The following is a 144,179-nucleotide window of genomic DNA, read 5'->3' as shown; positions in this document are numbered from 1 at the left end:
TAAATGAAAATATAAGATTTCTCTAGTTGTTTAAGGTCGAACATTTGGGCATATAAGCCGAATGTAGCCTTTTCTGTTGAAATTCATGGGTCAAAACTGCTTGTTTTTTGTTGCTGGTCGACGACGATACAGTCCTTGTATAGGGTGAGCCATTTCGAAGTTACCTACTTTTTAAAGAAAAAAAACAGGAAATTCAAATTTAGTGAGAAATGTTTATTATCTGTTCAAAGAACATTCTTAGGCATTTATTTTTTGAAGATTATCTCTTTCAAATGCTTACAGCGGCTACGTCTCATATGGTCCATCCGTTGAGTACAATTTTCGATGACTCGTTCGGGCATTTCGACTGGTAACTGACGAACGACACGCGCGCTTTTTTTCTCCAAGGCCTGAATCGAAGCGGGATCGTCTGTATAGACTATGGACCGAGATCACTAGCTTGAATTTCAGGCATTTAATAGTCTGTTATCATGGCAGGGTAACGGTAGCCATTGACGGTTACGTTCTTACCGGCATCATATTGGAAAAAATATGGGCCGATAATTTTACCGGTCCTCAAACCACACCAAACCGTTTTTGTTTCTGAATGAAATGGCAGCTCTTGAATCTCTTCAGCTTACTTTTCGCCCCAAATGCGGCAATTTTGTTTGTTTACATACCCTTTGTGCCAGAAAAAAGTACCTCTACTTGTATCCCCGTTACAAAAAGAAGTGGCAAACCAACTCGATCTATTTGATTTTTCTAAATATACTCTTATGTTCAGCAATTACTATTATAAAAACTAGAAACTGTCAATAATTAATATAATCAATTTATTACATAAACTATCTGCTGAGCCAATTCTCTGTCTCATAAGAGATGGATTCGTTGGGCAATGCTAGTAAAATTCTCCTCTTTCCCGATTTAGCGAGTGATCATGACTTCTTATCAACCTCAAACTTCCATAAATGAAATATATTTAGGAGACAATGAAAGCAGTACAGTAAAACAACGAATCGGGTTTCCGCTAATGGTAATGGTTGTTCTGCAACACGAGACGAATTTTTCTTTAATCGTGTCGGATAGAGGTTCGCGTTTCTTCAAAGCTGTTGAAGGGTTTTGTTGGCGTTTCAATATAAAAAATTTGGTGTCTTAGGTTAGGCTAGGTAAATAGGTTGATTGACGAAAAATCCCACCTGGACATCTAAATGTGTTTATCTCTTGTGATGTCCAGAGCTCCTAGCATTGGAAGAAAAAGGCGGACACATATCGACAAAACGCCTAGAGCCAGCCAAAAATTTATTGAGGCGGCTAATATTAATTTCAGCCAATTCGCTGAGTTCATAAAAAGTATGGCAACCGAAATGCTTTAGTCTGGCGCAAGCTGGACAGTGGAGGAGGACAGTTCCACCTCATCTTCTTCATTTTAACTTTCATAAAATGCGTTCTCCAAAATCTTTAGCCGCACCGCGTACAAAAGGGACAGTGTCCAATTAGGACGCCTAGCAATGTGACGATATGCGCCTTGCTAAGAGATAGCAGTTTAATGGATTAGTTCTCGAATGCGCGATGACAAGGGAACCCCTGGTCGTTCCCATCGTGAATTGGAAATTGGGTACGGCTGCCTTTTCTTGCAAACTCATTGGCATTATAGCAGCTCTACTATCGGAGTGGATGCATACCTGTCTAAAAGAAGCCGCACCTTGGTGAAGTATATCTGGTGCTACCTTGATGGCTGCCACTTCTGCTTAAAAAACATTACAGTAGTCTGGCAGTCTGAAACAAGAGTTAAGAGCTCCCGATAGAAGATTTGCCCTTCAGCCTTACCCTTGAGCTTCGATCCATCCAAAAAGATCAAGGCGCCTCTTTTCCAGCGACTCCGCTTCACCCACATAACTCTCGGAGGTATGTTGGCGGAATATGTATCGCCTGGAGTAGGTCCAAGCCAAAAACTCAAAAACTGAGTTATTAGTTCGCCTATATACAGACGGACATACGAACAGACAGACAGACATGGCTAAATCGACTCAGCTTGTCACACTTTATAGGGTCTCCTACGTTTCCTTTAGAGTATTACAAAGTGGCAAACTTAATATACCATGTTAAGGGTATAAAATTTCAAACGATTAATTGTTCGACCCGGGGACAAATTAGGGCAGCTGGTGGGGTTTTATATGAGTCACTGCAGGCTAAAGTGTCATCTGCAGAATTTGGGCTACTTTTACTGTAGCCCTGTGTACCAGAACACATACGAATTGATTGGCACAATCGCCAGAAATAGGAGTCAGTTTATCGGGACAATAAATCTGATGACAGAGCAAATATCGTCCATTAACAAAGGAGCTTTACTAAGTCTTATTATTTCAAGTGGGTTATATGAATTGATGCGATAATAGAAGAGGGCGCAATAGATCATAAGTCGCAGTGCATTCCTCAACTTCAATGTATTTTAACCTAAGGGTCTTGCCAAAGATCCACTATTAGTACTATTATGTCTTTCTCCTGGTGTCCCTTAGTCACATCCTCTGATATATAGCTAGGTATTAGCTAGGTTTACTTTATATCTACACTATCTATCGTATAACACCTGCACTTGCCGCTTGCGTTGGCGTAACGGTATGAATCAAGGAAATGACTGACACTGTCATTCAAATATTCGTGCCACAGTCCATATCAGTTGATTTCGATCTGCGAAATGCGAGTATGTATGCCATACATACTATGTGTATGATTTCCACTAATTGCATAGTTCAGTAATGCAGGGACGCATTTTGCCCACAGAGCGCACTAACACACTTACAAACAAGCAAATGCAGTTGAGAAGGGAGAAACACGGATAATAATTTTATTAAAACACACATTATTTTAATTGTAAACAAACGCATATTGCAAGCAGCTGCAACTATGACAACAACAAGTGATGTTTGCTTTCAGGCAGAATACAGTTGCAGCAGCAACAACAACAATAACACTGCTCCAGTGACAGCGTCAGCGACAGGCACATTATTGCCGATGAAGACTGCAAATAAAGCATTTCCCTCACGTAATAAAATTAAAAAGCGCAACACGCTCCAGTAACTGTGTTGGAAAAGTCGCAGTTATTCGCTGTTGCCGCCGCTGCTTCTTCGCATGCACTCCGATGTAAATCGCGCAACTCGGCTCAGCTTGTGTATGGTTTTTGGTTTTGACGTTGATTTTTCGCTTTGGCAGCACGCCATCGGCAGCTGAAGACGAGCGCGCCATAGACAGACAGGCAGTCAGTCGAGAGTTAAGGCATGCGTAAGCGCAGCTGCGGTCGTGTTGCATGCAACTTGCACACTTGTCAACTGCCAACTGCAATAATAACTCGGCTTGGCATTCGGTGAGGCTTCATCTGTGGCAACGTCACTCGTGCGTGTCGTCGACGCATTTGATAAAATGGAAAGGCCATAAATACCCAGAGAGTTACCGAAATGCTATCGCCGGGTTGCCAATCGACAAACGTTCATCTTCGATTGCCTTCGAATTCCCATTTGAATAAATGCATATTTTATTGGCATTCACCGCAGATCCAGCGTGTTTTTACGGTGTATTTTCATGGCTGAGGTTACAGCGCTTAACTGTAACTGTCACTTACCGTTTTTCACATATTTTAATTTAAATTTTTTTTCTTGATTTTTTGTTTTAAGAAATTTAATTTCTTTGTAATTTCCAATTGGAAATATGCCAGGTACACAATTGAACACGTTCTAATGACTCGTAATCAATATTGATGCATATAAAAGGCCAATATTTGTGTGATTACCGTAAAGAATGATATAAGGTATTTATGTGGAATGTTTTGATGTAAGACTGGGTGGGAAAATAATTACAAGTATTATCATTTTTTTGCACAAAAAATTTACTATAAACAAAAATATTTACCGAACCGAAGCTCTTCACGACAATACTACATACATATATGAGACTAATAGGAAGGTATGGACCGATTTCATCCATTCTTCACATCAGTCCAAATTTTATAGGTGAAATATTCTCATTAACTTATATTTAAATATCCTTCAAAAGATATTTATAGTTATTAAGCCAAACGTTGAACGGATAAAACGAACAAAAAAAAGAAAGGGTTAATGGGAAAAGTATATTAACAATATTAGAAGGACATTCGAAGAGAGGGCAGCTTTTCTACATATGGGTCAAGGCTTTTGGAAAGGTTGTTAGAAAATTTGTTGGGAACTATCCATCGAATCTACTGTCACGCTTTTTGATCAGAGGCTACCCTTAAAGTAACGGTAGCGGAGCGCAAGCTTCTTCCGAGAAATGAACATCAATTTATACAGTAGGTTGGCTCACTAACTGTGCACTCAATACTGGATAGCTCGGCCTCACATTAGTTTGTCTAGCGCTTTGCCAGCCGCCATGTTACTCTGGCCTGGAGTAAATAACAAGAGAGCCTGTGAGCTCTTTGCCTAAAGCAATCGATCGGCACCCACGCGGTAAGGTTAGAAATCTTACTAATGCTAGTTGTACAAGTTGAAGATGAGGTAGAATCATCTTAATACTTCCTTCTTAAATATTCCGCTTTGGTGAGATCTACGCTAAAATATTTAAACGTGGCTCTCACACTTCATCAATCCAGGTGAAATAGGTAGAGCAGAAGTAAAAGTAGATCTTAAGTAGATTTGTCATTGGTTTAAGGCGTCTTGTCAATACATTTTACTCTACTACAGGAGTTTTCTAGTTTAATAAAATACTTGTCTTTCTCAGTGCAATTGTAGTTCGCGTCTCGGGCAACCCAATACAACCTAATCAAATTTAATCTAACTACTTGTATCAAAACAAGGATATCAAAAAAAAAAAAAAAAAACACCACATATGTCCATTATAGCTGTCAGAATTTGGTTACATCTTAACTCATTAAAAAAGGTGAAAGCGTTCACTGGACAGAGATCAATGGCTTAACTTTTGTAGCTCCTTTAGTAGTTAATTTCTTGTCACGGATCCTAAGCAAATATACTGTAATGGATTGAAAGATCTCCAATTTTCTCAGCAGACTCCGACCTCATATTACCTGAATTTGTAGACCTGAGTCCTTTGCAAAAACTATGTCGAGGATCTGACTGGGATCTACAACCATCAAACGCATCATTACTGGTGATAAGGTAGGTAAGAGCCCTTCGGGACCAGACGTGGGTTTATGAGTATGACGGAAAAACTATTCAACAATATAGCAAATGGCGTTCGAAAAATGAGCCGATACCGTAAAAACCAAAATTCGCTGAGGGCACTGAAGACCACCCTAGCCGAGGCTTTTAATAAGTGTATAAAAATTTGAATAAACGTTCCTTGTATTAGTTCAGGAGCCTATTTTAAAGACGATAGTAAAAATTTGCATGAAAGTATATAAAAATATAGTTTCCTTTTTGATCAGAATGTATGTATACTATGAGTATATATAATATATTATAATTTAGCGTATTCTCTCTGATTTATATTGAGTAGATCGTTATGTAAAAGGGATGCGGTCGGAAGGATATTAATAAATTAATAAAAATGAGTGGTGCAAAATTTGGTTTCCCTTAACTAATTTGTTTTTGTCTTCAAAAAAAATATTTTATTTTGAAAAAAATTTTGCGTTCCTCCAAAACCATTTAAGAGGTTATGGACTCATTGAAGAAAAGAAAAAGAGGTGTGCATAATACATCAGCATTGCACACACTCCTCAAAATATTGAGAAACGTAAACGCTTATTAATGCAAGATGCGATTGCGACTCTGTGACAAAACGTAAGACAGCAACAACACCAAAAGCAAAACAATGCCGCCTTTGTCGAAATTCAGAGAAAAAAAAAAAAGAAAAAACTGAAACCGATTTGGCAATACGCCAATAACGATGGTAATAACTCATATGCAAAGTATGAAAACTAACTGGAGATGAGTCTAAAAATGAGCAATAAAAACAAAGCTGTTGCAAAATAGTAGAGTTGACTTAATAAGCACAAAACGAAGAATGAAACAATTATGATAAAGAGTGTGGTGGCAAAATTATGAGTGCCGAATATTTCATTCGAAAAATAGTTTAAAGATGCAGGGCACAGGTGGCTTGAAGCACTCTAATGGCAACTAAGATAACTGAGCTGACGCTGGAAACGGCGCTAACTAAAACTCATAACAATGCGGCATGCAGCAGAGAAGAAAAACGACAAAAACAAAAACAAATAATAATAACAACAACGACTTTCACTTGTTGTGCACATTATTTACTGTTGACTTTTCGTTTCTACTAGCGACTGCCGCGCGATTCAGTCACAAAGATAAAAGCCAATTGTGAAAAGCTGAAGCAAAAAGCGACGCTCAAATGACTGACAAATAAAGAGGAAGAAGCGAAGACAAAGCGAAATAGAAATCGCACTACCAGAAGACGAGAAGGTAAGACGAGCATGCAGAGTGATGAGCGGGAAGAGGGGTAGTGGCGGAATAGTCAACGCCGTTGTGTGCGCGATGTTGTGACGACAATTGACGTGACAGCTGACAGGAGACACATAAACGGAGTATGTGTTAGTGTTGGTGCTGTTGCAATAACAGCAGCAACAATGACAACTATTAGTGGCAATTGCCGCAAAAGTGAACAGCAGCAATTGTTGAAATCAGAACAACGAGTCCACCAAGTGGAGAAATACCTATAGTTATACATACATACATATATACACGGTACAAACGTTAAATAGCTGCGGGTATTTATGAAAAACTAAAGAAAGTATTTTTTTGGACCTACGAGAAAAGCAAAAGTTAAACACTTTTGTTGTTATTTTTGCTTGTACTTATTATACCCTAAACAGAGTATACTAAGTTTGCCACAAAGTCTGTAACAGCCGTTAAGGGCAGAGACCCTATAAAGTATATATATATACATATATATAAATGATTAGAATAACGAGCTAAGTCGATTTAGCCAAGTCCATCTCTATTTACGCGAACTAGTCTTAGTTTTGGAGACATCGCTCTAAAATTATGCACACGTTCTTTTCTTTTCATGGAACTGCTCATTTGTCGGAATTGCTAATATCGGATCACTATAGCATATTGCTGCCATACAAACTGAACTAACAAAATCAAGCCAAATATCTTTTTGTACCCTTTTATGGTATAAGAGTTGCACCTGTGAAGGGTATCATAGATTCGCTGCAACCGAAGTTAACAATTTTTCTTGATTTTATTTATTTTTATTTTTTTTTTTATAATTTTTTTGTAATTTTTCCTAATTCATTTAGGCATTTTTTCTATCTTTTGATTGCTCGAATTACTCACAAAAATATAATATTTATTTTAAATCGCTCATGTACAACAATAAGAAGTGTTATTTGTAAACTGTTTGCACCGAGCAATTCTGGCGGCTTCTACACGCTCATCTTCCGCCGTAGCGAAGCGTCAAATGAGCCAATCAAAGTGAAATGCGATTAAGTTTACTTAAGTACACGCACTTATGTGTTTATAAGCATGGCTTGCTTGCCTTAATGGTTTGTTCTCTTCTGTCTACTTTGTTGTTGTTATTTTTTCGAGTTTAAATGCTGTTATTTTGTGTCAAAAGTTGAATGTTAAATGACTCAATAAAAGTGAAAATATCGTAGTAATGCCATAATTGTGGCTATCAATGCTCAAGTGTGTAAATATATAATTATAATGTTGATATATGCGTCACATACTCATTTGCTTTAATTTAATTTTTAACGCTTTTGTGGGCGTATGCCTCAATTTGCGCTGATTGCTCGTTTGGAAAATGAAAGTTATTTTCACAGTGAATGAAAGCTCTTTAATGACTTATATTTATAATTAAGGAGTGCGTAATTGAGATCAATACCATACTCCTTACAGATTTACGATTTTAAAAAGGCCTTTTTCAATCGTTTACTATTATCATTCTTTCGGGGAAGACTACTTAAGGGAGATCGCTAGTGTGAAATTTTCAATATTCAAATTTCGTATAGCAATAGGTTGAAAATAACAAACTTAAATTTAAAATCTATATTTTTAATAGTTTTAACTAACTTATTTTTTAAATGTCTCCACTTCGTCAATTTTTAATTGTTTTCTGAGCGTTGTTGTACCGACAATATGTTCTAGAGAGATTTTTTTGTTAGATTTCATTTACGGAAAATATGATGACAATAATTTGAAAGGATTCACCATTAGTCTTAACACCAGGCATATAAATGGGTATTAATTTAGGTTATTATTGCTCACTGGAGAAGCGTTTCTACACAAACTCAATTTATTGTCTGGATAAAAATTCAGCAAGAGCTCCCCTTTTTTTTAAGAAATTATTTTTATTATTTAAAATTTATTTTTATTATTTAAGAAAATTATTAGGCTACAGAGAGTTTTCTGATTAACCTATGTACACTTAATCCAAAACCGACAGCTTGTGAAATGAATAATATAAATTGGAACCTGGTAAATTTATAGCTAAGGAGGACATTGAAAATATAAACAGGTTCACCCGGACCAACGACACTGTTGAGATAGTGCAGTGTAACTTTTAATTGTCTTATGAAAATTTTTGAAAGTTTCAGAAAGTAGAATAAAGAAGACATTAAGAAAAATAGAACAGCAATTTTTGTTAAGAATAACGAAAACATTCCAGATAGTTACATGCAATTAGCGCCATCTGTAACGATAGTTATGTATATAATAATTTATTGTAGTCTTACTATTTGTTTTGAGGATAATGGCGGAATAAACTGGGCTGACACTATATTTTAGGTTAGTTTTATATAAAATGGGGCATTATTAAAAAAATGTGGGTGGAAATAAGTGAGGAAATGAGTTTTACACAAATTTGCTTTGAGCAAGAAAAAGGAAGAGAAGAAGAAGAGAGTATCCAAACATTGCATCAGTAAGTGTTTGATGACCAACTCTTGTTAAATTAGTTGACAAAATTAAATAGTTTCTAAAAAGTCAAAAATGCCTCAATATCTTACATTTTTCACAACATTTTCCTTTTTTAAGAATTTTTAATAAATTATGTCAATTTCATAGCAATTTTCTGCTTGATAATGATAAACAAAACTTGTTTAACTGATCCATTTTGATTGACTTGCCTGCTTTTTTCATAAATTAATCCTCGTTTAATTGAGCTAATAAAACAAGAGAGAAAAATATTATAAATATAGAGAAAATATAAATATTATAAAAAAATATATTTTTTAAAAATTATTTTTCTATCATTTCTGCTTTTTCAGAGTATATTTTTTAAACCTATTACTGGTTATTTAACATGTACGAATATTTTAGAAATGAAATCTATTTACAACCTTTTAGCTCCCAATTAAACAAAAAATGTAAATAAAACAATAACATAAAAGCTTTCTCACCACCCATTGAAATATCTTTATTGATGCTAGAAGTCGCACAAATGATAAAGCCGCCCGAAAAATGGCTTTTACGTAACTAATTGTGAGCTGAAAAAATTTCACAGCAATAAAATGTTTACGAAAAATGCGCTTAATGGGAGAGGCATTCAAGTGGCTGACCAAACCAAAGTCATTAAAAATTTGATAAAATATTGTATAAAGAAAATGAAAATAAAAGTTAATTTAAAAAAAAATCTATAAAAGTGCACCAAAAATTTGTTGAGCATCTGAAATATGAGCGTAGCGAGGAAATAAAAAACTGCAGTAAAAGAAAATGTAGTACAAAAAATTATAATAAATACTCTAGGCGACAAACGGCTGAAAGGGTTAAAGGCTGAAAAGAGCTCATTATACGAAATTTACTGCTTTAATAAATTAAATTTGCCTTTTCACATATATTACTTTATTTTTTAATTTTATGTTTATTTTTTATTTAAATTTTTTACACTTTTCATTTCGTTGAGCTTCAAACAAATCACAAAGAAAGTGGAAATGAAAAACGATAAACATGCACATAATGAAATATGGAACAAAATACACACATACGTGTGCCCGTGTGCGTGTGTTAGGTAATTTTGATTGAGCTGAGCTATTATGCTTACACAAACATATAAATTTTTATGCTTTTTTTTGAAGTACTCCGCGACAATTAGCAATTAACGGTATCCACTTAACAACAACATCAAACTTCAAAATACTGAATGAGCATTGTTGTTGTAGCTGCCACCACACACTTCCCCCTTCTACCTTTTTTGTTTTCTACCTGATTATGTGCGGCAGCTTCTACATATTTTTGCACTTTCTTCGACTCAAATTTTTTTTAACATTTTTAATTTTTAATAAATTCATTAATTTAACCAAAACAAGTTTTTGTTGTAACAACAACCACAATAACGCTGAAGAAAGATGCTGTTTCCAAGGTTTGCCCACCGCAAACGACAGACAATTTTGCTGTCCATCGGTGGCTTGGCGGCGAAAATAAACAAGTGCAACAACAAAAGAAAAAGAAAAGACTTAAAATAAAATATAAAAACAAATAAAAATGTGATAATAAATACATATGATAAAATAAGCGTAGCCACAGCTTGCCGCAAAAATGCGTGAAATGCCAGCAAACGCTTGTAGACATGCTTTTTTGTTGTAATTTGTGAACGTCGTCATGACTCAAAAGAAAGTGAAATTTACGAATTGCAATGCGTCAGCAAAGAAATTGAAAAAAGAAGAAGTTGGAACAAGTAAAATTATAAATAAATTATTAAAAAGACGAGCAGGCAAGCTTGCAGCGCTTTTAAATGAAGAATCTGTTTAATTTTGCTTTGTCAGACGCCGCATGCTTGGCCAGCAGCGTATTACGAAATTCGCAATATATCATATGCGCTGACAGCATCTGCGTTTTCTGCTACTTTCTTCGTTAAGGCGAACTAATGCCAGTAGGAACAATTAGTCAGTGGGAAGCGAGGAGGTAATCAATCACTCTTCGTAGTTACTTACAGCTTTATACCCGCAAGGAATAATTAACGTAAAAAATGTAGATGGGTCTACAGCAGATGATGTACGTTCATTGATAATAATCGAATAATTTATCTAGAATTTTTAATATTATATTTTGCAATTTGAGTAGTTGCTATAAAAATTATAAACAAGAGTAATCAAGAGAGTAATCAATAGATTTTACTACACCTTCATTGTTCATCACATCAAAAAGTTATCAAAACAAATTCTTAGCAATTATTTTACGATACTTCAAATATATTTTAGTAAAATAATATGAAATGAGCTGACAACCTCAGAAGAATGATCAACAAATTATATTATCTTTCAGTATAAACTAATGCCGCAAAAATTAATCAGCAAAAACTAATTCCATATGAAGCATTTAAGCACTAAGTCGTTCTGCAGATCGAAGATTGTATATTTATTTATAAAACTTTTAAATACGAGCTCTATGAAAGTACACCAAAATTTAACATCCATGACGCCACTATCGTTATGATAAAGTTTAAAGTTTACTATGCAAAGATGCAGGAGAGCGACAAGAAATGTGATTTAATTGGGACTACTAAGTAATAATCTGGGTTGCTGGATGAGGGTGGTTGCTGGGTGGGGATGGGTTCTATAAAGGTCCAAAGAGAAAGTCTATTAGGGGCTCGTATATTGTATTAATTTTTTCTCTTTTAGAAAAAAAAGATGCTTAGCAGCTGATTTAGTTGACCAGGTTAATACAGAACTTAGTGAGTTTAAAATGTAAAATCTTGAAAACTGTTTTTGAGAAGTATACATTATTGCAATAGTGATCTCTGCATAGGTAAAGTGATGAATTAAAAACAAAATCTAAAATTATTAATTTTTATTTAAATCCAGTGAGTGAATTCAGTTCTTCAGCTCGGCGACTTAACTCAAATAACAATTTGGCATGGAACTTAACTTTATTTCTAGTACTGACACCCTCTTTGGATATTTTAAAAGAAAAAGTAAGAGATTTTCAAATTAAAAAAACAAAAAAGTTATATATCGTTCATAGCTTTTGAGAGACTGTAGCCGAAAAAGTCTGAAAGTTGAATCATTAAATCAGGTACCGACCAATATACCTTCTGATAAAATTTGACTCGGACTCGGACTGGTCCATTTAAACATTCTGAATATGAATGCTATACTTATACCAAAAGATCTGAATCTTTTGCAAAAACGACATCGGGTAGAGGTTGCATGAAAATGTAATTTAGTTAATGGCAGTTCGGGTCAGATTTGATCAGATGGTAATGGATCTGTTTAGCCTAGGAAAATTTAAATGCATAAAATCCGTTGCAGAGAAAAGAGAGTTTTCATTTTTGACAGCGCGTTATAACTTGAAGTTAGATGCAGACGCAAAAGTTATTACGAAAATAAAAAAAATGTTTCATATATGGTACTATTTTCATTACATAATAATTTTTATAACAAAAAAAAAATGAAATTGCAAAATATTAAAAAAAAATATAACTTTCAATTTTGGGACGACTGTCACATCACACACACAAACACATCAGCACATGTCCAACCCGCTTACCGCAACAAATCAATGAAAACGACCAAAACGAATTGCCTTCGCTGCGCATGTGTATCGACAACAACAACAAAAAACAGCGCACTCTGCGTTTAAGTAGTTGTTCGAACATTTTATTGCCGGACACAAACTCAAGTTGGCACGCAAGCCAGCTGCCCCATCAGCACATAAGCAACGAAATCGAAATTAGGCATCACTAAAAAGTGAAAAATAACAAAAAAAAAAAAAAAACAAACTGAAAAAAAATTCAAGGAAAACGAATAAAAAGTGCGAAGGTGCAATGAAGATGCTTATTTCATATGATTGCCAACAATAACAATAACACTGCGCTACGCAAGCCAAACCATCGAGAGCTCATCGCCCGCGCATGCGTGCCGTTTATCGCGAAAAAAATTGGAAGAAAAGTAGTTGCTTTTATTTTTTTTTTTTTTGGCGACGCAAACTTGTATGAAAGTGAAAGGGGCCACGCTGCTGTAACTGCAGGGCGGTTGGAGAAGCACACATGTAGCTAACCTCATGTTATATTTGTATGTAGTTGAGGCGAGACTGGAAAAAGTTGTTTACACTTCTGTATTGGTTATGAGACTTCGCAGCAAAGTTTATTGTTCGAAATTTGCTCTTAAACATACGTTATTAAGATTTTGCATGTGTTTGTGTGTGTGTGCATGATGTCAGACTTTCAGCTAATTCGTTGTTAGTCATGGCTTCCTTGTAAGTTAGCATAAGAGCCATTGAAAGTTTATTGCGGGCAAAAGATAAATAAGACAAATATGCAAAAATAAGACACAAAAATCACAGTAAATAAATATAACAAATAAATATATTGACAATGGCAAATAAGTAAATTAAAAGAAATAACATTCAAATGTTGCCGTTTACATACATATTTTGCCATGTGAAATTCTCCAAAGGTGTGACTTTAGTTGACAAATATTAAAATTATTTTTAAATACTTTTATGTGAGTGAACAACTGAACAACTACAGATCAACAAACTTTAATGACTTTGTAATGTTCGACCGATAAGTCGACCGAACCGTATCTCTAATAAAACATTGAGCATCCAATCGTAGATAATATCCCTCAAAAACATCCAGCTAAAAGTGTAGATAATTGGGCTTGAAAATGTGTATGTTAGTCACAGTACAGGACCTACTCTTTCTCCGCATTTCTTATAGAGCGACTCATCAGTTTGGTTGTTTTTTACAGCACAAAACATCCCTCAAGGACACGAAACAAAATAGCTGAGTATTTTTACGAAAACAATGTCGAGTAGAGAACTCAAAAACTTGCTGGCCAACACACAAGTAGGTTATTTATTAGTAATTTTAGTTGGCATATTTCACTCTCTGCAACTTTTACTATTTTCGATTCAGATAATAAAAAATGTTCATTGAAGAACCTATAAGCCGAGCTGATTTCTATAATGAACGTGCGATTAAATTACATTAAGGGCGATAAGAGGCAGACCGAGTATGATAGTCATGTTTTAAGAATACACAGTAAAGTTTTTGAAGAAAACAATTTGTAATTTTACAAGTTAGGCGCAATCTCCATTGCTGTAAGGATTTCTTAATTCTCTAATCAAAAGGCTTTTGGAAAAACAAAACTTGCATTTTACTCAAAATTTTGATCGTTTTTGATCTGCAAAGATTCGATTTTTAATTAGATGATCTCGATTTTTAATTATAATTAAATGGGGAACTTGATAAAAAACACGATCATCATTTGTTTCAAAGTAATCACTCAAGCAAATTCGAAAACTACCGTTTCAAAAACAGCACGCTTAATGAAAAACTGGTTTAGTTAGATGAACTGAGTGCCTACATTTTAGAAGGCTATAACACAAAAACTAATTAAAATATAGATTGTAAATTTTATTAAAGTTTGTTATTTTTAAAGTTGGGACCTATTGACATATGAAAATAAATAGTATTACTAGTATTTTTTTTCTATACAAAAATGAAATATATATTTCAAATTAAAATAATTTAGAATAAAAAAATATTTAACTTAATTATAGAAATACTTTATATATCTTCATACAAATTCGAAGAACTGTTTCGAAAACCTCAGATCGACGCCTTTGTTTTCCTTTAACTTAAAATTGAACTAGACGAAGAGGTATTAGAATTCAACTAGAACCTCTGCGCTAAGAACCAAACTAGTCCGAGAATGCCAGAATTAAACACTATTAGCAAATTGTACAAAAACATATTTTACTTAAAGTTTTTTTTTTATTTTCCAAACCAAATAATAGTCATTGTAGTGGTTAAGGGGGTATTCTAGCCTAGAAATTTGAAAAATAAGGAACATTTTTTGTCATATTTTGATAGCTGCGATATTCAAAAATATTTGTATAAAACGAGCTTTCAAAATTCAATATAAATAATATTTTTAAAAAATTCGAAAAAGTCAAAAAGTAGTAAAAAATCTACCTTTGTTTTGAGTATGCGCCATTTTATTAAACTAATTTTTTCAGGTTTTTTAGTTTATACGTTATTAATATATGTATGGTCAAAAATCTGTCATTGTTTTATTTCTCAAGTGACCACAAAGGTAGAATTCGTGAAGGTTAGGACGAGGCTTTTGTTACCTCCGTCTACTTTAAGGACGATTAAACTTATGAAAATAATTTTTTTTGTTTGAATTTTATTTTTTGTACTCTTGCAATATAAATAAACAAAATATAAGAAAATCAGAATATTATTTGCAAAAAAACGCTCGAAATGCTCATTTGAGATAAGTATTATATTTAAAGTAAATTTCAGAGGGACGAATAGTGTGAATATAGTGCCATCTTCCACTATAACATGAATATATTAATGGGTTATGAGTAAATCTTTTCAAGAGTTTTTAGTTTATCCGCGTCAATGTTATCTCTGTCTTGGTAGTAAACATTATATATATAATCGGAGTATAAGGCCGAAACTGAGATATTTATATTAAACTGTCCATAACTACCTACGCTTTCTCATATACTTTCTGCTGTTCTTATTATTAGCTGCAAATATTTATTTTTTGCCACAAAATTTACTTGTAATACGCTACAAATTTTTTTGACTAATTTTATAACCAACAGCGCAAATTAAAAAAACAACAACATTGAGAAAGTTTCACATGTGACTCCGTATCGAAAAATAGTATAAAACTAAGTCCACTAATGAAGGCTCATTCAGCTGCCGGCACACCCATTGATATGACCGCACGTAATAAAATCCAGCGCTTCATCAATTTTACAACAATAAATAGTGACAATTTAATAAGCGCAATCAAAGTGAAGACCACAATCAAGCAATAAATAAAAATTAAAACTAACACACAAACACAACCACAAACACAATAACCAAACAAAACAACAATAAAAATCGAAGCAGTCGCCTATCAATGAAAATATGCGAAGAAAGAATTGCAAAGTCGGCGAAAGGCCAACAGCCCTCGCAGCGGCAAGACAATCGAAACCTGTATTGGTTCACAGGCACAAGTGGATTGCGGCATATAAACGAATACACACGCTCATACACACACACACATGCAATGGCACAAAGCGCATCGCGCGGCGAGCTGGTGGCTTCTTAAGCCAGCCAAAGCATTGCCCACCAGCGGCTGCAATGTCAAATGTCAAACTTGTTTGTAGACGCGCAACACTGAGCTGCTTTCTTGGTTGTTGTTGTTTTGCATTCTTTCATACGCTACGTTTGGGTAGGCGACGCGCCCTTTTGGTTTAACGCTGCGCGCTTATTGTTGTTGGACACCTTTCTTCCGCAGCGCGCTTCGCACATACTCAGGTTTGTATGCATGTGTGTATGTGAGTATGTATGTGTGTTAATATACAAAAAAGTGGTGGAAGAGAAATGACAAAAATTGGAGGTTGGAATTTTTGGTCGGTGAAATTTCTGTGCAGCATTTTTGCAGGTTTGGCTTGGCTGTGAGCATTTTAGTTGTTGTTGTTTTTTTTTTTTAATTTATTTATATTTTGTTGTAGTGGAGCCAACAAGTGGCCATTAAAAGGTTAAATAACCACTGACAATTGTGAATTGTAAAGCGAGTAGGGTTCTTTTTGCAAATATATTGTATATAAACACACATACACTTACACATATATAATTATACAAATATCCATAAATGTATAGGTATACGTGTTGTTTCTGTAATCAGGTCACTGAAACCTGGAAACTCTATTCAAAATATAAATTTCTAGCCCAAAAATAGTGCAAATTTTATGCATTGACACAAAAGACTTAAGCAACGAACCCGTTTTGATATTTCAATCAAAATTCGTTGGAGGCGCGCACGTAATCGTAAGATCACGTATTCGCGTGTGTACGTATGTGTAATGCAAGAAAGTAGAATTAAACTTTTACTTTCCAAAAATGTATGCGCACAAGTAGGGTATACCAGAAATTAACACTCTGCCACTACCACATGCGGCGTTCCAACCTCGCTTGACTTTAAACCGCTTAATCACTCACTGTACGTGTATTGATTTTGAACAAACGTTTCGTTTAATTATCCACAGCAATTATGTGTATGAAAAGAAAAAGCGTTAAATAAAAATAGGCAAAAGAAAACTAACAAGAATATTGAAGATAAGTGAGTAATTTTTGGGTGCGCTTTACGAGTATGAATGAAACGCAACAAATTGCTCGTTTTTGTCAAGTCACTTAAAAGCACATCCGAAGCTATATAATATATAGTTGTTGTTGTTGCTGCTATTCAATAGCTGTGCATCAAATTGTTTACTTTCGGCAGTAATATGTGTCATCGGTGACACTTCTGGCATGATGAGCGCATTTAGTACATATTTATATACTCTACATATACACATATATTATATTTGGTAGTTATGCACATGTATAGGTATGAGTGTGCATGTGTTTATGGGTAGCTCGGCTAATGGGCTTTTCAGCTTAAGTAGCAGAACTTTCACTTGACGCATGCTATATGAATTTATATTGAACAATTCCACATACCTTTTGTTACATATATACATATGTACCATATATGTGAGGTATAAAATATTGCATTAAATATTTGTATTAATTTTTGTGCGTGCATCGATTTTTTCTAAAGCATTTTGGTAGTCTTTCATATTATATAGGTGGCTCATTTTCATATTTGAAATGTTTTTAAAACTAAGGTTTTATATATAAATCAGAATAAAAATACCAAAAATAAATAAAATTCGGGATTTTTTTTTTTTGTTTTTTAATTTAATACTGTTATATACATAAAGATGCCAACACACTTTTTATTCAAACATACCAATTTTCAAATTACCGCCATCCATTAAATTATTTTCGCTTTAGCATTTATGATCATAACATGAACGTGAAAGTTTAGGCCGATTTCGTTTTGGTTTGGTATTGAACTAAGTGAAATATTGCTCAAAGAAATATTCTTTCATAATTTATTTAATAATAGCAGCTCGTTCCGATTTCGTTACTAAAAAGTGCAAATTTATAAAGGCAACTCGGCTATCAGATATTATTTTTCAACTTATTTCTTTTTATTTGTTTATTTTAGTGTTTATAATATTAAGTTTTATTTGTTTTTTCCCATTATTTGATTATGTTTTGCAAAGTCGTAGTAAATTTTATTCATGTCATGTTTTCATCTTGCTTTACATTATTGGCGTTTTAGTAACTAACTTTTTTGAAAATATAATATGTCGTATATTCACCGAGGATAGTGTAGCCTTTCAACATTGAAATAATTTTTCAAATCTATGAATTAATTTCGGAGCCTACTCAATTGAAACAAATAAACAATCATCTTTCCTCTTTATAATATTAGTATAGATAACATATTGACTAATTTTTGTGAAATAGGTAAATTCACTAAAAGAACGAATATTGTGTATGGTATATATGGGAGCTAAGTTAATTCATAATCCGTTCTCACACTTTTTCTATACCAACCTGCAAAACGAGTATATCCCTGATCATACATTTACTTAATTTGGCTACGCACCTAGCGGGAAATTCTGAATAAGTAAATTTGTTTTTTTACATATTTCAATATTCTAAACCATTAAGAATAACATAGTGAAATTTTAAAAAAGTTTAATCAGTTTATCTTTAAACGCGTTTTTCCTCAAAACTACATTTTTCATATTGGATGCAGTTTTAACTCGAATACAAATTATCTGATCTTTTTAATTTTTTTCTGCTGATTTAATGTCCAATAGCAGTCGAGTGTTTTTAATGTAAAAAAAAAATGTAATTTGGGCGGTCCAAAATCTCCTTTTTTTTAGCAAACTGCGTGAAGATTGAAAATCTTTTTAATGTTTTCGTTTGGAGCCATGATAGCGGTCGCATTCATTGCAGCAGTGGAAGACTTTTTTAATAACTTAAAAAATAGCAAATAACTTGATAAATAACTTTTCTTTGACGTTTTTTTTACATATTCAATGTATGAATATATCCTTAATATTTATAAAATAAAAATTTTTTCCTTAAAAAACAAAAAAAAAAATAAAAATTAAATTTCTTTAAAAAAAATTTCTAAAAAAACTAAATTCTAAAAAAATTTTTTTTTGGCGATCATACACTAGGATTGCCCCTAAGCTATTTTATATATTATTCAATATATACAGTCTAAATTGAATAAAAATAACCAACGTAATTATTTTAATTATATACAGCGGAACAAGTCTGAACCCATTTAGTACAAGTTTCCATTGTTGTCAGGAAAAGTTCCCATTTAATTCCAAGATATAGAAGTTAAGAAGTATCACAAATTAAAATTTATTTTCGGTATAAAATCAGTATTAGGTATAATTTTCTTTATACAGGAGATAAAACGAAATTAAAAAATTTTGACCACCTTTTCATAAGTCAAAAGTTCATATTTAGTGAAAACTTCATAGATAACTCTCTCGAATATATGAACTAAGTATGCAAGAAGATTGAAGGACTGTCATTGTTGTTGTTCTTCATTTTGGCTATGTTCACATTAATACCAAGAGAAGGCGATTACAAGTCTTTAGAAAAAATGCTTTATGGCTTTATACCTTCCGTACCCAATTATTTGGTGATAGAATTCAGATAATTAAACTAAGTACTACAATTTTTTACAAACCTTTTTACTAACATTATTAACTGTATTGAAACTTGACTAAATATAGCACTTTTAAGCCTTTAATTTTTATAGTCTCATTGAACTCATTTCATAGAGTTTATAAAATATATACTGTGTGATATAGGTATATTAAATGTATAATATATTGCTATTAAAGCGAGTTCTTTATTTTAAGAAATACTGAGAACAAAAAGAAAAGATATCATAATAGACATGATCATTTATTATACATTTTTCGTCTAGTCGTAGCTACACACTCAACAGTTGATTATAAAAAAATATATATGCAAAATATTACACGAACTTTAAACATTAATTAAATTAAAGCAGTTCTTTTTAAGGAAAACCCACAACTCATGCCGAGAGCGACAACTGAGTGTAGAAAGTGAGCATTCTTTGAATTCCTTCCGCCAAATACTATAAAATCATTTCGGTGCAAGCACACATCCGCTACCAAAGCACACAAATCAAAAATGTTTATTAACAAAAACGATAAAAAAGTAACCGAAAAAACAAATTCAACACCTGCCAACTTGTAAAAACATATTTCCGTTATGACAGATCCTCCTCACCGTCGCACGGCGCATAAGCGTGGCATATTGGCCGCCAACATTATGCAGATGCATGTGAGGCCTGAAACACAGTCACAGCCACAGCCATCAGCTTGGTCACGTGTGGTGTGGAGCGCCATGGCGTCATCTGCACTCGAGCGCAGCGCCGACCAAACAACCCATAAATGCTTCGCATTCAGAGAACATTAAAAGCGTTTAGTTGCGCTTGTTGGACAGCTGAAATATTAACTCGGTGAAATGGCATTACAGAATAAAAAAAAACACTAACAACTAAAGCTATAAAGTAAACGGTGGAATGTGAACAGCAAGATTAGCGGTATTTATGCACTTTGCATTTATGGTGATTACTTTTGGAGAAATGGTGGTGGCAAGATTTTAATTGAATTACCGTTCTTTTGTGAAAAGAGTTGACATTTTTTATTGATTACGGACTTAACTACTGTTAAATACTTAAGTAGATGTGGAGTTTACCTATTTTTGAGCAATATTTTAGCTCGATTTGTTATAAAAATGTCCATCTTTATATACCTAAGTTGGGGTTGCTCGGCAAAAATTGTTCATATATATGGGCATAACTGCTGTAACAGCCTAAAACAGGTTACTATATCAATTTTTTTTTTTAATTTTAAGGATATTTCGAGTTACATGCGATTTTCGACGGTGCTAAAAGCAGGTCCAAAATACGATTTCTGGTCAGTTTACAAAACTAGTAAGTCATTCTATATAGATTTATATACAGAATATGCAAAAAAAATTTGATAGTGATCGGATCATTTGTCTCTAAATAATCACTTCAGCGAATTCGAAAATATAGTTTCGAGAAAACCGCGTTTAAAAATAAATAAATATTCGAGATATCGACATAAAATTTTAGGATGTTATTTTTAAGGGTTACCAACCTTGATCGAAAAATTAAAATTAAATCTTATTTTTTATTTTAGATTTAAGTCACCAAGTTCATCGTTATCTCAAATTATGAAGTGTTCGTTATTAGAACCATAGTACATATATTCTGTATCGCAACCGTAACGAACTGAGTGAAACTGTTAGTACATTAAAGGTGTGCGCGATAATATGAGTATTTTATGCCACTGATGAAAATATATGGTACTTATCCATTAGTATATCTGCTACTAATGTAATATCAAACTCTCTTCATTTTATTATACTAATACTCAAAATTCACTAATTCGTGTTGCTAATGATTGTCACATTTCATTCGCGCTGCAGCCACGAGACTACATATGTACATATTCTTTTCTACCTTCCAGCCTTCACGCACACTTTCGTTGTCGCTCATATTTTTGTCTTAAGAATTGAGGTCACACCGGTTAGTGTTTAGCCAATAGTTAGTGGCTAATTATGTAAATGCGCCTTCAGCAAATATTTAAAAGATATGCTCACCGGCCACTGCTGAAATACACGTGGCTATTACCATCGCTATGTCGTTGCGTGTTGTAAGCTATTTGGCCATTGGCATGGTCATCAGCGCTAGCGCTCGCTTACAGCTGGAGAAAGTAGCGTTTGTTTAATTTGCCTGTCCACTCGCCCATTAAAGTGACTATTAATTTGCTCGTCTACTTTAGTTAACTGCAAATGCTTGTTGGCTATTTTTTGTGCTGATCATGTAGGTTGTTGTAGTTGTTGTTGTGGTAATTTTCGATATACAGATAATATGCTTAAATTTATTATATAATTGTTGTGAATTTATGCTGTGTCTATTATTTTGGAGAACTATTAGCTCAATAGCTTGAATGCTTGACGATAAGGTTGAAATAAATCACGAGATTTATAATTTTTTTCTATTTAATATTTAAACAAATGTTATTCAGTTCAATTTAGGGTTAAACTTCTTTCAGCTCGTTAGATTTTGTTCTAACTTTCTTTACTTAATGTCACTAACACGTATAAATAAAAATTGATAGTTTTTTGTTCTACAACATTACATCACATCACATTCAGTCCTTTATATTACATCATATTACAACATAATCACACATAATGCCACATATTGAGGATCTTATTGTCGTGCTTTATTATATTTTGCCAAATAACAGCATATTTTCCTAAAACGTATGACAACCAAATGAAATGATAATAAATCGCATCACATCTCATAAAAATTATTCGAATCCTATAACATCATATTACGTCAAATCACAAAACCCCATTTCCTAAAATTCTAACAAATTAAATCAAAACTCATCAAATCACATTTCATCAATTGTCATCACACCATAGGTATTAATTGAAGCACATCATATCAAATCATATAAAAAAATACGTAATAAAGGAACATTTCTATATCACACCATAACGCGTTTTAGTTGTGATCTTCACATCATATATATATATAATATAGTTTTATCCCGTTAGATATTCCATAACACATTATATAATAAACGGATTTGATATGATATATCTTATCATGGTATTACGACATGAAACAGTTCATGACGGTAAGTGTAACATGAAAAACCTTATCGTATGATTTTACGTCATAAGTATTCTTTGATCGTAAATTTCTTAATACGTCTTATATGAATGCGGATTCTCAAACATGATCACATTCCATGCATTGCACCATTGCACTACATCAACAAAACAAATATCATATCATAAAATATAGCTAATAGTATCTATTAAATTAAAATTTAATAATGTCATATCACACCTAAAAATATTAGTCGAAGTTGAATTTTTAAAACTCATAACATTTCATAATAAAATACCTAAGATCACAATACATGAAATGATATAAAAAACTTTTCAATTTGGAACACATCACCTCCGTAATTCAAATCTCATTACGCCTTTTCAAATCAAGTCCCATTTTACTAAATCACACACCTAGTCAAGCCGTTTTAGGCAAGTAGTGCGTTAAACACATCACATCACATCAACATATGTAGGTAGATCACATCACAACCACCAAAAAGGAGTACAAACTGTGCTTATTTCAAAAGTATTAATACATATTTACTATTCTACAAGTTAAATGCCTTACTTCTTTGCTGAAGAAATATCCATGAACATTTCTATAGTTTGATATATGTAAGCACAAATATATTTTTAAGTATTTCGCGTCATTATGTCATTTGGTGCATCATTTATCTCCAAATTGTTGGCGGCTATTTGAATCACAATTAATATCTCGTTGGAAAAAAATTAAAAATTGCCGAATCGCTTTGTTTGGCTTTTTGTGGTTGTATGAATACTATATAACTCAAACGATTTAAAAAACAAATATGTTTTATAGATCCGGAAGTTAAACTGCTATTAATAGTTATTAGCAAAAATTACAAACAATATTAAGTTTAAGATTTGAATGGCGAAAAATATTGTAACACAAAAGAGGTGTTTAGCTAAATATAATACAAACTAACCTGCCTTTAGTTGTTTACCGCGTGAAATCATCGCTCAGACAAATTACTTGACTTGTAATTAAATTTCGATTTGTTGCTGTCATCGAAGTGGGTGATGTAAGTGACATGCTCACATTGAGGCTGCAACGAAGTGATGCGATAGGCCAGTGACTATTCATCAGGGGCTAATGTGATCATTGTCTTAATATTAATTGACATTGTTTGTTTCCTAGTATAAAAAAATTGTCATTAGCTAAACTTTAAGAGTTAGCTGTCAATAATAATTTCAGCTGTCAGTTTAAAAATAGTCTGGACGATATTTCCGTTGCTACCAAAAAAGCTGTCAAATATGTATTTTTTGATGAACAGCAATATAATTTCTCCTGCTCAGAACGTCTTGGCGTATAGTTTTGTATGTATATCAAGACCTTCTGCTCTCTTCTTAACAATCATAATACTCACTTATCTAACGTTGTTGACGTCTACATAGTATAATTATATACGTACTATACAAGTAAGAAGATACAACTTACTTGTATGTTGTACTCTTTTTGACGTTACTGATGTTAGGTTTCAAAATCGAATTGTCTTGGAAAAATACGACTCTCGTTACTATTGGAGGTTATTCTTTGACTGTAATTTAGTTTTCTATACCCTGAAGAGGATATATAATGTTAAGTTTCCCACGAAATTAACACCTAGAAAGAAAAGTCGGAAACCCTATAAAGAATATGTATATATAATATGGAGTCGTCTGTATAACTCCGAACAGATCAGTCTAATAACTTTTGAACTTGGGCAAAATATATATTTGAAGGAAATTTTTTCTCCGTATAGTTGTAAGAACGATGTCCGGTCGAAGTAATCCAGCTAATACTCGAGAATATGAATCGTTAGAATCGTATTTTCTTCATTTTTGTAATTCATACATTCATAAATGGAGGCACATGAGATCCAGTGAAAGGGCAAGATAATCTAAAGTTCAAATATTCATGACCGGGCTCTTTGGAGGCTGTATTTGAGATCAAAGAGCGTGGTATGCTTCAGAATCCATACTTCGTATCATTGGAGGTTTTTCAAGGGATTGCGGTCAAAATATTGTAGAATGTGATTTTCCGCATCATGTTTTTTGTCAGTAAACTAAACATTTTTTTTTCATGTTCGTATTGGTGGTAAAATTTTATTTCCAGTGCCGAGATAATCACTGTAATAAACGTATATTTCAAAGACTTTCTGAAATTTTCTGTAGTTTATATGGATCAGTTCGGGTAAAATTTGATCAGCTGGTATACCAGAAAATTGCGGATTATATACAAGAACAACTGTTTGTTTCAAAGATTTAACATAGGCTAAGATTAGATTAGGCCATTAGATCTTAAAAAAGCTGTACTAATTGGCTGAATTTATAGAACTTTGAAAATTTTAAAATAAAGACAGATATAATTATAATAAATAATAATTTCAAATTCAACAATAACAACATATTATAAATAATTTCTGACTTATTTTTTCTATTTCAATATTTCGAAAGTAAAATGTTAAATTTCTCAATAAATTAAAAGTTCAAGTTTGGCTTGCTTTCCGTTGTAGTTCAATGAAATTTCGCAAATCACCAACTAGAGGCAAAATATTCACTTTCTTCGCGTCCGGAATGGATAGTGTGCCAAGAGAAATTCTGGCAAACGGTACGAATATGTTAGTGAGCACATATGTAGATACCCCCTGCACTCTTCTCAACAGTTCTCCAAGCTTCAAGTCGGCAGCTCCTTAAGGCACATGCGGCACGGCGATTAAATTTAACTGCCAACTGCCATTGAATATTTAATAAAATTGTGAAAAACAAAAGAGAACGCGCCGAAAGGCAATGAACAAAACAAAGAATTGCAAATAAAAATTCATAACGCATACGAAGTGTCATAAATATTTAGCGAGACAAATAAAAATTCTTCTAGTTGTATTTGTGTGTGTGTGTGCGAGTGTTGGCGTTTTGCATGCCGGCGAGCCGGCGCTCTTAATAAGCCACATCAGAATTCATTTTGACGCTTTTACGGCCGAGCAGAATCATTTAAATCAACTCATTAAGTCGTGACAAAGTGTATATTTTTCTATGTGTGTATGTGTGTCCGTTGGACTTATATGGATGGGCAGTCGGTACGTGCTTACCGCTTATCATGCTGCCACGGTTGATGAACTATTTGGGGTCTAAAACTTGAACTGCCATTTTCATTACAAACATATTTTACTTTACATATGTACATACATGTATATACATATACAGATACTGCCACAGCGTCGATAGCCATAAGCGATTCACTTTTCGTCCAATTATTTCTTTGGCCTCCGTTTAGTTTCTTTCCCCAGTACTTACATTATAATATTCTCGCCGTTGGTTTGTAATGTCGGTTTTTAGCTGTGGAAAGCTGGCGTTGGCGAACGTAAGCAAATGATTTTAATATTTGGCACGCGTTATAGCAAACAACCAACAACAAGCAGACAGCAAGTAAAAAGCATTCGTATAGTGTATTTATCATTGTTTTTGTTAGCAATCAGCTTGAAAACTGCTAACGAAAACCTTGAATCAAAACTAAATATCTAAACATTGAAGCCGGACAGAGAAAAGGCGTTAATATATATTTACCATGGTACTCAAAAACGCGCACTTACGAGGAAAGAGCCATATGTTTGAGATTAATTTCTTCTAGTCTATTAGTGTTAGTGATTACTTTCATCCTCAATCAAATGTTACCCAGTTCCCAAGAACTTATGTTCAAACAACCGAACTTTTTTAAGGAAGATACACAAAAAGTAAGCAGGCAAAGCGACAACCCTCTCAAAATTGTTGATTTGTCATAAAAAAGAGTTCCATTTCGACCTCTGCTACATATCTTCTTCGCAAAAGCTTTTTTGTAGTCAATTCTATCATCGAGGCACTTCATACCCAAAACATCGACCAAAATATGTTGAGATGAAATACCAATTCCTTCTATTATAATTAACACAAGCACAAACAAAATCGAATCTGCGAGAGGTGGTAGAGTAAAGTAAGAATATATGTCAGGAATCGGGAATTATTGTATGTGCATTTTGATATATGATCTTCGAAACTTCTTATAGCATCTGTCATATAAGCTTCACAGAAAATGTTATGCACCATTGAAATGAGAGGACGGTTTACATGTTTAAACTTTTTTAGAAACGTACATACTGTAATTAAAAATTATGCTTTCAATAAGCACATTTTCGAAATTCAATGGTTTGCTAGTATATCGATTTTGAAGGCCATCTTCGAAAAACGTAGAAATTACTTAAGACTCAAACTCACAAAAAAATTGCTTTGGTCCAATACACAGCCAAGTGTTGTATAATTTAATTATATTGCTTGGAAATTTTTTCTATATATAAACTCATTCAGCACTCCATTTCCTAGCGGTCATTTACTTGGCCAAAGCGCAAATGTTTATAAGCCCACACGCTCACGCTTTCGTTCGTTCAACAAGCTGCTCGCTTATGCATAAGTGCCAATTGCCCTTTTGGCCGTCGTCGAAAATGTTAAAATTAATATGCGTGCACTTGCATGTCCACCAATACAAGGGCAATTGTTGTGCCAACTAACTAGCAAACAACAACAATGCTTTAAGGCAACCATATAACATATATATAGTATTATATATAGATGTAACAACAACGGTGGCAAATGCGAATGTTTATTATAAAGTGAAAAGAGAAATTAAGCGTAACTACTATGCTTAAACACACATATAACATTAATATATACATACATACACATACAAGAAGTCAAAGTAAAGTGAAAAGAACTTATTGCCAGCAATACAACCTGCTATGCCCAATTGGGCAGGTTGAGGCAAGTGTGTACGATATACTAGCGAGTGGTGCGATACCAGCTGCTAAGCCGAGCGCTTAAAATTGAAATTGAACGTGTGAGTACACACGAGAATATGCGCACACACACACACATACACATATAGAAATGTTTGGTGAACTGCACTTACTTCTTCCGCTTTGTTAGCGCACGTTTAAGATTTGTTGTTGTTGTTTTGTTGAGTTCAAATATTAACTTACTTGCTCTGCACTCACTTAGGCTACCAAAATAAATAATAATAATAGTAATTTGAGGAAACTAAAAATAAAGCGACTAGTTGTTGTTATTGGCGGTCTTAAATAGCGTGTGATAAAGGCCAAACTTTCATTTATGACTTATGTTTATGCTTAATAAATATTTTATTATTATTATTTTTTTTTTTATTGTTGGGGTACACTTGATTTTTAGACGCTATTTCGATTTGTTTCGCTTGAATGCTTTGCAAGTACAACTAGCGGTAGTATTACTTTTAATGGGTGCACATTGAGTTCTAAATGGTTTTCTGAGTAGAAAATATGAGTTGATATGGTAAAGTATGGGAGAATTTGTGACCTCGAAAGAAATCAATTTTAAAACGTTTGAATTCAATTTGTTGTTATTCGGTGTTTCATTGAATTTCTTTGCAATTTCTTTAGCTAAGTATAATAAGTATTAGAGGTAAAATATATTCAAAGAGCGACAAGGAGAGATAAATGGTTAACACTTCTACACAACATATTTTTCCTTAAAAAGTGATCACGGTATTATCCTTCCATTCCGTAGACAGAAATGTAAGTACTGAAAGTTATTTAATATATTTTAAAGCAACCGTATCTACCATATTGACAAGTAGTGTGAATGCCATTAATTGATCCCTTCCAGCTGACCATTTATATTCTCTTTAAAAGTGAGAGTAGATTCGAAAATTTCTAAGGTTCATTCACTCAATACTGTGAAACTGAAATACTATAGAATCGGTTTCTTACCTGGCCAAATACTAATTTCACTCTTATCAATTATATATTATATGTTTTTTATTAACTGTTGCTGTTTATCTTTTTTCTATTGTCTATTATCTGCTATTCATTATCTATCATCTACTAACAATTACTCATTTTCTATTATCTGCTTATCTGTTATCTTTTATCTATTGCCTATTTTCTACTGCCTGTTATCTATTGTCTGTCTATTTATTGTTTATCTGTAATCTACTATTCATTTTCTACTATCTATTGTCTGCTTTCTGTTACTCATTGCCGATTGTCTATTATCTGCTATCCATTATCTACTGCACACTATCTATTATCTACTGCACACTCTCTATTATCTGATATTTATTGTATTTTTATCTATTATATGCTAACCGTCCATTATCTATTATCTGTTAATTTTTATCTTTTGACAACTATCTATTATCTGTTGCTCGTTATGTATCATCTGTTGTTTATTATATACTGACCATTATTTATTATCTTTGATCTGATATCTATTATCGATTACCTGTATCTTTTATCTGTTGTATATTATCTATTGCTCATAATTAAGTATCTGTTGTCTATTATATATTACTCATTATCTATTATCTGTTGTCTTTTATCTATGCTATTTTATCTGTAATCTATTATCCATCATCTATTATATGTTATATACTTGTATGAACCATTGTCCATTATCTAATATATGTTATCTATTATATAGTACCCATTATATTTTATCTATTATATTTTATCTGTTGTCAATTATCTGTCATCCATTTCCATTAGTTATTATATATTATCAATTGCCCCTTACCTGATACATATTACCCTTACCTTATATCTTCTATCCGTAACTCATTATCTATTATTTGTTACCAGTTATCTATTACCCATTATCTAATATCCGTTATATATCAAATAATATATATTATCTTTTACCTACAATTAATTATCTAAACTTTATTTAGAAGAAAAGCCGAGGCAAAGGTATTAATACTTTGCCTTAAGTATGAAGAGATTCAAGAAATGGTGGTAGCCACATCAAGTCTATGATGTAGCTACATTTACTTCTTTTAACATAATCTAAGAAAAGGGGAAGGTACGAAAAGGTGACAAAGTATATTGTCAAAAATCGATACTTTCATAATTACAATTAAGATATATTACATATTAATTTTAAGATATTTTTAATATTTTACAAATTTTCTTTCATCACACTAATTTCTTGATACTACTCACATATGTGCACCGTGCAAAACTGCCATCCAAAATAATTTGACTTAAATGTAGTTGAAAAGCCGTTACCTACGCAATATATAACTGTAGTGCTGCCTTCATATGCACACATTGACGTACTTAAATGTGGCTGCACCTCCAGCCATTAGTGGCAATAAATAATTGCTCATACAATATTGAGCTGCATATAATTTGGCACTGTAACAATGAGATTGCGCAAACACATTGTACAATCCACTAATTTATTTTCACATAACAATTTCTCTGGGTTGCAAAATTAGCAAGAAAAACACATACATACTTACATTTTGTAAAACTAAAGGTGCAGAGAAATGTGATGTATTATATAATTGTTTGGTTAATTTTTTGTTTACATACTTTCTTTGCCGGTTTGTGTAGGTTATAGAAAAGGCTATCAGGGCGTATACGCAACAATTTTCTTGCGAAATGTTTTTTGTATAACAAAGTGTCGGGAAAGTCTGCAATTGGAGTTAATGTGAAAAAAAATTAAAATTAACTAAATATATCATACTATATATGGTATGTACCAATATCATATATGTATATGCATTGAACAGCTATTGGTTTGATGTGTGTCATTTAAGTCAGTCAATTAGTCCAATAAACATACCTATACGTGATAGAAGGCGCTGATGTTGAAGATTGCATAAAATATTTTTATTTTAATTTTTGCCCACCAATATGAATTTTATTAGGTAATAATTTAAGACATCTTATTACAATTGTCAGAAAAAGAAAAATCAATTATAAAAGCGCCGCCTTTCATACACAAAATAGATAGCTACTCAATACTCAATTAATAGATGCTCATTTAGTTTATAGCTGTAATTATTTTATTATTATATATATTATTTATATAATCAGTTGTCATTCATTTTTTCGTATCTGTGAGTTGTAAATTAATATTATTTTATTTTTCAACGTTTAACTGTTTTAACAGTTACGCTTCACACTATGATGAATGGTTTTAGCGGAAGTAAATAAATGTTTATATTCGATGAGTTAATCAACGATTTGGCAAATTCAGAAAATTAATTAGTTAGACTTGTGTTATGATATGAAGATAATCAGCTTATTATTTTATTTTATATTTTTGTGTCTAATAGTTTCTGGAAGTCGATGATAAAAATTTTTGGCTTTAAATAGTACTTAAATTTCATTATAATTAAGTTTAAGGTTAAATTTAAAAGATTTTAAAATTTAAATTGAGATGGCAACTCTGCTAAAAACATTTTCAAGTTTAAGCCTTCTTAAGACTCACAAATTTGCAGTATTCTCCGTTCCACTTATAATTTTTGGGATTTAAAATTTTTTAACTGGTGGCAACCTGCTGAAATTTTCAGTCGGAAATTTTAACCGGAACTGATCCGAAGTTTTATGCGGCCAAAGACTGTCAATTCGCTAGCATTCATCCAATTATTTCAGTCATGTTTACTGATTTAAAATGTTAGTAATGTAAGTACCACCAAGTAATTTAATACCAGAAAATATTTTTACAAGTTCATAATCAATTAATTAAAATTTTAGCTACTCTTCAGACATTTATACAGAGAACCGAAAGTATTACACAAAAACATATTAGAAATCACTAAAAACTTACCATATAATACTGCCAATAATTTTCCGTATTTTCGCCCATTGACTTGTGGCGTGTGCCAATTGCACAATCAAGGTCGATAAATTGCATTCAACTGGAAGAAAAACAGAAAATAGAAATATAGAATTATTATAATATGCATGTATAAGTATACATAGTTAGACGTATTTGATGTGGAAATAAGTATGTCAACTACGCGACTACAAAAATCGAAAAGCTATCAACTATGGCTAATGATATGCGTCACAAATAATTGCAGTCTTGTGCTTAGAAGAGTATATTATTGTGGGGAGTGCACTTCAGAGTAACTACTGGGGCATACAGAGTTGAGATATTAGTTGGAGTTTTATTTGTAAAAGATATAATATTGTTATGGATAGAAGTTAGCCTAAAAATTCGGGATATCATTAGAGATTGTCTTATCTTTAAATTAAATAGCACTTTACCACCACTTTTTGTTAATATATTGTGAAAATACATGAAAAGTTAAAGAAGATTTAGTTTTTTTTTTATTTCATTGGTATTTCAGGATTTAAGTGAAATATTAAAAATAACGCGTTTTTAGAACTGCTTCCAACTCATACATAATTTGCTAGGAGATCCCTTGCTTAAAAGGTATAATTCATCAATCATTTCACCATGGGATTGAACTTTTATCATCCTACTTCCAACTCCTTCACTACAAAAGATGCTTTAAAGGATCATACTACAAATTATAAATAAAGCGAGTTCTACTTGACTAAAGAGACTACATGGAATGAATATATGAATATCTTATTGAAAAAACTTCATATATAAGTATCCATATCCACATAGATGGTTTTTTTATTCCACAATAAAAAGCAGTAATTTATTGCAAAGAATTTTTCAGTTACAAAACATATTAGACTAAAGTTAAAATCTGATTGTGAAACTCATGAATTAAATACACCCATAGAAACAGTCACTTGCTGAACTCCTCCATACTCGTATGCGATAAGACGCGCTCTTTTTTTTGCGAATCAGTATAGGAATAGAAAATAATGAAAAAGTGTCTCTTATCAATTCCCGAGTACCTTTGGTGGTGGAAGAAGACATTTTTTTCCACTTATTCTCATTTTTTGGGGACCCAGCCAATGATATCGTCAAGAGCTTTTATTCCACATATATATAAAACAAGTAAGGAAGTTCTAAGTTCGGGTGTAACCGACCATTTTATACTCTCGCAACTTGCAAGGATCAAAGCTCGGTAAATTACTTAAGGTGTTGGCAAAACTTTATATTAAAGGAAGTATTGATCCGATTCAACCCATTGTTGACACAAAAACATACTATTATCGAGAGTTACATTTATTTATTTTATTATACGAATTTGAACTATATATCTTACACATTGACCGATATTTTCGGTAAGAAGTCAACTATAGGCAGTACCTAGGGACTTGAACAGTTTTGGTTTGATTTAGACAATTTTCGGTCACAAAGTGGCACACTTTAAAGGCAATATTCATGCAGATCTCAATTTTACCGCGATACAATCATCGTTGCTTGATTTGCATGGTGGAAAATAAATAAATCAGATGATATTTAAAATGGTGTTATATGGGAAATAGGCGTGATTGTAATCCGATTTCGCCCATTTTCACACTAAAATATAGAAATATGAGAAGAATTTTATGTAACGAATTTGGTTTAAATCGGTTAAGCAGATCCCAAGATATGGGGTTTCACCTAAAAGTGGGCGGTGCCACGCAACATGTTGCAAGAGTATAAATATATTATACATTATATCTTTGAAGACTGAAAATATAAGAACCAATTTTATATATTTATGTTAATAACAAATAGATCGCATTTATGAAACTTGTGCTTGTAAGGAGTTTAAACGTCTTTTAGATGTTGCCCAGGTCTTTAGAAAGTGTTAAATAGCATCGCGATTCAATTCATTTCTGTTGGGTATTTAAAATGTGGGGGGTCACAATCTTGTGATTTCAGATTCTAGCTCTTACAGTAGATTAATTCGAATATAATGGATAAAGAATATCTTACACTTACTAAATATCTAGTTGGAAAGCGTACTTTATTTTGATCTTTTCAAAGACTACAGTTTGAGGTTAAGCTTTTTGCAACTGACCTTTAAAGTTAACTTGAGTATAAAAAGTCAGCTCTTGAAGCTTGTGTTATTCTTTAGCTCAATTCGGAACATTAAAGTTAGAATAACTATTTCCTACACAAAATCATTATGCAAATTGATCATCTCAAACAACCTACTATTATAAAGCTTAAAGTTCTAAGTTGTTATACTATTATTCATCATGATAAATTTGACTTATGTAATCTCAGGATTATACTGTTTCTTTTGATTAGCTATTTATATTCAATAAAAAAAGCCACATTCATATGCTAATCATATGCTGCTTTGCCCTTCCAAAACACGCCATGCAACATTATCCGTACAAACGAGAACGGTGACTATGCATCTAGTAAAATGGCTCTTCTGATTTTCTTTCACGCAACTGTCACTATTTGTTATCAATTTACAATCCGTATGAATATTAATGGAGGAGACAGTACCCGCTGTGTTGCTGCTACACTGAGCGGCTGGCAGAGCGTTGCAAGTGTAGATGTGTCCACATGCGGCATGTGCAGTTAGTTGCTTTTTTTTTAACTTATTTCTGCTTCGACATTCATATGCAACCATTTGGAGCTACGAATTTTTTCGAAAAATATACATGCATACATATATACGCGTATATGCATATATCTGTATGTCAATATGTCAAGTTCTTTGCAACAGTGCCAGTATAGTGCCCCAATTTTTACATACAACCATTAAATCGAAACGCATCGATCGCTCAACTAATGATTGGGGGAGGCTAATGCAGACGATTGGTTAATATGCATGTATATATGTATGTTTATATTTATTAAATTTATATTCATATATATATATATAATACGGTGGGTCAAAAAAAAATTTTTTACTCTGAAAAATAGATTTGCGGTTCTTAGACACCACTATGAAAATCGTAAACACTTAACTTAATCGAAAAACTATAAAAGAGCATTTAGTACATCAGTGAATTTTCTGGAAAACTATAAGTTTTTCGTTTTATAACGATTTTTTTTTTATTGAGTTATATAATTCACAAGAAAAAAAGTTCGTAAAAATAATCAAAAATTAACCGTTGATATTTTTTAAACCATTAGATTAGGCGAGACACCATTTCGCAGAACAGTTAATTTTTCTCAAAAACTATGAAACGAAATATTTTTTCAAATAGTTGGAAACAAGGTATGAAGTTTTCGTTCTGATAATAAGAAAAAGCTAGAATACTGTTAAACGGAGGACCTGCGCGTTACAATTAAGAGCAAACACTCCAAGTAAGTTTATCAGATCAGCAGATGTGTCTTATAACCTATTTTTCAGAGTACTAAGCGGACAAAAAATATTGCTATTTTTTGACCCACCCTAATACAATTTTTTTTAAATGATTTGTTTTTAGTTTTTTTGTTATATTTATATCCCGAACAGGATATATTTAGTTAGTGACGAAGTGTGTAAAACCCAGAAGGAAATGTCGGTGATCCTATAAAGTGTATATATAAATGATCAGCATGGCAAGCTGAGTCTATTTAGACATGTCCTTCCGTTCACATGTATATATGCAACCTAGTCCCTCCGATTTTTAGATATCGATATCAAATTTTGCACACGTTTTTTTCTCTGCAAGAAGCTGGTCAGTTGTCGGAATCCCCGATTTCGGACCACTATAGAAAAAAGCTGCCTTACAAACCGACAGATCAAAAACAAGTTCTTGTACGAAAACCTTTGTATTTGACAAGATATCTTCACGAAACTCTGCGCAGCTTATTGTCAAAGGCAAAACCATAATCTCTGAATTGTTCTAATTGGTTACAGTAATCATATAGCTGCCATATATACCGACTTTTATATACACCTGCGAAAGGTATTACACCTTCGGTGCAACCGAAATTAACGTGTTTTCTTGTTTTATTTTATTATTAATATTTTTTTGTCGTTGCATTTGTATTTGTAACAGCAAATTTTTTGCTGTTTTCCAACTTGCTGCGAATATTTGGCTTACTTCAATTAGTATAACGGTTTATGTGCAATAAATATGTTACAGATATAATGCAAGGTGAGCGAGCCAGACAGTTTTGGACTCGTTTCACAGTTATGATTTTAGTTTCAACACACGCCAACCCACAAACACACAAAAAGACATCTTCATGCATGCAAATTTCTAGTATCAGTTGCCACTTATGTACATATATGCTCTGCGTGTCGCTCCCATGTGTTCTGCCGCCTGGCAACCAGCCCCTGCCACTTTAATTTTTTTCCAACAATCTTCGCCCCCCCCTGCGATTGTGCAACGCGAAATGCGTGTCAACATGGTTATGGTCGTGGCACGTTAAGCAAAAAAGTGGTATCACTTGTTTGTTGTTGTTGCTGTTGTGCCTGCAACGAAAAGTGCAATTTGTTCGCAATGGGTGCTGGTGTTGTTTTTGTTTCCTTGTTTGGCGCAATTGCATAACCTGATTTAGTAGTTGTTATCACAAGACGCAAGCGAGCCATTTAGCCGGTTATGCATTGCGAACCAAGCGACACACGCACACACCACTCAACCAGGCGACTAATTCAACAGCCAATTGGTGCACAATGCAAAAGTGGTGCAAGTTGATTGCCGTCAAAAGTTGTTGCTAGCTAGTTGTTGCAGTGCGTTTGCTACTACACGCTTGTTGTTGTTCATGTCTTTGGTGTTGTTGTTGTTGTTCTTGTTGTCATATTACATTGGGTGTTGGTTGACCTGCATTTGCGGCAGCGACGTCGGCCGTGTCGGTCTAGTTTTTCCGGCAGCGTTGCAATCAGCGACAACTACATTACAACAATAATAACAACAGAAGCCAGAATATGTGTTACTACATAAAGCTCAGAAGATTACGGTGTTTTTGCGGCAGCACGTACAGGAAAGCGCACACGCCCTCCTCTATTACACGGAAGGTGCGTCGATTGTTATTATAATAATTAATATTCTATTTTACTGTTATCACTTGACCGTATAAGGCAAGCTCCAGAAAATATGTGTCATTTGTATGGTCACTGCAGGCGCTAAAAAATATATATATAACGGAAATTTTCTTTTCTTTGCTAATTTTACTTCGTATTATTTTGTCTCTGGGCCAGCACTAGTTCATTAAGGACCAGTATTAGTTTATTGAAAAACGTTTCGTATTAAAAGTGTTTGGAAATGCAAGAAAATGTGAGCTATACGACTTTATAGCTTCAATCTGGCAGAGCTGAGTCATTATAAGCACCAAACGCTATGAAACTTAGGATCACTATTGTACAAGCAGCATCTCATTTTCAATCGCCTATTATTTTGACCATAGTCAACCGTAAGTTGAGATCCACGACTAATTATTGCCACATGCCAATCGTCATGGAACACTTTGATGTGTGAAATTGTACTTATTGTTGAACTTGAAGTAATTAATTGGTTATGAGTAGACTTCACTTCCTCTGTAAGCATTTTACGGTTTATATTGCACTCACCCACTCTGAGCTGCTCCACTATAGCCGAACACTTATTCGGGCCTGTATTGTCAACAATTGAAACGTCTGAAGGAAACAATCGCCAAGAAGTGGTCAGCTTTGGCCAAAAGAAGAACAATTATGTTTTATCCAGGGCAACTCTAAATCAAAAACATAGATAGTGAAGGTCCGGGAGTTTGATTGGGAAGTTCTTATGTATCCTTTTTACAGGATGGGCCTGGCATCATCTGATCACTACCTGTCTATGGCCAATGATTTTGATGGATTCATCTCCAGAAAAGCATGAGAAAATCGACTGTCCCAGTTTTTTGCCAATAAGGACGAGGTTTTCTATGAGAGTGCCGTTAAAAAGTTACCTTTAAATGGCAACAAGTTATCAAATTAAAGAGTGTTTATTCATCTAAGTCAGTTCATTTTTACAGTGCTAAATGAAACTTTCAATTTAGTGCAAGAGTAATTGGTTTACTAGAGCTTATATGAATAAATGTGTGAATACTCGTGGGAAGTTCCATATATGCAAAACTAAGGTTTAAAGTTTGGGAAAGAATTTCTAGAAAACGGAGTTGAAAATTTTCTCATAGTTAGGCTCTCGTCATTAGTTTTTACTAAAAAATAGGATTGCAAGCATTCTGGATACTTAGCGTTAAAATTGTGACTGATTTATAATGAACATTTCCAAAAAAAAATCTATGGTTTTTACTCCAGTAATGTTAGGGTGATATTTTTCTTATATAACTTGACTCAACAAGAGATTACTTTCGGAACGAAATCTCAGATCTTGTACAATATCAAATATTTTACAAAAATTCTTTGAGAGCTCTATCCTTCAAACTCGGAGACTCGTTTTTAAATCTGAGCAAGAATTGAGAATTGAGCATTAAGCGTGTGTGATTCAGATCTTCATAGCTTCAAACATACGGTGTGATTGTATATTCGATTCAGATGACTATCTAGAAGTACAGAGCTTTTGATTCCCCTTACTTCGATCAACTTCATATTATAAATTATATTGTGGAGTTTTTAGTATTTTTCTCCGTAAAAACATCTTTGGACGTGCACTGTGTTTATCGCTTCGGCGCGCGTATCGCAGCTATGGAGGAAACTCAAATCAAGCCACTTTTTGGTAACAGCAGCATTTTTGCTCATCAATAAGAAATGCTTTCTTAATTTACGGAAAACTTTTTATCCCGATTTCGGGTATAACTAACTAAAATAATTGGAGGTGGCCTCCGATGAAATGTATACTAAATTTTCAACTCGTCTTGTAGTTGCATATTTTCTACAAACACGACCTAATACTAGAAGAGTTTCTGAAGAAAAAAAATAAATCATAAGAGTTTCCAAAAACAAAAAAAATTCAACAAACAAGACCTCAAACAATCAATAATATGACAAGTCACTAATCAAAGTAACTAATTTCGCATAATTCTAACAAAAAGGTGTTGCCACTTTAGTATATATAAATATATGTGTGTGTGTGTGTTTGCCCACCGGCAATTTCACACTGTCGCCATATGCAGCGAAAAAATGTAAATGATCAATGCAAAAAGACTTAAGCAACAAACTCGCTCAACCTGTCCGCGTTCACATGCCACAACATGAGTCGCTGTCGAATGCAGCCTATATTTATTTATGGTGTGTTGCAAGTGCACAATTAATGCCAAAATAACTATTTCCTCTGCGAAAGTATGTAAAGCCAATTGTTAATGACGATTGCTTTGTTTTTGTGTTTTTATTTCAGCCACCATATGCTACAATGCCTTTGCCGCTTGACACAAAATCGCATTTTGACAGCGTTGCAACTGCTTGCCACTGTGCCATTGGTTTTTAGGCGCACAACTTTTCGGTTTACTCTTTTTCTCATATGTCACATATTAAAATTGCGAGTTTATTTGCAAAATACCGTTAACGCTGTTATATGCGAGCTCGATTTGTCAAAATTGTTGCTTGCAACTTACTAGCGCAAACATATAAATACATATATATATATACATGTGCGCGTATGCGGTCGCCGACGTTGCAATTGTTGGGCGGCATGTAACCAGCAGCGCTGTTTGTTATTATTGCTTTTATTACCTTTTATTTGACTTAGTCGTTCGGTGAATTTTTTGACGATTTGGTTGCGAGAAAAACTGGAAAAATTAAAAATATACCACACTTTTTTGCAAAAAGAATTGCGTTAAGAAAAAAATCAAACTAAAACCGTCTATAATTTTTCAAATCTATCAAGCTCATGAACATTCATAGCATTTACTCGCTTACTTTCGTATATAAATTTTTTATAACCCTATCTGAGCTTTTTTTTATTTTTTGGTTACTTGAGCGCAGATTCAGATAATTACTATTTTGGCGCTTGAAGTTTCCAAATCATAATAAAATATTTGAAATTTTCAGTTAATAGTGATATCATAGTTGGCTATGCTTGATATTATGTTTGCAGTTGTATGAAGTATTTTTATCAAATTACAACGATTGCAAAACAAAGTATCATAAAAAACCAAATTCCAATTATTAATAAAATATTTTATGGAAATATTTTCTTAAAGCTAGAAAATTTTAAAACTTTTGTTTCGAAATGCAAAGCTTTACAGTCAGAGAGATCATAGATGTAAAGATAAGTTTTAAGAGAGATAGTTAGCTAATATTAACAAAAGTCTTGGATACAACTGCAGCGTGGCAATAATTTTGAGCTTTGCACAAGTTTTCTCGAAAGGCCTTTCGATAATATTTCAACATTTATTATTGGAAAGAAATTAAAATAATAAGCTCATACCAGTTCAAAACCCAAATAACAATTACAAGAAGAGCAATCACAATCAGCATATCAGTTTCTTAACAGTTACTCATACAAACCCTCTCTATTGGCAAAAAACTGGAACAGACCTTCTTACAAGCTACTTTTGAGATAATTGTTTCACCACCAAAATCATTCGTCATAGACAAGAAGAAGTAGTTACACTTGGCGTCAAGTTTGAACTATAAGGTGGATGCATTAGGATCACCCAACCTAGCACGCGGAGATTCTGTCATGTCACTATTAACGTGTAATTGCTGACAGCGCAGGTCCGAATTAAGTTAGGACGGCAGCTTATAGTAAAATATTCCCAGGCAATCCCACCAAACTCATACCAAAACTTTTCTCATCCTCAACCCCGGTCAGCCGCCTAAGGAGTTTTTTGAGTACATATATTTCTAAGGTCATATGGTGTAACCCTTTTATGACATAAGATACAGATTACTAAGACCATCCATCAGAAAATAATGGATATCTTCTTTATCTTAGTTATATGGAAGCTACACCAAAGCTAAACCACAATAAGAATTATGGTCAAGAAAAAAATACCACACATATTGACCGATATAAACGGAACAGTCAACCGGATGATCGAAAACGACTTACATATGTTGGGTTATTGGAGCTAGTGAATAGTGTGGACAAATTAATTTATTTTTGGCTTTTATAAAAATTTACTTATGCAAATATTTTTACCCAATATTTTAACATAACTCACACAATTGTCAATATATTCAATATGCTAAAATAACAATAATTTTTGTATAGTTCATGAATGCTGGAGTAAACCAACGTCCGATTTCAACAATTTTTTGCCTAAACTACGTTATGTCCAAGATATTAAGTTCATTTAATTGTGTGAAAATATATTTCATATGAATCGCAATATTCGGTATAAGGTCAACCTGAAGTTCTACATTCATTATATTAGCTTTAAAAGAGTATTAAAAACGTATAAAACATACATTATTATCAAAAAAAATAACTTCTAAATTTCTTTAAAATATTTCACAGATTTACCCATTATTTCGGTATAAAGTCAGCATTAGTTCCTAAGTTCCTCATATTGGATATTAGGGAGCTTAAAAGGTTAAATAACCGATTTTAGATTCGAGTTATTACACCTTGTAGGCACTAGGTAAGGAATCCAATGGAATTTAAAATGGTGTCGTATGGGTAGTTGCAGTCCGATTTCTTTCAATTTACTGCAATTCATGATATGAGTCAACATTTCTATTGTAGTGATATACCATCAGATCAAATTTGACCACATAATCTCATATATCCATATATATTTGTATATATTAGGTACAGGTGTTATAAAGATCCCTTATGAACCTAAAATTATTCTATGTGCAACATTTTGCAATACTATAATTATAATTGTTGCAAATTTCCAACCAATATTTATCTCTTCCATAGGCTTCTAAATTTCAATCGCTCTAAATTTCAAACCAAACATACTAACGCAATCAGCAATAGTTTGTTCGGCGCTAAAATAGTCACAAAATCTACATATCCAACTAAACAACTAACAAAAAGCTGGCGAATGGCTCTAAAGCGTCTCGGCGTTAACTGTGAAAACGATTTCAGCGTCACTTGCGAATTATTGGATTAAACCACTTAGCACAATTTCCAGCAAACGTAATTAATATTGTTACTAAACTATTAAGCTGAAAGAGTTGAAACTAAAGAAAGCATTTGTGGCAAAGAAAAATTGTAAAACAAAATTACCAAAGAAGCAATATAAATAAATTAAGACAGACGAATTTGCGGTTGAATTGCCTGCGAAATTGGCGCAGTGTGTAAAGAGAAAAAGTCGAGTGGCAAGAAAAAAAAAAGCCAAATAAACAAATTGTGGCAAGTAGTAGATAAAAATAGACGAAGCCGCAAGCAAAGAAAATACACACGCTGCAGCCCAGCTGAAGCACAGAGCTTAAGAAATGTTTAAAGCAGGTGAAATAGCGAGCTGAGAGCAACGCCAAGCCACGAGCAATGAAAAATGAGCGTTGCAAACGAAATTGAGATGAAAAGTGGTGGCAACATGTTTGTTCGTATCAAAGAGAGCGCGAGAGAGTGAGAGTAAGCAGGCACGCGGTTTGAACCAAGTTCGACGTTACAAACCAAGTTTACCGTAAGGCCTCAGCCAACACATGGCTGAACGCCAAGCTCCACACACGCTACACGCTAAGCGCAACTAGTACGTATGTGTCCAACAACTTTCAGTTGACTTTTACCACCTGAACGTGTCGGTTGGCTGCAACGCTTAAGCGCGACTTTGACCGCCGTTTACCGTTTGAACGTTTCCGTTTCGATTTGTCTCCATTCCTGCCTTCCTGTGGACATATACAGTACGTTGGTGGTGTCTTACACAGTATGCTTTAAAAGCTGTTGCGTCAGTTCGCTCTTTCAAGCGACTCCAAAGCTTCGGCAATCGAACAAATAATACAACCCGAGGTTGTAACCAATTTGGTTGAACGAAAGTTACAAAAAGTTGAAGTTAACGCGTTGTATGCGCTACAACCGTGACTTCAGTCGAGCGAGGCAAATGAACGGGTGCGCATGCGCAGACGCAATTGAAAAATTTACAACAGAAAAACATAAAAAAGAAACTAGCGTGTGAAAATTGAAACGAAAGCATGCTGGAATTATAAAAGTGTAATAAATGCTGTAAAAATATATTTTGTGAATCGAATGAAACAAAACAAATATTTAAAAAAAAAATTATATAAACAAAAAAAAAGTTTTTAAATAAAAAATTACCAAAAAAAGTTTCAAAAGAAAGAAGTATTCGAAAAAAATTTTCCGCATATGCAAAAATTTTAAATTTCAAAACTCCTTTAACTCTTGAACCCAAAATAATTAAAAAAATTTGCAAAAATATAAAAACGGCGCAAGAATGGAAAAAAACAATGAAAAAATTACCGTAATTTTTCATTAACACTATACGCCTGAAGCCATTGTAAAACTGGAATAATTTATATTTTCAAAACTCATTCAACTTTTGAACCAAAAAAAAATATTTTTCAAAAATATAAAAACAGTGCACATATGTTTATAAATATACAGAATCCAATAATAAACTAAATACGAGTTATAAAAATTCGCAACAAAATGCCGCAACTGTAAAGAAAGTTGGAGCAAACACTGGAACATGACAGAAAGCGCAAAAGCAACAACGCAAAATATGAAACATCAAAAATAACACTGAAATTGCTCGTCACAGATTTTTTCGTAGTTGTTGCTAGTGCTGCTGCAACAGTTGTTGGTGTTTTCAGTGTTACCGCTTTTTTTGCCGCTTTTGCTGCCGCCGCATGTAACGGTGACATACTTACCACTACGAGTTTTGCAGCCGCCAACTTCACCTGTTTGCTTGCGAACGCGGACGACGTAGCAGACACAGAAAAATTACAACAAAAAATATTAAATTATAGAATTGCAGAATATACGTAGTGTGTGCGAAAAAAGAACAGAAAAGATATTTGAAAGAAAAAATAACAACAGCAATAATAAAGAGTTCATTCAAGAAACAGTTGGCGCAGAATTTGCGGTCGCGCGCTGCGACAGTCTGGTGCAAAGAACAAGAACAAGTAAAAAATAAAATACAATAATAAAGACTATATGTGTACATGCTTTTATATAACAAACTTCAAAACTGATTTACTTATATGTACAAACATTTTTTATGCGCGCAAAAAGAATTTTTCACACGCATATTTAAAACGTGTCTCATGTAGTTAATTCTTCGGTGGATTATATTATTATATAGTATTATTTTATTAATTTTGGTTTTTTTATTTTAATTATTGTATTTTTTAGTGTTTCAAAGATCTTAAAAGTGAACTACAAACTTTTAGTGAAACTTTTGTAAATTATTTTTTCAAGGTTTAAAATTGTAAAAATTTAAAAAGATATATATATTTTTTATAAAATTATTTCAACGTTATCAGTGTTACGCTATTAAGCAACAAGAACAACAGCTAAGCTGCAATGCCACACATACGTACACAGCTGATCCTCGTGATCATCAGCCTTTTAGGCTATCACGCACGCATCGATGCACAAAATACAGGTGAGTGTTTTTTTAGAGAATATGGACTAAAACATGTTCAGAAGAATAAGTTATAGTAACATTATTATTTATTTATTTTATTGCTTATAAAATTAGCACATGGTACAAATTACCTGAAATTATCAAATTTATATATTAAAATAATTACCTAATATATATGTATATGATTGTCTCATTCCAAAATCTTTTATATACCAAAAACTGAAAAAATTCATTTAATGTTCCTTTCGACCAAATAACTATCAATATTTAAAAAGAGAAGAAAAACTGAAATGAAAAATATCTTTCAGATTAAAAAAAAATGTTCACCTTAATTTCTTACAACCCTTTTGAATTTCGTTTGCAGCTGAAATTTATTGCACAATTCACCCATGAACGAATAAACTCAGTTTAGTGCCTTGAATGGCGCTAATTTATTACAAAAAGTTGTAAAATAAAAAGAGAAAACAGTAATATTAAAAAAATATTTTTATTAAAAAAATAATATTAAAAAAATATAAATATATTTTTAATATATATAATATATTATATAAATATATATATAATATAAATATATTTTTAATTTTTTTAATATTCACCGCGAACTTATAAAAACATACTTCAATATCCTTTTTTTAAATAAAAAATAAATTAAAACGGCATGAGAATCCAAAAAATTGAAGCAAAATATGTTTTAAAAACATTGCTCCAAAATTCATACTTTAATAAAAGATATTGAAATTAATAACGATTATAAAACTATTGAATTATACTTTTTTTCCTAAGTGTTTTTCGATTCCACTTTGAAAAGCTACCAGTAAAAAAGCAAATACATTTTGAAAGCCTCCAGATTTGCCTACTTTTACACTAAAAAATTTGGATTAAAATTAGGTTTTCAGTTTTTAATTCTGATTTCGGTACAATAAACCGTTTGAATGTGTAAGTTTACCGAGCACTACTCTAATATTGAAGATGATGACTCTGTGCGAACTGTAGTTTAGAAGGGTAGTTGTGCGAAGTACACAAGCACGAGAAAATATCAGTTGAAAAACAATTTTTTTTTTTAATTTTTGAGTCCAGTATTCGGGATTACAAGTATACATTTTAAAATTAAATTTAATAAAAAATTTTGAGATTAAAAAATATCATATTTTGGGATTAAATTTATTATTTCTAATGCGTTATTTGTAACCTTTGACCTTATGGAATTGAAACCTCATTTCCAAATAAAAATTCTAACAACTCCGTACAGATGCTTAAATTTTATTTTTGGAAAATATTTGCCTTTTTGGAACATATTCCGACTTTTTGGCTGGCTTTTTGTCTGAAGCTTTTAATTTCAAAGGAAGCCTTTTAATTGTTAAAGAAAAGGAAAAACTAAATTGTATGTTCTAACGAATCATCAAATATTAAAGAGACTAATAGTTACTGAACAAATATATGATAAAAATCTTTATGAAAACGCAAACGGTTTAGTTTATTTGTTATATCAGCTCAAAACTGAAATGAAAGTGCATTTCTTTAAAGTTTTTGTATTCCCGAAAAATCACATATGATAAATATTTTTTTCTTTTCTAATAAAATACTTTAAAATAAATTGTAAATCTCTTTTTGAATGTACATTTTGTTGTATAGTATTGCTTTTTACAATATTTTAACTATCTGTACCTGAAAATCTTACGTTTTGCAAAACTCTGAACACCCATAATTTTTGTCCATGTATTGTAGTTTCTTTTAAGACAAGATTATCAATTGTTAAACACTTAACGCTAAAGCTCATTTCATATATATGTATGTATATGTATATTTCACTCAAAAAGAAGAACGGCAGTTTAGATTTTATAATGAGCAGATCAGTTTGAAACTATTTCAAAATATTTGTTGGCTTCTCTCACACAAAACACAGTCTATTCTATTTTGTTAACAAATAAAAAGAAAAAAAATCGTTCGTCCTTCAATTGCGAATTAATGTTTAAGTAGCAACTTTTGGGAATATTTACAAAATATTAATGTTTTAATTCGATATGAAAAAATAAAATATGAAAGTAAAATCTGGTGATTTATGGTGGTTAGAATTGTCAACTTAGAAAGCGAAAGCTTCAATAAAAATATTAAAATTAATTTATATTAGGTTAATAATGTATTTGTTGTAATTAGAAATTTCTAATTATAACCATGAACGAATTAGCTTTTTTTATTTAAACAGCTTCAGATAAGTGGGTAGGCATAGATAAGTAATGATAGAAAGTTTTTGTAATTAATTAAAAAGCAATATTAAATAAAAGTGTCATTACAGAAGTAACATTTACTATAATTATAACTGTTGTTTATCTAAAAATAATTTTAAAATAAATTTTGCAAATTTAAGATATTAGTGAAATAACTCTAAATAAATTTTAAATATTTACGCATTTTTATTAAATTAATTTATTCCTGAAGACTTATTTCTAAATTAAATTATTATATTAAAATTTAAAAAATAATAGTTTTTGATAAAAAAAAATTTTGTTGAAAATATGAAAATATTTAGATTCCTCAAATAAAATCAGCGTGGCATTAAAAAGACAATTGAATTCACATTTTGATAACAAAAAAAAAATTCTGTGCTCCCAAACCTCTTCTTCGTTTTCTAAAAAATAATTTTCAAACCTCTAATCCCAAATACTGGTTTGAAAAACTTAAAATAAATCTTTAATACTTAAAAGCGTATTGAAAAATAAAAATGAAATGTTTAGTACCGGCTTAAAAACTGGAACAAATTTGAACTAAACATGCAAAAACATCAGAAAATTGTGTTTTTGAGTTTTAAAATATTTGACGCTTTTTTACTCCGTGTTTAATAGTTTTGGTTATCTTTGAAAAAAGGAAGCTTATTTTTATTTAAATTTCAACTAGATCAACACTTCTTGTCCTATTTACACTTAATTAATTTTATTTACAGTATTTCAGTTTCAATTAGATATTTTTGATCTATTCAGTTTTAGATTTGAAACATATTTGGTTTCTTTGTCACTCCAATTTTAGAAGTAAAAAAAATATTTAAATATTTCAATTCTGATTTTTCAATGAAAACCAAATTTTTTATTCAAAATTTGTGAATTAGAAAATTTCCAACCCTTACGCCAACCAAAATTCAGAGGAAAATTCTATTACTCGATTTTTTCAAAATTCAAAATTCTGGACGAAAATGAGGGGAAAACCAAAACATAAAACAACAAAGAACTCGCACTGCTGCCACTTGTTGCGCAGAAAACGACACCTGCAGCACCACATAACAGTATAGAACTGCACACTCCATAAACACTTGCACCACGTGACTCATATATATTATATATATATAGACTTATTATGTTATTTTTGCTGCTTAAACGGCGCTGAGGCGCATACTTTCAGTTCCGTGATTCTTAAATAGCCAGCCAGTAGACTGCAGCAGGGCAACAACAAGTAAGCGGCACGATTGTTGCACACCCTAGACATTGCACGATGCACTCAAGCAAAGCAGCAACAACAGCATGCAAAAGCAACATCAACAAAAGTGCAGTCAATGCGGTGGAGTGCAGCGCACGATGGGTGACTGTATCCGATTTCCACAGCGCAACACTTCCCGACCAGGCGGCCGACGACCATGAAGGTGCCGCATTTGAAATGAAAAACGCAAAAAGCGATGAATGGGTGCCATAGCTGGCTGTAGTAATTGTTGTTGGCGGGCTGTTGCACTCGCTTAACAAAGTGCAAATGTGCAGCAATATTGTTTATTATTATTGCACATACTTATGTATGTGAATGTGTGTGTGCGTGTTTTAGCTGCGACTGCTGCAATTGTCAGCACACACACACACACATTATTTTGACTCCCAGCGCATCAAACGAGCAGATAGCAATGCACCAATATTCATCAGTTTGGTGGCAATGTGCGCGCCTTGAACTTGAATTGCCACGCCGAGCGCCAACAACAAAAACATAGAGCGGTGTTGTGCTTTGTCATGCTGCAACAGCTCTGCAGTTGGCGCTCGGCAGCGGCACTCCTTTAGCTTTGCTGCCAACCACCGGTTGTCCATTGATATATTACAGTCAACTGCTGCGATGCTGCCATATTGAATTACTTCTGTTCACAAGTTTCGCTATAGATTTTTCTTTTCATTAATTTATTTTTAATTTTTTTCATGATTTTTATTTATTTTTTTATTTTTTACTTCTTGTTTTCCATTTGCAAGTAAGTCGTGTCTTCGAGATTCAATATTATGCTTGAGTAAAAACGAAATTAATTATCACAGAAATTTATTGGTGGCAAATTCATAGCAACAGCTGTCAGCAGCTCAAGTTTATGGTCAAAGTCATTGCTGGGCGTGTTCGGAAATTAATTCCGTTTTTATAAAGGGTTTTAATTCTTGTATACAAGTATTATAAATGAAAAGAGGTTTAATCTAATTAGTCGATATGTTTGATAAACCTGAAATTAATACTCATCTAAGTATATAATGCTGTCTTGCCGAATTGTTTGTCCGGGGTAAACTCCTTAACTACAGAACCAATTTTAGTCAAATTTACCACACTGTATCCATTTGGATTCAACTTAAAAGATAGGATAGTTTATAACTCGATTATGTAAAAAGTCAAAAAAGTTCATAAACAAAAAAAAAACCATATTTCTATTAAATATTTTCAGGAAAATTCGTTAACCGTCAAATTCGGTAATTTTTCCATTTCTTGGTATAATTTTTACACCAAAAGTTCATCCCAATAATAGTTCTAGGAGATCTGCAGAGTTCCTTTATATGACACTCCAAATATTATATATTTAAATTAGTAGCTTAGAAAACTGTTACTCTAGTTTAAAAGATCAAAATTCGAAGGTTTTTAGCACTTGATAAAAAAAAAGAAATAATATTTTAAGCTTCCATTATTTTATTCATATTTCATTTAAAGTAAATTTCAAGAAGAAGAGGGTGGTAAAAAAAGTCCGTGTTCTCGTCGTCACGATTTCTACCCTTGTGTCATCTGACAAATAAAACAATTACGAATTTTTGATTATACAAATGTCATTATCGTATGAACCAACAAAGGTTAACAATTTTTTTTTCAGAAATTGACAGATACTCCAAAATAATGATCGATATTTTAATTAATTTTTTAACTTTTCCGAATCTCGTAAAAATATTAGAAATGAGATAGTCTTTTCTTGTTGAATAATTCGACTGATTAGAACCTGACATATTGAGCCGACCGTGTTGAGAAAAGTAGTTTCAGAAAAACGTGTCTAAAGTTTTAATTTAAACTCAACCTGGTCTATAATTTTAAAAATAATTTGTAGTTTAAAAAATATAGGAAAATATTTTTGAACATCGAAACTGTCGAAAAATTAAAAAAAAATTAACAATTTTATTTTCTAAATTTTCTAATTACAAAATAAAAAGAAATTAAATATTACTTTTACTAAATTTTTACCAATTTGTATATCTTTCTACTTTCTTTAATTACTAATCATTCCCATTCAGATTTTTAATACAAAAAGTCTCACAAATTCAAATAATAATCCAATAATTCAGTAATCCATAACTACCTTAAAACTAAATAAAAATCAAAAATATACCCCTTTAATACACTAACTGCACTTGCTGACATTCTTCTCTACTCTTCCATCTCTTCTATGCTTTATTATTCTACAAGTGGCATTCTTTAGAATCAAAGCTCGAACATTAAATTCCAATCAGTGCATAGTCAATTGAATGCCGAACGTCGTGGCGATTTTACGAGATTTTTATGCAAATGGGCAATGAAAGAATTTCGAGAATTAACAAAGCAGTCACAGACAATAGAAATATAATGTGTAAATAATACAAAGTTGATATGAATTTATTGGAAGGTGCATGACCAAGGAAGTTTTTATTGTGATAATAATAAATATACGTATGCATCGTAGTACTTGTATATAGCTCAAGGTAAATAAATAATCTACTTAATGGGATCTATTGAAAGAACGGTGCTTGTGTTGCATAGGAAATGCATTCAGTAGTTTTGAGTAAAAGCAAAGGAAAAGCATAGAATTTGTTAATTTTGATATTATTTTTGTGTGTGTATGCTTTGTTAAAGTAATGTGCAGTGAAGAACAAACGACGTCATCGAATTGTAATTACGCCAGTAACGGTTTATATTAGAGGCAAAGATATTTAAATATGTTTTAGTGTTTGATAGGAAACGTCAATTTATTACGGCAAATTAAAAAGTTTATTTTTGATTATTCCGTTACAAACTCAAAAAGTTTAAAAAAAGTTGAAGTCAAAAAATTTTGATTAAAATATTATTATTAATTTATATCATTATCAATATAAAATTTTCTTAGGCGTGAATAGTAAACCAAAACTTTCTACCAAATTTATATTAACTATTTTTCAGATAAAAAATTAATTTAAAAGATACCTTTAAAGTTTTTTTTTAATTAAAATAAAATATTTTAAAAATATATTTTTTTAAATTTATTTCTTTGAAAATTGTTATTTAATTAAATAAATCAGTTTTATTTTTATTTTAATATATTTATCAGTTGGCAATTGGTTTAGAGATGATTTGAATCATTTTTTTATAAATTTAATAATTATTAACTGAACGAAGTGGCAGCACTGTCTTATATCATAACTTAACTTTTTGAAGAACCCTGTTGCTAAAGGCCCAATCTTCATTTAAAATTTGCAAATTTTTATTTATTTTAAACAAAATTTGTTTCGAATGTAATCGGGTACTCTATAAAATATATTAAGTAATACTTGTGGAATTTTGTTTTTTTTTCTAAATTTTCAATTGATCCACACATTTAAATTTGGTTTTTAATTTCATAATATTTTTGCATTTCTTTAATCAATTTAACCGTTTTCTAAAAAAACATCAACAAGGTGGCAACTCATTATTAATTAATGCAATATTTTAATTTACTGCTTTCACCCATTTGTTGCAATTTTTTAATAAATTTAACCACTTTGTAATAATGAAATAATTATTAAAGTGGCAACCCACTTCCAACTCATACTTTATTAATTTCAACTTCAAACAAACTAAGTGCGCGAAATTTTATACTTATTAAATTTATATTCAATAAAACTATATAGGTATATTAATGGTTGGCAACTCTACCAAATCACGTTTTTAGTGATAAAGCAAGATAACGGCTATTAATAAGTAACAGCAAATTGAAAAATAAAAGTAATTTTCACATCGTAACTCCCAGTTACAACAAATTTAGTTGCACTCTTTACCTTTTTACTTTTACTTTCCAAATATTATTTTCTTCATAATTATATATTTTCTCTCTGATGAATCGCCGCCTTCCCTTCGGTCACTCTACGCTGCGATTTACCTTTGTACTTTCTCATTTACTTTTATACTTCTGATTTACAAAAATTTTTTTTTGTTCGAGTGCCACCACTGATTTTTGACTATGATTAAGTATCGAAGTTAGACACGCTGTCTGTAGGGTTAAACGCAAGCAGAGGCCTAAGGTAATTAAGGAGTACTGATGGGGATTTTGATTTAAAAAATTTATTTTGGTGCTGTACAGTTTTGGCAAAAAACAATCCATCAATTGTCAAACAAATTTACAACATCCACTTTTTTTCTTTTTGATTCGCTATATGCGCTTCCCTATTTTCTAGAATTGATTTTGTTGGTGATTTCGTATTTGAGTCATGTCGCCAGATCGTGTTGCTCCCATTGCGTGCTGAAGCAATAATTCACAGTCGACAAACGTTCGAGTACTTTGGCAAGATGGCACAGAAAAGTAGGAAAAGCGAGCAAAACTATAAAAACACTTTCGTGAAGCGTTTGCTTCGTGTTTGTCGCATGCTTTTATTGTGCTCAAAAATGTCGTCCAAATACATTGCTTGCTGTTTTTTTTTTGTTGTTGGTGGTAATTAAAATTCTCTTTATTGCCTTAGCGCATCGCCGCATATGTGTGCGTGTGCATATGAGTGAGTAGTTGGATGGGAAATTTAGCGCAGCGCATGCGTGTCGTGTTGTAAATCTTACGTTAATGTTGCATGCAACATGCGTTGTGCAGTTACGGCAGCAAAACCAGTGCAATTCGTGTGCTTGCAATTACACCGACAATGTGTGAACATGCTTTTAATGGAGAGGAGTTGAACTTTTTTTTCGGTTACTCTGTTTTTAGTGTTCGAAAACGAATTAGTCAGCGTAATGAGACAGTTAAGAATGAAATGTATTTTATGAGAGGTATTTGTGAATAATTATTTCCGGTAAGAGCGATTTCAAATTAATAAAAATATTTAAATAAGTTCGAAATATTTGCATGGCAACACTGGTCCCCAAAAAAAGAGTGAAACAAAATGTCTGCGATTTTTTTATTTAATATAAAATATATATGATATATCATGAAAATAATTGTATATAAAAATAAAAATCATCAATGCTAAACGGCAACCCTGCTACAAATAAATGAAACTTCAAAGCATTCCCAAAAACTTCCAAACATTTTGTTATTTAATAAAAAAATATATATTTTACAGATGAATATCCAAAAACCAATATATATTTTAAGATGGCAATCCTGTTAGAACTATTTTCTTTATTTAAATGTGCTCAAATACTTTACTTTAAGCACCAATAAATTTCCATCTAAATTTCTATAAAATGTATAAAAAAAATGTCGGTATTAAGGAAATACATACACGTTATAATTACAATAGTAATAAATAAAAATTGGTTTCCAGTGTTTTTAAATTGAAAATTGTATGGTACATGGCAACCCTATTGCAAAACATCAGTTATTTCCAGTAAATTAACGTTTATCTTTCTCTACTAATAAATGTGTTACAAACTAAATCAAGATAACTTTTTAATATTTAGTTAGGTGGCAACCTAGAAAATTTGTTTTTGTTACATTATGTCCTTATGTTACAGTCGTGCTTTATTATATGGACTTACTGACACATTTATGTAATTATAATTGCTTGTCAGTTGGCAACTCTGTTTGTAAAAAAATGTGGAAAACGGTTGGCCTCAAGGGCCATCCCTGCAACTTCCCTCTAATTTCATACGCTAACGTTCAAATTTCGCTTTTTTCACTGCTTTTGAGCTCTTCGAAATTTTTCGTTTTCGATAGCTCGCAAGTAAATCAAACCGATTTTGCCCCAATTTGCGGCAAACGATGTGTTTCTTCAAGGTTTAGAACTGATTAGTTTTTGGTGTCGATCGGTCAAGTCGTTTGGAAAAAATTCGAAAAAAACGATTTTTCAAAATTTTTATTTTTGAGATTTCTCGAAATCTACTGGTCCGATTGGGTCCAAACTTACACGAAATTCAAGTGCAATGAAACCCTTTGGAATGCCGTTTAGTTTATTCAAATCGGTTGAGCAGTTTAATAGTTATAATAGGGTCACATACATCCACACACACACACATACATCCACACATACATACAGACATACGGACATCATCGTAGAAATGTTCGGGGAAGCTTCCTCGGCCCTCAGAACGTCGAGATCTGTTGAGAACTCGATTTTTGGGGTGAAACCAATATCTTCCCGATTTTTAGAAAATTTTCCATTTTCTTAGCGGGAAGTTAAAAATAAGAAATTACTCAAAAAATTTAAATGCCGAAAGAAAACTAGTTAATAAATTTGTAAAAATATAATTTTGAAATTTTTAAATTTGGTAGACAAATCTACGTATTTTTTAGAGCCACAAAACATAAATATTAGCAAAAATTAGTCAATAACGCAAAGCTGGTCGCAATCTTTAATGGAATCAATATAACATTACTAATTTCGCTCCTAAATTGCTACCTAATATTTTTCTTTTTCAAAAGCATTAACTCACAATTAAAATTTTATTTTAATAATATACCTAAAACCTTGTTTGAAAGCATTAGTGCATAATTTCTCAGCAAATTACAGAATGTTAAAAAAAAATTAATTAAAATTGTTGTGCTTTCGAATTTCCACTCTATCCGCCATTAAATGACCACACCGTCACATAACCATAGCGAATGCGCGAAAATTGTCAACTGTGATTTCGAAAGTGAAAAGCTTTGTGTGAAAACGACACAACTCAACAAGCCGCAAATTAGCGATTGTAGCCACTTAGTACATGTATATGTTTGTGTGGCTGAGTGTCTGAGCACAAAAGCATTTTTTCTCATCTTTACTTCTTAATAACATCAAATGCGCAAGCGTGAATATTTTTTTTACTTTTTTCCTTTCTCAACTGCACTCTTATTTATTTGATTGTTAACCACTTTTATTTTCAACAAATTATAAACACAACACACAATATGTTTTTTAACCGGAAATGTTATGGTTTGCGGCGCGATTGAGCCCTTCTGCGGACGCGTCGTAGCATTGCTCTCGGATGATTTCAAATTAGCTGTGGCTCGAGAGACGGGGAAATGTAATTAATTGCATGAAAATGAAAGCAAATACGCGCCGCAACAACAATGGCGCGGGCAGCAGGAAAACTCGATACGAATTTTATTGTTACAGTTGAATTGCTGACGGAAAAGTGTGAACAGCGGCGCCGAGCAACGAGGAAGTTGCAACAAGGAAGAGGTGGTTAAGGCAGTTGCGTTGTTGTTGCAAGTTGTGTAGCAAATAAATGAGTGAGAGAAATTAATGGAAGAAAACAACAACATAAAAACTTAAATGTGAAGTTGGAAAAAAAATTTTAAAAATTAAGAAAAAAAGTTTTTAAAGTACAAAAACAAAATTTTTTTTCTAAATTAAAAATAAATTACAAACAAACGGCAAATTTGATTGCAACGAAGTTGAAATACCCTTTACAAACAAAAAAAGTATCCCTACAAGAACTTCATTTTGATCGGTCAGTTTGTATGGCAACTATACGCTATAGTGACCCGAACTGAACAATTTAATCGGAGATACCGTTGCATTGGAAAATAAGTTATGCTTAATTTCGTAAAGATAATTTTTAAATAAAATAGTTTTCCACACAGAACTTAATTTTGATCGTTCAGTTTATTTGACCGCTATAAGCTATAGTGACCCAACATCGACGGTTCCAACAAATGAGAAGCATTTTGTGAAGAAAAGAGCTTGCGACAAATTTCAAATTGATATCTCAAAAACTGAGGGACTAGTTCACGTTTCCTTCTGGGTGTAACAACATTGTGACAAACTTTATATCTACTGTTAAGGGTATACATATTATAAATAGATATAAAAGGAAGCAGATAAATAAAAACCTTAAGGAAATAAACGGGTAAGAAATGCAAATGAAAAACCATAACGCTGCACGAAATTCACCGCTTTTTGTGTCAACGCATTGCTACATTGCCAGGTACTTAGTTGAGGCAGCGCAAGTTCGTTGCTTAAGTCTCTCGTTGTGTACTTTCTCAAGCTTTCAAGCCAGCGCTATTTACTTTAGTTTGCTTCAGCGTAAACAATGCAGCTTTTTAGTTGCTTTCTTTTCAGTAATACACTTTTAAATATTTTCATTGTTGTTGTTGGGTTTTTGTGCCGTCGAAAATATTTTCGAAATTCGCTGTGGCTCACCCATGCCGCTGCTATGTAACACGTTTTTGTCCAGCGCTTGGCGCTCGTAACGCCCGCTTTAAACTTAATTAGCGGTATATGCGCGAGCATGTGTACAGTTGCAACATACATATCTGAGTATGTGTATGTGCGTAGGTATGCATAATATGTATGTCGCTATGCTGAAGTAAAAACATGTGTGTAAATAAGTTAAGTTTCTTTGCATTCTTCACACATAATTTTGTGCAATGCTTTTGTTTACACACACACACACATGCACCTATATACAAATGTATGACATATATTGTGCTGTGGTTTGTTGCTATACAAAATATTTTCCCTGACACCTGCTGCATCGCGGTTAATTAACATGAAACATTTTGTTCACACACACACGTATATATATTTTGGCAGCATTTCAGCGCTAAGCAGATAAAAAATTACGAAATTATTTCGCTCAGAAGTTGCCGACACTCAGGCATATTTACGATAATTATGTTTGCGCTAAGGTTGTTGCATGCAAATAGAGGCTTGAGTGTGAGCTCTTGAGGTATTAGGAAATGTATATGGGGTGGAGTATGGTATATAATTTAATATTTTTTCCGCAATAAAAATTGTATAAAATTTTATCCTTAGTATCGGTAACATATTATATATGATATAGGCGATATAAATAATATTTGAAGATGGTTTGTATCGACTATGATTATTTTTAATTCAGGGTTGCCATATATAAGAAAATATGTAAGGAAACCATTTCTGTTCGATATCTTTGTTGATACTTCAAATCAGATTATGACATTATGCTAAACGCATAAAAGCCTACTAAACACTTAACATAAGTGTGGAAAAAGCGCAAGTGAAATTTAAGTGCTTTTACAAAGACTAAACATTTCGAGGTTGTTTCTTGTCGCACTATAAAGCGTTTTTCCAAAACGCGTCGCATTCGCAGAAATGCCCTTAGAAAACAGAAAATTATGTCACGGGCAATAGATACATCCACCAGATCAATGTTAACACTTATTCGAGATGATCCTCACATGAACGACTACTGTCGCTCAACAGATGCAAGTGGCTTCTTCAGTGACACGCCGGCAACGGTCATGAAAATATTATTTTTACAGAAAGAAAAATTTTACCTTTGAAGAAGTTTTTAATAAGAAAAACGACAAAATCTACGTAAATATTTCCAAAGACAAAGAAAATGTTATTCCGAGTGTTTACCGTGGTCAACATCCAGCTGCTGTAAAGGCGTTTTACATCTTCACTTTTGTGAAAAAGGTCTTGAGCTGGGGCAAAAGTGTACCAGCAGCATGTTTTAGAACGCGTGAAAAACAGTTAAGCAATAGTCTATTCAATGAAGAGCATTGGCTTCTCCAACAAGATTCTACTACAGCATACAAGGAAAAGTCCACACAGCAATGACTTGAAAGCAAAATTCCTGGTTTCATTGTTGCAGATGATTGGCCATTGAACTACAGCTTTTCGTCAGAGTTGGAAAATAAGGCCTGTTTAATACCACACAAAACAAGAATTTTTGTTTAAAATATGTATTCTAATTTAATTTTTATAACGACCTGAACTTTTAACAGAACTTATGGTAGGTCTAAGTATGTATATAATTTAACGCGCATTCCTCTATCTAAATATTCGAGCTAAGTAAACACTGACAATTTCGAAATTTTATACATTTATATAAGTTCGTTAAAGCACATGAATACGTAAGGAAAATTCATATACTCATAATAGGGCTTGGCTGTAAATATTACACTTGTAAAACATACGCTGCATATAAATATGGGCATTGGCAAAGTGAAGTGTTGCTCAAGCCTTATGAATGGTTTATTAGCAAAAAACAAAAAACAAACAGAAATTATTAACACTTGTACACAATAAACACGCAATAAATTATTAATGAAAATGTGCAATTCTTTGAAACGTCTTCTGCATGCATAATTTTTTGAATTTTTTCGGTAGAGAAATGTTAATGGTGGAACCCGCATAATGCGAGGTCGGCTCAAAGGTGAACTGCAAGGCTTGTGAATTTTTACAACTTTATATAAATAAGCTAAAACAGAAATTATTCAAAAATTATTCAGAAAACATACAAATCTTTGGAAATTTACAGCCAAATAAAATAAAAACTTATTTAAAACAATTAACAAGCAAAAACTGTGCAAAAACATCGATCTAAAATATTTAATTAGTCAAATTGGCACTGAACTTAAGTAGCAACTGCTAAAGTCGAATAAGTGTACTGATATATATGTGTGCACAAAATTTTGAAATTTAAATAATTTTAATATTTTATTTAACAACAACTTTTTTTTTCTATTGCAGGTATGTCATGTGACAATCAATTGAATACAATATTAATAACCAGCAGGTACGTTCTAGTTTGCTTGTCAATGACAAATCGACTCTGTTTATCAGTGACCAAACGAAGAAATTACCAAGAATTATATTACGGTGTGGAAATGGGCATAATTGAACGACAACCACGCCCACTTTCCAAATAAACAATTATAAATTCCATATGAGTTTTTGACTTTACATAAATCAAACGCCAATGAATATATCGGGATAAAACTTTCATAATAGATAATAGTGCCTTTAAAATAGGCCATATCAAGTATAAAAGTTGTCAAAATCAAACCATAACTGTTCAAGCCATCAGATACCCTAAATGTAGACCCCAGTGCCGGTGAATGACATTTTAGGGAAATTATCGGTCAATCTCTGATATATCTTATTGAAATTCGGATATAATATTTTTCTGATAAGAATCTACTCTTGTGTAGAAAATGGATAAAAACGGATCTATATATACTTCCGCTAGCTTCCATGTACCAAATATAAAGATTTTCGAATATTCTGTTTATTTTTTTGTTTTTAGTTTTGTTTATTTGATTAAAATTAATATAAGCGTAATTACTATAATAAACAATAGTACACCGATAACATATAATATAATACATAAAGTGTCTCTAGACGAGCTCTCGAGTACTCCGCTATCAATATTCTGTTGATTTTATGGTATACCGCTTATATAGGTCAATATTTGGGTTTCGTAATCATACTCATAGAACATCTTCTTCTGGTATTAGTATGTAGTAATGCTAAAAATTGATAAAATCGAGTTAATACTACTCCTACTCCTACTACTGTATATATCAGCTATTATATAAGATATCTTATTAAGGTTTATTGAAATATATCACTAGATATATAATATTATAGTTTAATGCCGAAAATAAATAAAAATAAATAAGTAAATGAGCTTATGAAATACCGGGTGCTCATAATTATTTGAAAATTTCAAAACATTGAAAGTGAGAAATATATGCAAATAAATAAATGATTGCATATGAATAACCTTAAATTAAATGTAAATAATTACGAACATTACTATGGGAAAATCAAATAAAAATCATGTAAAATAGTCGCACAAGGCTGCCTCAGCGCGGTATGAAAGTAAGCAGTTGACCTCATAAGACATTCGTAATATTTAAACAGATTACAATGAGACAATCTATAACGAAAACCTTAATGTTATTGTAATTATTATTAATAAAGATGGCCCACATTTTATTATGCAAACAAGCAGCACAGGGGACACGGCACTAAAACCAAAACATAATTAATAAAGAAGTCAAAACAAAAGCAGTTGCGTGCTAAATGAGTGAGCGATGAACGCACGGTCACTTGGAAAGGTCATATAATCAACTGTGTAAATAGTAATGAGCAAATAAAATGTGCACCACGGCTTCTCAAATTTTCAAGTTGCAGCGAATGCCCTTCAACTGCGCCTGCCCCAGCGCCAGCGATTGGTGCAATAGTTTGTACATTTTTTTTTGTTTTGCTTGAATTTTTAAGTACAAATACTTGTATACAAAATCAAGCAGCGGATGCTTGCAACAGCGCTACAATATAAAATTAAAAAAGAAATACAAAAACAAAAATTAAATAAAACAACAAAAATGCTTTAAAAACAATGAGCTATAAAAACGTAGACAAATTAAATGCCTCGGCAAATACGAAGAAGCGCAGCGGTAAATATTTTGGGTGCACTGCAAGTACACGCTGCATAAAAACAAATATTACGAGCACAAGTCGAATTCAAGTAGTGAGCATACTGAGTTGCCGCATCACACCACTTACAAGTCGCAAAACGTCGAGTTGCGTAAGCGTTTTTTCAACCAACTCCAGCTAACTGAACGCAGTTGATTAAATGAACAAAAATATATATAAATGGTAAATTAAAAAAAAAAAATTTCGTCTAAGCCGCTTTTGGTTTTCAGCGCAACTCCGGTCGGACGTTTGTTGGTTTTTGACAGCAGTAACAAGCTTGAAACTGGAATTTGGTGCACTTTGCACGTTTTATGTTGCAATAGTGAGCCAAAAAAGTACAACAAAAAAAAACACAAAAATACAGAAAAATATAAAAAAACACAAAAACATCAAAAATAAATTCAATTGAGCCCAAAAGTGAGACAAGAAAAGAAGAAGCTTAAATTAAGTTGAGATTGATAGCTTAACGCAGAAGATGCATCAAATTTCAATGCTTCAAAGTTAATGAAAAGGTGAAGCAAAGTTGAGTGATTGCTGATTATATTTGAGCAATATATTTTATTCGTTTTTTAATTTTGACTATGATTAATGACATAATTTAACTAACGTACTGAAAAAAAAACAATTTTAGATTATAATTTTCAATTTTTTCTAGGTATTTAGTATTCATATAAATCTATACCACTAGGACATAAACAAAAAAATCAGATTAATCTTATTAAAACAAGGTTATGAGACACATCAAGGCTAAATAATTTTAATTCTATTTTTTAAAAGATTTTTAAGTTTTTTATACACTAAACCATTTGTTGGGCTTTAATAAAATATTAATATTCAAAACACACGAACCAGTGCATTCAGTTTTTGAGATATCAATCTGAAATTTTGCATACATGCTTTATGTCTAAGAAACTTCTCATTTGTTGCAACCGCCGATATAGGACCAATATAACTTATAACTGCCATACAAACTGAACGATCGGAATTAAGGTTTTGTATGAAAATTTGTTTCATTTGACGAAATATCTTCACGAAGTTTGGTCATAGATTGTTGTTAAATTTTTCCAGATCGTGCCACTCTAGCATATAGCTATCATACAAACTGAACGATCAAAATAAAATCCTTGTATGTAAATTTTTTTATTTGTGAAGCGTAGTTAACGTTTTTTCTTGTTTTTCAGTTCATTTTTACAATACTCAAATGTTAAGCCACATAAAATTTTTTTTCAAAAATACTAAATTATTTATATAAAAAATGGAAAGTTAACAAATATAGCTTCTGTTTTATTTGCTTGAAAGTAATAACCCAATTTTTTAGTTGATAAAAAGTATTCTTACCGCATTGTTACACAAACTCAGATCAGAGCAACCAGACCTATATTTTGAAAATACTAACCATCTCAAATATAGCAATGTATTTTATGTAGTATTACAAGAGACTCCCTATTTATTATGTAATAAAAGTCTCTCAATAAAGCTACATTATTTCTTGTAGAAACTTCTTACAAAAAGTAAACATAAGATCAGAATTAAATATGTTTTCTAGAATCTTGCTATATCCATTAGATTATCCTTCAACTGGATTATTTTATTAAAACACCCGAATTACAACTCATACCTGTGGTTGTAATATTTGTTTCATACAGTTCCGTTCAGGACAGTTAATTTAGTCAATTCAAATTATTTAGCATTATTGTATAGAAAAGCTGCTAATTACCAAAATTTTGACTGATATGTCTACTTACTCGTATAAACCAAAGAAGTTCGCCGAATTTGACACGAGTTGAGCCACTTCGGAGTCTTGCCCTTTAAACTAAATAAAGCTACCTTGCTGTGTCGACTATTAACATTACGGCTCTTAAAAAAAAACATATTTTTTATATCACACTGTTTAACATATATGGATGTATATTAAGGTACTGCATCAACATCATAAATTATTTAGAGTATTTACATGTTTATTCAAAAAAAAAAAAAATAATAAAATAAGAGATTCTGTTATATCATTAAAGATTCTAAATAGTTACTAAAATCACATAAATGGTAATAATGACAAAGAAAATATTTAAAATTGCTAATTTGGACGGAAATGTGACCTTTTTTGAAAAAAATAAAGTAAAAAAAGCTGTTAAAGCTTAAAACTATTTCCAGGAAGTCTATCAAATCCATTTAACTATAGAAATAAGCACGCAATTGAAATATATATTAGCCAAAATTATTTGTATTTTTCAAGTGAAAACAAATTTTCTTAAATATATATAATTTTAAATTTTCACCAAATAAATGGATTACAAAAAAATATATTTATATAATATATAATATAAAATAAATATATTTTCCACGAAAATACAATTCTTTTAAATAAAAAATATGAAAAAGACTATTTTAATCGAAAGTTAAAACTTACTCTCCTTTGAAACGATAAGTCACTCACGACAGCAATAATTTAGTTATAACAATTATATTTTCATATGTTTAAATGTTCAGTGACAATCGTCGCTGCGTAAACACACGTAAACATTGTTAAACCAGCAGTTATAATTTATTTTCATTCAATTGCACTTAGTTAAAGCGAATGAAGCGTAATAAATATGAAAGTGTACAATTTTAATTACCAGAAATACAATCGGGTTCGTGTCTTAAGTCTTTTGTTAGAAATTACTACACAAGCACGTAGAAGCAGTTTTCGCTTTCTATAAATATGTATGCACATAAAATAATAAGTATGTTACATATTTAGTTAAAAACTATAACAATTTACTTAAAAAAAATTGTTTTTTGCAAACAATTAATAAGGAAATCGCATGAAAGTCACATAATTCAAATAATTGTGCAATTGAGCGAAATTTTTTTTTTAATTAAAAATAAACATAGGTTCAAAGAAATTATTAATAAGTATGTGTATAAAGCGAACGGTAAAATGCAAAACTGCTTGATAATAACAAGTAAAAATAATTTAATAAATAAGTGTTTAATATGAAACTTATTGTATATATTTATAGATGTATGTAATTAATTATTACCAAAGCAATAAAAAACGTTAACTTTTGCCACATCGAAGCTATAATACTCTCTACAGAAGCATTTTTTTACTATTTTTTTTTACTTTTTTTGGCATAAGCTAATATAAAAGGATCTTTATCTTGAGTTTTATTGGTCAGTTTGTATGACAGCTATATTTGATTGTAGTCCGATCTATATCTATACATTCGGAGATTTTAACGCTATCTTAGATAAAATATGTGCCAAATTTCGTGAAGATATTTTATTAAATAAAAAGTTTTCCACTCAAAAAATTTTGAAGATTATAGCGTTGTCTTGGATAATAATATATTCCAAATTTTGTTAAGATATCTCGTCAAATAAAATTTTTTTCATACAAAAACTTGATTTTGATCTGTCAGTTTGTATGGCAGCTATAAACTAAAGTGGTCGCGTATATTAAATAGCATTTACGAAAAATGAGCAGCTTCTTAGGGAGAGAACGACATGTGCAATATTGCAGATCGATATCTTAAAAATTGTGGGACTAGTTCTCGTATAACAAAAATACGAACAGACAGACAGAAGAATAATATACCCTGTTCGAGGTACGAAAATTATATAATGAGTTTTTCCAATCTTCAAGTCTGAATAAATGGTTTGAAACTTATCTGTTTTGTATTAGTTCAGTGATCAAGGCACCCGATACCCGACAAATAATTTTTGAAGGTGATGTATAAAAGAATTATTATCTGTTCTATGTGCAACATTAAGGCCACGAAAATCACTGACCAAGACATCTTCAGCTGCCTATTTCTAATTTTGTATGTCTGCCTTAGCGCATGCGCATTGAAATTGAGCGCAAATAAACTGTGAAGGATTTACACATTTGAACCTGTGTATACATACTTGTATATATACAAACATATGCATCTAATTTTCTTATTTTATTTTATTTCTTCATATTTGTTAGTGTAGGTTCATTGCACTGTGCGAACAATAAGCACTTTTCATTGCAAGCCATGTGAGGAGTTGGGCGCACATAATAATTGCACTTTGTTGTATATGCCGCCAAGGCGCCTCATATGCAGGTTGTTGTACTTTAGAAAAATAATTATTTGTTGCCTTTATTGTTTTACGTGTATGTGCGTTACTAGCTGCCTGCAGCAGCACAGCGGCTTTGTGGTTTCCTAAGCAATTGAAATAAAAATCACACTTCGCACGCTGTTTGCAGTGGCAAGAAGCAACAACAAGAACAAATAAAAGTGGCCATAAATAGAATTACAATACAATGCGAGTAAAGAGGTGTTTATTATGCATTAAGAGGAGGCTAAGTGGTTGGTTGATGGCACTTATGTGCAAGGAAACTTAAAAAACATTTTATTTCCTCACGAATTTGGAAAATAGGTTTCTACGAGTCATAGAGGTAGTAGTGTAGGCCATATAAATTTACATCTATTGTACATAAGAGTATAGAAAAAGCTTCCATATATGTGTCTTAATGTAAGCCATACCAATGAACTACTTCTAAACGATTAGACCATTTTAGGTCGAAATTTTTGTATGTTGGTGCATTTTAGCGCTACTTGTATATTTTGGTCCACAATGGAGGGTATGGTAGGTGGCGCTACCATATATATATATGAGAAATCACGATTTTCCAGCTTAATAAGTTTTTGCGAGTCGTAATAAGTATTTTAAGAGTGGAGATAGACTTTAATGTATGTATGTCTTACTGTAAGCCAAGCCCCTGAACTTCTTCTAAACGAGCAAATTTTTACTATTTTCACAACGCAGAGCGATGGTGATGTCATACTTGATATATTTGAAAAATGAGCAGTTTTTAAGTAATTTAAGAAAATAATTACTTGATAAATGCTTGGTAAAGGCTACATTTACGACTAGGTAATTGTAAGATATATGAAAATTTTGACCGCTAGGTGGCGCAAGTGTTAAGGAATTATTAAAAACTGTATTAATATCTGACTTGACTTATATTTTGATGAAAATACATTTACCTGAGAAGAAATTTGGAAATAAATATTCAAAAATATCCGCAAATTGGCTTTATTAAGCTATATTTTAAAGAGTTATCGCTAGTATATCGGTATATTGCAAGCGAAACAGTCAGTAATTTTTCTGATAAAACATTACGTATACTGTTATGGTCCTTTTATATTGTAAAAATAAAAATTTCTCTAAAACAATATTATTGCTGCTGATGTGACAGCTCTGGAACTGCTATTTGTAAAACGTCTCAATGCGTTTAAATATGGGCCTTGAGGAAACTGACATCTATTATGCTATTTTTTTGATTCATTAGACTTATTAGGAATGCCACCTCATTCCTTTAATTTCAAAAATAATTCAGCATTTTTGGTTTCGGAATTTATATTTAATTAGAATTTTAGAAAAAGCTGGTTATAAAAAAATTATTATAAGTTTCTAGGCCACTTCTATTTTGCAAACCAAACTTCAAAGTCAAGTGCTCCTCCTGAGGCAAATCTAATTCATCGCTACAGGTTAGTGTTATATATTTTGATGTTTTAATTTTTAATTCCCTTAACTATAAGCTATTGCCGATGACATCCATTCAAGGGCTTGAGCGTAGATATACAGGCATCCCACATGGCCTTATATACTGTATATTAGAAATATTTCAATCATATAATTTTCCCGAATATATCCACCAATGGTTTTATACAAAAACTTGAAAATTTACGCCAATTAAATTTTTTGACTAATTTGAAAAAGGAAATACATATATTTGATTTATTGCCAACAAATTAAACCTTTCAATTGCATACATATTACAATATTACTACTAATATTTTACTAAAAGAAATCTTCAATTACAATGCTTTTTATGTGCGTGCAGGAAATTATTTAGGCTGAGTTATGAGCAAATAAGCTCACACGCACAATTTTTGTGTAATAACTAAATAATATTTAAGAAAAAAAATATTTGTGAAAAAATAAATAAATTACTACTTAAACTACAAGTACATAACTAAGTAATCAGCGAGGCCATTAGCCAAAGTAAAATTGAGTAGAATATGTAATTCAGGTCATGATTTAAGGTTTCCTATTGGAGTTCCAGCATATGTAATATGTTTTGTACTAAAGAGAAAAAACGGCATACTGGTACATGCATATTCATATATATTGTATTTTACACTTATGTATGAAAATTTATTAATGCATATTATATGTGCATGTCAGTTTAACTGTATCAATAATAAATACTTCATTATTTTCTTTTTTTAAATTTGCTTCACTTTTACTCCAACTCGTGCGTTCACTTGAGCGATTGGTGTTAACGATGTAATTTTCATTTAAATTTCATTGCATGCATTGAAAATCGTTTGTTGGCATTAAATTGCAGGAAGCAAAAGTGTGGTAATTAACAATAAATTAAAGTTGTAACTAATAGGTCTTCTGTGGATTGCTTCGATGTAAATATATATCTATAAACATGTATACGATTGTGAGAGTGTAGGAACATATTTGAAATATATTTGGTTTACTTCACTCATATATTTAGATATATATAAAATTTTTTATGATATGCACATGTGCATTTATATACATATATATCTATATACATACACATACAAAGCTCTCTAAATTGCATTTTGCGCAGAAACAGCTTTGCTTTGAGTGCCACTTTAGCTTATTGCTCAATAAATGTGCGGCGTTCAAGTGGAAACGGAAGCGCGGTAAGCAATTTGAGGCTGAATTTCAATTGATAATAAACCAAATTGGGGAAAACTTGCAAATGATACTTGAATTTTAATTTAAAGACCCTGAGTAGCCATTGATGTTCACAAAAGATAAAAAATTGCTGAATTAAAACCATACATTTATATATATATATATTAAGGTGGAGCGAAAAAAAAATTTTGTTTTGCTTAGCCTGGGGGTAAGATCTGTAGAAAAGAAACTTTTTGGACAAAAAAAATTTTTTAACATCTAGAGGCGGCGTGCTCAGTTTTAAAGTAAATTTCTAGTAAAATCTAACAAAAAAAAAAACAAAAATTTTCGCTTCACCCTAATATATATATTATAAATTTTTCTTATATAGCATATAAAATAACATTTCTTTAAAAAAAATCCAAAAAGTCTAGAGTGGCATAAATATAAATAGATATAATCGAATCTAACCTTTAGTCATTGATATTAATTTATGAGCTTAAGACGGTGTCGGCTTTTCAGAAATTCAAACATTTGACTTAAAGGATATCTAAGTGTTCTGGGTTCTACAAACATTATTTAATACTACAAGAGTAAAAATGAAAATGCGCTGTCTAGTCGGCTATAGCGATGAGACGTTTGGGTTCACCAACTTCTGCACGGAAACTTTTTACTCGTTTTTCCCGAAACGGAAGTTTTGAAATTTGCAGACGCCGGTAGTCGGAAACCATTTCACTTGAAACTTAGCATGCAGCTTTGCAATATCATACTTAGTAAACTATTTACAATTTAAAAAAAAAAACAAAAAAGAAATGTGTAAAAAGTCTAAACGAAAGCAAATCGATTCCTTTTTCCATATCTCTAGAAAAATGGTAAAACTTTAATCTTTTCTAAGAGCTTTAGACTGGCCTAACATTATGCTTTAAGCAAATTCCGACTGGTTTCAACAAAAATGAAATGACATATATTAAGTATAATTAAATGAATTTGAAAATTCTTGATCAAAAATTAAAATCTTAATAGATGGCACTCAAATCGATATAATTTTAAGCCTTACATTCATAAATCGAATTTATTTAAATACTAAACTTATGTGAAAGCAATTTAAAAAAATCTGCATTTAAATATAAAAATTAAAAAAATCAGGAAATCCTATATTTTATGATGTATTTTGACAAGAATTCATTAACTTATAGTATCAACTTTACCAATTTCATAACATTTTATTTTAAGAACAAAAAAAAACTTAGCGTCTCAAAATAATAAAAAAACTATTCTGTTTTGCATTTCGTAGGTTTCATATATAAGGCTATGAAATGGGCGAAACTAAAACCGGATGTTATAACAACTTTTAACTTTATAGAACAATATGAAGACTCTACATACGTAAACGAGAACGGTTTAAGCCAATAAATTCCAAATAAGTATATACTAAGAAAATTAGTTCACAAACTAGTTGAGTTACACATCTCCAAATTAAATGTAAAGTTGGCTTTGCGAGCACAGTTAACTTACAAATGGCTTAAGTTCGCTCATTTCAGTTGCCCATAAAAAAAAACCACTTTCAACCAAACAAACCAACGCTACCATAGATTCAAAATTTTAAATTTTTTTTATAGCCACACCCATGTGAACGCATGCATTTCAAAAAGAAGAGCTCATAAAGTATTCCCTCCTGTGCATAACTGTTTTCCACTTTTAAATATTTTAAAGCTTTATTCTTCACTTCATACCCAACAAAGTTCTAGAACACATAAATATACATTCCAAACTATACAAATCCATATCTACTGTAGGAATTTTCAAGCAAGCAAATTTTAATAAATATACTTATATGTTAAGCTACTACACTCATTCTGTTTTTTTCTTCATCTTTTTCTTTGCTTTCTACTCTTCGCTTCATATATGTCACTCAATCGACAATAATTTGCATATTTTTCTATTTTCACATTTGAAAAACATTTCTCAAATCAAAAAACAAATCTACTTAAATTACACATGTCTTCAATACTACTATCTACGTATTATGTACATACTTGTATCTATACATATCCATTAGCTTAGCACACTTATGAGTGTAATAATTAAATAACTTGCCAGTATTGCTAGAGTGGACCTTAGCATTTGCCACAAGTCACAAGTGACTCCGCGCGAGCTTCGAATTAGTCGCAGCATACAAAGCCAATTAAAAGTCATCAAGAAAGTGTGAGAAATATAAAAAGGTATTTAGAAAAGAAGTGTATAGGAGCTTAATATATTCAAAAATTCTGTTTACATTTGTGTATGAGTCGGTATGTAGTAACACGTGTGTGAGTCCCAAATCCGTTAGAATATTCTTGTTTTTTGTTAGTTTCTAATTTTTCGAACCAATTTATTGCTTCGAAAGAGTATTAATATGCGCGAGAAAGTTTCTAACTCCATGCCGATCAATATTATTAGAGGAAGCTTTAATAATTCGTTTTTTTCTTTTTAATGGCTAGGTATTTTACTGGCTAGCGGAATTCAACAAAATGTATTCGAATACTTGTTTTTTTTAATATTTTGTTCAGTTACATGGCAAACATATAATTATTAAAAATTAAATGTATGTATGGCTAAATTTAATGGCAAGCTGTAAGAAAAATAACAATGGGAAAATATGTGTAACATTTTTAACTCGAAAAAATTAATTATTATAATATTTTTCTTTCTCAAAAATTTTTTTGTATATGCTATCGAGATTTCGCGTTCTAATTTTTAAATCATGACTAGTTTTGATGCTGTTTAATATTTTTATATATTTTATCATCCAACCAATTGTGAAAGCTACAATTTTTTATCTTTGGTAATAGGGTTGGCACCAATATAATATATTTATATTAATATAATATATACATTTTTTTTTCGAAATTTAAATTTTAAAAATAAGGGCAACCCTAATGGAAGTTTTCTTTATAAAAAGCTTAAACATATTTTTAAATTAATATTCAATTTTGTTTTTTTGTTATATTTCATTTGAATCCATTTTAGCATATGCCTATTACATATGTACATACATGCATATATTTACGGTCAAATTTTTTTTTGCATTTGGAAACCCTGTAAAAAATTAAAAAACAAAGATTAGATTAACCTTATATTCTTAGCTATTTTTCAAAATATCACCATGAGTAAGTTTTCATTATTAAAATAATTTATTAACTCATTTTAAATATTTTGAAACTTTGTTTTGGTGGTAACCCTATCAAAAATTTGGCACATTAATTTTAATTTATCAAACGGTATTATATTTAAGTATATGAAAATGTTGACTGATGTTACCAGCATTTTTGAACGACCTTGTTTTTCAACTATTTCTTTGAGCTATGGTAATGCTGTATAAATTTTTGTTTGTGAAATGTATACTAGAATAGATATATTTAATTTTTGAATCAGAAATTTATTTTAAAAATAATTTTAAGATGGCAACTCGGATTAAAAAATATATCACTTTTACATTTTATTTTATGTTAATTTTATTTTTTTTTTTTAAATAAATACGAAACTGTTTTAAATTCAATTACAATAGTGAAAAAATGAAGTTTTGCACAAAAGACTTAAGCGACAAACTTCTTCTGGTTTGTACACTATTAGGTATTTTATGCTAGTCAAAAGTGATTTATTTATAATGTGGAATGTTTTCAAAAAGGAATTTATTGTCTTGCATATAAATTAACTGAAGACTTAAGTTACGAACTTTTAATATTTTTTATTTAATTTCTATTTTATTCTATTAAACATTTTTCTGTATATAATATCATATATTGTCAATATAGCAAAATGGCATACAAGCGCACAACAATGCCATAAATTAAGTAAATATTTACTTGTTTCTGCATTCACATGTCATTTTGTATATAAAACTGTAACTTGTTTGCGCTAATTATGCACTCCAGCTGTCAACTGTCAAGCTTATACAACAGTAACAACTTCATGATATAATCGAATATTTTTATTACTTGAAATAATGTCTTTTTGCACGCGCAAACCTAAATATTACTTCTGCTACAAAGCTGAGAACGTTGCACGAGTTGTTGAAAGAAATTGAAGAGATTATACAAAATCAATAATTAAAAATAAAACTGAAGCACTGCACATGTCTTCTGACATGTGAACAGCCGCAGTCAATCGCCATAAATGCGATGCGATGGGAATGCAAAGCCAGAGCAATGTCTAATAAAGGTGCCTGGGAAAATTTTCAACGAGAATGTGATTAATTTTAATTTTCTATTATTAATTATATTTCTCGTTTTATACTTGCATTTGTTAATGTGCGCCATAAATCAATTGCAACTGACCGCAAACGAACCCTCCTTGTTTCTTCTGCTTCAATACAGAGCTTTGTCGTTGCCATATTTTACGATTTTACAAAGTTGAATTAATTTATTTCATTTTACATTTTTTGAAATTTTCGCATTTTTCAGCTCGCTTGCTTGCCGCCTACCTTGACAGCAGCAAATTGGCTCTGCTGCGAAAACCGGCCGCCAAATAGTTGCCAAGGCAGCGCATTCCAAGTTTTGCTGCTTTTATCTCGGCTTCTCGCGCTCAGCCTTGCGTTTTTCATTGATGCTTCGCATGCGCACAAACACTTGCGCACACGCCTGCATGAAAACACCTACTTATTTGCGTTGACTTGCACACGCTTGCAGTGCGCGCATGCGCTTGTGGCATGCCGCCAGCATTTGCAACCAACTCTAAGCAAAGATTCTAGCTTATTTTGTATATATTAAATTGGTATGCTTACATAAGCTTGATTTTGTTGTTGTGTTGAGTATGTGTGTGAAATTTTCGCAGGTGGCTGATATTGATGGCAGCAGCATAGTTGTTGACCTAGTTTTCTCCCGATATGCATTTTTTCACAAAATATTTGCGTAGCGGCTTTAGCATGAGCATAGAAAATTTATGTATGCATATGCTTATAGATAAACATTTATTAGCAAAAATATATATGTATGCATTGTGTTCTGATCGGCCAATAAATATGCTGAAATATTTACTTTAATGTGTTGAAATGATTTTTTGTATTTGCTTAGGGTTGCCATAGTGTGCATTTGATGGTGTAGCTTGTTATTATTTTTTTTTTTTTTATATTTTATATAAAAATCGCTATAATTCTTTTCAAAAGTTATGCGAAATAGGAGCGATAGAGATAAATATGACTTTTTCAATTATAAACATTGTTTACCATTATATAATTTTCAACTGGATCCCATTTATTATTTTTACCTCCGCAACGAAGTACTTAATTTTCTTCTTTTTTTCTTTACAGGTAAGTTTCGAACCACAAATTTTATTAACTGGTAGCTAAAAGGTAATTCATTAAAGAAAGGTAACTCAAAGAAAGACGTAATCAAAAAATTAATTGCAGTATTAAAAGCTAAAATCCATGTAAGTTTTTGGTAAAACTAAATATTTTAGTTTAAAAATAAAATCGTTTATTTTGCTAACGAAAAAGTTTACAGATTTCGTGTACTATTTCTACTTTAAGTGGATGCAAATAAAATAAAATTATCAAAATAAAAAAAAGTATTTTTTCCAATTTTTAATATTTTTGTTGCTAAGAAATTATAAATAATGATTATAGTGAATTTTATCATAATGAACTACTATAAAAAAGGTTATGATATGCTCCTGAACCTTAGTATATAGCTTATTTTGCAATATTAGCTGTCGTCGATTCGCCAAGCGTTGAAGAGTAGCCAATCGAACGAACTATATAAGATTTGCACACAAACAGGCAGTAGTTGAGATGCAACCGTGGGCTAACATGTCTTCTGACGCATGCGCAAAAGTGTTATGATACTTTCTTGGTGAAAAAATTACTTTTTCCGTATCACAAAATGTTTTATTAACTCCTTAGTTTTGTTTTCTATTAACTATTAGGTCATTCACTAAGTATTGCGTTTCATGACAACTGCTAATCTTTTAGAATTTTTTCAGCTAACTTCACATTTAACCAATTTACCGGTGTATATTTGAACAGCCGATAAGTAAGGTTTATTTGTACAAAAATGTCGTAAGGTTTTTTGGCAATTGTTGTTGTTTGGTACCCTATCGAATATATAAGATCATTTCGAGCATTTTGGCATATTTTACTGTTTTACTATCAAAACGGTAAAAATACATTTAAAGCAAGGCGAAATTTATGTGATATGTATGGAGAAGATGTGTTGACCGAACGCCTATCTCAAAATTGGTTTGCAAAACTTCGTTTCGGCAATTTTGATTTTGAGAATGCACCACGTTTCTGAATACCCCTTGAAGTCGATGTGGATAAAATATAGTCGTTGGTCGATGCAAATCGGCAAATAACCACTTGAGAGTTTGCTGAGAGATTCATAAAATGTTTTACACACGAATGTTCTTGAACGAATTTACTCGATAACTTTGTTGTTGCTTTTACAAGTAATTTTTGTGACAAGAGAGCAGAAGCGAGTAAAGAAATGGTGAATCGAAAACAGCTATTTTAATTATAACAATAACAATTATTATAATTAAAACATTAATATTATGTATTTGTGCAAGCTTTTCAATTTCCTTTTTTTTATAAATGGCAACTTTGTTTGAAATTTTTTTAAATATTTTATTGCCCTTAAAAATTACTACCCATAGAGCAATTTTCACAAGTTGAAGCTTTAAACTATTTTCAAATTTATTTATGAGTGGTAACTCTATTTTGTTTTAATAATGATATATTATTCTGACAGTCAGAACATACAGTAAGAAGAATATACTTATTATTTTCATAATACTTCATTACTGCAATAGAAGAAAGCCATGGAGTGCAGAAAATAAATTCAGAAAGCTACAAGTAGTACCTCCAAAATTTTCATCAAAAATAAAAAGCTTAATTTTTTGGTTCAGTTAATTTGGTTAAAAATATACTATGAAATAAATAATGGCAATTAAACCAAAAATTAAATCCCACTAAATCTATTAATCGGCGCAGATAGTAAAAATTTATTAGCGCAATAAAAGCCGTTTCATGTGCCAGCGCGCATTTGTATTTATTTTCATTTTGTCAGCGCCTACTGTATTCCACGCTTCTTTGCTTTGTTGTTGTGCCGTATTTATACCTCTACATTTTACTTTTGTTGCTTCACTGCCATTGCACAGCATGCGTACATGCACCGCTATTAAAGCTGTTTCGCGGCTGCGCGCGCACCGTTCTTAAACGGGAAAATGCGGTCAAATCCAATTTACCGCATCCAATGACCGAAATCGGCGTTAGAAGCCTGTTTGCAAAGGCCAGAGACGGCTGTTGGTGTATAGATAGCTGCAATGTTTGTATGTATAGATGTGGAGGTATATATAGATGTATATGTACCATATGTATCTCTATATACCATACATATATGTATGTATGTTGTTCGAATAAATGCTTTCATTGCGTTTGGCTTCGTGTTCGTGTGTGTGTTTGCCGCTGTCGATTACCACTTCGTTTGCTGATTACAGCACATGCCATTACAACAGCAACAATCGCAACAACAAAGCAAACTTCAAATGCAAAATCATTGACAATTGCAGCTGTTGCAAGGAACCTGTTACTCAATAGTCAAACGCTTGACCGATTGCTTGCTTGTCGTACCGGCTACGCTGGACACTTTGGTCTCTAGCTGACCGTCCGTTTAATAGCCTCCAGCGGCTAGTCGCCAAGTGTTGGTGCATTGAATTCGCGCTTATTTATGCGTAGACTTTTATGGCAAACAACATAAGCAACAAACAAACAACAACAAATGCCAAAAACGATAATAATAAATAAACAGCGAGAAAAGCAGACAAAAACACAGTAGTTGAGCAATCAGCAACCTTCTGCCAGCAACATGCTGCGGCAACATGTGGCGCGTGTGCTTGAAGGCTCAGCTATTGGTGCATATTGATGATGGTGCTTGTTATACCCTGAACAGGGTATATGTATTATGTTTATCACGAAATTTGCCACATACAAAAGGATGCGTCGGAGACCCTTTATATGTACGTATATATAAATGAACAGCGAATTAGTCTCTCAGTTTTTAAGATATCGATCTGAAATTTTGCACACAATCTCTTTTCTCCATGAAACTGCTCGTTTGTCAGAACCACCGACATCAGACCACTATAGCATATAGCTGCCATACAAACTGATCAAAATCAAGTCCTTGTATGGAAAAAATTTTTTTTGGCAAGATATTTAAAAAAAATTTTGTATGAATTATTGTCCAAGATAACAGTATAATCTCTGAACAAATTGTTCAGATCGGGCATCTATAGTATATGGCTGTCATACAAACTGGTCGATTACAATCACGTCTTTGCATGAATTTTTTTTTTTTTATTTGTGGAGGGTGTTCGGTGCAACCGTAGTTAATGTGTTTTCTTATTTTTATTGTTGCTGCATATATACACACACATTCCAGTGCTTTTCAGTTCTGCTACCGTTTGCTTACACGAGTACACACACACGCGCATGCGCACATGCGAAGAAAGAGGCACTACGTGAAATGCCATTATTTCTGCTCGAACACTTTATGTAACTGTTTTTTGCGAAATATTTATGCTTATTGAAACTGACCGCTAGCCAAACAGCAGGTGGATGGGGCACGTAGGGTAGGGTAAGCGGTGTGCGCAGGTGCCACGGAAACGCAGAACATTTCTAACGCTGTGAAGCATTATTAACATGCTGATAAATAAAGCTGTAGACACATGACTAGAGACGTATAGAGAAGAGTGTACAGGGAAGTGAAAAGCGAAGTGTAAAGGAGACTATAGAGTGTGGTGTAGAGGAGCGTCTGTCAGCAATAAAGAGCCTGTGGCGCTAAGCATTCTCGCATATGCCGTCAACAACACGCACACACGAGCACACAACTGAGTCCACGAAAACAATCTGCAGGTGTTTGAACGCTAACATACCGTTACTAAGCAGTCGTACTGCCCATTATGATGATGAATTCGTTTGTTTCAACGGCCAATGACGCTGGCTAAATATTTCACGTCTTCTGTTGCTGCGCAGATCTCAGTCACTTGACTATTTACAGCTGCTTTTCGAAATTGTTTCTTTGTTTAGACATTTGTTTCAACTGAATTTATTACGGTCATTAGTGCTTGTTGTTGTTGTGGCTTTTATTATTGTGACTAGTTAACATGCCCTGCTCGCCAAGTTTTTATTTAACAAAAATGAATCACAAGTTTTTCATGCGCAATTAATTTGCAAATTCATATAAATCTGTTTAGCTGTTGATAAAGTTGATCGTGGAGCGTTTGGACAGCGTGTGAATTTTTTCAACGCTTCACTGCTCAGTTTATGCTCAATTTATATGCAGAGCATGTGTTCACATATGGATTTGTTCATAATAATTTACAACATAAGCAGTGATTTGTTGATTTAGCTGCCTTTGAGAAAATTGTTTACTATCAATAATTTTCTCAAACGTATTTTTTTTATTCTCAAGTCCTTGCGGAAATCAAATTTAGTAACTTTGCACCTAAATTTTGTCCCCCTAGTTAATATTTTAAATGCTTTCACAAGCGATTGTTGAACGTATTATGATAATCAAACATTTTCTCAAGCCGCTATTTTTAAAAGACTCCGCAAACCTGTTTTAGTTAGTTTCATACGTGTGTGAAATTGATTAAGCAATAAACTTCGTTGAAAAAAAATATATTCCGAAAATTTCTTAAAGTTAAATTTTCATTGATTAACTTGTCTTTCATGCTCTTTCAATATATTTTCAGTAGCTCTTTATCCATATTTAATCCATACTTAATTATTTCCCCTTCTAATGATTTAATAATTAAGCCAGCCTTATCCCCAAATTTATAGGAACTGCTTTCTCAAAAACTTCTCAATAGCTTTCTCAACAGTACTTCTTTAAATTACAATATGTTTATATATAGTCTTATAAACTTTTTTGAAAACATTATATTTTTCAAATACATCCACTATTTACGAATTACCTCAAACCGATATAGTTATGTGACAAAACATTAACTTAAAAATTAAACATTTGAGTAAACTAAAATTCTCAACATATTTCTCAACAACAGCTAGCTTTTCACCTTGCTATTTATCTTATAGTTATTTTCAGGTCATCTCAAGATTTTAAAAAATTTAAAGTCCTAACTATTTTCTCAGCATTCAAGGCTTTACTCAAGAATTAACATAATTTTATTTAAGCCTGAAGAAAAATATAAATTTTTCAACATTCTTTTAATATTTTTTTAATTTTGAATATATTTCAGTATTCGCATGAAGCTTTTAAAAACAAGAAAAACTCTTCAATTAACTTCGATTTTGCAAATTCCGTTTGTTATTAATTGTTTAAAGTTATAACAAACTATTATCAATATCCTATTCAGATATTATTGAGAATTTATGCTATTTGGCTCAGAATCGAAATAAAACAAGTATAAGCTTTGGAGTTATCTCCAAATGGTTGACTGGGTTACTGGGTAGTCTCACATGTGTAAGCAGCGCTTTAAGTGAATGAAGTGTTACATTTCGCGTGTAAATTAAGTGGCAAAATTACAAGCGAAGCCGCAAAAATTGTTGCCGTTGGAGCTGTTAGCGGTAATATGATGGATTTCCTTCAAATTTGCTGAGCCATGCAAACCAAGTGATTTATACGTGTTTAAAAGTGAGCAAAAGGGCTTAAAACATTATTTAGCAGAAAGAAACCAAAAACGAAATACTTTGCGAACTAAGAATTCAGAATAAAAGGGGATAACCATTTATTTTGAAGTATGTTTTCAAAAGCGATTTTTCATGGATATTTTTTTACATTAGCGCTCCTTGTGAATCAAAAAAATTAATTTTAATCAGAGTTGCTTTATTCTCAAAAACAGAATATTTATCAAATTTGCTTACCCAATAAAAGACTTTTGGGGAGTTTTAAATTTTTTAAAGTGAATAAAAATAAATAAACTTTCGCAATAAAGTGTAAAACGATTCTCCTAAGCTTATTTTACAGACTACATAATAAATAAAAATGACGACACCAGCTATCACAGCAAACATATTCAAAGTCATGGCTAACTGTCTTTTACCGTTGACTAAACACAATAGACACTTAGCCGATATTCCAGCAGAAAATAAACATATTGGCGGCCAAGACTGTTTTGACCACTGTTTTGCTAACACATACTGCTTTCATATTAAACTATAGAATGCAGAGAAATGAAGAGACAAAAAAATATGCGCAGAAAGTAATAAAGCGAAAAAGAAGAAAAAAGAACAACAACAAAAAAGAGCAAACTATAAACTTATATAAGAAAATTGAAATTATTTTCAAAAATCTTTCAAAAACCAATTAACGATTTAATATAAAAAAGAAATGATATTGAAACCAGCCGGAACAATAATTTGCATTTGCGAAGTATTAGCTTCAAAAGACGCTTACCAACGCCTTGTGAATTCTATCCCAAAATAATTACACTGACTTGGTGACCAAGAATGAATCAAGCCAATTTTTGATACTCTGTTCTGATGTGAATCGTATGTCAGTGAGAGCGTTCTGCAAAACACACAAACGATAGTCCGGAGAGGCAAAGTCTGAGCTATAAGATGGGTTAAATTTTTGACCGGATTTTTGTAACATGAGGCCGAGTGTTTTTATGATGCCACCTGTCAAGTCACAATATTCGATAATCCTAGCTTCTATTTGACGATTTATGTCGATAGCTTTCCCATGATTGGTTTTACCTGGTTTTAGAAGCTCGCTTTTTTAAAACGTTCAGGCAGCATTTCTGACATGCAAAATCGTCTTTCAACATCTGTTGGCTTCAATTCACATGGCAACCAATTTCCTTGCTGTTGAATGTATCCGGCTTCTTTTAAACTTTTTCAAATAGCTTCTTGAGTGACTTTCAAAGATTTTGTGAGCTCTTCTTGTGTGTGGCAACAATCTTCATCGAGTAATACTTCCATTTCCTCACTTTTAATCTATGTGGGCTACCCAGGACGGTCGTCGAGTTCCAAGTTAAAATCTCTACTTCTAAATCATGTAAGCCACTTGCGGCACGTCTGGAGCATGTTCTCCATAAACTTCCACCGAAATACGATGACCTTCGGCTGAGATTTTTTTTTTTTTTGAAATAGAACTCCCCGAGGAAACACTATTTCAAGAACGAAGTTCAACATATTTGAGTTAAAAAATTTTTGTTGTAACGGTTCAAAATCGGTAAGCCGAAGATAATTTAAAACCTCACCACGAACAAGAGGAAGGTCCGTAAAACTCACTAGCAAAAATTTGAAAAAAAAACTTCTTTCATTAAATTCGGAGACATAATTCTTTGCATATAGGACAACATTGTATGCAGGTATGCCATTATCCAACTTATACTAAGTGCTTCAAAGACACAAACATGCCGCAAATGCCTTTACTTACTTCACCGTTTGCTTTCTTAACAACACAATTCCTAGCTATTCTCTCCTACCGGCCGTCAGCTCATCTCTGTGCGCACTTGCATGTATTCGCGCATTTTTCAGTCACTGTCTTCTTTATTAATTTTATTTTTTTGCTGTGCTCTTCGCAGCTTGCTGGTGCTGGCGCGCGCACCAGTTGACCTACTTTGCCAGCTGTCCAACCGACAGTCTGACTGATGTTCTGCAGCTGTAGCGGTTCAGAGACTGCTGTTGCTGCTTCTCGCGTGCCTTCCAAGTCTTCTTCAGAATTTATTACCTGTGGCGCTGTTGGTGCTTGAGCACGACTTAAGCATTGTTGTTAGTTGTGTGTGATTTTTAGCAGATTTGCTGTTGTTGTTACTTCATTTTTTCAGCTTTTTTACTTTTCTTGTAGTCTAGCTAAATTCTTGGGTTTAGCACAGTGGATGCTAGTATGTTTGTATGTATTTTTCACTTTAGAGGCGTGAATTGGCTGCCGGCTGACGTTCACTTGTTTGTTTATTCTTTTATTGCGCCAACTTCTTATTTGCTTCTTGTTCTGCTTCCTCCTCGTGTGCTTGCGCAAGTACCAAACGCTTGCTGTTGGCCAACAACTGACAGCTGTCAGCTGACGGCAAGCGACAAGTGCATGTGCATTTGCTCCGGAAATTCATCTTTGCGTCAATTATAGGCGCGGAGTAACGTAAATAAACACAGTAGTGTGTGTGTGTGTGTGTGCGAGTATGTGCATGTTTACCGACAATTATGGAAGTTCATTAGCACCACGACTCGTTTGTCGGCAGCACAAAACACGTACATATGTATATGAACACCAAGCATTTATCTAATTAGCAGCGCTACGAAATGGGTTAATTTGGGATTTGTTAGAAGATTTCAATAAATGCGTTTATTTATGTAGTAAATAGAACTAGTTGCAATGGAAAGTTAATTGACACTATTTTTCACATTTTTTCAGAGTTTTGTTTGACACATTTATTTAGTATTTAAGAGTCTGTAAGTTACAACAATGGATTTTTTGTTGAATTTCATTAATAAAATTTTACCAATATTTTATATTTTATGGAATATGTACTCATATATTACTCTAGACTAGAGAATAATTATTTATTTCTGTGAATCAGAAAACAATTTTCTTCGATTTTTGAGCAGAGCAAAACTTTTCATTGAAATTATTTCTGGCTTTTACATAGAAATAAAGATCTCAAAACGGTTAAGCAAAAAAAAATATTTATCTTAAAATTATAACTTATAATTTCTTCAGACCATACGCCTAAGCCGTCTAACAGATCTTTTTCAAATCATAAGGTATATTGCGGCATAAGAATATAGACTTTACGATACAGACCATGATGATATTGACCATAAAGGCATAAAGACAATTTATTAATATGAAGTTTTTGTATAACTTCAAGAATAAAGATAATAATTATATAATACACAAAGTTCTGAAATGTTTATTGGTATAAAAAAGAAATTACACTTGTGAGTCGATAGATGTAATACAGTGTTTTTTTTAGACGTGTGGCTTTCAATGGGGCAATACCTTTTACAGAATTGGTCCCTTTGACAGTTGTTGTATAGATGTTTACTCAGTTTGGTGTGCAATTTCATAATGCACAGACTGACTCCGAAACAACCTTTGCAAATTGTGCAAGTTTATTACTAAATTAATGGGTCGGTTTGGGTGATGGATTTTGTTAAAAGATGAAACTCACTTTCGGTTGATGCGGAGTGATGCTAATGCACAAGGCATTGTTTGGACGCCGTTACATCCTCAAAAAGTCACGCTTTGGTGTCCATAGAACAGAGGGAATCATTGGTCCGAATTTCTTCAAAAATCAAGCCGGCCATAATATAGCAGTCAATGAGGAACACTAAAGCGTGATGATAATTGACTTCTTCGGGCCTAAATTGAAGGATGTTGATGTGAACAACATTTTGTTAGAACGAGACGACGCTAAATGCCATATAGTTGCGAAACAATAATTTTTTGTTGAAGGAAACTTTTGGTGAGCGCATTATCTCGCGTTGTGGGCTTGTGACGTGACCTCCAAGCTCGTGCGATTTAATACCGATGAACAATTTTTTGTGGGGTTATATGAAGTCGCTTGTCTACGCAGATAAACAAAGACGATTGAAGTCTTGGATAAGAATATTCGGAGCGACTCCAATTGCTGCAAAAAAATGGCAGTAAATAATAATGGAAAACTATTATCTTTATATTAAAGCTAAATTCCTGGCCATAACATTAAATTATATGCGTTTTAATCGTAAATCGTTCGCTTCTTACTTTAATTTATGGTCTGTTTTTGCTTTTTCCTAACCCTGAAGTTTGCAACACCCAGAAGGAAATGTCGGAAACCCTATAAAGTGTATATATAAATTATAAGCGTGATGAGCTGAGTCAATTCAGACACGACCGTCTGTCTGTCTGTACGTCCCTCAGTTTTTGAGATATCGATCTGAAATTTTGCAAACGACTTTATCTCTCTAATGGACCACTATATTTGATATAGCTGCCATACAAACTGATCGATCAAAATGAAGTCTTTGTATGAACAACTTTTTTATTTGATAAGATATCTTCACGAAATTAAGCGTTTAATATTTTCCAACGCAAAACTACAATGTCCGCAGAAATTTTTCAGATCGGATCACTGCAGCCTAAAGCTGGCATACAAACTGTTCGAACAAAATCGAATTCTTATATAGAAAATTCTTCTATTTAACAATATATATTCACGAAAATTGACGTGGATAGCATAAAACCTACAGCATATATATGTATCTATAGAAACTGTCAGATCAAAATCAAGATAAATATATTTTACAGTGAAGGCTAGGGAATCGTGTTTTCTTGTTTTATTTAATTTTACACTTAAAGCAAGATTTTGAGACGTATTTCTATTTTAAATTTTAAAAATTTATAATATACTATACCTAACCTCTATGCTATATACTTATACATGAATATACAAATAATAAATATGCGTCTAATAAGTGTTAAATTTTATTTTAATTGTACATACACTCATACGTAACTCATATACTATATAAGCATATATTTATGATATATAAATCAGTTATTTTAATTACGGCAATTAGTAGCGAGCAAAGTATTTATTAAGCAAATTGCATATATTCAACGGAATCACCCCCAACATGAATAAGTACAAAGCAGCAAATCTACACAATCGCAACTGCAAATTAATTTTATTGCACTACATCGCAGCGTCTGGCTACTTCTAGTATTTACTGCATACTCGCTTACTTCATATGCTTCATCACGTGGTTTATATGTATAATTATATATGTACGGGTCTGTTTTTTTGTGCACCCATATTGCAATGACTTTCTTTGCACACCTCACAGTCACTAATGTTTTCATTTAGTAATTGTTTTTTTCTTCTTCTTCACCTCCTTCTACTCCAACTGGCTTTCCTTGTTTCCGCCTCTCACCTCTCTCCGAATAAAACGAGCAGTACGTTATGCACTAATAATATTGCACAATCACATTCATTCACTCACTTGTTGCGCTGCCGCATTCACCCATTTAACCGCAATCGCTGTGTTGCCGTCTGTGGTTTGGTGGCCAAAAGGCGTGTTGCAAGTACTTACCTCAATGTGTCTTTATATAAAACTCTACACTACTAACACACGTGCTGGCATTTTTCATTTTTTTTCCATTTACTTTGTTAGCTGACCGGTTTGTGTGGTCAATGTCGGTAATTAGGCGCTACTCATCAAAGTGGAAATACAAATATGTGAAAAAACCACAATAGAGAGAAGTACATGAAGCCATAAACCAATATTTGCCAAAGTACATAGTTGGTTACCCAGGCAAGTAAGCAGGGCAAGAAAAGAATGTATAATTAATTTGTAACACTCCCACCAATTTTGATACAGGAGAGTACCGTTGGAAATTGATGTTTGCGAAAGGAATTGGAATTTTTTCTTTGTTTGATATTCAAAAGTAAAATTATTAAAAAGCTGGTTTGAAAGAACTAAGTCTGGGTACCTTCAAAAAATGTTGCCACCAACACATATTTTGGATGAAAATTAAATAATTTTAGGCGTCATATTATCGCCTAATTTCGATATATGGAAGCTAGCGAAAGCCTGTATCGTTATTGTATATTTTTGTAGTTGCCACCTAAAAGGAGTTTTCGTTGATATTGAAGCTTTTTCGCGTGAAGTACTTGAATTAACAGATCGTAATCTATCAAGCTCTCTCAATATGGCGCAAAACTGTCAGTTCTGAAAATGTTGATGAGGTGTAAATATAGTATTCATAAATTATCCAATATGCAGTAAAGAAGTTTCTAATGATACTGACTTCTCAACTCATTTCGGCTTGAAATAATTGCCAAAGTTTATAATATCGATCAGGAAAACTATCACAAGAGTTAGAAAGAGAAAGTTATAAAGAGAAATTTATAATTCTGATATCGAAATTAAAGTAGAGTAGCCCAATTAGATTATCGTCGAAGAGCCAAGACCGTGTGAGAACAGAATGCTTAGAAAAATTTTACTCTATATCAAAAAATGCATTGAATATTAAAATAATTATTGTTATATGTAATTCATCTGAGAGATAACTTCGAAAAGCTAATTCTTAATATAATATAACATACCAAAATAACTTTAGAGCGATTGAATCATAAGAAAAAATGTAGTTTTAAAATACTTGACTTTAGCAGTATTTTTGCAATATAAATTTTTTGAAATATTGTAGCATCTGTCATTATCTTGACCGAAAAATGTTATACACTATTGAAATACAAGAAGAATTTAGAATGTGTTGAGAGTTTTACTTCTAAGGATCTTACAAAAAATACTACATTTAATTTTGAAGTGTTCAATAAGCTCAATATCGAAAATAGAAGGCAAATATTCCCATTTTGGAGGCTTACTTCGCAAAACGGATAAAATAAATGTTTCTTAAAGACTCAATCTATCGAAAAAGATTAGCTGAATATCCAGAAAAGGCTCGAAACAAATTAATTTGATCTAATACTAAGAAAAAAGTAGATTTTGATGTATAATATTATTGAGGATTAATTATACAATATTTAATAAGAATGTAAATTTCTCAATTAATGCGGAATTATGAGTCTATATATATTTTAAAATAAAATCATAATTAGATTCTGCGGAATATCAATAATATGTTGATGAAAGTGAGCTGAATTTTTGAATATTCAATCAAGGCTCCACATCAGAGATATAGTTACATATATACCATGTTTATGCTTCATTTCTACTCAGTTATATTCTACACAGGCAAAGCATAAACGGCAAAAATTCTACTTGAGCTGAATTCTGAATGGAGTTATGTTAATCTGAAGGCTGCCAAACGAAATTTTTTTCATTTCGAAATCTTTTTAATATTAGCAAATATCAATTATATATTATAGCAAACTTATTTTATATTTCTTGGATTCACTGTAATCACATCGAATTTTAATTAGCTAAAAAAATTAAAGTATGCGGTAAAATTTTTGGTAAATATATACTTATATATATTTTGGCAAAAAAAAATCGCAATACGGGAGCCCTACTTTAGTCAGCTTAAATGCAGATCAGCTGTTTTATGTCTTCTGAATGGAAAGACAAGTGGAATTGTTTATAATTCTCTTTAAATATGTTTAAAAGAGGCAGCCAATGCTGATGGATAAAATATTACATTTATAAATAATTTATCAATCAATAAACAAAAGGCAAACTTTTTTGTGTTGAACTTATCTGGGTAGAATATAACCGAGTAGAAATGTGGCATAAACATGGTAATATATAGATAAGTAACCCATAATTTTAAATATAAGCGTTTTAAAAAAATACATTATATACTATATTAAATTAAAGCATCAATAAATTTTCACATTTGCTATTGCATTTTTGCAAAAACTACTTTCAAAAATTCAAAAAACTGTATTAAACCTATTATTGCTTTTTATTTTAATTTTAACTCCATATGAAATACCCTAAACACAAACAAAAACCCTACTTCCCACAATTAATCTCGCTTGTTGTGTGACCTGCCTGCTTATTCTAATTCTCCTACACACAGCTAAGTCCATTGTGTTTACTCGCCGACAATTTGTCTGCACAGTTGGCGCAATTAAACTACTTGAACTTTATTATGCCCGCCAGCAAGAGGCAGCTTTGTTCTTTCGGCTTGTGCTACGAAATTGATTTCAATGCTTTAGTGTACTTTTGGTTATCTGATGAGGTTTTTTATACTACGAATGTTTTGCTTGGTTTGCAGCGTTGTAGCATTGTAGGTGTGTGTGTGTTTTTGGTTTTTTTTTTGTAGAGTGTGTCTGCAATTTGGCTTCTTGAAAAGTGCAAGTGCCGACCCAGTTGCTGATCCAATTCGGTGTGCGTTCGAGATCAACGACGTAAAAAGAAAGTAATCAGCGAAGCGGCTGTCGCAATATTTCTTTTTTTTTTTTACTTTTACCATTTGCTCGGGTTGGTAAATAAAGATTTGTAGTTTTATGACTGCGAAGTTTAAATGTGGGCATTCAGTTGTTCTTCTATTTGTTTTAAAGTGGAAGACAAAGCAAGCTCAACAAGATTTATGGCGAATATGTCGTTCAGTGTGTAAGTTATATGTTTAACAAGTAAGGAAGGGCTAAGTTCGGGTGTAACCGAGGATTTTAATCTCTTGCAACTTGCAGTAATCGAAACCCCTAAAATGCCTTTAGATGCTACTTTATATTAAAAAATGTTGCGAAAAATTTAAACGTACATTATTCGAAGAAAGCGTGAATGAATTACAATTAAATTTGGTACCTTCTTAACTTAAATCATTAATTAAAATTATATTTAAAAAAAACTCTATCTCACGCATTGACCGTTATTTTCAATAAAAAGTCAACCATGAGCACTGGGGTTTGAACAGTTTCGGTTCGATTTGTACAATTTTTAGTCATAAGATGACACCCTTCAAAAGCACTATTCCATATTTTAATTGGTGCTTTATGTGTATACGGGAATGTTAAAGAATCAGATGAAATTTAAACTTGTGTTACATATAAAGTAGGTGTGGTTGTAGTTCAATTTCCTCTATTTTCGTACTGTAACATAATATTAATGGTTAAAATCGGTCAGATATGTGATTTCACCTCAAAATAGGCGATGCCATGCCCATCGTTTAATGTTGACTCCTGCACCGATGAATCATTTAGTTATTGATTTATCACATTTTTAGTAATTTTTAACAAAACCGTTATATGTGAAGAAGTTTTAATTTCACCCATTTCAACACTATCGTAAGAAGTGTTGAAAAAATTTGTTCTGTGGAAATTTGAATGATATAGCTTTATTGGTCTGGAAGATATATACATTAACCTTATAAGGGGGCGGAGCCAAGCCCACTTTTTTTTTTAATTTTTAAACCGTAAGTGCCTCGCCTTAATGTGTTTCGTTGCGCGAAAAATGAGTTGTCAATCTTTACTTACGGCTTAGTTATGGCACTTTATGCAACATGTTGCACGAGTATAAAAATTAGGAAATGCAGAAAAATATGTTTACGTTTTTGAATAATACTAGTTTATGATTTTAAGAATATTTGAAAAGAAAATTCTGAATTATCATTAAATAAAATTTTTTAAATATCCCCAATTTTTTTTTTAATGACAAATTACCCATGTTTGCATATAAGGGTGTGCCAAAAATTAACCTTCATAACCTATCATACAGAGATAAAAATATACCTAGAAGGAAAACATTTTTGCTCTAAACTAAGCTTTTAAATAGACGAAGTTTTGAATTAACACAAAAATCCCTCTAAGGCAGACAAGTGTTATACCCTGCAAAAATTTGCACTGTAGAAAGCTTTATCCATAATTGTTCCAAACAAATTTTTAAGGTATTATTTGTATGAGAAATTTTTAAAGCTCACCGACATCTTTTAAATTAAGCTGATATTTTTTTCTCTGCATAAAAATACGTTTAAACCTATGTATTTGTTAATTAAGTTTTTGTCTCACCCTAATGTATGTATACAATATAATGTATGTCAACAAAACTCACTAGATTTAATGCATTCATTATTAAAATTATCGTCAATTCGTGAAAAAGTAATAATATAAAAATATATACAATAGTAATTACCTTTCAAAATGTCCCCTCAAGCCAAATACCCTCAATAAAAGCCTATGCGAGAATAATTAATGCAAATAGTTGAATATAATTTATAAGAATGCTTGTACAACAAATAAATGACACACATAAACAAATTAAACTGACATGTACCGTTTTGTCGACGTCGATTTATAGACGATTGCGTGTAATGCCAGCACTTGCTGACCGAAATCGAATAGCAATCGTCACCTTACCGTTAGCTAACCTAAACACACCAACATAATGCTTTTCACAAAAACAGCCATAAAAAAATAAATAAAAAAACACGAAAATACAACAACAACATTACGAAAAGTAACTGCTTTAGCATTTCAAATACAAAAGCAGCAAATGTTTGTGTGTTTGTGGTTTTGTCTGGCAGCCAACAATTCAGCTGCAATGGTCTCGGTGGGTAATATGAAAGCTGCGTAGGTTAACAATCATAATTAGTATAACCTCTCTCTCGCATTGTTGTTGTGCGTCTTGCGTCGTCGTAGCTGTAGCATTGTTGTATTTTCCAGTTTATTTCTGAGTTGTACAAGACTTTGTTGTTGGTTTGTGTTTTTTTTTACTTCTTCTTCATTTCCATTTTTCTTTTATTTCTCCTGTTGTTTTTTTTTGTAGTTTCGTTTTTTTTTTTGTTGTTTTCTTTGGTGTAGATATCACTTTCACTGCTGCTTCACATCGCGATTGAGTTGGGAATTTTTGTGTTCAAGCAAGTACCATCTGTGTAGTCATCAGTGTGATGATTTTACTGATGTGATCTTTGTATGGCAACAAGTTTAGTGTGGATTCAATAAAAAGGGAAATACCTGCACAGATATACTCATACATTCGCACACGTATGTGTGTATATATGTATAAACTCGGAGTAAGGATATAAATGAAATGAGAAATTATAGAAAAAAATATCCAGTAAAAAGCTCAAAAAAGGTGCAGAAGAAAGCTCAGCAGTTGGTAGGTAAGAACGCTAAATTGAAAACTCATCTGCTTTGTTGCATACTGAGTGGACTAAAATCCACAAAAAAAATAAAATATTTTAAACTTCATTTGCACACAAACTCAAGTCATCAATTATTATTTCGGGCATAAGTTAATTCAACGATAATGTTTTCAAGATATACCATAGTTAATGCGGTTATATCCACTTGTGAATTTCAAAAAATTTACTTTATACACACATACATCTTTATGTCAAATGCACATACATTTGTGAATATGCTCCAACAATTTGAAGTTGATTTGGCAAATAATTTCGGAAATAAGAGCATATTGACAAGAATTTTAAACTTAGTGTAATCAGCTCCCAGCTTCACACACGGTTTTCTCAAAATGCTCTTTTCAGGGTCGGTGAAAAAAATTTCTTCAAAACGGCGATCGTTTTGCAATTTTTACACGAAATTCTTAGATATATTTGTAAGGTAAATAGCCAAGAAATAACATGCTCGATAATAATTTTGATTTTTATTACATCAAAATTTTGACTGGTCCTTTGACCAATACTTGTATTTATCTATAGAAATAAAATACTTAGGATTTTGTATTTGAAATAATTTTAAGCAGAAGGATCTTCTTTACCGCTAGACCTCTTTCTCGAAAATGCTCTTAGAGATCGGAATCAAGGAAATCCGAAGTTTTCCAAGTTTCCCCAATGAATTCCGGGTTATTAAAGTACATTAAATTCTGTAAACATATATATTTTTCTTATTTACTTTTCAGATATAATGCCTTTTCAAAGAAAAATTGACAAAACACGCGTTTTTCAGATTTTGAAGTGAATGTAATCCCTTAACATAAATATATAAGAACTCTTGCTTAAAATTATAACTTTTATTTTGTTGTGAATTAGTATGTAAATTAGTAAAAAATAATTTTTGAATTCCCCTCTTTTAATTTTGCTATCTTTTCATCTCCTCTAAACATATTTCGTATATTTTTGGATTTCTTAAATGCTTCAGTGACTGCTCAGCGTGGGAGTTGCTGTCCGAAATTTATGGTTACAAATGTAATTAATTTCTACTAAGGTTGCACAACAACAACAAGCATAGCAGATAAGTTCAAGATTAAGCTTTGTAACAAAACTTGAAAATTAACCAAAGCAGAACTATAACTAATTTCGAATTTAAATTAGCCCAAATATTTTGTTAATGGATTTTAAAGGTTTAAATGTAAAAGCCAGTCAGTAATGCTTTCTTCTGGTTGTATTTGTAGTATTCGTTAAAATTTAACTACCGCAGAACTGAGATTAGAAATGCATTATATTAAAAATATATTTATTTGAATTCATAAAAGTTCGAAAGTATTCAAAATGTTTTTCAAAAGATAATTTCACTAAAATGTAATATTCTCTGGCCATATCACACTTCAAATATTTTACGAGCTTTCTTTAAAATATAGCTCTAAAATTATAAGCTCTGAATTTTACAGTTATTTTCTGAGATTTTATCGTCATATGTTCATTTATGGTATTTATGCTAAACTGTCAGCGATTCCATTAGTTTATGTACCAAATATAATAAGACTCTGTTACGCAAAGCATATTTTTTGGCGACATGAATAAATTTCGTTCGTAGTATTTTTTACTTTAACTTCCGAGACGGGTAATAATGATTACTTCAATATTATTTACTTTACATACCTATATGCAGATAGAGAAATTGATTACTGACTATCAATCAACGTCACACCCAATTTTAATTTTAAAAATTTTACTTTATTTCATATTTTCATACTTGGTAATACATTTCAAAGACTTTCTGATCTTAGCAATCTTCATAATGGCAATTCTTTTTAGAAAGAAAAACCAAGAAAGGAACTAAAATGGCATTTAGTTAGCTTACTGACTGATTTCTAATATTTTTAGAAAATATATATATATATATTTTTTTTTAAATATATACATTTCGTCTTACTTCTTAATCTTCTATCCAATATTAACTCATGTTATTAATAACAACTCTGTGATCTGGTTTAACGTTAAATTTATGCAATTACAAATATTGTGCAATCCCTTTGAAGGCTTAATATTTTCAATTCGCTAAAAAAGCTAAACTTACGATTAAGTATGATTGACATATATTTTACCCATTTTTTTTTTATTAAAAAATTCTTCGAATTATTTTTGTAGGAACTCCATACTTATATTCAACAATAAATAATGTTATAATGTGACGTAACATTACAAGTAATCGGAAGCTCCTTTGAAGGTTTCAAATTATGTTCAATCCTCTGAAAAATTTTTACTTATCAACTCCATATTATTACTAAAATTTATATGAATTATTTTTCGTAGCACACATTTAGGAGCTTCACATATATAACAGTAAACATTATTTTAAATGTAATGGATAGTAAAAAATATCTAACAGATAACCGTAAATAAAATATGAAATATTATCTCTAACTTAGACAAAACATAACAGATACTAGTTTTTAATCTTAAAGATAAAAGAAAATAGATTATATACTCATTACGGTAAGCCAAAATAACTAATACTGGATTTATGTGTTAAAAGGAACCTGTATAGAAAAAAATATGCCTGCAAATAAAAATGTTTAGCTTACTTTTAGAAGGCGTCGGTGAGCATTCAAAGTTTCCCAAATAAATAACACATCCAACTATCTATTTTCATTAATAATACCATAACTTTTGAATCATTTAGAGTAAAGTTTCCTACATCGCGGATTCTTGTAGGACATAAAAAATATATAATATATATACACACATATTTACATATATGAAAGGAAACTATTCATGTCTAATCATAATTTAAACATAACAAATAAGTAGTTTCTAGTGTAGAGTTATCAGATAATGCCGTACTTATTTAAGATTAGCATCAAATCAGTAGGGTAGCACCTTATATGCAATTTTAGCATAATCAACCAGTCAAATTGACTCAACTTTCATTTTAAGACAATCAAAAGAAGCAATTTCAGTGATGCCGAATACCATACACTAGCTACTCTTATTCACCTTTAGTTAGCACAATCACCGCAATCAAAAGCGACAAAAACACAAGAAATCACCATCAACCTGAAATACCATCAAACACTTGCGCCGCTCCGATTAACGGCAAACCAGAAGTGGCTAAAACTAGTGCAGACACTAAATTGCCGCAGGCTTGTTACAACAACAACAACAACATATGAAAACCTCAACCACTGCAAGTACTTGGCTGGAAAAGTAGTGTAACCTGATATTCAGCGCTTACATCAAATAAGGAGCAAGCGAACAACAACAACGACAACAAACACATAAGCAATAACCTCAACACCGGAATGCCAACAGCAAAATTTAACGTTCCAAAAAGGTATAACAAAAGAATTGTAACAAGTCAGCAGTGGCGTTTATGCCACGGCGGCGGTTAGTGGCCACTTGTCGTCCCCATTAATGTGGCGACCAACGTCTAGTAGTGCAAGTGCTTTACATAATAATAAATAGCGACTTAATTGCCTTTATCGGTGTATGCTTTGCGTACTTAGTGAATGGCGAACGGGCTTAGCTGGTTGGATTTGGCCATATCTGTGTGTAAATGTACACAAGCATATTCATGTGTGTATGTGTGTGTAGGCTGATACACGTGATTGGCGTAAAAGGCGGAAAATATTGTATTTTCAAGCGTGGATTGCATGTTTTTCACCAAAAAATATTTTACTGCACAATTTTAATTTAAATAACGTTTGAGTGGAGTTTTGGATTTCAGGATTGAGTCACTAAGGCTCAAACAAATGATTTTAGTAACAATTTTTAGGTAATTGTCATTGAAGGAAGAGAAATTATTAAAATTTTGGAAGTTCGCAAGCAGACAATCCAATAATTCAGTAATTTTTCAGGCAACACTTTTTATTTACAAAATTTTATTTGTCCATTAAATAATTTTCTTTTACAAAATAAATTTTTTTTACAAAATTTTTGGTAAATTTATCAAGTTTTTTTCCCAAAAATTATTTTGTGGTAAATTTGTCAAATTTTTTACAAAACATAATATTTTTTGACAAAAACAATTTTTTACAATAAAATAGTTTTCTGGTAAATTTGTAACATTTTTTTAAATTAAATTATGTTCCTGTAAATTTGTCATATTTAAAAAAAAAATTATTATTTTTTATGATATAACTTTTTACTAAAAATAACATTTTTGTCAAAATTTTTACATAAAATATTTTTCCGGTTACTTCATTTTTATTCAATAAATTGCTCTCTACCACACAAGCGATTTTCAAATTCATAAAAAAATAAATTATATTCAGTGTCAATCACTCTATTCAATCCAAATATCGTGCCACCCAACGCTTTTGAATGAAATGAATTATTACTAATCATTTTTATTGTTGAACTTTCGGTAATAAATTTTTTACAATAATTATTTTCCCGCTATCAAGCAATCAATAACTGCATAACGGTTACAACGCACATATCATGCAAACATATTTATTATATATGTACTAGTACATATGCTTGCGAAGGCACACTCATCGCCCATCAAGTTGGCGAGAACAAGTGCCAATGATGGCAACTTGGGCAGCACTACAAAAAACAACAGCAACAACACGCTTATATTTGTGCACACAACGGTAAATCTGCTCTTCCCCTGGCTGCTCTTGAAAACGTGCGCGTAGCATAAGCGAACAGCATTTTCTTGCAGCACCGCCACGGCACGGGTATACTTTGTAACGCTTAACAGCTCATGGTGCCGGAGCTAATCGTTTGCCGGTTTGCAATTAATTTCCAGTTTACAACACAAACATATTTCGTGCTGTTGAAAGTTTGTGTCTTAAGTCTTTTATTCCCTGTTGGTAGGAGGAAATAAATTTCTACACAACCTCTAATATAATAGACAAGAGTGTAGATATGTTTTACTCTGCGAGTTATGTGTAGATATGAGCAATGTTCACTACTCATCGGTTAAATATTTTATTGTATAACGGATAAATTTATTATTTGCGCGGGAAGCAAAACAAGTTAAATTCTTTACAAGTTATTGTTAAATCAAGTACAAACTAATGCTGCTATGGGTTATGCCAGTTCTTTGTGGATGAAGTGTACTATTTCTGCATTCTTGCCTTGAATATATCTTTTAATAAATTCTGATTAACTTTTTTGTTAGCTTTATATGTATTATGATTAAATTATACAAAACTTGTTTACTGTAACCTAGTGTCATTTTTTAAAAACAAATTTGGATTAGTTTGTAGTAAATAAATTCAACTATGAAAATATCAAAACTTTCCAAAATATATACATTTCTAATTTTCATTTAAATAGTTAAAAAAATATGGAACATTTTAAATATTTATAATATACTTTCGGGGGCAAACTAATTAAATCTGGCGACCAATAATCTTTTGCATATATTTAGGTGCCTTAACAAAAGCTGGAGGCAAAATAGTGAAGAAAAGATAGTTTAAACCTCAAAAATCTTCCAAAATTTCCAAAAATTATATTTTCAAAATCTCTCAACTACGAGAGTATAGTTACCAAAAGGTGGCAAGCAATAAAATCTTGCCTATATATAAGAGCCTAAACAAAATTTGCAGACAAAATGATGAAGAAAAGATTATATATAATATGTCTCAAAAATTTCAAAAAAATTTATTTTTAAAATTTCTTAAATTCTTAAAAACAACTTTAGAATAAGTTTTCAGAACTATTAGAACTAATCAATTGTAACAGCAATAAAATCTTGTCTATTTTAAATTTCGTTTTGAAAAATTAGTTGTAGTTATATAATTCAGCGTTAACTCAAAATTTCAATGAAGTTAAATACTGGGAAATAAATGATGTATATAAAGTGGAGAATCTTGATACAAAAGTTAGGATTCATATTATTAATATTTTCTCTAACCTAAACAAGAAAAAACGTTAACTTCGGTTGCACCGAAGCTTTAATAACCTTCACAGAACTTGATTTCGATCGCTCAAATAAATAATATATTAAATAATAATCCATGTCAAATTTCGTGAACAAATCTCGTCAAATGAAAAAGTTTTCTATCCAAGCACTTTACTCCGATCGTTCAGTTAATATGACGGCTATATGCTGTAGTAATAGTACTGGATAACGATTGTTCAGTTTGTATAGCAGCTATATGCTAAAGTGATCTGATTTGAATAATTTCTGCGGAAAATACATCGTTGCCTTAAATAATAATCCATGCCAAATTTCATGAAGATACCTCGTCAAATAAACAAGTTTCCCATACAAGTACTTGATTCACATTGTTCAGTTTGTATGGAAGCTATATGTTATAGTCATACGATATCGGCCGTTCCGACAAATGAGCAGCTTCTTACTGAAAAAAGGCAGGTGCAAAATTCGATTGCTTAAAAACTGAGGGACTAGTTTAACAATATTTAAAAGCACTTCATAATAGCCTTTTCATTTTTATTAATATGCTATCTTATTTCAAAAATAATAATTGATTGATGTAATATATAAACTAAAATTTTATTCGTTCAAACATGGTAATTTTCACTTCATTTTCATCTTCAACTCAACAGTATACACCAAAAAAACATTTTTTAAATTTTTTAGCCGATTTTTGCTAAGAGGATTGCCTTTGTTGACTAACATGGAAGTTTTATATTATTTCAAATAAATAGTTTGACAGAAAAATAGTCCAAAATAACTACTTTTCTTTTATGGAGGGAAAACTATAGATTTCTTCTTTTCAAATAAGAACCTGGATAGAGCATTTAATATTCTAAAACCTGTCAGTTGTCTTTAATATCACCACAAATTATTTTCTAACCAACTGCACCAACCATTAAATTTCATAACAAAGCCCCATAACATTCACATATTAATATATAAAATCAAAATCTAACAAATAGAAAATCCAATTAGCAAAATTCTCTTGCAATATTTACAAGTTTATATTTCTTTTCATAGTCTATAACTTATCAGCTTACACAAGTCACTTCCGTGCTAGTTACGAGCAATTACGATGCACAGCAATGCAGTGAATTGAAGAAGCAAACTATTGGCTAAGCAGACCAAAAGAGCTAAACAAAATTGCAGTGAAACTAAATAAATGCATTGGAGGTACTCTAAAGAGGAACTACCTATAATAAAACGCCAAAAAAATACAAAGAAACCAAATTTTATTGTTGATATATGAAATTTATAATTTACTATTGCAAAATCGTATGATTACTCATACGCAGTGGCGGCTCACAGGTCAAAATGGTCAGTAGGCAGTTAAATTAGTTATTACGAAATTGAAAACCAAACAGTTAGTAGGCATATGAAACTATTGTAAGTATGTATATGTGTATAGTATATATGTACGTAGTAGTTTAACTGTTGATGCAATCTGCCTGGGTCGCTTGACAATACCAACTAATTGCTTCAACTTAATCACCTCGCTATTATTACTGCGCGCATGACAATTGTGCACATCTGTCACACACACACACACAAATACATATATATATATTATATATATATTTGTATTTTCAAAGTACAGTATATTCCCTGCTGCGCAAGCGCCAAGAGGCGTGGGAAAATTTCAAAATTAGTGAATACTCCTGCGTATATACGACTTTTATGGCTTATATGACTTATATAACGAAAGTCTAAAACAACGAAATTAGTTTCTTCTATATGTAACGTATACCATATATTGTGCATAATTTCCTTGTTTTATTGCTTCACATGCATGCTAGCGCCGCGTGGCATACTTCCAAGTCAGGATTTTTAATGCTCGCTTTTTCTGTCAGTCAGTTAGTGTGTTAGTGTCAGCAACTGTCACTATTTTTAGTTGGGTGTATGTTGCACAGCTTAAAAGCTTGAACGCTGACATCCACAAGGAAGCTCATTTCTGCGTAGTAACCAACTGTGCGCTGTGCTTTGTTACGTAACTTTATGCGTAATTCATCTGGAAAAGTGAAATTTATGCATTGGACACACATTCAGGCTGTGAAATGACTGTATTTGTGTGGAATTTTTAATTTTTATTTTAGAAATTGACTGCTTGGTGGATTTATGTCAAAACTTATGGCTACCTATAAGGAAGTGGTGTAATGATAATTAAAATTGATTTAATGTCCTGAGTTCATAAGAAAATGTTTAATCTCTCTAGGCAACAACAAGTATAAATTGTGTGAATATTTTCTTTATTTTTATAAAACTGGGTACTGTTATTATCACTTTTTCGTTGATATGGGATACAAAATTTACTTGATTTTGAGTTTTTGGAAAATAATTAATAACAAATTATTTCATTAAAATAACTTTTTGTACAAGTTTTCGTTTTCTTGTACAATTATTATGACTTGCCTTATTTAATTTTTATGTTATTGTATTTATTGCCTCTTTTTTCGAATTATATTAATCAATACTTTGTGTTATTTTTCTTATTGCAGAACCACCTTGTAGTTTTCCTGGTTCTCCAGCCCACAGCACAGTTGTATTTTCCAGCGCGAACTTGACGCATGGCACTGTCGCTTCCTATACGTGCGAGCGAGGCTTCGAGCTGCTGGGACCGGCGCGGCGTGTTTGCGATAAAGGCACATGGGTGCCAGATGGCATACCATTTTGTGGTAAGTTTAAACTAACTAATTTTATACTTAAAATATCGATAATTCATATTAATCGGAATAACCAATAATTAAAATTTTCCACATCGAAACAATCCATATTTATTGAAAAAAATCATAAAACGACAAATATTATGAATTTATTAATTAACATGGTATCATTCAGTATAAATTTATACTAACCGATTTTACATTGAAGATATCGATACAGCTAATATATATCTAAAGAATCGATAATTTAAATGCTCAAAATTACCGTATTAAAGTTACTCTAAATTCTGAGTAAAAATGTAAAATTTTAAATTTCATCGATGTAGTCAATATTTTTGAAACATAATGTATGTACATCTAAATATATATATTTTGATATATTATATATATTTATATTCATCTAAATATCGATATCCATATTTTCAATACGTAATGTATTTTTATGTATCTCAATATCGAGATCCATATTTTCGATACATATAAATATAATATATTAATCATAGTTTTCCGCTTTTATAATTTGCTAAATGATAATTCTACATGTGACGGGAAATGCCGATAATTTTTGGATAAAACGATATAAATTTTTAGTTCTAATGTTAAAATTAAATTCAAAGAATATATGTATAGGGTATATATGGATCACATTTTAAATCAAATATGTCTCTACATACTCTGATCTATAAATATATGTACATATATGTATATAAACAAATGAATCTTAGTTTTCCGATTCTATAGTATTTATCTATTTTTTGGCTGTATGAAATGTAAATTGGAAAGTTATCTAAATATCGATAACTTATCGGCAGTTCATAATAACCGTTTTGATACTTATATCGCGAAACCTCTACAAACATTTTATAGGGAAACATTTTTTACTGAATTTTTTCGAATATCTCTGTTATCGAATACAAAATCGATTTATTACCAATGTAATACAAATACTTATATCGCAAAATCTCTATAAAACATATGAAAAAGCAATAACTTTACTGAAATTTTTAAAATATCATCGTTATCGAAATAATTTTAAAAAACATATAAAAAAGAAAAATAAAAAATTAGAAATAAATATACCAAATCACAAAATCTAAATTATTGTGTAATAATATAAACTTAAAAAATAACAAAATAAAGATAATCAGAAATATTATACAAATATTGAATGAGAGAGAAACCAAATACTATCATCGATGCTCAGTCGAAATTCATTTGCAAAGGAATTTACAATCTCTCTATATATATGTATATATATCAGACAGTAAATTCCACATACGGGCAATGAAATAACCAAGCAACTTGTTGTTCGTAAATTTGAATGGCAGAAATAGGACAATTGTCGCCACACGCACAATAAATCTTACAATTTTTGCTAGATTTTTATTTGTTTCACTTTTTTTCGTGCTGGCCACACGCAAGTACCACAAATCTAAATGCAATTTTGTCTTCCGTTAACGGATCAGTTAACTGGCCACGCCAATGTAAAAACAACGTAGCACACTTATCACGCAAGGCGGCGAAACAAACTTACATTTTGTTGCTCTTCAACAATTTGTTGCTATTATTTTTAATCCACTAAACTTATTTGCTTGATTAACACAAATATTTGCAATCAAAGTGTCAAGGATATAAAAACGCACAAACAAAAACAATTTCCCGAGCAACACCGCATGCTAACCAAAACTAGAACAGCACCAATTCAAATCTTAAGTATGTGGGCACGCATGAAATGCACAAATACACACATATGCATATGCATATAGATACACATTTAAATATGTGTTAAATATTTCACTCGTGTCTGACCAGAATTAGATTACTGGTACACGAAATTTTTTTTTTTGCGCTCGTATTCATATGTAAATGTGTAAAAAGAGGCCAATTTGTTGCTGACTTGTTAGCAGAATGCAATTGGTCGGCGAAAAAGAATGTTAAATAGTAGAAAAGAGTGTCTTTTGAGATTTCGCTAAAAGCGAAAAGGTGTTAATTTTGCTAAATGCAAAGTGGTTGCGGAAGGCAGTTGATTCAACACAAACACATATGAGCACAACTGTTCCGTTTTAAAGCTTTCAGTCAGGTGGCAATTCACCACAGAGCGTGGAGATAGTGAGTATAAGTGATTTTGTGAGATGAATGAGCTCAAAGCTTTATAAAATTGTTTTTTAAATACAAAAAAGGAGAAGAGCGGGGCTTATAAGTAGTAGTAGGGTAAACTTGCATGACAAGTACATTTTTAAATATTTTGTAGATTTAATTAATAGCGCAATTAAGCTTAAGTTGATGACTAAATAGTTAGCCAAAACATATTGTAAATTATTTTAATACATATAAGAATTTTAATGAGATTTGTATTTTTGTGGCATTTGGGTATATTTTTTAATTTCTTTTAACAATCTTCTAAAAAATTAAAATATTTTTTATTTAAAAAAAATGATAACATTTTATTTAAAAAAAATATTATTCGATTACTTTATAATTTTTTTTAATTTCTAAATATATTTACAAAAATGGAAAAAAGAGTAAACCCGATTTTTTTTACTATAAAAAAGTTACTTTAAAATTTTAAGTTTCCAAATTAAAATTATGTATATTATTGATTGTTAAATATTAAAATATCTTATTTTTTATTTAGGTAATTCAATAATTGAAAACAAATTATACCAGAATAACTTATATCATATCAGATTGGCGATGTAAATGATGGTAATTCTTCTCTATATGCAGAAAAAAATAGAGAAATGAAAATGTTTCCACATTTTTGTCGAAAACATACCATTTTTGAACTAAATTTTACTAAGTATTCAGCAAAAAATATTATGGTAAAGACCAAAATTATTCTTACAAATATTAGAATAATAAAATAATCTTCGTCTTCCAAGCCAATGTCAGCACTTTAAACTATGCAAGCCACTTTGGCACGTTCGCTAACCTAGAGCATAACCACCATAAGCTCCCAAAAAAATACGATGACTTTCGGCTGAAGTTTTCATCATATTAAAGTACTGAATTATTAGGCAACTTTCTATTGAAGTAGTATTTCTTTTTTTTAATTTCGTCAAAAATTTTAAATAAAGAAATAATTTTCAGTAACTTTTGACACACCTTAAATAATTCGCTTCCCTCGGCAAGCATTGAGATTATCCAAAACAAAAAAAAAAACAATATATTTAGACCAAAATGTTAGCTCCAGAAAAAAAACGTCACAAATTATGCACATAAATTGCACTTGCCATCAAGCACAACCGTTAAGCTTACACCGTTGATGGTGTTGATAATCATGTTGCATGCAATAGATAAGCCATCAAAGCATCTGTCACGGCGACAATACACCAAACAGACAAACAGAGCCGAACATGTCGGCATGAATGCAAATAACAAACGACCGCGCTGACACTTTGTAACAATCAGCAACACACACACACAAACACTCACTTGCAGCTGTGTGCTCGTATGTTGCATATAATTATTCTAAGTAGCATGAAAATGTACAAACGATGTTGTGTCGCCCCGAAGGCGGGCTGCAGTAGGTCAGTAGTGGCATAGCGAGCAAGCAGTCCCGTCAGGCAGAAATCGGCACACATTTCCAACAGCATCAACAACGAAATGTACAAAGAAAGAAAGAAGTTTAAGAATTGAGTGAAGAATTGCGGGATTACCGCAGTTAATTCGAAAGTACTTGTCGGTCCGATACAAATGCACCGTTACGTGCAAGCGTCGAAAAAGGTCAAGGTTGATATGCAGATGCCGTTGTTTGTATTTACCGGTGTTGTTGTTGCTGTTGCTTTTCCATTGCAGCTTTTATGTTGTCGTGTTGTTGTGCTGTCGTGGCTTGATGTCACCAACAACAATAACTCCCACTCAATTATTTATGCTTTGTGGGAATGCAAGCGTGCCTTTCGGTTACTTTCGTGCTTGTTGTTGTTATTCTTTCTAACTGCGCATCACTGCATAAGCGCAGCAACATTTGTATGCATAAATTTATTATTGTTCTTTGGCAAATGTGGCAAGTGGCACAGACAATGTTTTGCTTTTATGCGAATTCTGTTTATTCTTGTGATGTTATTGCCTATTCACCTTTTATTTCGGTGTTTAGAAAGTAAAATCCGCATAAAATTTTATGGGAAAAATTCTGTTTGCCTTTATGTCAAAATTGTGAGAATTTTCGATAGTGTTCAATAGCGGTTAATTTGAGGTGTGTTGTTGAGGTAATGATGAGTCCTAATACCTTAATGATGAGTCATAATGCCTTAATGATGGCATTTATAGTAATCAACTGGGTAAAAGCTAAACTGCCATGAAATTGAGCTATTAAGTTAAAATTTTTATTTACAGAAATTAGAAAAATTAGCATGTGTTTTTAACTAAATTTTTACAAATTCCTGATGAGAAATTATTTGATTTTGAAAAAAATCACACCATAAATTGTTTTAGCTCACATAGCTTTACTCGGATGTGTTCTAACCTAATGACAGAGTTATATAGAATGCTGTTCTGAATATGTTTATTCCTATTTAAGTTACCATCTGCCTTCGCGCTACTGATTGATATACCATAAATTTCAGCTCTATCTATATCACGGCACTGCTCGAAAGTAAAGTCTAACCTATGAATCATCCAAATATTCGATCTTGGGGAGATCTTAAAGCTTTCAAAGATAAATTTTCGCTCGCCCTATACCACAACTCCATCCGAAAGCATAGTCTAGCCTATCTATCTAGCATTTAAATCTCTAATGACCGAGAAGTACTTCAACTGATATCAAAACCTTTACCGCCAATTTGGTCATAAACTTAAGGCTTCCGAAAGACCGAAGAGTTCCTAACAAAATATTGGGTCATAGGGGAGCTTATAATAATAATATCCAGCAATTGAAATTGTTCAACTGAGTCGAATCGAAATTAGTAAAATTGTAGGTAAATTAGTCTGGGAGGGAATAAAAAGATTCATTTAAATCCTCACACAACTCTTTTAAAAATTCTTCTTACTCTAACAAAAACCATCTGAAATTTGCTACTCGTAGGCATTAAAAATAACTATAAGAACCTGATAGCGTCTAAATATAAAAAAATCAAATTAATATTTTTTCAGCTTTTGCTTAGAAATACCTCATATTATTTGAAAATAACACTTTCAACAACACAAGCAATCCCAAAAGGATAAAATTTGTGATTCCAGAAGGTTCACTGAATAAAAACCAAATATTATATTTTTATAATCAACACAACACTTTTTGCAATAATTTTTATATAAATTATTAAGGGTCAAGTTAAAATACTTATCATTGAAAACAAACACCAAAAACATTCCAGAGTAAGACCAAAAGCCAATAGAAACAATCAATTATACCAAAAACACAATTTCAATCGCGTACGTGTTGCTGTCAACAGCGCAACAATGTTTCTAAACAATAAAAATCGTTACAACAACTAAACAACTTGACAGCTAACATAGAATCAGAAACAAAGAACAACGAACAACAACAATAAGAAATATGTTTATTAAGCGTATGCTTTGGAGAACAACGAAAATCGATTACAGACGAAACATGGACAACAACAACAATAATACAGATGAAGTGACCGACAAAAACAGGAAAAACATAGAAGTGCAAGTGCGCACTTAAACGGCAGCAAAAAAAGTAGATATGTAGAATAGAAACAAGTTGGCAATTAAGAACAAACTGGAGCAAGTGCATGAAGATAAGAAAAGAGTGAGAAAAAAAGAAGGAAAACAGCAAGAAAATAAGTGCCGATGTAGAGGAAGTAGAGGAAATAGATTAAGAAAAAAGCGGAAAAGAAAGAGGTCGTCGAATGCATATGTGAAAGCAAATTATAAGATGAAAGGGGAATACCAGAAAATTTATTAATAAAAAAACTAATTAAGGTATAAATGTATTTATATGTGCAGAAAATTGTAACAAATACAAAGAATAGAAAGTAATGAAAGAAAAATTCTTAAAAAATCCAGTGACATTGCAAAAACTATACTGAATAATCAGAAAAATGCAATGGAATATATTTCTTTGAAAGTGACACACATAAAGAACTTACAGCCAAATAACCAGCACATTGTTGCCACTTTTAAGTCGTTTGACAAACTTTAAAGCGAATTTACAACCAGAAACTCTTAAATACCTGCAATTGCATTGAGGTTAAAGCCTAAATTTGGCCTGCAACAATAACAACAACAAGCCAAAAATTTAAAATATATTAAGAAAATATTACGCAGCCTCAGTGAGGCATTCGATTGCACCTTGCGCGCTCAATCAACTGTTAGAGTAGAAAATGTGGCATATCGACGACATTTTGGGAACACAACTGTAAGATGTTGTTTTTGTTGTTGTCGCTCATTTTACATGCTTCTCTTTGCTACTGTTTAGTGTTGCAACATGTGGCAACCACATACTTTTTGTTGCATTTCATCTAATGCACACATGATTAGTTGAATTTTTTATTTGAATATATATTTAATATATATTGTTAATAAAATGTCAAATTTCTCTGTAAAATAATACAGCTTTTATATCACGAAGTATGTTTTATAAAATGAACAGCAAAACCTAGCTTATTATAAATATAGAAATATATATATATGCGTATAAAGTCGGAAAATAATATAAACAAGATTTTTACCACAGAAAATTGCTTAAATTTTTTTTCTATTTACATATAACCTATATACACTTGTAACCCACAATGGAAACAATGAAAGACTTAAGCAACGAACTTGCTGTAGATATTTTGCGATTTGGTTAAAGTAAACTAATAAATAGAATTTTGCCAACTAAATTTCGAGTAATTTTTGTATATTCTATCATATATTGCTATTGAAAGCATTTCTTATAATATATATATAATTCTTTCTCAAAACTTATAAAAATATATTCAAAATATTATTTGAATATTATTGAGATTTAGACCCAGTGTTTATATGAATATCAAAACCGAATGAAATTAAACAAAAATTAATTTTCCAACTTTCAATAAATATTTAAAAATCTAACTAATTCTAAGAACTGTAGATATATTTTACTTAAAAAATCACCCAAAACTAGCACTGCGTTAAAGAGCTCAGCTATAATATCTACATATATCGAATTAGAAAAAGGGATTTGTTATAAGAAAAGTGATATTTTCAAAATAGAATGTAATAAAATATAGTAAATTTTTATAAAAAAAAATCACTGCTATCTATTAAAATTATTTTCACATCAGAAGGGTTAGAATTTCTGAAAACCACTGCTTCTCACAACTAAAATACAATGCCAGTAGCTGAAGAAATGACCAGCAGGCAATTTACAAATATGTTATATAAGTATATTAATATATACAACTACCCGCCACAGCTGCCGCCGACTATTCACAGTGAGCTGTTGTTTATAGTCGCATAGCATTGTTGACCAAATCCAAACGGTTAGATAAGAATGCAATTAACGGTATTTAAACCAGAAAGTATTGAATAATAAGCAAGTTGACTTTATAGACTAGTGTTAGAACATATATGGCGACTATTGCACAGTACGAAAAGTATGCGAACAATTTAAATGTCTTGCAAGTGCAAAGCACAAACGGCAACAGTGGACAAAGCAGCAAAAAACAACGACTTTACATAGCTGATACTGCTGCCGAGTAGTGAAGTGGTAGCAAGTTGTAGCAGCGATCGTCTGGCATTACAATAAAAATGTGTTAGGAGACTGTAAGTGGTTGCATATAAGAAGCAAGAAGCAAGTGCAAGAAGCTTGTGCAATATATATAAATGTATATACATTTATATAAGTAAAGTAAGCTAACTGCTTACGCAGTGGTAGAATGCATAATAAAAGCAAGTCAATATAGCTGGTCAAAGAGAATTTATAGGTGTATATCTAAATACTTGTGTGCTTAGCTCTGCAACAGTAAATGACAGCTTAGCAACATTGCATTGTTGCTCAACATGTTGCCACACTTATGTCTGTTATTTATAATAGACAACGAAGAATGCTCAATGACAATGAAATTGATAAAGCGCGCACGATTTTCAAACCGCTCTTTTGTGCAGCACAATTAACAACAAACAATCAGACAATACGTTGTCTAAACATCAGCTGGAGATATGGCAAGTTTATAAGTTTATTCAATTATCAATGTAGCGCCGATGTAAAGGTAAGATTCTTCGGTAAATGCAGTAATCAATTGAGGAGAAGATGATGTGAAATTATAATTGACGCTTGAAAGAGATTGATTTTTGCTCTTTTTATGAAATATTCTGATATTGCACTGATAGTTTGTAACGGATTTTTAATTTTGTCTTTTTTTTAATTCTCAAACTTATTTTAAGAACTTTTTAATATTCAAGGTATTTTTAAATAAAAATGAATAATTATTATTCAAATGAACCTCAGCGTCAGGACAAAAATTTAAATATATTTTAATAAAAATTTTAAAATTAAAAAAAAAAAATTATTAAATAAAAATAAAAAAATATAAAAAGAATGTAACAAAATCTAATTAATTATAAAATGTTTTTACTATTTTTTACGTGCAATCCGAATTTTGTTAAAATACATACTGCTGTTTATTCCCTTAATAGTAGGTAGTTCCAATTATGAATATGTCGAAAATATTTTGGAAAAATTTAAATTAAGCGATTTTCAATATTTTCGAAGAAGAAATAAGAAATTGCTCGAAATTGTATAACAATTTTTCAAACTTCTACCAAAAAATTTTATAATTTCCAAGTTTTTACCCTTTTATACTTGAAAAAAAAATTGTAAAATTATTATGCAAAAAAATTATATATTTTTTATTCGGAGCAGTGACAATTAAATATGGATTTTTAGGCTTTTTTTTATTTATTTTAAAAATGTAAATATACTTTTGTTGAATATATATTTTTGCAATAATTTTTTAATTTTTATATGATAAATAACTTACGCTTTGTGCTTGTACTGGATCAACTAAAAATATAATAAAGCAATGCGCCTAGATGTAGGCAAAATGAAATGATATCTCGTTTAAAAATGTAACATGCACTTACGAAGATGAAACAAATCTGAAATGGATGTTTACGTTATGAAAATGAAGAAGTGAGGGAATAGTTTTGGAAAATATTTACTGAAGAAACCCCACAGTTTTAAATAAGAAAAATGGGGACAAAAAATTATTTTCTACTGAATATACCGTTTCTACACCTACCACAGACAAGGCATTTAGTTCAATTTTCTCCATTACGAGTTCAATTATATAGAAAATAGAAGATAACATAAAATTTACAATGAAATTAGCGCAATGAATCGTCATTGTTGTGGTCACTCCATAATATGAAGTGAGATCGGGGGTTACTAGAACAGGGAAAGATCTTTCAAGCAGCCTTTACATCTAGGAAGTAATTCCCATGATTACATTTATATTTTTTACTAAAAAACCATGAAACACCATTAATACTCAGTGGCCTTTCAAAACAGTATCAGCACCTCAATTTAAAAGGTTTTTTAAAAAACTATAAATATATATGGCTTTGCCCTTTCCATAAAATTTATTTTCGCATCATATTTCATACTCAAAATCTAAAATTATTTTTCATATTAGGGCTGTTTAATATTGTCATAAATGCTAAATGGATATTTCGCTCTTTGCTAATAAAACCTAATATTTATTATAACCGTATTTCCTTTTTTAGAACAACAACTGTTTAGTAGGCTTTTTTTTCTATTTTGACACCCACTTTCGAGCATTTAACGTAGTTTAACATATATTATATTTTACTGGCGCATAATATTTTATTGCGGAAGTGTTGGAACTTAAACTTAATAAAAAAAAGAAGAGGAGGTGGTTTTCAAGCAAATTTTGATTAAAGCGTTTCTAAATCGTTTAAGTTAAAAAATAAAAAAAATTTCAAGTACCGTTATATTTTCAAATGATTTTTCTTCACTTTAAAGCAGTACTTCTCTGCATACATTTTCTTGCAAAAATCCTAAACTATACTTTATTATTAACAATTACAGTTAAAGCAAAGTGTAAAAAATAGGAGTGCATGGAAAAGAGTAATAAGTAAAATGGCGGAAAAGTGCAATAGGCATATAAAAAAATTAGTTTCGCATAAAAGTGAAATTTGCTTTAAGTTTTTTCTAACAGCTGACACATAAATATTTACAAAGACACACACATACGGACACATATCATATATAGGAAAACTATTTCATTACATCTTTCCGGCATGTTACTTGCAGAAACAACACAACAACGACAAAGTTTTTGTACCGATATATATATACATTAATATTTTTTTCCACATATATTAACAATTGTCACATATATATATATATGCATATATGTTTATATGTGTCTATGTATCTCATAGCGTTACAATGAAAGAAATCCAACAGCTTATCAAGTGTCGCGCCGCTTGCGCAGGCGCCTGCGTTGTGCTTAATTGCTGACGTTTGCATGTCAACTTCATTGTGACTACTTCATTTACCAACAATTGTTGTTGCAGTTTTTTTATTTTTAACGAAACGCTGCTCCAGCGTCAATACATCAGCCACTTGTGCATTTTTTGTTGACATATTTTGACACACCGCCTTTCTTCTTTGCGCACACATTTCGCAATTGCTTCGCTTTGCTTATTTATGAAAATGGAAATTTCTTTTCATTGCTACTCTGCCTCACACTATGCTTCACAATTCGTCATGCAAGCCGAAATTCACGGTCGCTTATCTTCGTCATTTTCCTCACTTGTGATTGGCTTGAGCGCATTTTTGCACAATTTGTTGGTGTTTTTGCGTTCTTTTTTTTAATTTGCCTGGTTTTGCTACGGTTTTGATATTAATTTCCGTAACTAATTACGACGAGTGTGACACCGATGGCAATGACAAATCTTCTGCTCAACTTAATCCAACATAAATTTGACATAAAGCGGCGATTAGACGGCAGTTGTGGCGACTTGGCGGCTAAAATTTGCGGCGAGTGGCGATTTCAATTACGTTTCTGTTAAACTAGTAGTTTAATAAATAATATATGTTTTTTTATTTGCTCATTCTGAAGAAAATAAATTGATTTTTTTCTGCTGTCAAAGAGAAAATATACAAATTATGCGCATTTGCTGTGGTGAAATGGGGTTAATACGCATTTTATGCGAATTAGTCAGACTTTTTATTGCATTAATTAATAACGGTTATTTAGTAACAAATAAAAGTACGGCTAATGTCAGCAGTGTGGGTTTGAGCTTTATTTCTGTTTATGCTACTAAAATAAATTTGCCATATTTTTACTTAAAAACTGGTTTGCCATAAATTATTTCTTTATTTGATTTAATATACTGGAATTGAAAGCCAGTACATTCAACCATAAAAAGAAATAGTTTTTAACCAATAATAGTTTACAATTATAATTGTCAATCTTAATAAACAATTTCTCAAACATTTTCACCTCGTAACCTAACGAAGTTTTTTCGCAAAATTTTCATTAATTTTTTACTAAAGAATTTAATTTTTTTTCTTCATTGTTTTCATTATTTTAATATATATGTTATATTGTAAATAAAAAGAAGACAAATAAATTTATAAAAACAAATTACTAAAATTAAAAATTGTATATATAAAAAATTTTCTGTAGTAATTTGATAAAAAAAAAATATTAATATAAAAATTTAATAATTAATTCCTAGTTGTTAAACACATTCTGATAATTTCTATTTTATTTAAACATTTTACTTATTAAAAAAACTGTTTTTACAACACGAATTGTAAAATTTAAAACCGAAAAATTTTCTTACAATTTATAAGCAGCCAAAATTCTGCTAAAAAATTTAAAAATGTCTACTCTTTGACACTTGAAAAAGTTTTTTGAAACTATTAGTGTATATCGAAAAATTGTTTAAAATATATATTCACTTATATTTATTATACACAAAACTATGCAGTTATTGGTTGACTAATTTTATACATATATGGCAAGTAATTTTGAATATCTCAATAATACATTTTTTTTTCTATATATTTTTTTCCTAAATAAAAAAATTTAGATCTCCTAAATATTGGATATTCGGTTTTGCGATTATTTTCTTAAATTTGTTTTGAAATAATAAATTTAAATTAATAACTTAATAAAGTTGAGAACTTACCACAAAACAAAAAACATTGATTTTTGAAACAAGAGGTAAAAAAATTCATCAAGTATTAAAAAATATGCACAAAAATTTAAATAATTTTTTATTTATGTTTAAGAAGCGATATTTTAATTTGTTGATGACGACACAATACTTTGAATATTATATACACAATTCTGTGCACAGTTATTAAGCTTTAAAATAGATAGCAATAACAACTTTTCATTTCGTTTTTTAAAAGATGGCAACTCTGTTTAAATACTCTTTATTTTGAGGATTATTTATATTTTTTTTTCTGATATATAATTATATTATTTGTTGTTGAATATAATATATACATTATAAGCTATTTGGGTTTTATATTGTAATAGAGTGCCAACACTGGTGAAAATAATTTTTACCAAATAATTTTAGTTATAGATTTTTACTTTTAAGAGAAACCTCTTTTTACATGTGGTTTACTTAAATACATTATAGCAAATATAATTTTTATATAAAATATCTTTGTCGTCGTAAAATTCTTTGATAACTATCCTAATTGGAACTCTAGTTACGGTAAAAATATTTTAAAAACATAAACTGCAGCAATTTACTATTTTTTAAGATATTTCTTATAGCTTGCACACATACACTCCGCGCTCTCAACTCCACTCAAAAATAATATTTGTGTTTTAAAATTATTTTATTAGCTAATTTATTGCCATAAATGCATCTAATGTTGTAATAATATGTAGTAAATTAATTTTTGTCGTAAATATCACTAAAAGCCTCATAAAGTTGGAAAATTGCGTTAAACACGCGCCAAGACCTTAAGTTTAGAGACCCATAACCCTGACACATTTCACACTGCTCAAGCACGAAGCACACGAATTCAGCCGAGATTAGTTAGTTCAGCCAAGCAATTTTGAATTCGTCGAGTTTAAGAAACAAATACAGATAATTATGAAATATAACCGCTTAAAGGGGCATTTATTATGGGCACATGTGAAGATACGTTATAAGCGCTTACAAAACGCGCAAATGCACCGAGAGGCAAGGACAGCCTGGTATGTTTGCTTTGGGGGAACCTTAAATGGCAATTAACCAATTCGTTTTTTCTTTTAATTTCGGATATGTGGATGATGCACAAAAATACAAAATATAAAATATAAATTAGCGGATTCACATACATACTCATATATACATATACTTGTATATACTCATATTAGCACTCATATGTGAGCACACATATACAGCCACATCCTCGGCTGTAGGTCAGAAGCGTTGTTTGAAAAGCGAAAGCGCAAGCGCAAGCTTTATTTACTCAAAGCGATTTTCCATGCAGAAAAACTGCAACCAATTTACAAAACCAAAAACAACAATAAGAAGAAAAAAAACGTTGTAATGAAAAGGAAAATACAGATGGCAATGAAAATTTGTTGAAAAAAGAGCGAAATTAAAATATTCTTGTAAAGCATTATGTGAAACGGTAAACAATGGAAGATATGAATAACTGTGTGACAAAAAGTGTTGACAGAGTGTAGAGGAAAAAATAAGCATACTGTATATATTAATAAGCATTCATATGTGGTTTTGTATTGTATATTTGTGTATACATATGTCTTTTATATGCCAACAGCCTTGACAACATCAACAAAATACCGCCAAGCAGAAACCACCACTAATTCTATAGGGATTTGCTTTATGGCTCGCACAAGAATCACGCTCGGCCTGTGGGTGGTTAGCATTTACCTTGTCTATAGTTTTATGCGCTGCTAACTGGTTAATGATGTGTTGGCTACTCATTTAATTGTAATTAATTGCTGCTGTTGTTGGCTTTGTAATTTAATATTTTTAAATTGTCTCTGATTTTTCGGGTATATATAAAATTTTCTGTTATTAACCTAACCTCAAACATTTTTATATAATTAGGTTTTCCCAACAAAATGGGCGTACAAAGTCCTCAAATGACGTTTTTTCTAACCAAACTTCAAAATTTTAAAAATATTTAAGTTTTCCGGGCGGGCGAAATCCTGAAATTTTGTTCTCTAAAATGTAAAAATCTTAAAATCATAATTGGGTCCAAGAATTCTAGTAATTTTAACTATTAGGAAAATGTTTAGTATATTTTTTGCCTTCCACCAAAAAGTTGAACTTTCGAGTTCAAACGTTCATATATTTCAATTGGGGACTAACTTAGCATCACACTAATCAGTGTCAGATACTAAAAATGGTTGTACGTGAACAAATCTATACAAAATGTTGGCTAAGACCATATATCATAAGACAAAAACATGTGCCCTTAAATTTATTCCGAAATCGGTTTACTCTTCTGCTACAAATTTCATATCTAGTCTGTGGCTATAAAAGAGAAATAAATATTTAATTAAAATTTCGTTAGCTTTCTTTATCTTGGTTTTTAACTACTTATATCGTTTTTTCCTTCTTTCTTTCAGTACTCAATGTCGCCGCCGGCAAAGCTCCAATGCAAATCTCCACCGATGGCTCCGGTGCACCACAAAAAGCTATCGACGGTTCAACATCGGCATTCTTTACACCAGAAACCTGTTCGCTCACCAAGCCTGAACGTTCACCTTGGTGGTATGTGAATTTATTGGAACCCTATATGGTGCAATTGGTGCGTTTGGACTTCGGCAAGTCGTGTTGTGGTAAGTATAAGTGAGATACTCGAGAAATACGTGCATTCTTATCTAAAACAGTACTTTCAGTTACGAAAATTTAGTATTTTGGGATTCAGTGCTATTGAATCCTACAAAGAATTTGTTAGTTTTCTCATATACTTTTCTTAGTTTGATGGCTTCTCTCTACTAATTTTCTAAATTGTTGATCTATGACATTACTTGAACTCCTCAATGTTCTTTCTTTCAGTCTGCAAGCCGTTGTGTTCAGGAACCCTAATGCTATAGCTGATTGCATCATCAGCTTAAAATTTTAATTAATCCAAAAAAAATAAAGTTTCATCTCTCCATGAATTTGTACAATGTTCCACTTGAGATGAAATCACCGATCTGAGTCTTTCATTGGAAAATTTTCTCAGCTTTGGTTTCTTCACATATAAGTCTATGTTTCCAAACAACCTACCTTTGATACACTGTAAAGCGTTATCAGACATACACAACAAAGCGTACGCTTAGCTTTCACTTCACTTAATCACACAATGCGACCAAACAGACAGTCGACCAACCAACCATTCAGCGACACTAGCGACACCAGCTTCATTTCTACGCAACGACATTGTTGTTGGTCCCTATTTCGTGCCTTTTGAATTGTTTCTCAAACAGCAAAAATTCGATTTTCCACAAGCTCACAGCAGTAGCTACTGGCTGCTGGCTGCCGTCTGCGCGATTGTCGTCTGCACCGGCTGTTCGCTTTCAATGCGACGTTTTGTTATGGGTTTGTGAGTCATATGCGCAGTTGCTGAATGAAGTGTTGAGGTCGCGACGAGTAGATATCGCTTGTGAGTTTGAATGTTGTTGTAGTTGCCGCAGCCACAACTGCCGGTGTCTGTGGTTGCTCCACACAATTTATGATTACTTTCACTAAGTAATGGAGCTGCGGTCGTGTGGTTGTTATTTCTCATTGATTTTGTTGTTGTTGACGTAGCTATTACTGTTGCTGAAACAAGTAGCACCAAAACAAATGCTGGCAGATTTTGTTAGAGCAGCGGAGGCTTAGTTGAACCCACTAAGTTCGTATGAGCTCTGAGCTCCAGCTGCGGCGCTCGGTCAATGAACTGCCAGGAAACTTGCTTGCTTTTATTTACATTATTCACTCAGTCGTTATGTTAACTTTAAGTTTTTCCCACTTCTCTGCTTGCAGGCAACAAACCCGCCACGATTGTTGTGCGCGTCGGCAATAATCGTCCCGATCTTGGCACTAATCCGATTTGTAATCGTTTCACGGGTCTGCTTGAAGAGGGTCAACCACTGTTTTTGCCTTGCAATCCACCCATGCCCGGTGCTTTTGTCTCCGTACACTTGGAGACGAATACACCAAATCAATTGTCCATTTGCGAGGCTTTCGTTTACACCGATCAGGCATTACCTATTGAACGCTGCCCCACCTTCCGCGATCAGCCGCCTGGTGCGCTTGCTTCATACAATGGCAAATGTTACATCTTTTATAATCGTCAGCCATTGAACTTCTTGGATTCGCTCTCTTTTTGTCGCTCACGTGGCGGCACACTGATCAGCGAAAGCAACCCGGCGCTGCAGGGTTTCATCAGTTGGGAGTTGTGGCGTCGTCATCGCACCGATATCAGCTCACAATACTGGATGGGTGCTGTACGTGATGGTACCGATCGCAGCACATGGAAGTGGGTGAATGGTGAGGAAGTAGCGGTCTCTTTCTGGAATCATCCAGGTGGTGATGAGGATTGTGCACGTTTCGACGGCTCGAAGGGTTGGCTCTGGAGTGACACCAACTGCAATATGTTGCTGAATTTCATATGCCAACATCAGCCAAAGACCTGTGGTCGCCCAGAGCAGCCACCTAACTCAACTATGGTCGCATTGAATGGCTTCGAAGTGGGTGCTCAGATCAATTACTCTTGCGATGCGAATCATTTGCTTGTAGGGCCGGCAACACGCACGTGCTTGGAGACCGGTTTCTACAATGAATTCCCACCGGTTTGTAAATGTAAGTTAATTTGAACTCGATTCAAAGAAAAAGAAAGTAAAACTGTTTGTCTTGCATACTTGTAGATATCGAATGTGGACTGCCCGCTTCTATTCCACATGGCTCATATGATCTGATCAATGGAACCGTCGGTTATCTCAGCGTTGTTAAGTATGCTTGTGCTAAGGGCTATGAGATGATTGGACGTGCCGTACTTACCTGCGACTTTGATGAGCGCTGGAACGGACCCCCGCCACGTTGTGAAAGTAAGTGCTACTAAATACGAAGTGTATTCAGTGTATTAGAATATTATATTTAATTTCTTTTTTTCCTTCCTTCCGTAGTCGTCGAGTGCGACACACTGCCTGGTAACTATTACAACACCATCATATCCGCACCGAATGGCACATACTACGGTTCGAAGGCCGAAATCTCCTGTCCACCGGGTTATCGCCTCGAAGGCCCACAAGTGCTCACTTGCTTGGCTACCGGTCAATGGAGCAGTGCATTACCGCGTTGCGTACGCCTCGAACCCTCTACACCAACACCGACGCTACCACCAACACGCCCACCAACGCAACCACCCACAGCATCACCGTCTGCGCCGTCAACGGCTTCTAACAAACCACGTATTACCTCGACTTCAAGACAGCCATCTTACAAACCTACCACCAGCTCTACACAATCAGCCAGCACCACAGCACAATTGGATCTTCTTGGTGGCGGTAAGTCATCATACTCAAAGATTTTCATCTCATCGATAACTTATTAATATTATACTATATATTATTTTACAACCTCGACAGACTCTGATGAGGAGGTCACCTATGTTGTACCCGGTACGGTCCGTGAAGAGTTTCCACCACGTCGCACCCTTCGCCCAGTCTCTATACCCAAACGTGTCAGCACCACACCAGCATATCATATATCAACCACAACGACCACAACCACCACAACTGCCCGCCCACGTCCTTATGCTCCTGTGGAGTCAACCACGCGCAACACTCAGAACATCATTCTTAACGCACATCCACAGGACAATGAAATCGCCGATAGCGTTAATATTCGTCACAATCAATCGCCGAATGTCAATGTACCGTTTGCTGTGGACAATGCCGATCGCAAGGAGACGAAGGAGGCTAAACTCAACTTGGGCGCCATTGTTGCTTTGGGCGCTTTCGGCGGCTTCGTTTTCCTAGCTGCAGTCATCACGACAATCATTATTTTAGTCAGAAGGTGAGTGAGATGACTTATTAACTTTTATTATTGATTTCAAAAAACTTCGTTAAATATTATACAAACGATTTTACACAAATATGTAAATATTGATATTGTTTACTAAACTAGATTTTTAGTACCAGTGTTTTACATACCCTTTACAGAGTTCCATTTGCACCTCAATAATGTTTGTATTTAATTTTAAGACCAGTGTGAGATCATTCCTTCTATTCATCAAACCCAATCCGTGTTTGTTATGAGCAAAATTTACTGATATAACCAAGTTCGTCCCGATTAAACTCCCTAACTCGTTTAATATGAATGGAAACATAACTTTAATTTTAAATTATCTCACAAGTTTGGGAAGAATTGATGAGTCTTATTCGAGCATATTCTACAACCTAGAGAACGTTTAAAGAATTAAACAAATTTTGGTTACAGGCCATGAGAGGTCCTACATTGGCTCTCCCACGTGCAATATTTGTTTATATTCCCAATAATATTAGAGACTTCCGAAGAATATCAAAAGTGCAACACAAACTAAAGCTCATATGACCCATGTAGTCGTCAAAAAGTGTTAAGGATATGAACAATGCGCTTAAAATATTTCATAGATTTAATTTCAATCAGCTAATAATTCTCAACTTGTTTATTGTGGCTCTTCATTGAAACCGAATCCTTCAGAGACTTGGACGTGAATGCCAAATCCCCCACAACGATTTAGTAAAGGTCTCCAATAAAGATCATAGGCTTTTTAAGACGGATGTGTGTTCATTTTAAGAGTTTCATAAATCAAACAATAACGTTGTCTCGAGAGCAAACTAATTCTGGAATAAGTGACCGACGTGCCGCCCCTCCGCAGTGTTGCCAATATGTCAATTTGTATACATGGTTTTACACACATCTTGCTTTTCAGTTACAATATAAAAGATTTAAACTAAAATCCAACTATTAGAAATAGTATTCGATTGTAATTTTGGGGTAGTTTAAGAATATTTCAAATTTCTTCAAGTTTTTTTTTCAATTACTACAAAATATCGAAACTCGCGACCCTGTATTTCTAAGAGAGCAATCAGCTGACTCTTTTCTACGGGAAAAATCCAAATTTCACGGATATCTCACGTTAAGGACGGTAAAAGCGGACGATAGAAGCGGTGGTGAGTGTACATTTACATTCCGCTCTAATGAGATTAGTCGTATCAGCTGATAGCGTATACGAGTTTGGCGGCGTTCAATAATTGAACCACGTTCAGTTCAGTTAAAGTAATTTTCTAATTCATTATTTGTATTTAAATGATGAGACCGCAGTGCTTAAAGCTTAAGTGGAATTGAAAACAAAGAGAGAAATGCAGAGGTAAATAAAGAGAAAGAGATTCAGGAGCCGTTAGTAGACCGGAGCAAAACAGAAGCGAACCTGATTTTATATCTGGTCAAAAATTGTCTCTGTTGCCAAAAAATTAAGGAACATTTTATTCTACGGCAACAGAAAGTGAGAATATAGAGATTCGGTCAAATTTTACTTTTCGATTAAGTGAATATTATTTTTTTAATGGCGGTGAGACCTCGGCAGAATAAGTCAATCCTTTGAATGGTAGTTTAATTTACCCAAGGGGCACACCATAAATACTGGTACATGGAGACAACATATATTCAAGAAAATACTTCTGCTGTGATAACCAGCCAGTCAAGAAAACATCTTTCACTTAGGTGACGACAAATGAGAACGAGATCTGAAAGAATTTAAGGCTCCTCCCATAGTGATTCCTTTTCCAAACTCCATATCTTCACATTGCATTCCCTTTTCCTTCAAAAGGTTTTTAAACTAAGTTGTCGCTCATTTCATATAACCTCTAGCATTTGACTATTAATTTTGAAATTCCGCATTAGAAAACCCAAAAACGATCCTTTATCAAACCATCAAATCGCAGCAAATCTTTCACAAATGCAATTAAATTCAATGTAAACAAAATAAAAAAAAAAAAATAACAAAAACAATTCGCAATCATGCATTTGTAATCTCGTATTGTTGTTGTTGTATATTGTTGTCATTCATTTAGCACCTCGAACAGCAGGCGGCACAATGCAAAATGTTATTGTGTCAACCATGTCCACAGGTCACGCCTACCATTCCCTCCACCACCCAACAACATCAAGAACAACACACGTACCTCTGCCACACAATTTAGTGCAGCGTCCACGCATCGAGCGCCGCATATAGCACGTAACGGCTACATCAGCCCGACACGTTTTTACGATCAGCACAGTAGCATTAGCTCATCGACACGCTACGCCGGACCACCCTCACTGTGGTATAGTGTATTGGCGCTGCCTTTCGACGATCAGAAATTGGGACGACGCGAGCTTAGCACCTATGGACGAGGTTATACGGCCCGCGCGGGTTACTTTAGTAATTATCCAACGCTAGAAAAGACCGAAAAGAAACCAAAAACCGCAACGCAAAAGAATATTTCCATGGATGAGGATGATAGCGAGAAATATGCGTAGAGGAGGAAAGAGGGATCGAGAAAGAGATAGTGAAGAAAAGCGGACGAGGAAAAAGTAAAACAATAACAAATTGAAAAAAGATATGAAAAAAATATATAAATACCAGCAATCGATCGAAAGCAAATCGAATTAAGTGCCAAAGAATCTTGAAAAAAGAATACTCCAGTTTTATGCAGAAAAGGAAATAAAAATAGAAAAGTAACGAAACGAATTTTTAAGTACAATATAAAGGCCATATTTTTAATGAACAAAAAAAGTTATATAAACAAGCAACGAAAAATGATACAAAAAACAGAATATAAAAGAAGCAACCGTTAAGTCTAAGCAGAGCACACCAGACATGTAAGCTACATACTACAACATTTACTTACATATCTACACCATACAATATCGTCACTGATTCACTAAGGAAAAATGTTCTCATGCAAGTGGGGGAAATGTTAATATTAAATAAATAAACAAAAAAAATAATAATAATTAAAACAAAAAGTAAAGAAAATCAACTCGTATTAAGCAAATGCAATGCTGCCGCCTTGCTGTCTTGTCTGTGCACGCAATCAAACAACCATCCAACCATACAACTATCCATCCAAACAATCAGTAAATAATCCAAGCATAGCCACACTTATTCCAGTCACCCACTCATCCATGCAAACCAGCAACAAAAAACCAAAAAAAAATTTTAAAAATAAATGAATCACAAAAATTCTTAGAATATTCTTACGCCAGTACCTAATCGCACGTATATGTATGCTAACCTCAATTTATGTATATGTATGTGAGTCTGTATGTTTAATTATGTCGAAAACTTAGCGTACACCAGAGGCCCACAGTGGTCCGAGAGCTCACAACCCAACACTGTACCCAAAGGCAAAGGCTTCTGAACACAAATCAAACGCACGCAAACATGCAACAGTCACAATTCACATATTATATGTACCGTTATGCAGTTCCACAAATAAGAAATCGAGTTATTCAATAAAAATTCTTCAAATAAAGTTAAAGAAAAGTCAACTAAGGGCTATATTTAGCTGCTTAATCGTTACGATAACCAGCTCCTCGCTTTCTTACTTCTGGAACTGCATAAATAAATATCGCAAATCTCCTGTATTTTTTCTACTTTTATGGAATTTATATTTGTATTTCATGAAAAATTTGTTGTGCCTAACTTTGTTGTGTTTTTAAGGTGCTTGAAATCCATTTACCACAGCACGTCCTGTATTAATTGCATAAGTGTACTGTATTATGTGTGTTTACGTTGAACATGTGAAACACTTGACACTAATTTGCACTCTTTATCCTTTTCTCTCTTTTTCGTGTAGAAATCGCACTACCCAACACTATCGCCATCGGGCTTCACCCGACTGCAATACAGTGGCCTCCTTTGATAGCTCTACTTCGGGCTCACGTAATGGTCTAAATCGGTAAGTTTTTTATCTTCGCGAAAAGCAAAAAACTATTTCAAGCTGTGGGAGCTCTAAATTTTATAAGAAAACAATAATTTTATCAAATAGATTAACCTAAATTCTATCATTTTTCCAGTTACTACCGTCAAGCGTGGGAAAATCTACACGAATCTGCTTCGAAGAGCAGCACACAGCATGCTTTACGCCGCAAGGATACACTTGACCCACCAACAATGCATTCCCGTGACAATTTACGCGATAATATGCAGCGCTCCAGAGAGAATCTAGATCGGTGAGTATATTTTTTGGTGAATTTTAGAGAGAAGGCAAATGCAAGCCACAGAACCAGAAAATATGAAAAAATAAAACTCTCACAGTAATCGCTATAATGACGTCATCAATATATTGGTATTCACCGACAAACGTTTGCATAGGAATAATCTTAGAATCTTCTTTTACCTAATATATAGTTTATTCTGTATTATACAAGGTGCGTTCCAAAGTAAACAGGACTTTTAAAAAAAGACAGAACAAATGGTTTTATCGGCAAAATCAACTAATTTTATTCAAAAAAGTCTCCTTCTGTTTTACAGCTTTTTGTATGGTCCTAAAGCATGTCGAACGAGTATTTTAACTCGTTGCCCGGTATGGCCACCAGTATGCCGGTGCAAGCCTTTTGAATGGCCTCCACGTCTGCATAACGCTTTTCTTTCATCAGCAAAAGCATTTTTCTGAAAAGGTAGAAGTCGCATGATGCCATATCAGGTGAATACGGGGAGATTTTTGGTCAAATAATCGGCCATTATCTTCAAAACTCCAAGGTAGAATACCGCATTAACGTTTTGGCCGGGTGGAACAAATTCTTTGTGGACAATACCCTTGGAATCATAAAAACAAATCAGCATTGTCTTCACTTTTGACTTCGCCAGGCGCGATTTTTTGGGTTTCGGCTTATTTTCATTTATGTCCTCACGATCACTTTGGAAACGTTGAAACCACTCGAGCACTCTGCTACGGGATAGGCAATCATCGCCATAAACTTGTTTCATCAATTGAAACGTTTCGGTAAAAGTTTTACCAATTTTAAAACAAAATTTAATGTTGGCTCTTTGTTCGAAGCTCATATTCGCACCGATGACAAAAACATACTGACACTTAAAACGTAATAACTTCACTTCCAATAGATGAAATGTCATGAAATTTTTACTGGAAGTCAATAAAGCATAACAGATTCTAACGCATTAGTCGACATATAGATGGCGCCACTAGAGTTTACTTTGTTACTTTTTAACTGTTTACTTTGGAACGCTCCTTGTATGCGTCTAAGTCGTATTTTATGAGTCGTCGAGCTTTGATGTAGCCCAATAAGAAAGAATCAAGCGCGTCGTCAAATATTTTCGTACCAATTTTGTACCATAGTTTACACTTATGTATCCCATGCTTTCAAAAATAAACTTAGTAGGCAATAGCGAATTTTTAAAGGATAGTTTCTTTTTGCGGTCAAAACAAGCATTTAAAAGATCTTCCGCTTTTGACACTAATGCGTCTTTAGCGTCATTATGACTTCTGCGGAGAATCTCTAGTCTGCAGATATAATATATTATTTTTCATAGCTTCTACATTTTCTAACACATTCATTATTTCCTCCACAGTGTCGGTCGTGAGAACTACGGCATGCGTGATAACTCTGAAATGGTCGTTTCCGATGTCTGCCTAAAAGGTAAATATTTTGCTGAATTAATTAATTTAACATAATCTGATGTGGAATTTATTTCATTAGCTGGCGAAAAGAAACGCCACCACCATCATCACCACAAGAGCAGCACACGCAATGGCGAATATCGAGATCAATCGGCTGGTAGACGGGAGCACCATAGACATAGCGGCGGACATTATTGACCAACCATGGTGATTACCATAAATGTGGATCGAGAAGCCGATACATTTACCCGATACATTTACACATAAACAACGAAAACATTTTCATTTTAAGCACAAATTATTACGAGTAAATGTATTTTGTTAATATTACCGTTATGTTATGTGCAATTTAAGCTAAGTGAGTGGCAATACGAAAAGCAAATAATTTGCACTAACATTTCAAATAATTTATATGTAAAGCGAAACAACATAAGCAGTCAGTAGATAACCGCAAAATAATTACGTTGAAGGAGTAAAAGCGTTGATTTATGACGGCGTGTAGAGCAGTTGAAACGATAGATGAAAAATTCAACCCTTTTTGTTTGTTGAATTAGTGCTTTTATTTATAGCTTACTTTTTTGTTTTACCTTAGTTCAAGTTTAATTAGTTTTAATTTGTGCACAAAGTGAAACAAAAACAGAACAGTAACAGAAATATAAACTGTTACAGAAAACAAAATGTAAGTGAAACGGAAAATGTAACTGTATAGGAAATATAAACAAAAACTGTAACAAGAACAGGAACAAAAACAGGAACTATGACAGAAACTAAACTGTATCTGAAACAGAAAATACAACTGTAATGGAAATAAGAACAGAAACTGTAAGAGACACTATAACAGAAACAGAAACTATAATAGAAACAGAAACAGAAAAGTTATAGCCACTGTAATGCAAGTTTCTTTCCACAAAATTTATCTATACATTTCTCTGCTTCTAATCATTCATTATACTGCTTATTTACATTCTGTAACGACTTGTTTCTACTTCTTTTATTTTCCACAAATTATGAGTAGCTTGGTTGAGTTTAAATTCCATTTTGCACCTTTTTAAGCTAAATCGATTTATTCATAGTACCCATACAAGAAAAAGGAAAATCTGTTAGTCTTTTATTCCCAAAAGAAAATCCACATTTAATCTTTTTTATGTATTTATTTACAACCAATCTTCACACATACACACACATACGACGTTCACATGCATTTAGTTGTTAACAAATTAGATAAAAGAACATATATATATATTTATTTGTTAATTAGTGTGCCATTTCCGGCAACTTACACATTAATTATAAATCGCTATACATATAATTATATACATACATACAAATATATACATATATAAATATGTATGTAAGCGTAAAAATATATTTTATGTATACAATAAGTTTTAATGTGAGAATGCATTTGTCAATAGTTATTCTTATTTTGATTTTTTTATTTTGTATAAATTTTATTTTTATATAAGTCGTAAAGTTTAACACATAAATGTATGTAAATAATATAATAAATTATATAAATATACATATGTATTTTAAAAATATAAACTTCGACGATCATTCATTTATCAATTTTTTTTGGAAAAATGTAAAACTGTTCTTTTGTCACATTCTCATTCAGTTTTAGTGTCACTGAAAAAAGTTACAAACATACAGGTGCTGATTCCTTGGCCGAATCAGAACTACAAATTTGTTCCCTGTCTTCTAAAAGGGTTTCTTAACCAAACGAGAAATCGTAATGTTCGACGAAGTAAATAAGCCTCATTTCGTTCACGCGCAAGTTATTGGAAGGCAAATGAATATACATATTATATTAAATCTGATTGGACCGATTCTCCGGCCAGCTGAGCATGAAGGACTAGTCACCAGAAACTGTTCTTCATGATGCAGTAGGTTTTTTAGAAAAATCTCCACACTAAAATCAGTTTAAAATTACTTACTAAATATAGAAGAAGTCTCCAAAAATATAAAAATTAGCACAACTGCTTGATTAACGAAAGTGTGAAAGGAATATGCCGTCCTTGTATCGATGTTTAAATTTATTAGAGACCATCAGTACACTGAATGTGTTACTAATTAAACTCAATCTCAGATAAATGAAAGTAGTGGCATATACAGTAATGTTATGTTGACGAATAAGGCCACCTCCTTACTACGATCAGTGAAATATTGTATTTCAGTGTTAGAAAAAAAGTACTTGTAACACACTTAGAAAGAGCTTAAATGAAACAAAGTTCAACCTGTTCATCAATAACCTTTGAATCTATATTCGTTCGGTTATTTTTTTCAAATATGCGCGTTTAATTAAGAAAAACATGTAGTTTTATTTAAAGTATTGCTCAACGGAATCTATAACATTTTGATTGGCTCGTGCGTAATTGCGAATTCTGAACATTTTTGAGAAATCACTCGGTGTCACCCGGTTTCAAAAGCTCATAATATTGCACTTGTTTATTCCACTAAATACAGAGCATGACTTTGGCGCAATTGATATTCCGCTTTGCAGTAGATTTGGCCGGTTCTTTTCCCCTTTTTCGATTTCCAAAATCATAAACCCTACTATTTCATAAAGCAATCAGTTATTGAAACGTTCAAGTAGCGTTGAAGGTTTTTCGTCAACATTGTTGAATTTATTGCCCCCAGTTTTAATTTTTTTTATGTAAGGGTAAAAACACGGTATAGGAATAACTGTCAATTTGAGTAACTAGGACAACAGAGATAGACCTCCATATCCAACTATAAGGGCATTAAGGAAATTTTATCCAACACTTGGATAACAAGTACTACACCTGGGCTCTACTCTAAATCTCCTTGGGCGACTATGATTTAGCGCCATCTGTTTGTTAGTACGGAAATTTATCACATTACCCAGACTATATGTAAACTGTCGAAGTGAAAAAATTAAATAAACAAATAATAGTAAAAAAATCAAAGCAATATCAGGTAAGTAAGAGAAAATGGCAGAAAATAGTACAATATAAAAAAGGGGAGTAATGTTAAGTGAGGCTGCCGAAGTCGATCCAATAGAGTTGTAGGGAAAAAAATGCCAGCTTCGATAAGCTAAAACAGCTGTTTTATAAATCTCCAACGGCAGTGATAACAGTATAGATGAATGAATATATTAAATGTAATATAATCAATTAAACTTTTTTGTGGGAACATGATATAACCTCTCATACCGAACCTTCCTAGATTTTCAGCTGACTGTATAATTATGGTACACAATTATAATTTGATGGAAAGGCGGAACAAAATATATTAACTATTAATAACGTCTACATACAAGTGTATTAGTGGGTTGAATATAAAACTATCCTTTCCACCACAAAGTTCCAAAATTATAAAATTAAATATGAAAGAAATCTTTCTTAATATTAACACAAATAAATTACACCAACTTAAAAGGTTGTAGAATCTCAGGAATCATGTTAATTAAAAATACAAAAGTATCTGCATAGAATTTCCGGGAACCCGCAAAACTACAAAACTTAATAAAAAACATTTCGAGCAAATGCCAAAAATAGAAATCCAAAAAGCAAATTAAACAAACTTCCGTTACTATGACAATGTCTTAAGTGACATCAAAATATAAACAATAAATGAAATTTTCAGAAAAATAAACAAAAATTCGTAAACAAAAATATAAATAAACATGCAACAGGTGCCTCACAACATCAATGTTGCCATGGCGTACCCAATAAAACGAGGTGAACAATGAAAGTAAGGCAACATGGAAAGAAATTGTTCACTTTCATTTCAGAAATAATTTTTTTCACTGAAAGCAATTGTAAAAAATCACTTTCAATGTACAGAATATTTTACACTGAAAGCCACTGTACTACTTACACGAAAATTGAATTTTGATAATTTTCGGTTTTCAGAAAAAAAGAGAATTATTCTTCATTGAAGAAAAATTGTGAAAATATATAGATATACGACGAATTGAAGAAAAATCGAATAAATATAGAAATATACGACAAATATTTGCAACAGCAATATATAAAGGAATATAAAAACGGAAGACTGCAAATCATGGATCGCAAGAAAATGGAAAAGTTGCGCTCGCAAGCGAAAGAAATGCAAATACGATATGCACCGTTATTGGGGAAGAAGGCGACATTTCATGCCAATTTGCCGCAAGTCAGCAGACGTGCAAGCGCCATAGACAACAAAACATCACGTCCAACGGTCGCCATGAAGACAGGTGCATCTCTTATACCGGATTTGAATAAACTGATTAATCGCGCGCGCGAATATCCTGATGACCGCTTCATCTATTTGACTTATATGCTCAGCAAATCCAGTGAATATTTCACGCCCTACAGTTTGATGTGAGTAGTGTTGTATTTGCAAAGAATGAAATATCGTTTGTGGTGAAAATATATTTCGGCGGCGAGACATTCAGATGCAGATTGATATATATATTTTTTTTTCAAATTAAAAATTACTTCAATGCCTTTTTTGTGTGAATATATAAACATAAAATGTTGCCTACATTTAGGATGCATATAAATTATGTGCAACAAGCGCCTTTTTCCTGTAAAATTTATAGAGAAATATGCGCTTTATTTTATAGTAAATCTTTGATTTGGTACGTCGGTTATCTCAAGAACATCTGCGGAACCGCTAGGATATTTAGGAATCATATTTTTATATAGCACATGAAAATAACTAGATAAGATTATTTAAGAAATTAAAGGCTGATAGAAAACAAATTTTTGAAGTTTTCTCTTACACTTCCTGATATTTCGAAAGTATAGTTGAGACTATAATGGGTTTTTAAAGCATTTTGAGATTTCTAAGTCAAAAGTGTGCAATCTTGAGACATTTCACGTTTTTGCGAATAGAGATTACCAAATATTATATTAGTATAATAAATTTAGATGGCGTTACTTTTTCTGCAGCCATTATCTTAAACTTCGAACTTAAAAGTTATCAACTACAGGCATGATTAGACAGCTTTTGTGACCTCTTAAATTGAAATTTTCGCACCAGTTCCACTTTGTCCTCATTTTAATGTTGCATAATTCTTTCCAAACCATAAATCATTTATATTTCCAACCTCATACCAACAGGCAAGTGGAGTATGCAGATTTACCGAATAAACACCAATACTTCACGATGAGCCGACATGGCGTTACCTATTGGCATTTGTCTGAGAACTTTTTCACGCCACTCACGCAATGGCAACAAGAGTTTCAACAATTTTTGAGTATCATAAAGATACATAGTTTTGCCGTGTTTCGCGTGTGGAAGGGTTTCAAGGTCTGGGAGAAGACAGTGAAATGGCGTAAGCAGAATGATGCACGGAATTACTTGAGGGAGCATCTTTTCATTGCGATACCACCACTAGCCAAGGCGATTCTACAGTTTCGCGCCGACATTGTACAGTTGAACAAGTTGTCCTTTCTTAATGTCGCAGGTAATATTTCATAACTGTTTTTAGTTATTATTTGTACCGTTATTTTAATTAAAATTTCAGTCATCGAAGAATGGCATCCATTTTATTTTCTGGAGACGCAAATGCGCGTATATGAACGCATGAAATCGACACTGCGCGAGTTCCACGATCGTTCCAAGACGACGTTATGTGAGTTTTCGTATACCGAAATGTGAAAATTAATATTAATTTTATTTAATTTTGGTTTTCTCGATGACCCCAGTTGAAGCCTGCACTGCAGCCATAGTTCAACGTGGTTTCTTCCCCACGGACGAAATCAATTTCTTTCCATCTATTAAGAAAATGAAAGAAGCCATGAATTTTACGGACCGTGCGAAGAAGCGGAATTTTTGCAAAATGCTCTCTAAGTAAGTTTAGGAAATTGTATTTGATGAAATACTTTTTCATTTTGAAATCAATTTAATAGTAAGTTGAGAAGTGCAAGTTCCTTTTTTTTGGGACCGGTTATATTATTCTTGTGACACTCATCTTGAAAATTAGAAATCTAAAACCTTCTTTCGAATTAATTTTTCAGCTTTCTCAGCTATTGTGACAATTTAATGTATCATATGTTACATCAGCTGACCGCAAAGAGCTTTCGTGCATTGGTTGAATCAATGGCGATGCATCACAAAATCGCACCAACTATGGAAGAACTGCAAGAGAACCAAAGGCTAGATGAACAAATCGAAGTGCCGCGGCCGGAAAGTATACCAGCGGTACTACAATACAAATTAACTCAGATGAAACGGGTATTCATATAGTCTTCTCTTATTATAGAATCCATTCTTCGTCGCTGAGCTTTATATGCTAACGGATCGTATTGATGTGGACCCCTCCGAGTAAAAAAAAAAGCACTCTAGTAATATATTTATTTTAATAATTTAACTTTTGATTTTTTGTTCACAGAGAGGTGCTGAAGCACATTTTCCAACGTATATCTTCGTTGATTTTGGAGACAGTTACCGAAATGGAAAACTATACGGATGACAAACTTTTTAACCAATATACAGAGTATGTAATTTATACAATTGATTTCTCTTCACTGTGGCTCTCTTTTTCTCACAATCTCTTTCTTTCTATTACTCCGTTTTTCTCGCTCAATCATCTGATATATATTTAAGACCTTCTATCATGGGCCGACAGGAGGAACGCTTAGCAATGACCGCACCAGATTTGAACTTTCTCTTACGCACCGATGTTCAATTACAAACCGATCGGTGAGTATTTCCCTGTACATAATGTTAAATATTAAATAATCAAATTATCTTTCTCTCAGCAAACTTATATTCGCTTACATTCGCAACGCATATGAAAAGGCAATGCTCTATGCCGAACGTTTCGAAAATATACGCACCAATTATGAAATAGATATGACGACAGATCCGAAGTTGCTTACATCGGAGCGAGGTTGGTATTTTCTAAAATTATTTTGTTTCTTTGATCCAATTCATATTTTATGCTTCAGATTTGGATGCATTGAGAGCTTACTGTAATCGTTACTGCAATAATGTACGCGCTTTGGATGGCATATTATCAGTAGTTAATTTAGGGCTCTTAAAGTTGACCCAATCGAGCTTCAAGGAAACCGTTACCCCGATCTGTCATAGTCTAACAAATGTACTTGCCACTTATATACCAAAGTAAGTACAGAATCAACAGCCAAAAAAGATGTGGATACTAATCTCTAGTGAAATTTTAACCACTGAAATATTACTTAAGAATTTTGCGATATCTTGCAGCTCTGAAACACAGATTATCTAGATTCAGTTTAGTCTGAATCGACTAACAATTCTACAATATTTTACAGACTAGCTGCCGACGAGGTAGATCGTATTACTCAAGAGGCACATGATGTCATCAGTCTCATACGCACCGAACCAGAAACCACTTTGGAAATTGTCGAACATATACGTATGCTAGAGCGTATTGATGAAGATTTTACAAAGCTTTTCGCGGATATCGACTATGCGCATGATCTCTTCATGATCATTAAAGAATTCGAAATACCATGCGATGATGAGAGGCGCGAAGACTATATGGATTGCGAAGATCTGGTGAATAGAGGTTATGATATGCTGAAGGAGGCACAAGCGAAGCGATCCGATTTCATAAAACAGTTAGACGAACGCATGCTAGCCGATATTGAGATATTGTATCAAGAGATACATGAAATAGCGCTCTCGGTGCAAGTCCCTGAACTATTAGATGTAAGTTAGCAGGAGGAAATAATTTTTAGAGCTTTTTGAATAGCCTAAATTGGTTTCTATTCTCATAAACAGTTACAAACCGGCAGTGCCAAAGCAAAGAGCATGTTGGACGACTTGTTCAAGCGGCTTAGCGACTGTAAAGAGCGTGCTGAAGAATATATTGGCTATCAAAAGGAGTTCAAGGTAATGGAAGCAGAGTTATAAAAAATCTATGAAATTGAAGCTGACTCCTATTACTCTTAAACACAGATTGACATATCGCAATTTTTCGAAATGGACAATACATTCCAAGAAATCCGTCTACGCACCAATTTATGGCAATCCCTAGACGAATGGTTTGCCGCTTTAGATACTTGGGTCGATACCGAATTCAATAACTTAAATGTGGAAGATATGAATAATTTGAATATGAAAATAATTAAAAACTGTCTGCAATTCGAGAAATATTTACCACCGAACAATATAGTACCCAAAATGAAAAACTCTGCCGAAGAGTTTAGACAAAAGCTGCCAGTAATTGGTTTCTTACGAAATCCCAACTTAAAGGCGGTAAATTCACGTTTTTTAATTCTGTATCGATATAACATTTCAAATATAATTTTCTTTTAAACATAGCGTCATTGGAACGATATAGAGACTGCACTGAATATACGCGTATTTCAAGAAGAGGGCATACGTATAGCCACATATGAGGCAGCTGGCGCCTTCGAACCCGAGAAAGCCGCTATACTGATGGAAATTTCATCACAGGCTACCGGCGAGTCGCAACTCGAAGCAATGCTGAAAACTATTGAAAATATTTGGAAGGAAACGGAATTGGCGATCGTCAACCATCACGATCAAAAGGACGTATTCATACTTGCCGGAACGGAGGAATTGCAAGTAATCTTGGATGATTCGACAGTGAACATCAATACAATAGCTGCTTCCAAGTTTGTCGGACCGATAAAATCCAAAGTTGAAGAGTGGATCGAGCTGATGGAATTGTTTAACGAGATGTTAGGTAAAAATATAAGATCTTTAAAATTTAGATTTTTACTACCTTGCTGATCTCAGTCCTATATATATAGACTAAAAGAGATAGACACGTAAGGCCATTAAATAATATAACTACCATTATTCCTTTCATGAAAATGAGAAGCAACTAGGTTTAATTCCCTCTCTCTAACCTTATCGTTTCCTTTGAAATTTGACATGCGCTTCTTTATTTATGCATCTACTAATTTACTCTTTATTTCCATGCAAAGAGGTCTGGTTGAATTGTCAAACAACATGGATATACTTGGAAGCGATATTCTCCTCTCCCGATATACAACGTCAGTTGCCGCAAGAGGCGAAAATGTTTTTCACTGTCGACAAAAGCTTCAAAACTATTATGCGTAATGCGAAAAAGGTTGCGTTAGCGTTGCCTGTAATGACCGATCGCAATACGTTCGATGAAATTAATGAAAATAACCGACTGCTAGACTTGATTAGCCACGGTCTGGAGGCGTATCTCGAAGTGAAGCGTGTGGTCTTCCCAAGGTAATATAAATTTTCTAATTTTTTTAGGGTTATAATATTTTATTTTATCCTTCTAATTTCAGGTTCTACTTCTTATCCAATGATGAGCTGCTCGAGATTTTAGCGCAGACACGTGTGCCACAGGCTGTTCAGCCGCACTTACGCAAATGTTTTGACGCCATCTATCGGCTGGAGTTCGGTCAGAAGGAGAGCGGCGATGGTGGCAAAATGATATCAACCAATGATATTATTGCCTTCATTTCGCCTGAAGGTGAAAAGCTGCTCTTCGGTAAAGGTCTAAAAGCACGCGGTGCCGTGGAAGAGTGGCTTAGCAAGGTCGAAGAGGCAATGTTTATTGCCGTCAAGCGATATATGCGCTTCGGTTATCAATGTTATCCGGCTAAGGAGCGTGATGAGTGGTTTCAGGGTAACAATTTGTTTTCGATTTTGAAATTTTAAAATTTAAAAAAAAAAATCTTCTTTTCAGACCATCCAAATCAGGTAGTATTAACTATATCCCAGCAACAATGGGCTGCCGATGTTCATTTTATTTTGGATAGCCCAAGAGCGGATCCATCCTTCAAGGTCAAAAAAATGAAAGAATTTGAAAAGAAATGTTTCAAAAACTTAGCTGCCTTAGCGGCTCTAACTCGAAAGGATATAACTTCTTTGCTGCGTAAAGTACTTTGTGCGCTCATAACAATCGATGTGCATGCCAAGGATTCGGTAACACTTTTAATTGATAAGGAAGTAACGAAAAAGTGAGTTTTTGCACATCGTTAAGAATATTGAATATGAGGAATGAAATTAAGTAGTCCTCCTAAAATCCGTGATTTTACTTTTTAATATTTAGAACATCAATTAGAAACATCTTAAGCTTTCTACACTTAGTTTTTGTATTAGACACTATCCCATTTCCCACTTTATTGTGGGGTAAACTTCTCAGACCTTTGTTCGAATTTATGTTAAGACCACAATCACTTTGCAGAATATATTTTTTAACCGCAAAAATATATCAATATTAATAGAGTTTTTCTTCCTTAGCACTGACTTCAACTGGCTGAAGATGTTGCGTTTCTACTGGAGCTTTGACACCGACAGCGTCTATACACGCATGGCATCTGCCAATATACCATATTACTATGAATACCTGGGTGCTGGTGGTGTACTAGTACTAACACCACTAACAGATCGCTGTTACCTCTGCTTGATGGGTGCTTTACAAATGGACTTGGGTGGGGCACCGGCGGGACCAGCAGGTACGGGTAAAACGGAAACAACCAAGGATTTAGCCAAAGCAGTGGCCAAACAATGTGTTGTCTTCAATTGCTCTGAGGGCCTAGACTATAAAATGATGGGACGCTTCTTCTCTGGTTTGGCGCAATGTGGCGCTTGGTGTTGCTTTGACGAATTCAATCGTATTGATATCGAAGTATTATCCGTCATTGCGCAGCAATTGATTACTATACGAAATGCCAAAGTAATAAATGCTAAACGGTAAGAATGTGTCTCGGTATAGATCTTAGTTACATGTAGTAATGAGCTTTAACCCTTCGCAGTTTCATCTTTGAGGGACGTGAGATTAAGCTGAATAAATCTTGCGCCGTTTTTATCACCATGAATCCTGGCTATGCCGGACGCACAGAGTTGCCCGATAATCTAAAGGCGCTCTTCCGTCCCATGTCTATGATGGTGCCGGATTACGCACTTATATCTGAGGTTATTTTATACTCAGAGGGTTTCGAATATCCGAAAATTCTCGCACATAAGATGGTGCAAATGTACAAGCTGTGCAGCGAGCAGCTCAGTCAGCAGAATCACTACGATTTCGGCATGCGTGCGGTTAAGTCGGTATTGGTCATGGCAGGCGCTTTGAAACGTGCCGCGCCTGATCAAAGTGAAGATATAACACTAATCGCCGCACTGCGTGACTCGAATATACCGAAGTTTTTGGCTGAGGATGCCGGCCTCTTTCGTGGTATACTTAGCGATTTGTTTCCGGGTGTCGAATTGCCGGATTCATCACATCCAGATTTGGAGAAAGGTATGATCGAGGGTCTTAAGTTAAAAAATCTACAACCAGTGGCAATCACGCTACGTAAAGGCATACAGTTATATGAGACAATGTGTGTACGCTGGGGTGTCATGTTAGTGGGGCCGACAGGTGGCGGTAAAACGGCAGTACTCCACAATTTGGCTTTTGCATTGAATTATTTGTATGAGAATGAGATTCCAGGTCCCTACTTTCGGCCAGTCACCATGCAAACTATGAACCCAAAAGCGGTACATATTAATGAGTTGTATGGTTATGTGGATTCAAAGACGCTTGAATGGCAAGACGGTTTACTAGGCTTGGCAGTGCGTACGGCAGTGAATTGTGAAGGTAAAATAGTCTAAAGCTTATATAACAAATGTATCATAAACTCATGCTTTTCTACCACGCAGAGGAAATACATCAGTGGATCATATGCGATGGTCCCGTCGATGCTGTGTGGATTGAAAATTTAAATACCGTACTGGACGACAATAAAATGTTGTGCCTAGCGAACTCCGAACGCATAAAATTAACCTCGTGGGTACATATGGTTTTCGAGGTACAAGATTTAGCACAAGCCTCACCTGCTACAGTTTCACGTTGTGGCATGGTTTATGTTGATCCCGATGATTTGGGTTGGCTGCCCTTAGTCGATTCGTGGAAAGCAAGCGATGCTCAGAGTAAACTTACCGCTGAACAAATGGAATTTCTCTACTCGCTTTTTATCAAATATTTCGATAAGAAATTGAAATGGGCCAACAAATATGGTACCTACATGATTCATCAGGTTACAAGTGCCAAGGTTTGTCTACTCTGTGAACTATTGGCTTCTCTGATCGAGCAGAAGAAGTGGATTAATAGCACGCAGAATGAGTATAGACCGCTTCTGAGTAAAATGTTTGGTTGGTCTGTTCTATGGGCGGTGGCTTCCAACTTCAAAGACGCCGAGAAGGACGGTTTCGAACGAAAGATTAGAGAAATTGTGGCAGATGATCCGAACTTTGGGTAAGTTGATAGGCATTAGTTTTAAAGTCAGTTTTTAATGAATAATCTCCTACGAATTCAGCTTTCCTCCTGGCACACTCTGGGATTACTATATCAGTATGGAGACCATGAGGTGGGAAAATTGGAATGCCATAATTGATAAATTTGTTTTTGATCCTGAAATGAAATATTTCGATATGCAAGTACCAACTGTTGACACTACCAAGTATGGGTAAGTTGAGAGCTATCAAATATAACAAATTCGGTACTTATTGTAGAGATATAGTTCTTGTTCCCAATGTTTAATTAAAAATATTCAATTTCTTCATATGCTTTAGCTATGTGTCAGAGTTGCTTTTCATGCGCAGATTCCCCGTTATGTTTACGGGTGACACAGGTGTCGGCAAATCTGTCCTTGCTATCTCAGTACTAAAGAAACTATCAAAAGGCAACATAGTGCCAGTGCTGCTTAATTTCTCAGCACAAACGGGCAGCTTGCGGACCCAGGAAATGGTTGAGGCTCAATTGGAAAAACGAAAGCGTACACAGCTCAGTGCACCTTTTGGCAAAATGGTGATCGTTTTCATAGACGATGTGAATATGCCCAAGTTGGATACGTACGGCAGTCAACCAGCAATTGAGCTCTTGAGGTAAGAGGGAAGCACATTTCTCAAAATTCTTGTTATTCTACAAACATTTTTTTTTTGATAGGCAATTTTTAGATTTCAAAGGTTTATACGATCGTGAAAAGCTCTTCTGGAAGGAGATATTGGATGTGGTACTTGGTTGTGCCTGCGCACCACCAGGTGGTGGACGAAATCCTCTTACGCCACGGTAAATAAAACTAGTCTTGCCAAGTATTCTCATTAAACCTTGCACATTCCGCAGCTATGTACGACACTTCGCGCTGTTCTCACTGCCTAAACCGAATAACGACACCTTGACAACTATATTCGCTGGAATACTTACAGGGTGAGTATTATTTTATCGTGGTTCTTAATTTTTTAGTATTTTTCTACACGAAACTTTTTTTTATAGCTTTCTGGACTCCTTCTCATCTGTCATACGTCCACTCTCCATACCAATAGTCAACGCTTGTGTCGATGTTTACTCGAGAATTGCCAACGAAATGTTGCCAACCCCTGATAAATCTCATTATATATTTAATTTGAGAGATTTATCCAAATGTGTACAGGGTATTCTACAAGCGAGCAATACGCACTACAATCAAGAAATACAAATTCTGCGCCTTTTCTTTCATGAGACAACACGTGTCTTTCACGATCGTTTGATCAACGATGAGGATAAGGGCATATTTAATAATATAATGCATGAAGTTTGTTTGAAACATTTCAATAGAGAAGTTTTAAAGAAAGACGAACCACCTATACTATTCGGTGATTTCATGGTATTTGGTAAGCCCAAAAACGAACGCATCTATGAAGAGATCAGTGATCATAAGAAGTTGGAGAGCATTCTCAACGACTACATTGAGGATTACAACTCGATGACTGGTAAGAGTATGCGTTTGATACTCTTTCAGGATGCTTTGGAGCACACTGTGCGTTTAGCACGCTTGCTGCGTAGTGATCGCGGTTATGGTTTGTTAGTGGGTGTGGCTGGCATGGGTAAGCAATCTTTAACGCGGCTCGCTGCCCATGTTAATGAGTATAAATGTTTGCAAATCGAATTGAAACGAAACTATGATATAAATGGATTTCATGAGGATCTAAGACTCATCTATCGTTTTGCGGGCGTGAGTTACTAATGTTGTATAAAATCTTTTAACTACTAATCCATGAGTATACATTTTTTCCAGATTGAAAACAACCCGGTAGTCTTCTTAATGATCGACACCCAAATTGTCGAAGAAGAGTTCTTAGAAGATATAAACAATATGCTTAATTCGGGTGAGGTGCCGAATCTCTTTGAAGGTGACGACTATGAGAAAGTAATACTAGATGCACGCGAAGCTTGTAATGCCGCAATGGCTGGGGTATATTTATCTTTGGATTATTTTTGAGTCATATTATTAAGAGTATTTTCTGCTATCTTTATAGGGTTGTAGTCGTGATGAAATCTATAAATTTTTCATCAATCGCGTACGCAATAATCTACATGTAGTGCTCTCTATGAGTCCGGTTGGTGACGCGTTTCGTCGGCGTTGTCGCATGTTTCCCTCATTAGTCAACTGCACTACCATTGATTGGTTCTCAAATTGGCCTACGGAGGCTTTATATTCTGTGGCTTTGGGCGTGTTACAAGATATTGCGCGTGATAAAAAAGATCGTGTCGCCTTGGCAAGCACTACGGTCTTTATGCACAAAGTAAGTGAATTTTCAATTAAATTTATAAAAATATTTAGGATTTTAATAATTTTAATACGTTTGCAATGCTGGATCGCTTCAGAAAGTTCTGTTGTAAGGCTGACTTTACAAACTTTCTAATTTTGAAAATTATGGTACATTATCTTCAAAAGCTCTGAAGACTAGTTCATTAAACAGGAATGGGGCTCGGAGTCTAAGAGATCATATTTAAACCTTTTTCTGTCCTTATATGGTAAATTTCGAAATCTTCCGTAATGGGTTGGACTGAACCTATCATGATTCCAAATCCTAAAATTATTCACCTGACAAATTTACTACATTAAAAATAATAACCTACCATCGCACCTCTGGAGTTCCATCTTCGAAATCACTACAATGTTTTTAATCGATTACATTTATCTTTTCCCCACAGACTGTTGAAGAAGCTTCGGTACGCTTTTACAAGGAAATGAAGCGACATTACTACACCACACCAAGCAGTTATTTGGAACTGCTGAAGCTGTATCAAAATTTATTAAAGGTTAAATCCGATGAGATAATCGCTAAACGAAAACGTATTGCCAATGGCTTGAATAAAATTTTGGCGACTAATGACATTGTAAGCTTCCGCTTAGTAAAGACACAACATTTCAATTTCTATCATTAATTTTTCCCCATCAACACTCTTCACAGATTGCTGTAATGCAAAAAGAACTGGAGGTTATGGTGCCACAATTAGACGAAAAGTCTGCTATCATGAAACAATTGGTTGATCGTCTGAACTTCGACACGAAACAAGCCGATCAAGTAAAAGAGGGGGTTATGCGTGATGAGAATGTAGCGAAAGAGAAGGCTGCCGTTTGCAAAGTGATCTCAGATGATGCTAATAAAGATTTGGAAATCGCTATGCCCGCCTTACGTGACGCCGATGAAGCGTTAAAGAACTTGACTAAAGCAGATATTAATGAATTAAAGTCCTTTACTACACCGCCCGCTCTGGTACAGTTCACCATGGAAGCGGTTTGCATTTTGATGGGCTCCAAGTATGATTTCCTTATAGGAAATTATTTCGACTTTATAATTTAAAAATCGTATTTGTAGAACCGATTGGGCTTCCGCTAAACGCATCATGGCTGATGTGAACTTCTTGAAACGTCTCTTTGAGTATGATAAGGAACACATTAAGGAAGATGTGCTCAAGAAACTAAAGAAATATATTGAGCACAAAGACTTTTTGCCTGCGGTAAATATACTTAACTTCTTAAATTTCGCTCGCCTTATATTTTTTTTTACTTTCTCTTCTACAGAAATTGGAAAAGGTCAGCAAAGTTGCCTCGTCAGTTTGTATGTGGGTTATCGCTATGGATAAATTCTCTAAAGTCTATAAAGTGGTCGAGCCGAAATTGAAGCGCAAGGAAGCGGCGGATGCTGAGCTCAAAGCCATCATGACGGTACTCAAGCAGAAACAAAAGGAATTAGCTGCCGTTGAGGCTAAAATACAAGCGCTGCAAGAAGACTTGGAAGAGAAAAATCGTGAATTTAAAACTATACAAGATGCGGTAGATTTGACTTATGGACGCATCAATCGCGCCGGACGTCTAACGTCTGCGCTGTCTGAAGAGGAAATACGTTGGAAGGAAACTGTGAAGGTAATGATCCCGTATGGTATTTTACTAAAAAGTTTTCTTATTTCACATTATAGCATTTCCATTTCATTGCAGACCCTAACACAAGATTTACAATGTGTACCGGGTGATGTGTTGGTATCAGCGGCTTGCGTCGCCTATCTTGGTGCCTTTTCAACGCAATATCGCGACGAAATGTGTACACAATGGGTTATCAAATGTCAGGAGCAACAAATACCTTCAAGCGGTGAATTCTTTTTACTTAAAGTGCTCGGCGATCCATATGAAATGCGTCAATGGACCATGGATGGTCTACCTAAAGATACGGTTTCAATTGAGAACGGTCTCTATGCTACACGCGCACTGCGCTGGCCGCTAATGATTGATCCACAAGAGCAGGTGCGTAATAATTTGTTTACATTTATTTGTCAAAGATTGACTCTTTGTGTATCATTTCCAGGCTAATCGTTGGATTCGCAATATGGAAAAGGCAAGCGGTCTTATAGTATGCAAAATGACTGACGGCTCTTTACTGCGTACTTTGGAAAATGCTGTGCGTCAAGGATTTCCGGTGTTGCTTGAAGATATCGATGAAAATATTGATCCATCTATTCGTCCAATTCTACAGCGCGAAACTTATGTGCACGAGGGGCGTGTCTATTTGAAGTTGGGCGATGTAGTCATTGACTACGATCCACACTTCAAGCTTTACATGACTACGAAATTAGCGAATCCTCATTATTTGCCTGAGATTTGTATTAATGTGACATTGGTGAACTTCTTGGTGACAGAGAGTGGACTGGAAGATCAACTGCTGGCGTAAGTTCGTACAAGATCTGGTGCTTTTGTGAGGTCCTTAGGGTTGGCAACGTTTAAAGCACTAAGAAATTTTTGCAATGCTAAGCTGAACATAGGCATTAAAATTTTGCATTGTAAAATCTGTAAAAATGTAAGCTCTAAAAATTATTTCTTAATGAATTGTACAAGGTCTGGGATTCGAAGTTATCCTATAAATCCTGCACATTTTTGAGACAATGAGTATTAGTTGTCGGACCCTTTTTCCCATAAAATAGTAAAGCTGACTTTGAGATTCTTAAATAAACCTGAGAACCGAGACGGTCAGCAAGGTATTAGCTTTTCTTAGTCCCCACAAAACGCTCGATACAACTGGTGTCTCATCCATTTTTATAAAAAATACAATTTTTTATGGATTCAATAATGACAGGCATGTAAATGTTATTTGAAAAAGCATACTTAGGTCATGATAAAAAATAAACCTCAAAGAATAGATTCCCCAATTTTGCCGCGATAAATAGTACATGTGAAATGTCCACTTACATTACGGTCTGTTGTCAACTTATTCTTTTTAACATATACTCTAACTTTTTTTTACATTATAGTGATATCGTAGCCATTGAACTACCGGCAATGGAAATTCAGCGTAATGATCTGATAGTCAAAATCAACACAGACAAGCAACAGTTATTGGCTTTGGAGGATAAAGTACTAAAATTGCTTTACAACTCACAAGGAAATATTTTGGATGACGAGGAGTTGGTTGAAACGCTCAATGATGCCAAGGTAATCGCTCCTTTACACACTTTTCTTTATGGACTTTTTTCTCACATTCTCGCTTTCAGGAAACTTCATTAATTATTGCCACTCGGCTCATCGATACAGAAGAAACAGAGAAAGTCATAACGGCCACACGCGAAAAATACCGTTCGCTGGCTTCACGCGGTGCTATACTTTACTTTGTTGTAGCTGGTTTGGCTGATGTTGATCCTATGTATCAGTACAGCTTGAAGTACTTCTCACAAGTGTTTTGTAATGTCATACGTCAAGATCATCCGAAGCAAACAATCGAGGAGCGCATAAGTCAATTAAAACTGGATGAGTTGAAGGCGATTTTCGAAAATGTTTCACGTGGTCTATTTGAAAATCATAAAATTATATTTAGTTTTCTATTAGCGACGGCAATCGAAAAACAGGAGAGTCGTATATCGCAAGCCGACATGAACTTTCTGACACGCGGTCGAGTGGGCGCCGTACCTTACAAAGAAAAGCCAAGCAATATTTCTCTAACAGACGAAGACTGGGAAACTTGCCTGTTTCTGGAAGAAGAATTGCCAGCTTATTTCAAAGACTTTCCGGCGGCCTTAACTAAACCTTTTTATCTGGAAATACTCAATACCAGAGAGGTGATTTATCGCTATAGTAAAGCTGGTTAGTCTATTGTATTGATGTACTTTGTTATAGGTTTTCAACTTTACCAGCTCAAGAGAACAACCAGTTGATACGTGGAACAAACGTTTAACAATTTTTCACAAGCTCATGTTTATACGCGTTTTCCGACGCGAGCGTTTTCTGCTACACGTTGTACTATACTTAACGGCTACCGTTGGTAAATACTTCACGGAAACGTCTGCGGCAGGCAGTCAACTGAAAACTGTGTATGTACCGCATTTAAAACCAAAATTTGAAATTAATCTCAATCTTTTCGCTTTCTTAGTTTTGCGGATACCAATAGCATCACACCAATGGTCTTTGTGCTCTCCACTGGCTCAGATCCAATGGCTGCTTTTCTCAAGTTTGCCGATGAAATGAAATATATGGATAAATTCTATTCAATATCACTGGGACAAGGACAAGGGCCCATCGCTGAGAGTTTAATTGAGAAGAGCTTGCGTCTCGGCCACTGGGTATTCTTACAGAACTGTCATTTGGCTACATCATGGATGCGTCAAATGGAAACTATTGTGCGTAACATCACGTTGGGTATTAGCAAGGCACACGACGATTTCCGTTTATTCCTCTCGTCTATGCCAACAAAGAGCTTTCCCATCAGCGTACTACAAAATTCTGTAAAACTAACCAATGAACCACCCAAGGGCATAAAAGCCAATGTTTTGGGTGCACTTAATGATTTGGAAAGAACTTTCTTCGAAAAGCATGCATTACATGAGAAGTGGCGTGCTATTGTCTTTGGCCTATGTATGTTTCATGCGGTCATCCTGGAGCGTCGCAAATTCGGTCCACTCGGCTGGAATATTATGTACGAATTCAATGAAAGCGATCGTGATTGTGGTCTAAAAACATTGGAGTTCTTCATAAATCGCCAGAAAGTGGAAGAAATTCCATGGGATGCAATATTTTATATAAATGGCGAGATCACATGGGGTGGACGTGTGACTGACTATTGGGATCAACGTTGCCTGAAAACAGTATTGAAAACGTTCTCGTCACCAAGAATTATCGAACCAGGCTATAAATATTCGCGTGGTGATCCCTACTATTGCGATCCACAAAGATTTACCGTTGATGAATATATACATTATGTACAGAACTTTCCAACTATTGAGGATCCGGAGATCTTTGGCATGAATCAAAATGCAAATATTGTTTTTCAGACGCAGGAAACGAATTTCTTTATTAGCACACTGTTGTTGGGACAGCCACGCGCGGCGGCAGACGAAGGACAAGCGGAGGAAAACGAGACGGCGCTGGATGTCATTCGTTATATACAAGGCGTGCTGCTAACGAAAATAAAACGTGATGAACTACACGAGTCGCTGACAGTTGTAAGTTAGTTATTAGTTGTAGATTTGACTGTAGTATATCAGGATAATCGAAAGACCGTTTGAAGTTCTGAAAACATCCACATATAATACATATATGTATATGCTTCAGTGCAATATCAAGTGATCGGGACTTATTCTAGTGAGGTTCTAGTAGAGGTTGATTGACTTCAGTCAAGGTTAAGGCGATCGGATGCGAGCCGAAAGCGTAGAGTAGTTCAAATTTTCATATTTTATTCCACATTTCCAATTACCAGTGGTATACTATTTTAAACTCCATACAACAAAAAATTTTCAAATACAACAAAATTTACACTGATTTCCTTTGTACATTTCAGTTGGATGCCAAGGGACAACTACCCTCGTTAACTACTGTGTTGGTGCAAGAGATCGATCGTTATAATATTAGCTTGAAAATAGTACACGACAGTCTCATAAACCTCGCTAAAGCTATAAAAGGTCTCGTCGTGATGTCCGAACAATTAGAGGAAGTTTTCAAGGCTCTGCTCACCAATGTAGTACCCAATCTATGGGCTAAGAAAAGCTTTCTCTCCATCAAACCACTCCCAAATTACATCACAGATTTTCAGCGTCGCATTGAATTCATACAAAACTGGGCGCGTAACGGTGGACCACGTTCTTATTGGATTAGCGGTTTCTATTTTCCACAATCTTTTCTCACCGGTTTACTGCAGACGCACGCGCGTAAACGTGTGCTGCCCATTGACTCGCTGAAGATCGACTTTAAAATCTTCGATTGGGTCATTATACAGCAAGCGGTGTTTGAGCGACGCGTTAGCGGCAAGGATGTGAGTCTAAAGTTATCTAAGACTATACGAATTTTGAAATTTTTTTTATTCTATTGTGTTTTTTTTTCTCTTAGTTCGAATCACTTTACGGCTCGCTGCCTGAATCGACTGAAGCTGGCGTCAATGTGCATGGTATATTTATTGAGGCAGCACGTTGGGATTCGCAAAAGGGAGGGCTCTGCGATGCCGAACATGGCGAACTCTTTAGCCGTTTACCGGTTGTACGTTTTATACCGTGCCTGTCCCTAACACCAGGTGATCGTTATGATGCGCCACTCTATAAGACCCAAGCACGTTCTGGTGTACTCTCAACCACTGGCCATTCCACCAATTTCATACTCTCCATATTATTGGAGAGTCGTAGTCCACCTGATTTCTGGATATTACGCGGCACCGCATTGATTTCGGGTGTAGCAGATAATATTTCGTAAATATACTATGTTGATTTTCATATGATCTGATTATTTTAATAAAAAAAATTAAACTGAAAATATTATTTTCGTATTTATTAGGAATAATATATGATGAACATAAAGAAGAATTGGTTTTCTTCCGCATTAAACGATTTAAAAGAGTTTTATCACTCTTGCTCTTTAGTAGCTTTCTCTTTTTCCCATTTAATCCTCCTTTATGTCAATAGCATTACCATTTTCAGGTGAAGATCGATTAGTTGTGCCATCGAGTTCATCCATCATCCGTTGCAATTGGATCTCATCGTCTGGATCAATTGGCGTTACAAATATATCGCGCACAGCACGAAATTTTCCAGCATTGAAAAGGTGTTCATTCTCCAAACGGAAGTAATTCCAGACATAACGTCTAGAAAAATGTATATATATAATATATAGTAAATACATTCCAAGTACTCAAGGCACATAAGTAAGATTACCTAAGCATTTCCAGTCCACTGGCAAGTGAATTACTATGGAATACATTCATATAGCCCTGTTGATATATGTACAGCTTAAGTGCCCAAAATATACGACAGAAACAGTTCTCAATTATGGCAAAGTAATAGAAGCCCTGAAACAAAGTTTTTAGAATGAAGTTAGGTTCAGGCTTTACAACCCGTATATATCCCATAAAATGTAAACAAAAGGGTCATTGACCCCACAAAATTTAAACAAAAAGGTCATTAAGATCTGCTAAATGCAAACAAAGAGTTCATTGACTCCAAACGTAACCAAAGGGTGACCTGGCTAAATGTAAACAAAGGTTGTTAACTTGGCTAAATGTAAACCAAAGGGTCATTTATCACATAAAAAGTAAACAAAGTTTATTGACCTCGGCAAAATCTATACAAAAAGTCACTGGCCTTATCATATGAAAACAAAATGGTTATTGAGACCATAAAATGTAAACGAAATAGGTCGCTGACCCTAGGTAAATGGAGACAAATGTTGTCGACTTAGCTAAACGTACACAAAAGCGTTATTGGCCTCGGCAAGATATAAACTCTGGCGTCATAAACGACAAAGAGGTCATTGACTCGTGCTAAATGTAAACAAAGTAATCATTGACCTCGAGACCTGGTTAAAGGTACATAAAGGCAGGCTGAAGAATTCATATCGTTTAATGAGAGGGCGGTACTAGTTAGACCTAACCTTGAACAGATCCATAGCTCAATAATTTATCGCTGGTGTAGAAATCACGGTTACTCGAGAGGACCGAACTAAGATGTCTATATTTATAGATGTGAATAATTTTCAGAGAGCGATAAGAAATTGCACAAATTGGGCTTCATCCATTTTGAAGCGAAAAACAGATCGTACTGTCTTATTGAAAAGTTTTTGTGTCGAAGAGACCAATCAAAAAATAATAATAAGGATTACTAAAAGTTTTTAAAGTCAAACAAGCAACTTTTTAAAACAAATACTATCTCATCCTACCGAACTTCAAGCTATTAATGTTTCGCAAGTAGCGACTGACAGACAAAGATTCAAAATCTTTAAAGCTGTTTATTTTTTCAATATTATCAAATAACAAGCATATTTCTCCCACTCCCACTCACCGCCGGATAAAGTATTTGATCACGTAGAAAAATATTTTCTCCGCTAAATTTCTTGAACACACCAAAATCCATAATCATATCCCAAACGAGAGTATAAACAGTCTGCACGACGTTCGATATTATAAAGAACCACACAAAGGGATTGTCAAAGAAATATTCATAAGAGTCTAGAAAGATAAAAATAGGTCAAGACAAGAGGACAAGAGTATACTTCACTATATCGCCTTGTACTTACGCCGAGTGCCACACATAAGATAACCGAATAATGCCACAGGAAATGACATCGAATACTTGCCCGCATTCACAATGAACGGGAAAACTTTGCGAGTGTCATGGTAGCGCCGTAAACATTGAGCAAAACGAAACCAAGCGGGAAGCACCAATACTATGGGGAAAAGTAGCTGATTCCGCGCCAAACATGCAGGCGGGTCAGAAGCATTGTTCAAATCAAAATTGGTGCAATAAAAACAGACCGTGTACGCATAATCGACCAGACAATAAGCGAGAGAGTTCAGCTGATCGCCCAACCAGAACTCGGCGAAACCCACGTGAAAAAATGGCGCACATATAACGCGACCCTAGTGGCGGAAAAATGTATTAAGATATGCGAAAGATGTGATTAATACTAAATTCAAGGTGTACCATGACTTTAAGGAACCATTTTCGTGCCGAATAATTCAAAATCGGTAAAGGATTTACTAGAAGTGCAACCATTATGATAAACAGCATTAAAGGGAAGACAAAGCGTGGCGTATGTAAATAGGCCGAGTGTATGAATGCAATCATGGCAATCGTAATGATTACCGCTAAGGCGACAGCCATCTCCATGATATGCGCTGCGGTCAAATATTGACGTGGATCCAATTCGAAAATGAGCACGTGATTAACACCAACTTTGCGCCAACCATATATATTAATGCTAATTAAAGCCAAGTAAATAGCGATGGAGTACGGTGCGCGAAATAGACGTATACAGGCTTCCAAATTTGTCGCATCCAAATCCGTCATATAAACTAAGAGGCATTTGCTGGTGAGTAGCTCACTACCATGGATACACAACGCACTCACGTGAAATACAAAGCGCTGAGAATAATACCACTAGGGCGCCCAAATAAAGCCCAACACGGAAAGATGTCCAAGGATGGTGTACATCCTCGAGCGGTGGTACACGTAGACGCTTCATGGCGCGCTGTCGATCACCACTCTCCAAATAGTTGGTTACAATATCCTCGGTGTCGTGTATTAAATTCATTATCTCACGATTGGTGAAGAAGAATGCGGTATCAACATTTGAATGAAACCACTCTTTGCCTTTGGTATTGCGCAATAACTGAAAATGGGCATGGAGCGAGTTAATAAGAGTTCGATATATATGATCTACAAACTCGTACACACCTTATCGTGCTTCTTTAAGATCTTTCTAAATCCAGTATGATTCAACGATTGATAGTTCTGCAGTAGCACTAGGCTGAGATATAACTCACTAAACGCGAAACGATAGTCTCTTTTCTTCTTCTTTGATAGCACTGTTAAAAGATCTGGTAATGAGACTCGGCCACGTTGTTCAGCTTCACTTAGCGATCTCTTCACTTCACTTATTAAGGCGACGTGTTTGCGTTTAGCTTCAGCTAACTTTTCGGCAAAGAATGTATTGACCTTTTGTAGTTCCATGTCGCAGCGATCGAAGAATTTATCATCGAAAACGGCTTGATATGACTGGATTGCACGTAATTCTGACTGATCGGTGGGCGCATTGTCAACAGCTAATAAGAGCATATCTTTTAATTGCTATAATTGAGGTTATTTCGGCATGATGGGATGGCTTATTTTATTCGACTCTTACTAACCTCATAGTTAATGTATTGACTGCGCCATTCTGGCGTCAATACTGCAGAAAGTCTCTCCGTAAATCTCATTTTCTTTTCAATTAATAACGATGTGTGAAAATATTACTATTTTTTAAGCGATAATATGAAAACACTTTTTTTCAATATTGAGTGATTTCAAAAACTTTTCAAAAGTTTATATGAAAGTTTTATAAACAAAGTACTTTTCCAATCTTTATCAGATGATGATGATAAAATAGTGCATTATTTAAATAAGAAGCATGGCAAACAAATCTGTCAACTTTTGAAATACTTTTAAGAATTTGGAGGACCACGTTTATGACCATCAACAAAAAATGCAACCAAAATCAATAGGAATTTTCAATTTTATTAGTTCAAAATACCACAATAAATAAGGCAAGGTGCCAATAGCCATGTCCATCTTATATAAATTACTTCTGTCTTTATAGAAACGTAAAATTCCAAAAAATTAT

At 33.1% G+C, this 144,179-nt stretch overlaps 3 protein-coding genes across 4 annotated transcripts; 2 read left to right on the top strand and 1 right to left on the bottom strand.

Moving 5' to 3' along the window:
* The first annotated feature begins 41,709 nt into the window (after positions 1-41,709).
* LOC106615707 (uncharacterized) lies at positions 41,710-120,457 on the top strand. Of its 2 annotated transcripts, XM_070109660.1 has the most exons (12): positions 41,710-42,128; positions 43,290-43,542; positions 95,663-95,839; positions 110,350-110,562; positions 111,734-112,552; positions 112,618-112,797; positions 112,876-113,256; positions 113,338-113,767; positions 117,577-117,678; positions 117,797-117,952; positions 119,313-119,380; positions 119,441-120,457. In XM_070109660.1, exons 2-12 carry the CDS (start codon positions 43,461-43,463, stop codon positions 119,557-119,559), a joined length of 2,727 nt encoding a protein of 908 aa, XP_069965761.1. In that variant the 5' UTR covers positions 41,710-42,128; positions 43,290-43,460; the 3' UTR covers positions 119,560-120,457. The 2 variants fall into 2 exon arrangements, 1 of the variants encoding a protein (XP_069965761.1); XR_011396404.1 differs by lacking the exons at positions 117,797-117,952; positions 119,313-119,380; positions 119,441-120,457 and adding an exon at positions 115,807-116,596 and having other exon boundaries at positions 117,577-117,670.
* Positions 120,458-123,281: 2,824 nt separating this feature from the next.
* Dhc16F (Dynein heavy chain at 16F) lies at positions 123,282-140,339 on the top strand. Its single transcript, XM_014231977.3, has 39 exons — positions 123,282-123,689; positions 124,434-124,780; positions 124,841-124,948; positions 125,022-125,166; positions 125,334-125,517; positions 125,579-125,640; positions 125,708-125,812; positions 125,923-126,018; positions 126,078-126,208; positions 126,267-126,441; positions 126,609-127,008; positions 127,081-127,191; positions 127,258-127,557; positions 127,624-128,011; positions 128,256-128,532; positions 128,595-128,938; positions 128,999-129,272; positions 129,556-130,008; positions 130,071-130,894; positions 130,957-131,551; positions 131,613-131,762; positions 131,869-132,180; positions 132,242-132,364; positions 132,419-132,502; positions 132,569-133,286; positions 133,350-133,526; positions 133,591-133,857; positions 134,270-134,455; positions 134,530-134,879; positions 134,938-135,079; positions 135,144-135,485; positions 135,558-135,860; positions 135,922-136,280; positions 136,862-137,042; positions 137,102-137,662; positions 137,721-137,914; positions 137,974-139,042; positions 139,378-139,848; positions 139,923-140,339. Exons 1-39 carry the CDS (start codon positions 123,391-123,393, stop codon positions 140,277-140,279), a joined length of 11,964 nt encoding a protein of 3,987 aa, XP_014087452.2. The 5' UTR covers positions 123,282-123,390; the 3' UTR covers positions 140,280-140,339.
* Positions 140,340-140,366: 27 nt separating this feature from the next.
* On the bottom strand, positions 140,367-143,785 carry LOC106615662 (solute carrier family 53 member 1). Its single transcript, XM_014231978.3, has 8 exons — positions 143,707-143,785; positions 143,255-143,647; positions 142,928-143,189; positions 142,502-142,872; positions 142,095-142,437; positions 141,860-142,026; positions 140,738-140,871; positions 140,367-140,667 (listed from the first exon to the last, which is right to left on the bottom strand). The coding sequence occupies exons 1-8, from the start codon at positions 143,773-143,775 to the stop codon at positions 140,466-140,468; spliced, it is 1,941 nt and encodes a 646-aa protein (XP_014087453.2). The 5' UTR covers positions 143,776-143,785; the 3' UTR covers positions 140,367-140,465.
* Positions 143,786-144,179: the final 394 nt, after the last annotated feature.

Source organism: Bactrocera oleae, chromosome 5 (genome assembly GCF_042242935.1).
Source record: "Bactrocera oleae isolate idBacOlea1 chromosome 5, idBacOlea1, whole genome shotgun sequence".
NCBI lineage: Eukaryota > Metazoa > Arthropoda > Insecta > Diptera > Tephritidae > Bactrocera > Bactrocera oleae.
This window is presented reverse-complemented; position numbering and strand designations above follow the sequence as displayed.

Coding starts and splice junctions, on each gene's coding strand:
- LOC106615707 (XM_070109660.1), top strand. CDS start 43,461: ATGCCACACATACGTACACAGCTGATCCTCGTGATCATCAGCCTTTTA. Junction 43,543..95,662: donor CATCGATGCACAAAATACAG/GTGAGTGTTTTT, acceptor TTCTTATTGCAG/AACCACCTTGTAGTTTTCCT. Junction 112,553..112,617: donor ATTCCCACCGGTTTGTAAAT/GTAAGTTAATTT, acceptor GCATACTTGTAG/ATATCGAATGTGGACTGCCC.
- LOC106615662 (XM_014231978.3), bottom strand. CDS start 143,775: ATGAGATTTACGGAGAGACTTTCTGCAGTATTGACGCCAGAATGGCGC. Junction 143,648..143,706: donor GTCAATACATTAACTATGAG/GTTAGTAAGAGT, acceptor CCTCAATTATAG/CAATTAAAAGATATGCTCTT. Junction 142,873..142,927: donor CTCAGCGCTTTGTATTTCAC/GTGAGTGCGTTG, acceptor AATGCCTCTTAG/TTTATATGACGGATTTGGAT.
- Dhc16F (XM_014231977.3), top strand. CDS start 123,391: ATGGATCGCAAGAAAATGGAAAAGTTGCGCTCGCAAGCGAAAGAAATG. Junction 134,456..134,529: donor TTTTGGCGACTAATGACATT/GTAAGCTTCCGC, acceptor CACTCTTCACAG/ATTGCTGTAATGCAAAAAGA. Junction 137,663..137,720: donor AAATACTCAATACCAGAGAG/GTGATTTATCGC, acceptor ACTTTGTTATAG/GTTTTCAACTTTACCAGCTC.